This window comes from Cyclopterus lumpus, chromosome 23, assembly GCF_009769545.1.
Source record: "Cyclopterus lumpus isolate fCycLum1 chromosome 23, fCycLum1.pri, whole genome shotgun sequence".
In the NCBI taxonomy this organism is placed as follows: Eukaryota; Metazoa; Chordata; class Actinopteri; order Perciformes; family Cyclopteridae; genus Cyclopterus; species Cyclopterus lumpus.
Window position 1 is genome coordinate 1833379 of NC_046988.1, and position 118217 is coordinate 1951595.

General features: G+C 45.1%; 2 protein-coding genes across 3 annotated transcripts; one reads left to right on the forward strand and one right to left on the reverse strand.

Annotated features, from left to right (window-relative positions):
* Positions 1–14612: 14612 nt before the first annotated feature.
* Positions 14613–104243, reverse strand: scube1 (signal peptide, CUB domain, EGF-like 1). 2 transcript variants are annotated; one of them, XM_034526219.1, is made up of 23 exons: positions 104156–104243; positions 100144–100266; positions 84540–84665; positions 74985–75119; positions 56669–56797; positions 53063–53179; positions 48533–48622; positions 39490–39606; positions 25773–25895; positions 22004–22120; positions 21077–21199; positions 20799–20918; positions 19448–19546; positions 19097–19213; positions 18859–19017; positions 18555–18758; positions 18289–18450; positions 17677–17844; positions 16360–16521; positions 15991–16188; positions 15116–15268; positions 14906–14985; positions 14613–14816 (listed from the first exon to the last, which is right to left on the reverse strand). In XM_034526219.1, the coding sequence occupies exons 1-23, from the start codon at positions 104241–104243 to the stop codon at positions 14664–14666; spliced, it is 3063 nt and encodes a 1020-aa protein (XP_034382110.1). In that variant the 3' UTR covers positions 14613–14663. The 2 variants fall into 2 exon arrangements, with proteins under 2 accessions (XP_034382110.1, XP_034382111.1); XM_034526220.1 differs by lacking the exon at positions 48533–48622.
* Positions 104244–107783: 3540 nt separating this feature from the next.
* On the forward strand, positions 107784–115835 carry samm50l (sorting and assembly machinery component 50 homolog, like). Its single transcript, XM_034526712.1, has 15 exons — positions 107784–107942; positions 108807–108920; positions 109685–109786; positions 109899–109986; positions 110144–110250; positions 110943–111073; positions 111183–111270; positions 111344–111472; positions 111664–111735; positions 112134–112220; positions 112407–112477; positions 112800–112867; positions 114616–114762; positions 114902–115043; positions 115751–115835. The coding sequence occupies exons 1-15, from the start codon at positions 107922–107924 to the stop codon at positions 115794–115796; spliced, it is 1413 nt and encodes a 470-aa protein (XP_034382603.1). The 5' UTR covers positions 107784–107921; the 3' UTR covers positions 115797–115835.
* Positions 115836–118217: the final 2382 nt, after the last annotated feature.

The window sequence follows — 118217 nt, forward strand, 5'->3', positions numbered from 1 at the left end:
ATGTTCATCATCACACTGACCAGAATATGTTTTCTGCTCGTCATCTTCCAGTATGATCATTTCAATGGTAAACGGACCTGCACTTTTCTAGTCTTCCGACCACACACACATTCACATTCACACACATAGTTTCATACTTTGGATATTGTTGGTTTATTTATTTGATGACATTGCATTATATTTGATACATGTTTCTCAATCTCCAAAGTAATGTATGTGGAATAAATGGTTCGAAATTGTAAATACTAAAGTACAAGTACCTCAAAATTGTGCTGGAGTACAGGATTCGTTTGTTTCATGGAACACACCGAAAGGATATGGACATATTGTTTCTTTGAACCGATTATAAAGTCGGCAAAGTCTGCTGGGATCATGTTGATGTCGTCAGTCATATCAGTGGATCGTGCATCTCTAACACAAGTCAGTGGCTTTTTATTAATTTTTCATGTGTCATGAGGATTCGAGCAGGAATCTGATTATTCTCGCTCTCATTTCTCAAAATCCCTCAAAAGGAAAAACACATAAAGGGCCCCCGGCTGCTCCCTGTACACAAAGAACCCTGATGTCTCATCTTTGTCCATGAATGATTATGATCTATTGTATGTTCATGAAGACGCTGACACACCGCTCTACCAGCGTGGAAGAAGTATTCAGATCCTTTATACTTCATTAAAAGAGAAAAAAATAAAACTCACAACTCCTGCTAACAAAAAAAGCACTTAAAGTTCTCAGTTTGCTGAGACTAATATCCTGATATATTTGATATGATCACATTGTTATTACTGATGCATCAATATGTTAGCAGCATGTTACTGTTGGAGGTGGAGCCAGTTCATCCGTGTGTTACAGACATATCTGAGTGGATCATGTTGAATCATCATGGGCACACATGCACCTCAACTGGATTTACAAAAAATCAAATTTAAAATCATCCACTTTGTGTGTGTTTGAACCGCCCGACGCTCTGTATACGTCACCTGACTTCCTTCGTCACCGTCGTCATGGCGACGGCCACTGGAGGTCAGAACCTCCCTGCGATGATCCGGCTCGCCAATAAATGAGAAAGGCCCACTGAGTCAATTAGGAGGTAGAGTAACAAAGAGCCCTTAAAGAGCCCTTAAAGAGCCCTTAACAACTGATAACAGACATTTATTGAACTGATTACATTCTCTTTTTTTTAAGGAATATTGGCTCATTTAAAACAGTTATTGAAATGATGTGTTAAAAGAGGAATGTCCCACTGGTGGAACTGGTAACACATCATTGACATCTGAAACGACACACAAACACATACAACATTTGACAAAATACAAATAAAAAGTACAGTATTTCCCTCTGAATTGTGGTGGAATAGAAGTACTTTAAAATGTAAGGTTTAGTACTTTACCTGGGGCTCAGTTACCTTCCATCCACCCACCGATGACACACATTGTTCAGTGATATCCATCGTTGAATTAAAACATTAATTGTATTCTATCAGAAAATCCTCTTAACGTTTTGCATTTGTGCTGAAATGACAAAGGGAACCACTCCACACCCGATTGGCCTCTTAAGGGTTAATCCGTCACATTACAGCATCACTCCGTCTCACCACCTCTGCTCCTGTCTATCCACAGGTCATTGGACTGGGATTCAGGCTGGTAATGATAGTAATGGTGGTAATGGTGGTAATGGTGGTAATGGTGGTAACCACGATCTGGAGCTCAAACACATCACCACCCCAGTTTAGGTGGAAGCCTCCAGTCTCAGGTTGGAGTGAGTCCGCCATCTGCTGGCCATGTGTGGTGGATTTGTCAAAGACTTAGAATCCACTGAGCTCTGTCTCCCTCTGGGCTTTATGCTGGGATGGAGGTGTGCAGACGCTTATTTCAGCACATTCTTTCAGGTCCATGAACCATGTTCTGGACGTTGGAATGTAGAGAATAATATCCAGAACAATTGCCAAGTGTCCCTACCCTGAATGATATCAGCTCGAGTCCTTACCAAACATAATTCTGACTTAAGGAAACCAAAAGGTTTCCAAATCAACTGCAAGAGCTCAGTTATCGTAATAACTTTCCAATGAGGGTACGATGCACAGACATTTTTCAAGGCTGTGGTAGTGCACTCTATTTACTAGTGAGGAAGACCACACACACACACACACACACACACACACACACCATTCGTCATGTACATTTGATCGTTACATAGTAACTTGTAATCGTTACCCTGTCCTTTAATTAATTTGTTGTCCTTTGTCTGATTCATTACACTGGTTGTCCGTCAAATGTTCACATTTTGTACTTTAAGACACATATCTGTGGTCTATAATTAATAAACATGTGGTGATGGGGTATCCGCTCTAGCAACTCAACCCTTAGGTCCATTATCCAATAGATTGAACTGTTCCGTCGACCATCCAATGATAGTACGCCGAGTCTTGGTTGACCTCTTATGTATTTGCATTATGTCATTGTCATTGTTTGCATTCATAAGGGCTGCAGATCGTCCTTTCTCTCCGATGCAAATACATTTTGTAAACTAAACACTTTGCATTTTCAAAGTTTGTAGCATAATCCGCGGCCCTACGTGCAGCAGATTCATCTAATTAGACCAAACTGATATTCTGCCTCGTTCTTGTCACTCAACCGCGTGCCGCCTTTATCGCTTTTCATATCCAGTGAACTTTGAGCGGAGCGACTGATGGAAGAAAGTCAACAAGATAGCGAAGGGAGCGTAATCTGAGCATCTGGCACGGTGCCGGCTGCTGAAGGGACGTTCTGGAAAGAACACGTAGGAAATATCAAATCTGCCTGTCGAATATGATCAATGACCAACAGCAAAGCAGATGAGGACTCAACCTGATAAGACTGTGAAGTCCATCATTACAGGACTGGCCCTGTCTGTCGAGTTATAGCCCATTTACATCTGTAAACACCTTGATTATTATGGAATCCATGCTCAGGTTATTCTTGTGTGTCTTAAGGAAGCTCAGGGATGGTAGAGAACTAGACGCAGCACTACGGAGTGTAAGGTTTCCTGGAGGAAACGTTATCTTCTTCTGGTGCCAGATGATTGACAGGGAGCAGAGCGTGGTGTATACGGTGGTGATGTGAAAACACTCAGTTCAGCTCAATGGAAACAAATGACGCCGTCTCTCACTCTGATGGATCATCTCGCTCTTGGGAAGCTTTTTTAATACTTTTGAGGAATAAACAATATGGCTGCTCATGACGGAGTAAAGATAGCCCCACTATAACCAGTCCACTCAGTCTCTCTGCCCCACTATAACCAGTCCACTCAGTCTCTCTGCCCCACTATAACCAGTCCTCCCAGTCTCTCTGTCCCACTATAACCAGTCCACTCAGTCTCTCTGTCCCACTATAACCAGTCCTCCCAGTCTCTCTGTCCCACTATAACCAGTCCACTCAGTCTCTCTATCCCACTATAACCAGTCCACTCAGTCTCTCTGTCCCACTATAACCAGTCCACTCAGTCTCTCTGCCCCACTATAACCAGTCCACTCAGTCTCTCTGCCCCACTATAACCGTTTATGGACGCGTTTGTTACGCGTTTGTTACTTCCAGACTAGATTACTGCAATTCCTTATTATCAGGCTGCTCTAATAAGTCTCTTAAATCCCTCCAGTTGATCCAGAATGCTGCAGCTCGTGTACTTACAAAAACTAAGAAAAGAGATCACATGACTCCTGTATTAGCTGCTCTGCACTGGCTCCCTGTAAAATCAAGAATCACATTTAAAATTCTTCTCCTCACCTACAAAGCCTTGATTGGTGATGCACCATCATATCTTAAGGAGCTTGTAGTACCATGTTGCCCCACTAGAGAGCTGCGCTCACTAAATGCGGGGCTACTTGTGGTTCCTAGAGTCCTAAAAAGTAGGATGGGAGCCAGAGCCTTCAGTTATCAAGCTCCTCTTTTATGGAACCAGCTTCCACTTTCAGTCCGGGAGGCAGACACAGTCACCTCATTCAAGAATAGACTTAAGACTTTCCTGTTTGATAGTGCTTATAGTTAGGGCTGAATCAGGTTTGCCCTGGTCCAGCCCCTTGATATGCTGCTATAGGCTTATAGGCTGCTGGGGGATGTTTTAGGATACACTGAGCACCTCTCTCCTCTTCTCTCTCTCCTTATGGATGAATTTACATCTCTCCATTGCACCTTATTAACTCTGCTTCCTCCCCGGAGTCGTTGTGACTTCACGTCTCATAGGGTCCATTGGACCTGGAGGTGTCTGATGCCTGGTGAACCGGCCTCCCACCTTGGCCCTGCTGATGCCCCGCCCCCTCCTCTCTACCTCCTTCTGTTTCATGGATTGGAGTTCCATTCATACATTGTCATATTCATGTATGTGTTTATGTAACTTTGTAAATGCTGTTCATTCTGTACACATGACATCTATTCATCTGTCCATCCGGGGAGAGGGATCCTCCTCTGTTGCTCTCCTGAAGGTTTCTTCCCTTTTTTCCCTGTCAAAGGTTATTTTTGGGGAGTTTTTCCTGATTCGATGTGAGGTCAAAGGTCAGGGATGTCGTATGTGTACAGATTGTAAAGCCCTCTGAGGCAAATTTGTAATTTGTGATATTGGGCTATACAAAATAAACTGAATTGAATTGAATTAACCAGTCGTCTCAGTCTCTCTGCCCCACTATAACCAGTCCACTCAGTCTCTCTGTCCCACTATAACCAGTCCACTCAGTCTCTCTGCCCCACTATAACCAGTCCACTCAGTCTCTCTGTCCCACTATAACCAGTCCTCTCAGTCTCTCTGCCCCACTATAACCAGTCCTCCCAGTCTCTCTGTCCCACTATAACCAGTCCACTCAGTCTCTCTGTCCCACTATAACCAGTCCTCCCAGTCTCTCTGTCCCACTATAACCAGTCCACTCAGTCTCTCTGTCCCACTATAACCAGTCCACTCAGTCTCTGTGCCCCACTATAACCAGTCCACTCAGTCTCTCTGTCCCACTATAACCAGTCCTCCCAGTCTCTCTGTCCCACTATAACCAGTCCACTCAGTCTCTCTGTCCCACTATAACCAGTCCACTCAGTCTCTCTGTCCCACTATAACCAGTCCTCCCAGTCTCTCTGTCCCACTATAACCAGTCCACTCAGTCTCTCTGTCCCACTATAACCAGTCCACTCAGTCTCTCTATCCCACTATAACCAGTCCACTCAGTCTCTCTGTCCCACTATAACCAGTCCACTCAGTCTCTCTGCCCCACTATAACCAGTCCACTCAGTCTCTCTGCCCCACTATAACCGTTTATGGACGCGTTTGTTACGCGTTTGTTACTTCCAGACTAGATTACTGCAATTCCTTATTATCAGGCTGCTCTAATAAGTCTCTTAAATCCCTCCAGTTGATCCAGAATGCTGCAGCTCGTGTACTTACAAAAACTAAGAAAAGAGATCACATGACTCCTGTATTAGCTGCTCTGCACTGGCTCCCTGTAAAATCAAGAATCACATTTAAAATTCTTCTCCTCACCTACAAAGCCTTGATTGGTGATGCACCATCATATCTTAAGGAGCTTGTAGTACCATATTGCCCCACTAGAGAGCTGCGCTCACTAAATGCGGGGCTACTTGTGGTTCCTAGAGTCCTAAAAAGTAGGATGGGAGCCAGAGCCTTCAGTTATCAAGCTCCTCTTTTATGGAACCAGCTTCCACTTTCAGTCTGGGAGGCAGACACAGTCACCTCATTCAAGAGTAGACTTAAGACTTTCCTGTTTGATAGTGCTTATAGTTAGGGCTGAATCAGGTTTGCCCTGGTCCAGCCCCTTGATATGCTGCTATAGGCTTATAGGCTGCTGGGGGATGTTTTAGGATACACTGAGCACCTCTCTCCTCTTCTCTCTCTCCTTATGGATGAATTTACATCTCTCCATTGCACCTTATTAACTCTGCTTCCTCCCCGGAGTCGTTGTGACTTCACGTCTCATAGGGTCCATTGGACCTGGAGGTGTCTGATGCCTGGTGAACCGGCCTCCCACCTTGGCCCTGCTGATGCCCCGCCCCCTCCTCTCTACCTCCTTCTGTTTCATGGATTGGAGTTCCATTCATACATTGTCATATTCATGTATGTGTTTATGTAACTTTGTAAATGCTGTTCATTCTGTACACATGACATCTATTGCATCTGTCCATCCGGGGAGAGGGATCCTCCTCTGTTGCTCTCCTGAAGGTTTCTTCCCTTTTTTCCCTGTCAAAGGTTATTTTTGGGGAGTTTTTCCTGATTCGATGTGAGGTCAAAGGTCAGGGATGTCGTATGTGTACAGATTGTAAAGCCCTCTGAGGCAAATTTGTAATTTGTGATATTGGGCTATACAAAATAAACTGAATTGAATTGAATTAACCAGTCGTCTCAGTCTCTCTGCCCCACTATAACCAGTCCACTCAGTCTCTCTGCCCCACTATAACCAGTCCTCCCAGTCTCTCTGCCCCACTATAACCAGTCCACTCAGTCTCTCTGTCCCACTATAACCAGTCCACTCAGTCTCTCTGCCCCACTATAACCAGTCCACTCAGTCTCTCTGTCCCACTATAACCAGTCCTCTCAGTCTCTCTGCCCCACTATAACCAGTCCTCCCAGTCTCTCTGTCCCACTATAACCAGTCCACTCAGTCTCTCTGTCCCACTATAACCAGTCCTCCCAGTCTATCTGTCCCACTATAACCAGTCCACTCAGTCTCTCTGTCCCACTATAACCAGTCCACTCAGTCTCTCTGCCCCACTATAACCAGTCGTCTCAGTCTCTCTGCCCCACTATAACCAGTCCACTCAGTCTCTCTGTCCCACTATAACCAGTCCACTCAGTCTCTCTGCCCCACTATAACCAGTCCACTCAGTCTCTCTGCCCCACTATAACCAGTCCACTCAGTCTCTCTGTCCCACTATAACCAGTCCACTCAGTCTCTCTGCCCCACTATAACCAGTCCTCCCAGTCTCTCTGTCCCACTATAACCAGTCCACTCAGTCTCTCTATCCCACTATAACCAGTCCACTCAGTCTCTCTGTCCCACTATAACCAGTCGTCTCAGTCTCTCTGCCCCACTATAACCAGTCGTCTCAGTCTCTCTGTCCCACTATAACCAGTCCACTCAGTCTCTCTGTCCCACTATAACCAGTCGTCTCAGTCTCTCTGCCCCACTATAACCAGTCCTCCTAGTCTCTCTGTCCCACTATAACCAGTCCACTCAGTCTCTCTGTCCCACTATAACCAGTCGTCTCAGTCTCTCTGTCCCACTATAACCAGTCCACTCAGTCTCTCTGTCCCACTATAACCAGTCCTCCCAGTCTCTCTGTCCCACTATAACCAGTCCTCCCAGTCTCTCTGTCCCACTATAACCAGTCCACTCAGTCTCTCTGCCCCACTATAACCAGTCCTCCCAGTCTCTCTGTCCCACTATAACCAGTCCACTCAGTCTCTCTGTCCCACTATAACCAGTCCTCCCAGTCTCTCTGTCCCACTATAACCAGTCCACTCAGTCTCTCTGTCCCACTATAACCAGTCCACTCAGTCTCTGTGCCCCACTATAACCAGTCCACTCAGTCTCTCTGTCCCACTATAACCAGTCCTCCCAGTCTCTCTGTCCCACTATAACCAGTCCACTCAGTCTCTCTGTCCCACTATAACCAGTCCACTCAGTCTCTCTGCCCCACTATAACCAGTCGTCTCAGTCTCTCTGCCCCACTATAACCAGTCCACTCAGTCTCTCTGTCCCACTATAACCAGTCCACTCAGTCTCTCTGCCCCACTATAACCAGTCCACTCAGTCTCTCTGTCCCACTATAACCAGTCCTCCCAGTCTCTCTGTCCCACTATAACCAGTCCACTCAGTCTCTCTGCCCCACTATAACCAGTCATCTCAGTCTCTCTGCCCCACTATAACCAGTCCACTCAGTCTCTCTGTCCCACTATAACCAGTCCACTCAGTCTCTCTGCCCCACTATAACCAGTCCACTCAGTCTCTCTGTCCCACTATAACCAGTCCTCTCAGTCTCTCTGCCCCACTATAACCAGTCCACTCAGTCTCTCTGTCCCACTATAACCAGTCCACTCAGTCTCTCTGTCCCACTATAACCAGTCCTCTCGGTCTCTCTGCCCCACTATAACCAGTCCTCCCAGTCTCTCTGTCCCACTATAACCAGTCCACTCAGTCTCTCTGCCCCACTATAACCAGTCCTCCCAGTCTCTCTGTCCCACTATAACCAGTCCACTCAGTCTCTCTGTCCCACTATAACCAGTCCACTCAGTCTCTCTGTCCCACTATAACCAGTCGTCTCAGTCTCTCTGCCCCACTATAACCAGTCGTCTCAGTCTCTCTGTCCCACTATAACCAGTCCACTCAGTCTCTCTGTCCCACTATAACCAGTCGTCTCAGTCTCTCTGCCCCACTATAACCAGTCCTCCTAGTCTCTCTGTCCCACTATAACCAGTCCACTCAGTCTCTCTGTCCCACTATAACCAGTCGTCTCAGTCTCTCTGTCCCACTATAACCAGTCCACTCAGTCTCTCTGTCCCACTATAACCAGTCCTCCCAGTCTCTCTGTCCCACTATAACCAGTCCTCCCAGTCTCTCTGTCCCACTATAACCAGTCCACTCAGTCTCTCTGCCCCACTATAACCAGTCGTCTCAGTCTCTCTGTCCCACTATAACCAGTCCACTCAGTCTCTCTGCCCCACTAGAGAGCTGCGCTCACTAAATGCGGGGCTACTTGTGGTTCCTAGAGTCCTAAAAAGTAGGATGGGAGCCAGAGCCTTCAGTTATCAAGCTCCTCTTTTATGGAACCAGCTTCCACTTTCAGTCTGGGAGGCAGACACAGTCACCTCATTTAAGAATAGACTTAAGACTTTCCTCTTTAATAGTCCTTATAGTTAGGGCTGAATCAGGTTTGCCCTGGTCGAGCCCCTTGATATGCTGCTATAGGCTTATAGGCTGCTGGGGGATGTTTTAGGATACACTGAGCACCTCTCTCCTCTTCTCTCTCTCCTTATGGATACATTTACATCTCTCCATTGCACCTTATTAACTCTGCTTCCTCCCCGGAGTCTTTGTGACTTCACGTCTCATAGGGTCCATTGGACCTGGAGGTGTCTGATCCCTGGTGAGCCGGCCTCCCGCGTTGGCCCTGCTGATGCCCCGCCCCCTCCTTTCTACCTCCTTCTGTTTCATGGATTGGAGTTCCATTCATACATCGTCATATTCATGTAATTTGTTTATGTAACTTTGTAAATGCTGTTCATTCTGTACTCATGACATCTATTGCATCTGTCCATCCGGGGAGAGGGATCCTCCTCTGTTGCTCTCCTGAAGGTTTCTTCCCTTTTTTCCCTGTGAAAGGTTATTTTTGGGGAGTTTTTCCTGATTTGATGTGAGGTCCTGGGACAGGGATGTCGTATGTGTACAGATTGTAAAGCCCTCTGAGGCAAATTTGTAATTTGTGATATTGGGCTATACAAAATAAACTGAATTGAATTGAATTAACCAGTCCACTCAGTCTCTCTGTCCCACTATAACCAGTCCACTCAGTCTCTCTGTCCCACTATAACCAGTCCTCTCAGTCTCTCTGCCCCACTATAACCAGTCCACTCAGTCTCTCTGTCCCACTATAACCAGTCCTCCCAGTCTCTCTGTCCCACTATAACCAGTCCACTCAGTCTCTCTGTCCCACTATAACCAGTCCACTCAGTCTCTCTGCCCCACTATAACCAGTCCACTCAGTCTCTGTCCCACTATAACCAGTCCTCCCAGTCTCTCTGTCCCACTATAACCAGTCCACTCAGTCTCTCTGCCCCACTATAACCAGTCCTCCCAGTCTCTCTGCCCCACTATAACCAGTCCACTCAGTCTCTCTGTCCCACTATAACCAGTCCTCCCAGTATCTCTGTCCCACTATAACCAGTCCACTCAGTCTCTCTGCCCCACTATAACCAGTCCTCCCAGTCTCTCTGTCCCACTATAACCAGTCGTCCCAGTCTCTCTGTCCCACTATAACCAGTCCACTCAGTCTCTCTGTCCCACTATAACCAGTCGTCTCAGTCTCTCTGTCCCACTATAACCAGTCCACTCAGTCTCTCTGTCCCACTATAACCAGTCGTCTCAGTCTCTCTGCCCCACTATAACCAGTCCTCCCAGTCTCTCTGTCCCACTATAACCAGTCGTCTTAGTCTCTCTGCCCCACTATAACCAGTCCTCCTAGTCTCTCTGTCCCACTATAACCAGTCCACTCAGTCTCTCTGTCCCACTATAACCAGTCGTCTCAGTCTCTCTGCCCCACTATAACCAGTCCTCCTAGTCTCTCTGTCCCACTATAACCAGTCCACTCAGTCTCTCTGTCCCACTATAACCAGTCCACTCAGTCTCTCTGCCCCACTATAACCAGTCCTCCCAGTCTCTCTGTCCCACTATAACCAGTCCTCCCAGTCTCTCTGTCCCACTATAACCAGTCTTCCAAGTCTATAACCAGTAACATCTTTCCAGTGGTACAGAGTCTGTTATAATAATAAACAAATCCAATTAATATGGGTTGTGATAACTAGAGATTAATGTTTTGTATTGACTTCATTCTACTGTGGAAAAGCACTTATTGAAATAGTTATTGTCATAAAGAATGTCACAGAAGAGATAACATGTCATTAGAAAGGTCATATCGTAGTATTACATACAAATGTAAAAAAATAAATGTCCCATTATAATGTGATAAAGATAAAGTGTGTCACATATGTGATGACATTTGGAAATTAAAAAAAGTCAAAGTGTAGCAAAAAAAAGTATACATTGTATTACGTCATGAAAATTGTATTAAAATGTCATATGTGTGTCATTACAAAGCTAATCAAAAATCCATACTATAGTATGACACCAGGGCCATAGCAGAAGGCCGGCCCACCAGGCAGGAGGCATCGTGAAAGAGGCCGGACCAATGAGGTCTTTGAGGCAGGGGGCACAGAGGAGGAGGCAGGGCCATTGGGAAGGAGGCCAGGTCCAGGCTAGAGGCTGGATGCAGGAAGCAGGGGCAAGGAGTCAGGACCCAGGAGCAGCTTCAGAGACAGCCAGGTCCAGTGGACCCTATGAGACGAGAAGTCACAAAGACTCCAGGGAGGAAGTAGAGTTAATAAGGTGCAATGGAGAGATGTAAATTCATCCATAAGGAGAGAGAGAAGAGGAGAGAGGTGCTCAGTGTATCCTAAAACACCCCCAGCAGCCTATAAGCCTATAGCAGCATATCAAGGGGCTGGACCAGGGCAAACCTGATTCAGCCCTAACTATAAGCACTATTAAAGAGGAAAGTCTTAAGTCTATTCTTAAATGAGGTGACTGTGTCTGCCTCCCGGACTGAAAGTGGAAGCTGGTTCCATAAAAGAGGAGCTTGATAACTGAAGGCTCTGGCTCCCATCCTACTTTTTAGGACTCTAGGAACCACAAGTAGCCCCACATTTAGTGAACTTGTTACTTTAATGTAGGCGAGCGAGCCAGGAGGAGAGTCCATGTTCCAGACCTCCTCCCCGTGTGGATGATGAGGAGTGTTCCCGACGCAGCTCCAGATCCGCCTCGCTGATTGTGTCGCTTGAAGATAAGCGCAACATGAGCAGCGTCAGCTCAACCGTCTGGAGGCGTTCTTCAGGGGCCAGTTGTGTGTGTGACGGCACACGGAGGAAAGATAAGAGATCTAATGAGCAGATAGGAGCCGCTCGGAGGGCTCTGAGGGCCCGTCCACGCTCTACGGGAAGAAACACAGAACACACAACCCGGTTTTCTGCTACTGTATTATTTTAATTTGTTCAGTACTGGAGCTTTATGGACCAAACAATGGCACAACACTGCGTTACAGTTTCTCTCTTTGGGTACAACCGACTAACACAAACGTTAAAATTATTGGACTAAAGTACAGACACACACACACACACACACACACACACACACCCACACACACACTCACAATAGAATACATTCTCAGGAAGAAGAAAAAACAAACAGTCAATTATAAATTTGAGAGCATTTCATATCATCTTTTTCATAACACTCATATTGAACAGTGCCCACCTCAAACAGGAAGTAGGCCGTACCGTGACTTGGCCTGACTTTTATCGGGGAACCTGTGTGATGATCCAGCGACCTCACCAACATTTGGGGTTACAGCTAGAGCTCATCGACTTTAAGGGGGTGATTATCAGCCAATTCATGGAAAAATATGTCTTCAAAATGATTTCACATTTTGTGATTGGTTCTCCACATTTAATCTTATTTTGGAAACTAACCCCTAACTGTGACCGGTTCAGTGCCATGCAGGACCACACGTGTGGTTTTGCCTCCTTCAGCCCATTCATTACATATATTTAACAAAACATTTCCCCTTCCTGTCTTATTGGTTTCATTTCGGTGCACTATGAAATTAAACGTTAAGGCTGGCCAACACGAAAATATTATTCAAATCCAAACAGATGAAACAGAACATGTGATAGACTCCACACATAACGCATCGTACATTTCTGCAAACCACAAACACGTTGAAAGCCATAACTATTTTAAAACCTTTATGAGTATGTTTTTGCATTTGTGCAGAGTGAGTGATGTGGCAACCGTTATTGAAATAATAACTCGTCCTATAGTGAGTAGGTTGACTTGGAGATGGAGGGAGTGTTGGATGGGTCAAACAAACACCGGACTTTCACCCAGGAGACCGCTGTTATCGTCCCGTGTGAAATCCAAAATAAATTGTGTGTTTCGGCTTATCATGTAACATTACGTTATGTTGTTATCTTTTTAATAACCTGCACTCAGTAGCTGCTTCAACCCAACTTATCGTGTGACACCGTTAACCACGTGGCGTTGTGCATTCCTTATGGAGCCTGGCTCATGAGCACATGAGTGATACACTTTTGTGTGTGGATTTGGATGATGTGAATGTATTTCCCTAAATATCAAACAAATATTGCCCGTTGATTATCACAGTGTACTGAAATGAACTGAAACCAATAGCAGACTGGAACGTTTAAGATGGTAAGCTTTAAAAAGAAAAAAGACACAGTAAATGGGTTCAAACACACACAACCTGCAGGCTGGTCTCTGTGGGCTTTGAGCTCCTCTTAAAGAACACACACATGAAGCTGTTCTCTCACACTGCCACTACATTCACCTCCGCTCACAACATACGGCATTGTGCAGGTAGAGAGCCCGTCTTCAACACATGGTATAACATTTCATAGACATATTAGTACCGGGAATGACACCGAAACATTTAGTTGGGTTATAAAAGTAAAGCATAGCATACACACTATACTTCTTGTTTAATGGACAGAGACTGCATCTGGGTGGATGCGGATATTGTAAGTATTTTTTTTCTTTTTTTAGAAACAGGTATATAGTGTATGTATGTAAGTTGTGCCATCATACAAGAAGCTCTTATGATGAGGCTTCTTCTCTCTGGCAGCTATAGGACACGCTGGAGGGGTGAAGCAGGACAGTGAACACAGACGGACTGTAGTGGTGCTTTGAGTGATCCAATGCCAACACTGTTGTTGTGTTTACCAGAAAACATTCCTCACTGTGTGTGTGAATGGGATTGAAGCTCTGCTGGGGTCCAGCTACAGAGTGTCTTTCTCTCTCCACATTTCAAAACAACACACAAAGTAACAAATACGTAACTTAGACCTTTTTTTTTTTTTTTTCCCCTACAGTTTAAAATATAAAATTCAAGTGCAATTAAAGTTCCAAATATTAGTTACATCACATACATTTCTCTCTAAAGTAACAAGCTGTCACTTGCAGGTAGTTTATCTCATCTTGTTATATATCTTTTTTTTTTTTATTATTTAAAAAAAATTACAATATAGACTTTCTGATTCACCCCATTTGATCTTCCGCCCTCCTTTCACATTTCTTTCAAATCGTTGGCGTGTTAAAAATAGTTTTTAAGTGCACCGATAGTTCTCTCTCGTCTCTGTCTCACATCGGGGCCGATGACGCAATCCACATTCAGAATCCATCCACTGTGTGGGCTTCTGTAACTTCTGACATGTTCAGTATAAATATTACAAAAACAAAAACAACAACACAGGAAACCAAGCAGAGCGGGAACACATGAGAAGTTGTTGATGAACGTGCATAACTCTTGTGTTTGGGAGGAGTTTATGATAATTATGATAGGGTTCGACCGACACTGGGTTGCTGGAACTGGCCATTTTCTAAATAGCACTTTACAATAATATGTATTGTAAATGACTTCAGGAATGCATTATAATAATAATTAATAGTGTTTATGCTTTACATATATATTTTTTATTTTAAATGCTCCGTTTTGTGTTCAATATTCAATCAGAACCTCCACCAGCAATTTAAACCTTCACTGAAATGTTACCGTACAAAACACTCCACGTCAAATTAAAAGAAACAATGGATATATCAGGTATCTTATGCTACGTTATAATATAAAATATTAATACTGGCCTGCAAAAACCCATATCGGTCAAACCTTATACTTTTAAAAGTGATCCTGATATCAGACAGATTCCACAGATCGAGGGGACAAAACAGGAAATGAAGATGTTTAGTCACAGAACGGGTACATTAATGTATCGACCCGGGCAGGGGAGCAGTGGGGGGGGGTTACTTCTAGGTAGCTGGGTTGGAATGACGCAGGATGACGGGGAGGGGTCTATTTGTACGGCCTGAGGAACCTGGTGACTTTGGAGCGCAGCAGCTTGATGAAGGAGCGGGGGAACATCTCTTTGGACTCCTGTGCCGTGTACCTGAAGTAGTTCTGGGGGTGGGCCAGCACGTCAAACAGGGCCTTTATCAGCTTCTTGTCCTGTAGGGAGGACACACGGACAGAGAGCGTCATCCCAATGGACCCGTCACATGAGGTGGCCTAGAGACCGGTCCTGTATCTGTCAGTACCTTGAGTATCTCCTGGTGGTTCTCAGAGGCGTAGAGCCTGCCATCTCGCACGATGTCCTCTATCAGCTGCTGGTAGTCCTCTGGAACAGAACAGGGTTTCATGAGAGTGTATAGAGGGAAAGGTGATGGCAGTATCCAAATGTGTAACAACGATCGTGATTCACAAGGGAATTCGATCCAACTGTCTGAGCTGCGTTGGAGGAGACTCACCATCGTAGGTGACGTATGGGACTTGGAAGCCTTTGCCACTGTTGCCCTCGTTGGTCTTAAACTGAATCCAGAGCTTGCGGGAGCGAGAGGTGAAGGCGATGGGCCGCTCATAGGTCTGACACGTCTCATAGGTGGTGATGGAGGTGGGCAGGGCTGGAGGAATGGTACAAACAGGTTAGAATAGTACTTCTAGACGTAACGGCTGTTTCTAAACCTTTAGTAGATGTATTTAGTTTCTTTTCACAGGAAAATAGGGCCCAATCAATGGCATCAAAAGGGGAACCAGACTGAACAACACAGGTTTGTGTGTGTCCTCAGAAGAACATAGGTTGCTGTCCCAGAGGGAGCTTAGCACCGGTAGACAGCTTCAGCTGGTGGTTTGTCCCAAAAGCAGAGGCAGGTTGTCAAGGTTGTGCGTGTGTGTGTGCATGTGTGTGTCGTGACCACCATCACGGTTGACCATGTGAGGACATAGACATAGAACCGATGGAATCTGACCAGCAGTAGAACGGACATGGACCTGCTTGCCGTGGTCGTCTGACAGTGCGTCTCTCCACTACACGTCAGAACTTCCAGAGTAACAGATGTACTTTCATACAAACCATGATGTTTTGATGTTTTCCTCAACCAAACCTGAAAGCTCTGGTGCCTGAACCGTTTCCAGGTGTTCTTCAGTCTACAGACCCACTCAACAGACCATCCTGCTACATTGCTTTGAATGGGGATGTCTTTTTTACTCCTATTCTGTTTCTATGGATTTTAACAATCATATTCTGAGTTTTGAATGAACTAATGAATCAGTAACATGCCGCCCATAAATCCGTCTGATGGATTGATGTTTGCCTAAAGATAATCAAAATCACTTATTTCTTTACCGCTCTTCCTCATGACGAGCACGTCTCCACACTCGTCCTCGATGGGGAGGAAGATCTCTGGTACCACGATGAGAATGCGCCTCTTGTGAGGCGGGTTGATGGTCCAGACACAGTCCACGTTGGACGGGTAATCTCCAGGGTAGTTGGGAGACTCGATGTAGCCCGTGTATTCTCCCAGCTCGCCTCCACACACCTGGTCTAAGGGCAAAACCACAGAAACTCTGAGCACTACACCTCCTTTCAATACAACAGCACCATTATCTGAAATCTACCGCTTTACCCAAAGCCTACTCTCATTTGGCACTCATTACCAATCCTGCCATTAAATACTTTGGAGCAGGGATGAATGTACTTGTTGAGCAGCGTTACTTTTGCAGTGGGAGACGTTGGTGGCTCCGTCAAAGTCAGTGGTGGTGTTCCCCGGGCAGGTGATGCAGTAGTTCTGCCCAAAGTCCGACTGGTAGGTTCCTCCAGTGCAGCGGATGCAGCGGTGGGTAGTGGAGTTGTAGTAATGTCCAGGAGCGCAGTGCACTGAGGAGGAACAGGAGGCCGTCAGTGTACATGCCCCAGCTGGGGTGTGACTATACCTGGAATAGGGAAGGTAGCGCTGTAGTAGCACTTTGGTAGCACTTAAATGTCTCTTACTGATAGCACTTTGTAGTTTAACTTTATTGAAGAAATTGTACTTGCTTGATTCGTGTTGTTCTGAGTTTGGACTCATGGTTTAATTCACTTATTGTAAGTTGCTTTGGATAAAAGTGTCAGCTAAATGACATGTGATGTAATGTAATGATTACAAAGCACTGCAGCCTGAAGAGAAGACTGCACCATCGATGTGAAGCTGAACACTTTATGATGGAACTGATGACAAATGGTTTGTGAAAATCTCCAATCACACAGGATCACACAGGAGCAAAAATCAAGTTCTTAATCTATAGAATATTGATTGAGGAATATGAATATTGATTGCGTTGATTTTGGCGGACCCTGTGGACAATAGCAGTAGAAAAAGGACCTGTACTTGTAGAGCTCTTCCACCCGCTCAAAGCTCTTTAACACTACTTGTCATCATCATCCACCCATTCACACACTGATGGGAGGGGCTAAGATGCCACCTGCCCATCAGGAGTAACTAAGATTCATACATACATTCATAGTAATTTGGGGTTAAGTGATTTCCCAAGGACACATCGACATGAGCCGGGGATTGAACCGCCGATCGTCTGTTTGAAAGACGGCCCTGCTCTCCACCGAGCCACCATGCATGTCTGCAGGACCGCGTGGGTCACATGGCTCCTGGTCTGGACCCTCTACACTGGCTTCATGACTTCTTACTGCTGCTGTAATGTTCATATCTGATGTTCTGCTGCACCGTGAACCCTCCAGACCTCTGAAGGCCACAACACTCAACATGGAGAAGTCTCTGTTGGCCTCTGCACCGCCACTTGAATTATTATTCTACTTGTTGTAATGATCTGTTCGCTTGTCTCTTAAGTGGATGTTCTAATTGTATTTGAATGTCCTTTTTGTGGTGCGTTACTTTTGTCTAAATGCTTCTGATATTTTGTATAAAGCACTCTGAATAACCTTGGTGCGGAAATATGCAATTTGAATAACCTTGTCAAAGTGCTGATCACTGCGTCGCATGAAAGAAACACTTTACAAACAGGTTACATGCAGCCTCACCTTTGGCCTCACAGTCCCTGAAGGACACCGATCCCTCGTACTTGGTCATGAGACCTCCTCCGCAGAGGAAGCAGAGGACACGGCCCGGTTCCGGCTGGTAGGAGCCTAGCTGACAGAGCTGGCATGGACGGAACCCGTCGGAGGAGAAGTGACCCGCTGAACACTGACCTGAGGGAAGGACACGAGGAAGTCTTTGTTCGCTCTGGTATTCTCTTCATGCGCCTGTGAGCTTGAGGTCTGTCTAAGACCCCGTTTCAATTGTACAACGCAGAGAGCTTCTCAGCTAGTTCATATCTTTACAATCTCAGCTTCCAGCAGACACCAACACTGGTCTGTGGCACTCTCTTGTGGCTTCAGGTGCTGCCAACACATGTGTACATCCACATCGATGTATCCATGTAGAGAAGACTTCTTTTATTGTACACCTGCAGCAAACCTGCACTTTTGGATGAATTAAAATGACAAAAGCCAAGAGATGCCTCTGAGGACCTTCGATGGGCTGTCGACTCAGAAGGGACCAGCTCCCTGTCTCCATATGATTAGTAAAGCAATTGTTTCATTGCTGTTGGAGGACGAATTGAAGATGTGACTGCAATGATGTGAGTGAGTTACCTCCACACTGAGACATGTTCCTGGCTCCGGCGATGCCCTGTCCTTCAGTGCTGGGACACGGCTCACAGGACAGCTGGCCCACCGTGTCCTGGTAGGTCCCGGGGGGACACTGGACACACTGCTCCTGCACCCCGCTGTAGAAGGTCCCCAAGCCGCAGCTCGCTGAGGAGGAGGAGGAGGACACAGGCGCAGGTTTGAAGGAATACTTCCTGTGATCTTCTTTAGAGGGCGTCACGACCCACAACCAGCACAAACTCCAGACTCACCACACTTGCCGTCTCGGAGGACTTGTCCTGTGCTGCAGGCCTCGGCTCCCTCGAGCACCCGGGACGGTTTCTGGGCCACCTCGTACTCCGTCCCAGAGAACTGGATGTAGAACTGCTGTTTGTTGATGGACTTCCTGAGCGTCCGCATGGCGCTCTGCAGCTTCTGCTTCACCCTTTCCCGCACGCAGTCCACGTTGCACGTGTCTGAGGCAAACATCAGAACAAACAAACTGGCACATTGATTCTTCCTCCGTATGAATGTGTTCACTCAAAGTAGAGTGAGACAACACAGGTAACACCCCACCTGAGGCTTCCTCCTCCTTCATCTCCATCTCAAACTCTGCTGTGATGTGGGAAACTTCTTTGGAGGGGGATTTGCGTCCTCGTCGGCGCTTCTTAGACGAGTCGCACTTAAGGTTGACAAAAGTCACCTGGCAGTTGTCGGTGCAGGGGAACTGGCCTCCTGCCAGGTGAACAACACATGGTTAGAACATAGATGATGAACGATAGTGTGTGTAAATGTGTAAAAACAAGCTCTGTACCTTGCAGGCTCTGCCTGGATGAATCTCTGTGTTTCTCCTTGTTGCGGGGCCGCAGGTGACACTTGGCGTCTTTGATCTTAAACCTGGCCTTCTGTTTGATGGGCGGGGCCAGCGTGTCTGGATTCAAACACAGCAGAGCAACCACAAGACTGTTAATCATCGCGCAGTAGGACGACAGGTGTTGACCGAATGCAGACAAACAGGTCCAGAAGAGGCGAACTGGGATCACACTGGTCCTACACCTTATTATCTCACTTCATCTCCTCGTTGTTTACCATTTGTATAACCTCTTAATAAATTACTAATCACATATATGCTTAATATTTGGAGTGTTTCTCAGGCCTTCTGTACCGGCACAGGTGGGCAAGGCCACGGTGACGTTCCTCTTCTGAGGAGCTTTCCCAGGCTGGACGGGCACTCCACAGCTCAGTGTGTAGCTGTTCTCCGAGTCTGTTGTAAACACACACACACACACACACACACACACATTAGAATGCAGAAAAATCAGACATGGCGATGAGAGTCTTTATGTGGTCTGGTGGACTGTGTGACATGGTCCTCCTGTGTGTTGCACTTGTTCTGAGGATTAAGAGGAACGTCATAAATGTCGCATTCAGAAACGACAGCCCAGAGGAGACTCTGCTGCCGTGTGACCATTGATGGATTAGAGCACAAATTAAAGATCTATGAATCCCGTGTGTATCTCGAACACAGAAAGGCGCTATTCGAGTGAGGGATGAAGTCATAAAAGCGACATGATTAAATAAGAGCTGCGGCTGCATCAAGCCACAGGAATTTACATGTCTCTCTCCCCCTGAACGTAAGACGCTCTCCAAAAAGACAGAAAAAATAAAGTTTCCCTGCGTGCCTGAGAGCTATCCATCACTCTCACACCGCGGCGGCCGAGTGAAACGGAGCGAAGGCCTCGCCGTGGAAAAAAGAAGGCGCGATCAGAGAATGTCATCGATTGACAGATGTGTGTTCAGTACTGTGGCAGGAGCAGAGGCCGGGGGGCCAGGCAAAGTGCCGGGACGGGAGAAGCCAAGAGTGAAAAACACATTAGCGCCATCGGTGGCATCGAGAGGAAAGGGTGGTAAAGCTGCGACTGCAAGCCGTCACCACCAGGGGGAAGCAGCACGAGACAGAACCAACAAGGCCCTTCTCGAAGGATGTGCAGGAGCAGAATAGATTTCATCTTCAACACCCACTCTGTGACCGTTCTCATTCAGTTTATTACTATTGAAATATAGTTACACAGATAAAGAGTAATCACAAATATGCATACTCATTTTTATTAAGTAATCTCCTTTAAACCCAGACCGCTTCCAGACTGAGTGAAGTGAATAAGTTGTTCATCCACCACCATGAATGTCCAGTTGTAAATGTTGTACTCACACACACATCAACACATCTAAAGCTTTAACTGGTCAACGGTTGGTCTTTTTTCCTTAAATCCTTTACATAAATAATCAACCTTACAATTCCATGGTTTGTTGAGTCAGCACTAATACATTATGGTTCATACTGTAGATCTATAGATAGTCAGCTAAGGAAAATATGAAAGCTGTGTTGGCACAATGCATTTTAACTTATTGAGCAATCAAATTAACTGTTTGGGCATAAACGATGTGTGTGTGCGCGTGTGTGCGCGTGTGTGTGTGCGTGTGGTCGTGTGTGTGTGTGTGTGTGTGTGTCTGTGTACCTGCGACGAAGAGGGCGTTGGAGGGGCAAGAAAGCGAGCAGACCTCCGCCCCTCCGCTCTTGGTGCATGTCAGCTGGGCTCGGGGTGCTGGCTTCCCATTGGGCAGACACTTCACCGCCTCTGAGGAACACACAGAGTCACATCACCGTGACAACCACCTGGACACACACACGTGCACTTGTGCTCAGGCCTGCTGCAAGGAATCCACCACGCCTCAAAAAAAGAGGGGACACACAGACACAGACACACACACACACACACACACACTTGGTGCTTACCGATGCAGTCTTTCTTGTTCCAGTGGAGCTTGTGTCCAGGCGGACACACACACTCGTAGCCGCCCTGGGTGTTTATGCAGCCGTACTCACAGCTCCCGTTGCTGATGCTGCACTCATCAATGTCTGAGGCACAACCACAGGGAGCATGATGGTCAGTGTGTGTGAATTATGAGAGATTGTAATCACAATCATAAGAAACAAAAGATCTGGATTAGATGCGAGACGGAGAACTGTTACAACCAAACACCCACATACCTTCACATCATTGGTCAAGTGAGAACATAGCACAACATTACATTATAGAAATGTGAAATATTGAATTTGTAAAATATAATCCATCCGTGTGTTATGACATTTTAAGAAACAATAAATGTTGGATTGTGTTGCTAATTTTAGACTAAAATCATTTATGTTTTCTTTCAGGTGAGTTTTAATGTACATAACTTGCTCACACAGCAAATAGGTACGTTGTGTTTGGAGTGCACAGAGAAATGAAAACGGACCTGGAGGTAAACATGAAGGCTTTCACTTGCACTTCAGCCTCTTGTGGTCAACATTTGTATTACAGCACAAATCATTTCTTTCTCCTGTTATCAAGTCATACAAAAAGAAGAGAAAATAAAAGTCAGAATCTGAATTAGAAAGAGACACTTGGCTCTGAGGGCTTCCTTTTCAGCACAACTATCAGAAGCTCAGCGAGGATTGACGGCAGGTTTGATGTGTTGGCACCTGAGTGTGTCTGTTGGTACAGATACATCCTGCTGCTCGCTCCACCTTTCCATTAGTAGTAACAACAGGACACACACAACTGTACTGAGCTACAGGTGTGTGACCTGCAGACAAACCAACACACACACACACACACACACACACAGTCAAACAGGCTCGTTCCAGGCCGGTTTGCTGTCGCGGTGACAGAGCTCTCACCTCCACAGTGTGTGAGGCCGTACAGGATGTAGCCCTTCTGGCACACGCACTCAAAGCTGCCGGGGTAGTTGATGCAGGTGTGGTCACAGGTCCTCTCAAAGGAGCATTCATCGATGTCTGAGGGAGACCGGACAGATAGACGACTGGTGAGTAACACTGGAGACATCATCATCAGGGACTCATCGAATTAGGCTTAATTTACTAATAGAGGGTTTCCTGTTCATATCCATACAGCTGGCCGTGCTCACCCACTGTGCGTATGTAAACCTTCAAAATATGTCATGGTGAGTCAGGACATGGGGGGCATCCGCTAAGGAAGTCAGGTGACGTAACATGAGTATAATGAGAAACAAAGGCCGTGTTCGAAACTGTACACAAACACGTTTGTATGAGAACAAATTGATTATGTTGTGCGTTCACACAGCAACATAAGTGGGTTTTGTGTACGCAAGAAATGCCCGGATGTATACTACATTAGCAAGGGTTGACTCAAGTGCCTTGAGATAAGCCGTCAGTCTTGTGAGATTTTGCGCCAGGCTAAAAGTTATTATCTCATCTGTAAACAAGTTATTGTTTACAGATGAGAAAGTGACTGTTCAGATTCCCAATATGTCGTCAGTTTATCCAAATAATGCCACTGCAACGTTTTCTGAGACATGCTGGAGCCGCAGGAGGAGGGGTGCCTTGAGACCGGCAGGCTGTTGCTTCAGCATGTGTGCAGTCTGCTGATATGCTTTATACGTTAGCATGCAATACGTTAGCATGCAACACTTTAGCATGCAATACGTTAGCAAGCAATACCGTAGCATGCAACACGTTAGCATGCAATACGTTAGCAAGCAATATGTTAGCATGCAATATGTTAGCAAGTACTGCGTTAGCATGCAATACGTTAGCAAGCAATACGTTAGCATGCAATACGTTAGCATGCAATATGTTAGCAAGTAATACGTTAGCATGCTATACGTTAGTAAGTAATACGTTAGCATGCAATACGATAGTAAGTAATACGTTAGCATGCAATACGTTAGCATGCAATACGTTAGCATGCAATACGTTAGCATGCATGTGTCTGGATAAGAGCGAGGTTGGGACAGGATGGATGGGTGAAACAAACGAAGGACTTTCATCTTGGAGACCGCTGTTCATGTCCTCTGTGAAATGAAAAGTCATCAGTGACTTACTTACTTTTGTTCCGTAATTACGTCCTTAATTAACACCATCTACATACGTTATGTAAACAATCTTGTTTAACCCAAAGTAGTTATTTACTGTGCTCGTGCCCCCAGATTTTTCACATTAATGTCAGTTTACACTGTCAGTCTCTTCATCGTTTTCTTGTCCCCCCCCCATCCCATAATTCAGCCCAGTGAGGGCTCTCGGGTTTTGTCCCGCTGCAGCGGGACGAGTGGTTTACAGATATGGAATCTCAATGACTCATTTATGGAGAAACACAGGCCGCTCACCGCAGACTAAAGAGCCCTTCCTATTAATCACAGTGGACAGTAGTCAACAAATATATGAGTTCCACACTAAATTAGGACAAGACCTCATTGTAATAAACCAGTCTGGAAAAACTTCACTGGACCGAGGTTGTGTGTCCGCGTGTGTGTGTGTGTGTGTTTATGTATACTGGTCCAGCACTGAATATTACTAACCTATCAGGAACGGAGGTCGGCATTTTTTCAGCTCACCTGGTTTATTTCAGGCTTTTCCGCGAGGCTTTACAGGGGCTAAAAATACGACATGTCATAATGGAGTTTGTCATGCGGAGAAAGTTGTTAAGGCTCTGGATGTTGGCTCGGTAAATATTCCAGGCATCTGGTCGTGTGGGGACTCAGGAATAGGTCGCCTGTTTCAAGCTAGCCCACGAGCAGAGTTCATACATAAAGGCAACTCTGCAGCTGTTGAAGGTAAAAGGAACAAGTTGGTTTGGCTGATCCTCTGAGAGGTCACGATGAGGTGATTTGACAGTGATTGCTGATATTTATATAACTGACACTTCCAGAAGAGCAGGAATAACTTGTGGAAACAATTCATCTATCTGATTTGGTTTCTGCGCTGGTTCTGGCAAAAGACACTGGCATGAATAACCACGAGCTGTTTTCTCTAGAAAAGCTGACCTGGCACAGAAAGAGCTGCCAGATGAAACATAACATTTCATTCTAAGGTCATGTTGAAGCTGAGCGGTCCAGATGTTCGGTGGATGGGACCAAACATGGCTACTGGCTTGTGCGGTGCGGTGCTGTGCTGTGCTGTGCTGTGCGGTGCTGTGCTGTGCGGTGCTGTGCTGTGCTGTGCGGTGCTGTGCGGTGCGGTGCTGTGCTGTGCTGTGCGGTGCTGTGCTGTGCGGTGCTGTGCTGTGCTGTGCTGTGCGGTGCTGTGCTGTGCTGTGCTGTGCGGTGCTGTGCTGTGCTGTGCTGTGCGGTGCTGTGCGGTGCTGTGCGGTGTTGTGCGGTGTTGTGCTGTGCGGTGCGGTGCTGTGCGGTGCGGTGCGGTGCTGTGCTGTGCTGTGCTGTGCGGTGCTGTGCGGTGCTGTGCTGTGCGGTGCGGTGCTGTGCGGTGCTGTGCGGTGCTGTGCGGTGCTGTGCTGTGCTGTGCGGTGCTGTGCTGTGCGGTGCGGTGCTGTGCGGTGCTGTGCGGTGTTGTGCTGTGCTGTGCGGTGCTGTGCGGTGTTGTGCGGTGCTGTGCTGTGCGGTGCGGTGCTGTGCGGTGCTGTGCGGTGCTGTGCTGTGCTGTGCTGTGCTGTGCGGTGCTGTGCGGTGCTGTGCGGTGCTGTGCTGTGCTGTGCGGTGCTGTGCGGTGCTGTGCTGTGCGGTGCTGTGCGGTGCGGTGCTGTGCTGTGCGGTGTGGTGCTGTGCGGTGCTGTGCGGTGCGGTGCGGTGCGGTGCTGTGCGGTGCTGTGCGGTGCTGTGCTGTGCACACATACGCACTGCGGGCGGTTTTGGGCCAGGGACCGAGATGCCTCTGGGTTTTGTTTTTCACAAACATCATTTTGTGTTTCTCTGCTCTCACTTGTAACCAGGAATCCGCCTTTGGATGGACAAATGCCCTATTGCCTATTTGCATTGCTGTAACTATCAGCAGGAGGCTTTTAAGCATTAAGTGGAAGATGACAACCAAGTCAAGACAATATTATATACGTTCATGAAGAAACGGGAATAAATGTAATTTCAGCATTTATGTTGAGTTTAGTTTGAATCTAAATATGTTGTAGTTTTGAAGCAGATCTGTCTGCTTAATGAGAACAGAGACAGCTTCACATGGGACTCAGACTGCAGTCTCCTTGGTGAAAGTCCAGTGTTTGTCCATCCATCAAGTGCCCCGTACCTTCAAGGACTTTTTCACCCGTGACCCTCTGAGCGTCTCATGTTACAGCGGGGTTTTTAAATTGGAGTTTCTTATAAGCCCGGTGCGTCTCTCACAGAGGCTAAAGGGTATCGGTATCAGACGCCGAGGGTCGTGCCAAAACGTGGGTATTTGACAGCGTGTAAATGAGACTGGGCTGTTGGATAGAATGGGTTTGCTTTTCTGATTCAATTTGTGTCACTGTCATCTATAGCTGGAGTCAAAGTTAAGTCCTGTTAGCCGGACAACATTGCTCGAGGATCAGAAGTCGTCAACACCGAGCTCAGTAACCAGCAGCCACCACTAATATGCATCTTTGAGTTTTGTCAACAATTCTAATGATTGCCTCTGAGTGTGTTCAGACGTGACTGCTGGGTGACACTCTGAGAATCTGTGTGATCGACAGCTGTCGATCACTGACCTTGGCATGTCCGTTCATCGGTGAGCAGTTTATGGCCTTTCTGGCAGCTGCACTCGAAGGAGCCCACCGTGTTCCTGCAGAAGTGATCGCAGCCTCCGTTGTTCTCCTGGCACTCGTCGATGTCTGGGTGGAGAAACAGAAAGGGCCGTTAGCCAAGGCACAAGATTTCAGACAAGACCCGTGTGCCCGACTGGGTAGTGTAGACACAATGAGTACCGCCACGCTTTCAGAATGTTTTTGTCCTCCTGGGGTCATGCAGACTTTGCTGACTCTATTTGTCATGTTCACTGTGATTCAATGTTTTAATTTCAATCTTTTTACTGACTTTTCCAAACTAGGCCTAGTGTTACATTATGGTGTGTGTACCGAAATGGAACATGTTGTGTTTTTATGGTTTAACAGGGCTCCAGCGGGCTGCATGGATGAGTCTTTGGAGGTTGATCTTGCTCAGAGGGATCCCTGTCTTTAGCCATGATACGCTAGTTACCTGGAACTAATGGAGTCAGGCTGCTAGGAGAGAGAAAAAGGAGAGACCTAGTGGAGGGGGACTGTGACCTCTTTATACATTCATCAACAAAGTTGGTACTAGACATACCTGCAAAATATTTACTGAGAACACGTCATTTAGATTCTTCTGAAAATATCTGCTTATATCAACTAAAGCATCGTTTAACTCTTTGTGGTTATGGTTAGGCAACTCACAACACGTTGTTAATGTTGGATCTTGATCAATAAAAAAGAAAATGTTGCTGGTGAACAAAAATAGCAATTCTGTTTCTGCAAAACATATTTGGCAAACACAAATCAATAATATACAACTGTAATTTTGTAGAAACAGGTTTGCTTTTTTCCTAATGTCCGTCATATACTACAGTTGTGTCTTTCTGGTTGATCTAGGCAATGGTTCCTCTTTGGTAAGTTTAGTAAGTTTAGAGAGCAGAAAGACCTGATCGACTTTATGTTTCAAGAAAAAAAGAAGAAAAGAAAGTAATGAAATTATTGGGAAGCAAAAGGTTTCGGTAAAGCACTTGTTCTGCATGTGGGCCTCTAAAGAGGTGATACCAGTTAGTTGTCCTCCTTTCAGACTGATCCATACCTAACTTGTAGTTATCAGAAAATGTCTTGCACCCTAAACTGGCAAGTGGTTCAACAAACTCAGTGAAAACCACTCTAGAACTGCCAGCAGTTTGGTTTGAAGAATTAGATTTAAATAATGATCAAATGCTGTTTGAGATGATAATACGGACAATGGCGTTCAGTGCCAAATGCAAACCTGCTGCCAGATCTGGCGAACCCGGTTCACGGTGCCCTCAGATCAACCCAAAGTGCTTTGTCCCATAAATAAATGTTGCTGTCTTCTTATCTGTCTTTTATAGAAAGTGTTCCCTGTGCAGATAAGATTATTATTTTGTTTGATAATTATTACTTTGTTTCTCGAGGAGAGATGAAGCTGGAAAGATTTCCAATGTGTAGAGGGTGAGGTTGAGGAGGATGAGGGAAGGAACATGAGCAAAGGAGGAGCGAGAGGGGACAATAGTCTGTCAGATTACACAGGCTAAACCCTTTTTGATTGGTGCTCTAAGTGATGAAAACTGAGGGATTAACACCTAAACCCTTGAGCTAGGGAATAAAGCCAGCTAGACACCACAGACAGAGGAGGAATAGAGAGGGGGGGAGTTGGAGTAGGGAGGTAGAGGAGACAAGATAGAGAAGAAGAGGGAGGGAGAGAAACACAAGGAACTAGAATTGCCTCCGCTGTCCAGTCAAATTGTTCTGGTGTACGAGAAAGAGAGTCACATTAAATAAAGCTGATTCTGATACAACACAAAGTTGTAGCAATGACAGTAAACACTGCTTTGAATATGGATGTTGTCACACAGAAGTTACAAACTCTAAGACTTGGATCCTTTACACACATCTTCACAGAAGGTCGAGACAGTCACCAAAGATGAGTGAGTCAATTGTGAAATATGGTCACAATCTCCCAATCGGTTCCAGAGTTATGGCAGTCAATAGTGGTCTGACAAATCCTGCAGAGTTTTATGATGTCACAGTGAAGTTGACCTTTGACCTTTTGGAAATAAAGTGTCCAAGTGGATGTTTGTGCCAGTTGTAATGAAATTCCTGAGATATCATGTTCATGAGAATGGGATGATCACCTATGTCGACCAAAGTCAAATCAGTTATTTCTTGAGTCCAAGTGAACATTTTTGACAAGATTGAAGAAATCATTTTCAGGGATTTAAAAGATATAGAGCTTTAATTCTCTGCCCAAAATCGATTAGGTGTGATCCGACCACCGGGTTTAGGCCGGGCTGTATATTGCCCCAAGTTTCCCCATATTCCAATTGCAACTTCCATTTAATTAACAAGGATACATATCCACTGTAGTTGTGGTTGCTTTGTGATTAATCATATTGTAATCTAATTTGATTATCCGTTCACTGGCCCCTTTTCTGTTTGATGAGCAGGACTGCTTTGGGCTATTATCAACAAGGTGATGAGAGGACAGAGAGGTCCAGTCAACACACACCCTCAGACTCTGGCCTCCTGGCCTGATCCTCTCACTCTCTATCACCAGGGAGCTTCTGCTGAATGAACTCTTCATCTAAATATGGAGCCGAGACCGGAATCCACAACAAGCTGGCTGCTCGCCGCGGTAAACATGTAGTAAACTGTGTGTCCCACAGTGCCATGTCAGCGGCCTTTTAGAGGGATAGTCGCTCCATCTGGCTCGGCTGAAACAGATATTCCCATGGCTGGTGGGAAGGAAATGAGGCTCTGGGTTTTTTTTTAAGGAGAGTGGGACAGGTAAGTGTGTTCAAGTACACTTAAGTGTCCGTCTAACGTCCCGAAATGTGATGTCATATCTCGACTGCCAGTCTATAACCTCCTCTTGACTTAGTGCTTTTCTTCCGATCAGACTCTCTGCCCATGCTCTGGTGTCTCACGTCTAACCTGCAGCACCGTCTGCCAAAGGATTCCAATCAGTCATGGTCATCTTCTTGATCTTTTCTTTGACACGCTGACAGTACCTGGTAGGTCTGATCTCTATCTGTGAGACAGCAGGAGGGATGGCTTTTGTTCTCCCTTCAGGTTACACACTCTGCACAATGATTAACTCTAAGACTTCTTTTTAAGACAAGGACATTTTAACTTGATCTTTTCCTCCATTTTGTGATTTTTGAAAGAATCAGATGAGAAGAAATCCCACAGAAACCACAAGAACAGCTTCAGGAGTTGAAGAAATCTGGATTCTCGAATCAGACATGTTGGCAAGTAAGCACGTCCACAACATTCCCCCTTTGCCCACTACATCGCCGCTCTAATGCCAATGTAGAAACAGTGGATACCAACCCCGGTCTACCAATGCAGACAGAAACAGCTTCGTAATTATTCTGGAGGCCACAAACACTGGCAAAGCGGCCACAGCTATCCACACTTAATGGCCACTCTGGGGATGGCTGAGTCTCATAACGGGGTCTATAATTACCTTTAATGGAGCTTAAATAAGCTTTGAGCTTAAATAAATACATTAAGCCTCCGCACATCTTGAAATGATAATGTTCAGTGAGTGGAGAGAGAGCACGGGTGAAGGGAGAATGAAGGGTGGCCCTCATGTGTGTGGCAGTACTGAAGATGTCAGTTGTCCCTCTCAACAGCTTTCATCAATGTTTACCACTGAAACCATCGAAGTTTGTCACATTAACATGCTAGTATTGGCTTATCAGCACAATATTCATCAGATGTTTTTGTCCAAAGCGAAGTACGAATAAGGTACAATCCAAGTTAGATCAAGGAGATGCCTTTAAGAATAATGCCTCAACAGTCAGTCAAGACCAATCCATACCTTCCGCGCCCGCTTTAGGGTCCAGTTGGTGGCTTTAGGGTCCAGTTGGTGGCTTTAGGGTCCAGTTGGTGGCTTTAGCACCTCTAGTTGGTTTGCCAAGAGGAGGCGGAAGAAGAAGAAGATCACATAGTGGATACTTGTTTTGAAGAGAAGTTGTGCGAGGAGATCCACAGGAAAGCATACTTAAATAATTTGATCTTAAAGAAATACAATGGCGTTGAACTTCTGGCACACAATGTCTTGGTGCAATACTGCAAATAAGTGCAATGGAGCGTGGATCGGGGAAATGAGCTGGAAGGCCAGCTGTTGAGACTTTGAGCGGAAGTAAAATCTTTGAGTGGTTGTTGGTGGCAGATGAAAAGTCAGAGGAAGTCAGAGGAAGTCAGAGGGATTCAACCTCTCAAATGAATGACATGGGAATCCATCTCAAAGTCGTTGAGAGATTTGAGTCCGTATCAAAGTGGATTAAACTGCAGACAGACTGAAAGACGTCCATCGAGCCAAGTCACGACCATGGCTACAAATGTAGAAATGCTACAACGCCTTTCTCTGTATAAGAGCATGAATATAATCTGTGTATATGTACATATGAATGGGCAGCTTGATGTCATCATGCACAAACATCTGGGGTGCCAGAAGCCATCTGGCCTGAGGCGTTTGGTAATGAGGACGCTCCTAATGAACTAATTAGTGCTGCACATGGACTGAGGGGTGAAAAGGAAGCTTGAATTGTCTCTGCTTTCCAACAGTCACACAAAAGAGTACAAAGCATGCACACACGTACACGTGGTGGTGATGTTATGTCTCTGACTTGTCATTCGTCACTTTCACAAGACAAGGATGCACACACACACACACACACACACACACACACACACACACACACACAGGAAGTCTCCTGGGGATCCATTTCTGACATTTACTCCTGATGATCAATATGCCTTGGATCAATACTTTCCCCCTTTGCCATGGGCCGTTTGCCTCCCTGGACATCACACATGCATGTGCAGGTTTCAGACGGACAATTGTGGTGCTTTTTACAGCCTTTTTAAAGCTGGATTTAAGAGAAATGTAACGACCAAAATAAGAAATAGAAACACTGGGAAAGCGCTCTATTTCCAATTGAACATAGCTAATGAAAAGTTGTAAGATTATAAATGGAAAGTAAAAAAAAAAAAAACCTTACTCTGAAATGATTTAAGAACATGTTTTGAAACCTGTTAAAGGCCATTCCATGAAAACATAACTGCATATTGTATTAACCCTGTTCTATATGTAGACCTGTATTGCTGTTATTTTATTTAATATGAAATACAATAAAAATGTGAAATGAAAACTAGAGACCATCTTACGATGGGATCGCACCAGCCAGGAGAGTTGTCCATTCAAGTTTTTGGCAAATTTTAACAGAATTTACAGAAAATCTGCACAAAAAAACAAATAAACTGATGCAGATTTCCATCCACTACTGTGCAATTGTGAGTTGTACGCATCGACATAAACAGTTGTTGGTGCTAATAATCCAAGTTGGGTGCCATTACACAATTGCAGAAGAAGAGGGCACAATAAAATTACGTAATAAAAAGGCAAACGTGAAACAAGCAAAAAAACATGCAAAATGTGTGGGAAATATAACATTTCTGTGACATTAAAGTTACGCGCTTCACTGCACTTTGTCCCATTTTCTTTTTATGAATACACAAACGTTCCTACCTCGGCCAAGGGTAAAAGCTTTTTGCAATATTCCAGCACATGTAAAAAAGGTGGACGTAAATGCACTTATGAGTCTTGGCTGTGAAGTTCAACGGTCATACTATGAAATAAAGTTCAATGTTTTGTAATGCTTTGTCCTCGTAGTTAACTGATGACAAGCTGAAGCAATGCTTTCCGTCGGGAGCACAGTTGAGATGAAGATCTTCGTGGTAGACCGCTCTATGTACGCCAGTGCACACCACAGACTGAAAACAATATGGACGTCATCTCCATGACGTCACCCATAGGTTTCTGAAGTCTGCAGTGGCCCTTTAAGGAACTGCAGTTCCCACCTGGCATGATAATACGTGTCAGTGACCACTTGGGATGGGATCTTACTTCCTCGCAAATAAACATGTCCATCATTTCCATTTGTCTTGTCGTTTTTAACCTGCAGGAGGCAGCAATGCGCTTCCTGTGCCCAGGCCGCCGGAAATTAAAAGAAGAAGAAATCTCAACAGTACACACTGTGTGTATTCCTGGGCGTGTTCCAGGGAACATAAATTGCCAAAGATGTTTGACGCACTCGTGATGTATCTCTGTGGCCTATTTTCAGACCTTGTGGACCAATAGCTTACGCCATCTGATTAAAGTGAATGAGTGCCTTCTTCTGAATAGAGGTCATCTGAGTAGGCGGTCCTCCATGTGGACCAGGACTCATCCATGTACACACTGCTAAAAGAATGTGGCCATGTGCGCGGCCCAGACCACCACCTGTGATCGGATCACCCGAGACTCATGTTGATGCCAGGTGTGAACAAGGCCAAAGTCATTGGGCTAAAAAGTTTGCGGTATTGATTGGAAATAAATTGAGCCTGTGTTGGTTATAAAACATATTCACTTTTTAAAGCAATATCTCAGTAATCCAAACGACAGGCCTCCTACACTACGAGAACTTGAAGAGAATCTCTGGTAGTGGAACGGTGACTTTGAGGTGATTCATTTTTCTTCAAGGGTAGATGTTTGGGATGTGAACTCTTCACACACACCGCTCTGGCTGAGGAGGAGGCTGAGGGCCAAATGAGAAGGCTCGCTAACATCCCCCTGGGCCAAATTAAACAAGTCCTCCACCCCCCAGCCTGCTCCTCTCTAAGCCTCGGGGGGTGTGAGAAGTCCAGTGTTTGGAATGAGAAACCCGACTCCAGAAGGGACCATGATGCCGCTGCCGGGATCAGCTGCCTGATAAAGACCCCCCGGCCCCGGCTGTCCTGATTGATCAGCGCTGAAGCCTAAACCGGCCGCCACCAATAAGGGTGGAGTGACTAACCCTAACTCCTCACCTCTGACCCCTGCACTCTACAGGTCAAGCCCAGGGTCAGGCTGTTATGTAAGAGTCTGGTTACCTTGTTCCTAAGAGAAAGGCTGAGACGGAACAAACCGACCAGGGATACAACTCTTGCATTGTCATGTGCTACTCATAACTCCAGGGTACAAGCTGCACACACTGGAGAGTTTTGCCAAATATAGTTTCACCAAATATTTGCATTAAAAAAGCAATTAAACGGAATACATTTGCAGAAACCCGAACCTCTACAAATAAATAAGGACCGAGGACAGGGGATCTAGGTTTCCTAAGGAGCGCTGGTCTTCTTTGCTGGGTCATGCCGGAAGAGAGGACGGACATCAGGCCGGGGGGTAGCGTGTATTTATTCAGGTATTAAACGACCTCAGCTCTTGATTCAGTTTAATAACAAACACTCTGCGGGGGCATGTGGTCCAAGGGAAACTCAGTTTTACACAACAATAAAACAGCCAGCGATCTGGGCCCAGGCTGCAGTCATGTAAGGTGATGGAGGCCGCAGCTTTATGACTTGATTAGTGCCCAGTGTGGGCGCTAATCTGTGACTCCTCACTGGGGCAACAGAAACCCCCAGGAACCTCAAGGAGAACATGTACCAACACACATAAGCCTCATCACAACATACGTGTTGATTGTAAGAGCATACATATACATAATAAAACCAGGCGGCAACCTTCGGGTCTGAAAAGTGAAGCCAATGTGAAACTTGCATTCTCTCCTGACCACCAGGGGGTGATCCTCTGGTTGTATAGAAGTCTATGCTTCATGTGTTAAACCTGCATTCTCTCTACTGACCATCAGGGGGCGACTCCTCTGGTTGTATAGAAGTCTATGCTTCATGTGTTAAAGCTGCATTCTCTCTCCTGACCACCAGGGGGTGACTCCTCTGGTTGTATAGAAGTCTATGTTTCATGTATTAAAGCTGCATTCTCTCTCCTGACCACCAGGGGGCGACTCCTCTGGTTGTATAGAAGTCTATATAAATGACTCTACTTCTCTTGATTTATTCCCTCAGTAAACATTGTAAACATGAGTTTATGGTCTCAATCTCTAGTTTCAAGTCTTCTTAAATACAGCGTGATGGTCATTTAGTAAATTATGGTCATTTAGAGTCAAACAGACCATAAAGCAGGGGATGCTTTAGGGCGGGGCCACAAGGTGATTGACAGGATCGACACTCCTCAACAGTCCAACACATCCACTGTTTGCAAAAAGCCAAGATGGCGACAAACGTTTCACGACAACTACGTCCAACTACATCCAGTCTATGATTAAAACCAATGTAATGTACAACAGCTAATATCTCTAAAATGGTCCAGGCCATGTCCCCTATGTATACACCACCAAATGTCATATTTCCATCATGTTTTCTACATTGTTTTCCAGTAATAAGAAGGGATTGGAGCGCTGTGTCCTCTTGATGTGCCCTCTTCTTTTGCTATGGTTCAATACTGCAATTTTGGAGAATTGATAGCAACTTGTTCTTATCTGGGAGGGAAAACTGACCACTGCAACAAATGGCATGTTTAGACCCATAAAGTGTTAATGATGTCCCTTTGTTAGAAGGCTATTAGCTTCCAGGCGGATGTGATCGAGTCCCTGTCTTAGTCTGATGTGTGTGTGCGCGTGCGTCTTTCCAGGTAGAGGAGGAATGCAGGCCAGTGGGGACGTGTCTCAGGTGGCAATACACACTGCACATACATATGCATACATCACAGTGGGCCGACCACACGCACACACATCCAGCCTGCAATGAGCTCGTAAGTGCACAAAAACATAGACTGACACGCGACCTCAATGTGTGTTAATTAACCCACAGAAACAGCCCCCCCCCCCTCCACACACACACACACACACACACACACACACACACACACTAACTCATCCTTCCTCCAGCGTGCACCTTCTAATCAAACATCTGGAAAAGGTTCAAAAAAAGAAAAGAATCTTCCTCCGCTCTCGCTCTCTTGTCCCAGTTGTCGGCACGAGAGCCCCGTGATGACCCGCCTCCTCGGGTTGGCCTGTCTGTCATCGCGAGAGGCTGAACCGACTCGTCTGTCAGCGCAGATAAAAGGCCATTTATCGGACTGGTGGGTTTTAAACATGCCCTACATAGTTTATATTGAAATGATCATGATAGACAGGCACGACGGGGCACTTCCCCTGGCTTTAGAGCGAGAGAGAGAGAGAGCTGTCTATCTCTACCAAGCAATTCAGTGGCACATTAAAACGAGACCACCTCACAGTGTGGCACTTATCTTGCCGCTAACTACTATGTTTGGTAAACTACTAAATGCCAGCAATTATACTCCTTTCTGCGCACTACGATACACTGCTCACCCGACTGTGCCACCGGAGTGGACACGCACACGTGCACGCGCACACATGCACACACACACACACACACACACACACACAGCAGGAGATATTGATTTGCCACTGCAACCTCTCTGAGCTGTTACCAAGGTTACAGGAAGCCCCCTGTCACACTGAAACATTTAGGAAATGCTCTTCAGGCCTCGTGAATGAATAAAGCACAGTCACCGTACAGCAAGAGTTTGAATGCACTGGCAGCTTCCTTTCAGGTCCAAAGACATCTAGTTTAAGAATGGGTGACCTGCCTTATGTCAAGTGCATGCTTGGGATAGGCTGCTGTGTCCTGGCAAGGAGCATCTTCAGAAGTGTATAGATGGGGGTTGAGGAAGCTGACCATGTTACTGCAACATCCCATTTCAAGTTAAAGTCCAAACGGGCCTTTTTCCGCTCGTCTTCCACCATCGTTCACTCATTTTCTGTCCGCCAGATTAAAAAAAGAAAATACTTAAATCTGGATAGATGGCCCGAACTACAAAAAAGACTCACTTTCCTCTAGTGGTACCTAGCCATGCAGATAGTATTGCAGATGTCTGCCTCCATTCCAACACAATGAGAGTGAACTGCTAAATAATCTGTGTTCCTATGTAGTGCTGGATAATCCACAGCACAGGCTGTCAAAGGGTGACTTTTGGGTTCACGCTTGACATGAACGTCTCCTTGGTGAAAGTCCTGTGTTCCTTTGACCCATCCATCCAGCTCAACCTTTGATTAGCAACGATTCAGCAAAACGACAAAAGCAAACAAGAACCGTCAAAACGTAATTGACGATTCAGGCTCGTTGTTTGGGAACACCATTTCTGGGCCATCAGGCCGCTCTGAGGGACTATTTGTTCAGTCGAAAAAGTGTTCCAAGAAAAACTGTTCATAGGCTATTGATTACTCAGAGTAATGGCGACATTGGTTTTGGAAAGACAAATTGCGGTTAAAAGGATTTTCAGTTGTTTTTTTGCTATGAGGCCAAAAAACATCATTCCATTCACCTACAGGGACAGATATCTCAAAACCTGGAATAATAACACCAAACATTTACCGTTACAGGGAGGACAGACAATGTATCAATGGTCATTTGGGCAAACCTTTAAAGTGAATGCCAAACAAAAGCAAACGTTCAGGCCGTCCAGCCTTGAAGTGTACATTCTCCCTCAGCTCCAGAATGTGTGTTTTACTCTAGTAATCTCAAAAGATTCACTGTTTCAAAGCTCCCCTCAGAGACCTGCTGTCTCTGGACATTCATGTCCTCCCACATCCTACGAGTCCTGCACATCGTGGTCTGGGTCTAGCTGAGGTACAAACAGCAGCATCGTGCACACCCAGCGTGTGTGTAAGGAGAAGTGTGTGTCTTCCTGCCTGGCCGGTGCCCGGGTGATAGATACTGATCGATGTGCGCCGCCTGCTCTGTGTCTCTCAGCTCCCCTCAGCACTGATCCCCGCTCTGGGATTTATGAAGCCCGGGGGGCTGATCCACAGCCAAATTATGTGGGCGGGGCACAGCTGGACTGCACTCCTATCCATCTTCTCCTCTCAACTCCCGAACACAAGAGGGGGAAACTTTTCATTTTTCCACCACTGTAAATGCCGGGTCCTGGCAGGACCACAAATCAACGCGGGGAGACAGAGTGGAAGTGTTCGTACTAGCTGCTGGGCTTGAACTTGACATCAGAGCAGTGGACGAGATGTTCTCCCAGCATGCAACTGCAGTGTTACATGTCAGTCAGCAGATGATACTGCTGGAGGGGCTTCTCGAGCCTCATGAACGGGGCTCTTCGTGTACAATGTGTTCTGTCCCCTCATGAAAAGCACCATCAAGTGCCCCAAAACAAGTCAGGTGACGGTACGTCAATGAGTCAACAAAGCATCACTCTGTAAAGGTATAATGTGTAAAAAGTCTTAATACTGGACCTGTGCTATATATGTTGTTGAGTTGTTGTTTTGAGATCCAGAGAAATCTACATTTCAATCAAGGTAATGGTGCATTTCATTTGGTCTCCTGTCAGTACCGTCATATCCTTTTTCTGCAGTGTCAGCATTGTGGTTGTCTGCCAGGAGCTGCCATAAATGTACCCTTTATCCAGTTTCTAGACCCTTTTTTTACATTCAACTTTATAGGTCTTGCTGTTTTTTTAACTGTGTATTTGAACAGGATGATGGATTTTAGTCATCGGAAGTTATCGCGGCTCGTAGCCAATCTGGGACGTCCTGCGTCTTCCGAATAGCGTCGGAGAAAACACTGATGTCGAACGTCAAACTGCTGTATTCAGTGTTTTTACTGATTTAGAGGAGACCTCTGTGGTAAAAAACCTTCAGAGCCATGAATACAGAGAATTCTAACGGGGAGAAAGTGACTGCAGTGACAACAATAACTCCCATGATCCCATGTTGTACACCAAACTCTATCTTTTGTTATTGTTTTAATTGAGAGACCCCTAGCAGCAGATAATGACATCAGGGGAGACCGTCAATCATATCCTGTTTCCAACTGACAGTCAACGTCGGTTGCTTTTAACCCCAAACAGCAACGGTTATTAGTTTTATTGTAACCATGAGGATGAAGCTCCTCTGAGCTAAACCATGACCATAACCTAAACTTAACGGACCTATACTTTTCCAAACCTTACCCAACCGAATAATTACATTGTAATGATGTTGTTTTCTGAAGTACAAAGAATAGTATGTTCATCTAATGGCAGCTTTTTAAAAGGGTAGTTATGATAATTATGTTGCATTCTTGTGTTCAGTGTGTCAAGTTAGGAACTGACTGATGTGTCCTGCATGTCCTGTAGTTGGGTACATGTGCAGTCTGCAGCTGGATGGTGCTGTCTGTGTGAGTATGTCTTGGGTGGAGGGGGGAGGGGAGGGGAGGGGGAGAGAGAGAGAGAGAGAGAGACAGAGACAGACAGTGGGCAGCGTGGGCCTCACTGTTCAAACATCTCAAAGTTTGCCGACGTGTCTCCTGCCTGCCAGGGCTGAGGCGGCTCCGGCTCCAGGATTTCACACACCTACATGTCACATTCTCGAGAGCCAGAGGCTCAGTCCGCAAACACACACACACACACACACACACACACACACACACACACACACACTACTATACAATTTAAAAGAGCCAGCTCACATCGCACGATGCTCGCGGAATTCCGAAGCGCGAAAGATTCATGCCGGTGTCACATGACCATATCACATGACCATATTGGTACCCTTCTCACAACAGGTAGTTTTAGTTTTGGTTACCGTAATGAAGCAAACGTGTCTTTTTCCTGGTTCTAGCTGTTCTATTATTTATCATTACACACTTAGTCATTATATCCATATTACCGTTGATGTCATTGTGTAAATATTTTGTGAAAGCACCAAAAGTTAACCCTACAAAATCGGCGCTATATCGATATCGAGGTATTCAGTGAAAAATATTGTTTGATTTTCTCCATATCGGCCAGACTTCTTACTTCTTATATATATATATATATATATATATATATATGTATGTGTGTGAACCCACAGGTCAGCCTCATTCAGTGGGGCTGTTGGTTTACACTAGACACTAGAATCATATGTTGGGGATGCTTAGGCCCACGCTGGAGCAGCCTTCTCCTCGGACCACTGTCATTGACATCAGTGGCAGGCTGGCGGAGCAGGGGAAATGCTTGGAGGAAATGTCAACAACAACAAGCGGCGACAGTAGCAGCGACCGGAGCTCAGTGCGGTTGGACGTGAAGCGGATGGCTCTGGATCACTCAGATACCAGTCATAGCAGGTGGATCTGCATACACAGAGTGCTTAGTGACGCGTACCTACGAACTCCACTGCATAGCTGGTTGAGGTTAGACATTGACATTGAATGGTTAGGATCAGGATAGCTCATTGGTCAGGGTATAGGACCTGAACTAATCAGGGTACTGGTACTGCAAGAGCATGAACGCCAGGCCAATGCTAGTGCTTGAATGCAATGCAGGTCGTGCCAAAAGCCAGCCCAGTACAAGGTCATTAAATAATCACGAAATCTATTGGTTTTCTCTACAAGACACAAATTATCCTTTTTTTTTCCTGTGTCGGTGAGCACAAAAAACACGGCAATGGAAAGTCAGCTAGGATTGTTTTCAATGGTGGACACAGTGACGTAGAGTATCGACAAAGACCACTTAGTGTGGGCGTGGTGGGAGGTGGATGGGTCCAATCAAGACAGGACTTTCAACCGCGAGTGTCCTCAAGTGTTCGTGACGGTTTTGTTGCCCAAACCTAAACGTAGCTTTGAGCTCTGCTCTTTGTCTTGCCGAGCGACACCGAGAGCTTGCGTGCTCGTACGCGTTCGTGCATGTTCCCCCGCGTTCGTGCATGTTCCCCCGCGTTCGTGCATGTTCCCCCGCGTTCGTGCATGTTCCCCCGCGTTCGTGCATGTTCCCCCGCATTTGTGCATGTTCCCCCGCGTTCGTGCGTCTACTGACCTTTGCAGGTTTTGCCATCGGGCTGCAGAGTGAATCCCACGGGGCAGCTGCAGCGCACCCCTGTGGCCGTGTCTTTACACGTCCTGTCGCAGCCGCCGTTGTTCACGGCGCAGGTCTCTGCAGGGGGGCGGGACAGAGATGGAGAGAGGAGAAGGGGGTGTTAACATTAGACCCCCGCTTGTCGGAAGCAGCATGAAAAAGAAACGGGAGGGTGGTGTGGGTTGAGACAAAGCTTCATGCGGTTGAAAAATACACAACAATAGGATGTCATTTTATTCTCATGATTTCTCATGTAGCTTTGTCAACACAGGAAATTACATCACAAAACTTTTTTTACATAGAGACTAATACAGTGTTCATAAACACAGAAAGTCAGAATCAAGATGTGTTTATCATTACAAGAACACAAAAACACATGACACTCTGCTGAAAAGGGTGGTGAAGAAGTCTTTGGCTCAAAGGTTGGTCCTGTGTCCAAATAAAAAGGAAGGGTTAATGTAAGTAGACAGAAAAAATCAAAAATGGAGTTATTTCATTCAACAACACCAGGCAAGGTTGAGGAGCTCTTTAGACTTTGTGTTTTAATTTTTTAGATATCACAATAGTCCGACAACCTCATACATCTTGTCTGTGTGGGTTTCCAAATAACAAGGAAGGGTTAATGTAAGTAGACAGAAAAAAATCAAAGTTAGTGCAAGGGCATTTGCTGTAAGTCTAGAACACACTCGGCACAATGCACACAGTTAATAAATATGTTACTACAGAAAATGTTTTCTTGTGCGTGGCGCAGATAGAAGGTTTGCTGGGACTTGTGAATATGGCCCGAGCTGATCCCAAAACAAACACCAGCTCATGGTAACTCTAGCTCACCTGCCCAGCCGCAAAGCTCAGCACACACTTTCTCGATGGGGCCCGAGAAGTGCTGAGCGGGCTGAAATATGACGTTGACTCGTGTTTGTTGAAAGGGATTCAATAAGACTACACCTAATAAGGATGTTTCACTGGGTAGCTGTTCGTCTTTTGGTGGGTCGGACAAGAGGAAGTCCTCAATTTGAATACCAACATCAAAATTAAGTTCTACATTTTCTACAAGGTTGACACTTGGAATTCAGAGGCTTTTCCTGGACCACAGCAACAAGTACATCGTGGATGTCCCCCTCCTTTTTGGCAGCTCTTCCCCATTTAATTAAAACGCCAGGAGATTGTGTGCCAAAGAGAAGTGAAGAGGGAAATAGGAAAAGCCCTTTCAGGCTGGCAAACACATCCACGTCCAGAGGTCAAGGCATTAGCATAATGGCCTTTCAGAGCGCACAAACTGCATCGGAGCCAAGATGGCGGTGGCATTCTATGGAGAAACAGGAAGGTGTTTGTGGATTTGTTGATGTTTCTTCGCTCCAAACAACATCAATCTCACGGTTTCTTCCCTTAATCTCTGCTCTCTGGACGGCATTTGTTCCTTATCCGTCAAAGCTCTGTGTTCAACATTTGCAATCCTTTTCATGTCTGGTTCTCTCCGGCGGAGGAGGAGAAGCTTCGGAAGCTATTTCCAAAACTCTGTCTAGAACGGAGAAGTGTTTTAGAATGAGGCAGGAGACCCCTGTGTGAGAATGCGTAGTGTTACGTTAATGCGAGGTTAAGGTATGCCTGCCTGCACAGGTGTATACAGTCCAGTGATACATTGTGTGTGTGTGTAAAGCTCCATGTGCATGTGAGAGGACTTAATGTGTGCAGAGGTGGTGTATATGGGTCGGAGTGATTTATACTGAGTAGAGTTGGCCCTATCATTAGTTGAGGCCGGGTAAGCCCCCCCCTTCTCTCTACAGGCCACGCCCCCGCCCGGCCCTGGGGCCAGACCGAGCAAGGGAACACAGACACACCACCGGGTCTGATTGATGTGCTGGACGAGCCCCTCGTAACCCCCTCAGCCCCCTCTCCAAGCCTCTACACCTTCCATCTAACCCTGCATATTTCTATCCTAGCCTGGTTTGTGTGTGTGCGTGTGTGTGCGTGTGTGTGCGTGCGTGTGCGTGCGTGTGCGTGCGTGTGTAGCCGCACATTTTTCTGGAGGGAACTATCATTAAGAATCACCAATGATGGATTCTGATCACATAGTTTTGGCTGGTTAGTATATCGATAATCATTCTTTGGTGTTTATTTGTTTTAAAGGAGAGGATCAAATCAGTCGAGATGTGTGGAGTCAATTGTGGCAAAGATTAAAGGAATAGTTCAACATTGTGAACGATAACAGCATCTCTAAAGTTCACAAATGGACACCATTTCAGAGACTTCGTTGGTTAACTAGCAACCGTAAAACTTTATTTTAATGTGACATATGTACATGAAATTTGATTAGTTGTGGAGCAACGAGGGATAAACTTATTGGTTAGTGTTTCGCTGATGGACACTTTGACATGCGGAGAGGATCAAACCGTCAACCTAGGGAATAAAGGACGACTCGCTCTACCCACAATGCACTGCCACACTAAGGGACCTCGCTCCCTACCAGGAAGCAGTATAGTCACTGCACATGGCCAATACATCTTCTGTAAAGCTACAATTTGTCATTTCTACACTTTTGTACGAATAAAATAAGCAAAATATAATGAAAGATCACAAATAAACTTCAACACACAAAACAACCTAAATTTGAATGGCATAGTTAGCAAACTGACGAATCAAACGGATCTGATCTGAAACAACCAAACCTTTTATTGTAGTTTTTCACCAATGAAAATCTTCCACACTTTACATGTTATAGTTTTTAGACAATTAAAAAGCAAATCTAATGCTAGTAGGCTGGTTTTGTTACCTATTAAGAGACTCAGACTAGCTGGTTCCAGTCTTTATGCTAAGCTGGCTGTAACTTCATATTTACAGACGTGACTGGTATCGATAATCTCATCTAGAGTGAAATGGAAGTTAAAGCGTCATTATCTTCTTTACTGTGTGTATCCCCCAATTAAATGGACATTTTTAGTGGCTATCAAATCCATTGCATTTGATAGGACTGCTAAAAAGTGGGCGGGCTTAGAATGAAGTGCGATACGGAGCTGCAGAGGACTGTGGCTCCACACACACCTCCCTTGTTGCTAAAAGGCTGAAATTGGTTTGATATTAGCTAAAGTAGTGTAGAACATTAAGGTGGAATAATTGGCAGCAATGAAATACAATATTAATGTTTCAATCCGTGTATAATCACCTACAACTAGGAATAGTACTGTTTTTGTCAGCCATCTTGTACCGAGAGGCTGTTGTGTTTCATGTTACCTGAAGGTAGCAGCCCGCTGTTAGATCAGGAAAGAACGGGATATTATACTAGTGCTTTTTAATGTTTTAATGTCATTTATTATCACACTGCAGTGAGCACACACACACAAACAAACACACACGCACACAAATAAACACACACACACATACACAAACAAACAAACAAACACACACAAACAAACACATAAAAACACAAATAGACACAAACACAAACAAACACCCACATAAACACACAAATAGACACAAACAAACACACACACACACACAGACAAACACACACACACAAACACTCATAGACACAAACAAACACCCACACATAAACAAACACACACACTCATAGACACAAACAAACCCACAAACACATAAACAAACAGAGTAGAGAAGAGTGGAGAATTAAAAAATATATGAGCACAAACACACACACACACACATAGACATAAACAAACACACGCACACACATAGACACACACACACACACAAACAAACACACACACACACATAGACACACACACACACACAAACAAACACACGCACACACATAGACACACACACACACACAAACAAACACATGCACGCACACACACACAAACAAACACACGCACGCACACACAGACACAAACAAACACCCACACACACACAGACACAAACAAACACCCACACACACAGACACAAACAAACAATGATGAAGATGATTTGATTTTGTGAAAAGAAAATTGCTTATATTTCTAAGTAAAAGGACCAGGGATGTCTAAAACTAATACTTTGAAACAGATCATGACGTAACGACTATTTCCAGACTGTATCACGTCAGCAGGATCACACAGTCGGCAACTCTGTGGTTAACTTGTGAATTGTGATCAGTGAAGAACCCAAACAAAACATTTCATTTAACATGCGTTGATGAGAAAGACCACTCATCGGGGGCTTTGACTCTCGATGAAATCAATATGAAAAAAGGAAGGGGCGACATTTCCGGGTAGGGGAGGTATGAAACATGAAAGGAACTGAACACAACTCTCCTCCTGCAGACTGAACAAGGGTGGCGACTCCATCTGTGGGGATTACAATGTGTCAGCGATGGGCAGAGGAATGAGAGGAAGACAGCAAGTATACACATGTCCGTCACACGGGGAAACGCTGACCACTCTTTCCGTGAGAGGAGGACACATGTTCTATTGATTAAAGCTGCCGAGCTTGAGAGAAAGCGATGTGCGCTACGTTTACTAAAGCGTCGTGCCAAGTAACAGCAACTGCTGCAGTGAGAGGGCCACGATCACCTGTCGGTCCTCAACGAGATCCCCCCCTTTGTCCCGTGATGGGCAACTAAATCAGCTGTCAGTCAGCATAGCTCTGGCCTGTAAACACGCTGTATGGACACACCCATCCAGAGGTTTTAGAATCCAGGGCCACAAAAACTGTACCACCACTGAGTCTCTTTTTTGACACTTTGCTCACATGCATCTGCACCTGGCAAGGGAACACAGACACACCACCGGGTCTGATTGATGTGCTGGACGAGCCCCTCGTAACCCCCTCAGCCCCCTCTCCAAGCCTCTACACCTTCCATCTAACCCTGCATATTTCTATCCTAGCCTGGTTTGTGTGTGTGCGTGTGTGTGCGTGTGTGTGCGTGCGTGTGCGTGTTGTTACCTGAAGGTAGCAGCCCGCTGTTAGATCAGGAAAGAACGGGATATTATACTAGTGCTTTTTAATGTTTTAATGTCATTTATTATCACACTGCAGTGAGCACACACACACAAACAAACACACACGCACACAAATAAACACACACACACATACACAAACAAACAAACAAACACACACAAACAAACACATAAAAACACAAATAGACACAAACACAAACAAACACCCACATAAACACACAAATAGACACAAACAAACACACACACACACAGACAAACACACACACACAAACACTCATAGACACAAACAAACACCCACACATAAACAAACACACACACTCATAGACACAAACAAACCCACAAACACATAAACAAACAGAGTAGAGAAGAGTGGAGAATTAAAAAATATATGAGCACAAACACACACACACACACATAGACATAAACAAACACACGCACACACATAGACACACACACACACACAAACAAACACACACACACACATAGACACACACACACACACAAACAAACACACGCACACACATAGACACACACACACACACAAACAAACACATGCACGCACACACACACAAACAAACACACGCACGCACACACAGACACAAACAAACACCCACACACACACAGACACAAACAAACACCCACACACACAGACACAAACAAACAATGATGAAGATGATTTGATTTTGTGAAAAGAAAATTGCTTATATTTCTAAGTAAAAGGACCAGGGATGTCTAAAACTAATACTTTGAAACAGATCATGACGTAACGACTATTTCCAGACTGTATCACGTCAGCAGGATCACACAGTCGGCAACTCTGTGGTTAACTTGTGAATTGTGATCAGTGAAGAACCCAAACAAAACATTTCATTTAACATGCGTTGATGAGAAAGACCACTCATCGGGGGCTTTGACTCTCGATGAAATCAATATGAAAAAAGGAAGGGGCGACATTTCCGGGTAGGGGAGGTATGAAACATGAAAGGAACTGAACACAACTCTCCTCCTGCAGACTGAACAAGGGTGGCGACTCCATCTGTGGGGATTACAATGTGTCAGCGATGGGCAGAGGAATGAGAGGAAGACAGCAAGTATACACATGTCCGTCACACGGGGAAACGCTGACCACTCTTTCCGTGAGAGGAGGACACATGTTCTATTGATTAAAGCTGCCGAGCTTGAGAGAAAGCGATGTGCGCTACGTTTACTAAAGCGTCGTGCCAAGTAACAGCAACTGCTGCAGTGAGAGGGCCACGATCACCTGTCGGTCCTCAACGAGATCCCCCCCTTTGTCCCGTGATGGGCAACTAAATCAGCTGTCAGTCAGCATAGCTCTGGCCTGTAAACACGCTGTATGGACACACCCATCCAGAGGTTTTAGAATCCAGGGCCACAAAAACTGTACCACCACTGAGTCTCTTTTTTGACACTTTGCTCACATGCATCTGCACCTGGCTCCTGATTGTCCTGTCTCCATCATGAATTGCCTCTGGGTTGCTTTTCATCAAGTCGCCCACACTCCCTCCTCTCCCCTCCTCCCCCAAAGTGTCACCCCCCCACTCTCTGGATCTTGTCCTTGTGTGAGCAGCACCTTTTACGCGAGAGCTTCGATGGCCGTGTGTCAGAGGAGGCAGACAAACTGATGGCCGTGTCAAATCGAAAACGCTCCTGCAGGTCAGGCTGTGCCTCCACGCTCTCAGCATCAACACGTAGGCGTTTGTTCATGCATACGGGCATTATGGAGGCACATCAGGACTCAAACGTTTCATTAAAATCCAGACAGTAACTATCCAAATACGACATCATTACGGGTATCATCTTGTCCGGGAGTTCCAAATTCAACCTGACATTGTGTTCGTGAGGACATGGTGGCTCTAAAAGTCCACTACTAATTACTATTGTTTGGACTGTATGGACTTTTATATTTACTCATCCCCTCAGCACGCTACCATGCAAGCAATCAAGGGTTCAGGTTCTGGCCAGAGGACACTTTAAGGTGAGCCTGGAGGATGGACATCTCTGGATGGCATAGTATCCTCAGACCCTTTGTAAAATCTTAGACCATGTCGACGTTTGAAAAAAGTGGTGCTGCCGTGGCTCGTTGCGGAGGGATTGATTTGAAAGGAAAAACCTCCAAACAGGAACTAAAAAAATCTCTGCTGTGCGTTTGTTGTAATGTAATCCAATGAGGTGTCCATGACCTACAGTAGGGCAGCCCTGGCACACTACAGGATACAGGCGACATGCTGGTAGAACAGGAGTGAGGAGAAATCAAATACTCAGTTAAAAGGTCATAGAGGGAGAAGAGAGAAGGACAGGTAGATACGTTAGAATCAAATTCGTCACTCTTCCTCCACACTGGCCAGAACCTGCTGAAGTGAAATGTGTATATAAGAACGGAACGTGGTTTAATAGACTACAGACTGCAGCACATCGGTTTGGAGTACCGGGGCATCGGGAGGGCTTTCCAATGTACCACTGTCTGAGGAAATAAAAGAAAGGTTCAATTTAAAACATCAGAGGACAAAAGTTTGATCAAAAGACCCATTCGGTTTTGTCTGATTGATCAGGTCGTAGGATAAACATGAATTAATATATGGAAAGATGGGTTGAAGATCTGAAAGCAAGAAATGGCCGGGTGCACGCCCCCAGAACCAATCAGGCCTGATCAATCTTTTTGAACTAGAACTAAAACAAACTTCTTAGCCACAGGGTTCCCGACAGAAAGATTGCTCAGCCCGATGATAAGTGTGTTTTGACACACTGATGGCGGCATAAGGCAGTTTGATAGCTTCTGTGATCACATGATCGCTGAGTTTAGAATTAAAAAAAGCTATGACACTGATTCCATGGGGCGTATCGGTTCCTGTCAGTTACGCTAGCTAGCCAAGGTTGCAAAAACAGGGTTTTCCTACCGTGCATTCATATTTTACAAACAGATGTCACTGGAGAGCTTTCCCACCATTATATCACAACCCGGTCCTACTCCCAACTCGTCAAATACCGATGGTAAGTGTCCTTTGGCTTCTGATACCGATGTACCGCACTTTTAACTCACGCAAATGTAAACCTACCGGCAACTTTGTAGTATAAAGATCAAGATAGTCAACACAGGTAGGGTAGGAGGGGAGAAGGAGGGGAGTAGGATGAGTCAGAAACACAGAACCTTTGGCCCAAAGCCCAGCATTCGTGTCCTAAGTCTTTAGTCACGTGAGTCTTTCAGCACTCAATCGTTACGGAGACGTGAATTACGTGACTGAAAACTGACTAAACTGATGCTAGTGGTAGCTAGAGCGTCATAGTTTAAAGTGTAGGGCCACTGATTAAGCGTCGGTATTTGACGAGATGGGAGTGAGAAAGCTTATTATATGGATGTTTCCAACAGAGCCAGCCCACTGTAACTGTAGTTGTGAAAACCATCTTTACGATATCAATATATTAAACAAATCTTAAAGAAACCTTGAGCCACCCATTAGTATTCATAGCGGGAAGAGAACACCCAAAGACCAACAGATTGGATCAGGTTTGACTAGTGTTTCCTAAAGTGTGGTCCAAGGATGCCCAGGGCTTTTGACGATTTGACTACACCTTCAATCATCCCACCAAAAGACCAGACATTGATGTCATTTTAAAAGATCTGTCTCATACGATCAAAGTTTTGGGATCCTATCAAAAGAATAACTAGTAGAGAGGACAGGCCTTTCATGGGGCAAGTTGGGGCCGCAACGTTTTCAGGGGTTTTGCTTTGGTGCAAATGTCTCCGATTTTTGCAACATGGGTAATCAATAGTGAGGGAAAGTAAAGTGCAACTGGAAAAGTAAATGTTAGTCATTGAGAAACCTTAGAGCCATCCAGAGATTTGGAAGGTAGAATTAGGGAGGATCGGTTTAAAGGAAAACAGTGACCTCCTTTATTCCGTTTTCATCACTTTAGATACAGTTGCAACAAAACTGACTGTGGGAAACACAGTGGGCATCAAAGGTTTAAAAAAAAAAAAAAAAGAACAAAATAAAGACAGAGAGAAAAGGACGAGGAAGGACGGAGAGGAGTGGAGTCGGGGATACAAGCACAAGCGCCATGGCAACACATAGAAAGAGGAAGAAAAGAGTTACCCATAAGTAGCCGCCGTTTCACCCGCTTGTCCACATCAGCTACTGACGTGGAATTGAACTCAGAGCTCTCAATTGCAGCCTCATCTTTCTCTAAAACACAAGTGACAAGGGGACAAACAGTGAGCAGCAGGTTAATGAGAAGCCCAAATGACCAGACCTTCAGCCCCTCTTGGCGTTTGAGCAAAACAAAAAAAACAAAGCCAAGAAGCAAAGAAGCGATGAAGAAGCGCCAAAATCCCTGTTAGCGTGTTAATACCCAAACAAATGATAAATCCCCCAGAGCAAACAGAAGAACAAAACAAAACAAAATAAATGAAATGATCAGTATCAGTGTGTAGCTTACAAAATGAAGCGGTAGGTAGGCAGGTAGGTAGGTAGGGAGGGACGGAGGGGAGGAGGTTCAGGGCTGACACATGAAGAAAGGTGTGGGGTTTGGGGTGAATGTTAAGGGGGATTTGAACTCTGATGTTGACGGTGCTGTTGTCGCCGATGGAGTGTCTGTCTTCCATATCAAACAGACACACTTTTCAGCAATGATTCCCTTGCGTTAGGATGGAGGAAGAAGACGAGAAAGAGAGGGAGGGGAGGATACGTGTCCAACATTTCTTAGACAAGCTGCCTTGAATGTGGGAACAGAGACAGAAGCAAAGGAAAAGGGGGGGCGGGGGGGTGACGACAGAAAAGAGGAGAAAGGGTGGTGCCGGGGAGGAGGACGAAGGGCAGAGCGATGACGAGATGATGGAGAGGGAATGATGAACGGAGGAGGGAGTAAGTGAGAGAAAGATAGAGAGAGCAAGGGAAAGAAGGATGAGGAAAGGCAGGATCAGTCCCATCATGGCCCGCAATGGGGGAGGTATTTGAGGAAAAGAGGGGTGCACACACTGAGGAATGGGGTTTGACGGGGTAGTGTAGGGAGAGCATGCAGAGATCAAAAACAACAAAACAGCAGGAGGAGGTAGTCTGGGCAGCGCTGGTTGCCTGTTTGTCTATGGAACACATCACAACTGGCTTTGACAGTCAACGCTGGAAAAACCATGTTCCCAAAGCTGGTCAGCGGAGGTGCTGCTGGTGGGGTGGAGGGTGAGGGGAGGGGGTAAGGGTGGCCTTGGCGAAGAAGGAAGGACCGCTGTTGAGATGGCATGCATGTAGTGCGGCGTAGGGATGGTGGATTTTAGCGATGGCGGGGAGGGACATAGCCTTTCACTGGGACCTGAGTCATTAGGGCTTGAATGAGCATCTCTCTGTGAATGGACACCACTTGCCGCTATAGGACTGGGCTTTGATGTATACACACGGTCCTGTGGGTGTTGGGGGAGGGGGGTCGTTACAGGGGTAATTAATGTCCCAATCCCCAGGCCTGGCCCACTACGGTTTTCGCTCTCTCCTCTTAGGCGCTTGATGGACAAAGTGGAGGACTCTCTGAAGTACCCTCCAGCAATGAATGGAGGCTTTCTGGTGCTCAGCTAACGGGTGAAATGTGGCTGTGTGAATGCGTGTGTGTGTGTGTGTGTGTGTGTGTGTGTGTGTGTGTGTGTGTGTGTGTGTGTGTGTGTGTGTGTGTGTGTGTGTGTGTGGTGTGTGTGTGTTGAATCGAGAGCTTGTGCATTCCAGTCTGCATGCTTTTGAGCGTTTTCTTGAGTGTGTGAAAAAATTGAGATAAAACGTGTATTTGTGTGTGTGTGGGGGGGGGGGTCAGTGTTTCAGAGAGCCGGACCTACACGGGACGACGAGGAAGGGGGGGAAGAGTTAAATCACTCTACTACTACAGCTGAGAGGAGAATGGGGGAAAAAACAATGCAGGAGGACCAGGGTCACGAAAGACAACAACAACAATAAAAAATGTAGTGCAATTCAAAGGGGAAAATGAAAAAGGGAAACCATACAAATGCACCGCAGGCTCTCCCATGCAGCTGGACAAGCAGACAGACAGACAGACAGACAGATGCTGATTAGTGGAAGAGGCAGTGGCAGACAGTTGGACGATGTGGCACACGTCAGTGGACACATGCAGGGTACAAGTCCTGCCTCTCTGTTAAGGTGTACGGTGCAAGAAAGCGGGCTGATGGGATGGGGATGAGGCATGGAGGTCGATTTGTAGTTTGGGGGTTTTCAACGAGTCGCTCGCTCTTTCTTTTTGAAGGGATTTGTGAGGAGGTGGAGGATGAGGAGGTAGAGAGAGGTGGAGGAGGAAGTTAGGTTTTGTTTTCTTTGGGAGCTTTGACTAAGATCAGGCTGCAATTGAGATGTCCGTTTTTTACCACATGTGGGTGCCCCCCCCCCCCCAATCCCACCCAGAGACACTCTGTCCTCTTGTGCACTGAGGATAAATCCTTTAAATCCACCCATTTGGTTTTAACACGGATGCTCAGACAAGACAGGCAATCAGGTACTATCACCAGAAAGCAGCAGGAGGAGAAGGAGGGAGGAGAAAGGAGGAGCAGACGGACAGCGCTACACAGAAAGGGTAGAAGGGAGGGTGGTGGGAAAGGGGGGGTTCAAGGTAGGTCCATAGAGCAGTTGGGACACCCAGACCAGAGATACTGAGGTCCTTTCTCTTGTCAAAGTATGGAGACAGAGAGAGAGAGAGAGGGAGAGAGAGAGAGAGAGAGAGAGAGACAAGACATTGGGAAAAGAGAGAGGGCACTCTTGTTCTGCTTCCTCTTTGCAGCTTTTACTTGACGGTGTTTCATTTCTTCAAAGCAGCTGGAAACAAAACAGGGTTATTGGCACTCAAAACCGCAATTTGCTCCAGTGGTGAGGGCAAGAGACAGACAAACAGAGAGAGAGAGAGAGAGAGAGAGAGAGAGAGAGAGAGAGAGAGAGAGAGAGAGAGAGAGAGAGAGAGAGAGAGAGAGAGAGAGAGGGAGAGGTGTTTCCAGTGTTCGGACACAGCAGGAAGGACAGCACATCAACATGACATCAGAAGATAATTGTGTGTCCGTGTGTGTGTTACCAACAGCTGTGTCCTTGTACTGAGACGTTTCTCAGTTGACAGTCAGGAAGGAGACAAACTGTACGTGTCTTCTGGGTGTGCAGGAGGTTATGACCTCGCCATGTTAAATGTCCCAAAGTGTTACATCGTTCTCTTTGGTTTAAACCACATGGAAAAGTTTGACTTTTAAATTTGGTACATGAAGGTTTTAGCTTCCCAATTACAAATGAGCCACAACTCGTAAACTAAAATCACATGGACTCCCAAACTGAAGAGCAGCTACCTCGAAATTCAAAGGATATACGTCTACTTAGAGAGTTAAAGTGTAGGCCCACTTCTTTAATATCTTAAAGGTTATATTGTTGCGCTAGCGTTTTAAACAAACCATGTGTTATGTGTTAAAACATGCTTACTACTGCTCTTACCTGAGTCCAGAACGGATTAATGTATACCTTCAAATGGATCATTCCAACACAAAGGGAACAAACAGAAACACAACATTGTGTTTAACCAACAACGTCTGACTTCCACGTATCGACACTTGGTCAATGGCCCACTTTTAAATGTGCTCGGTACCTCTTTGGCATACTTGTTTAGCATACCGGGCAGAGTTAAGTATGCAACATGAATTAAGTATGCTACTTTGGCTACTTGACTTGTAGCCAAGTGTGTTTGTTACGTAATTTAAGATAAGTAAGTTAATAGCGTCATGTAGCCTATGTGATGCAACTAGATGACGCAACTACATTACATAAGTATGTTACACAACTAAAATAAGTAATTGTTGAGTTTTGGTTCCACTCGGGATACAAACATTAGTCTTCTTGGGGCCATTCCTGTGTTTATTTGGCCAATCCATCCATCCAGACCTCCTGCCTACCCAGACCTTGTCTCTCTTTATAGTAACCCAAGGGTAGAATGGAGCGTTGAGGTGAAGAGGAAGAGGAAACTGAACCGTAAGGTGAAGAGAAAGCTGAGCCATTCGGCAAAGCTCTCAATTGACCAGTTACCGCCATCTATGTTCCGACCCTCACCGATGGTCATGAGCTGTGGGTAGTGACCGAAAGAATGAGATAAAAGTGGTTTGTGTCTCTGATCGAGATGCCTCCTGGACGTACGTCTCCCTTTTGAGGTTTTCCAGGCACGTCCAACAGATAAGAGGCCCCGGGGTAGACCAAGAACACGCTGGAGAGATTACATATCTCGTCTGGGCTGGGAGCGCCTCAGGGTTCCCAAGAGGAGCTGGAAAGCGTTGCTCCTTAGCCTGCTGCCCCCTGCAACCAGGCCCCAAATGAGCGGAAGCTAATGGATGGATGGATGGATTGATGTATAATTTCCTTTTGTCGGAAATACTCAGGCCACTAGAAGCATGTCCAAAACTGGCCCTAGAGGACTAAGTGTAGCTTTCCTGTTTGAAACGTAGGGCCAATGACCAAAAAGCCGTTGGGTGACAAGTCGGGAGTCAGAACCTGCTGGTTTAACAGCCAGAATGTTCAATGTGTCAAAATGTGTGTGTGTGTGTGTGTGTGTGTGTGTGTGTGTGTGTGTGTGTGTGTGTGTGTGTGTGTGTGTGTGTGTGTGTCTTGGCTGTCACTCACCGACGCAGGTCTTGCTGTCTGAGTGCAGGGCGTACTTCTGGTGGCAGCCACACACCGGACCTGTGTCTGTGTCGTCACATGTGTGCTGGCAGCCGCCATTTCCATAGTTACACGTCACTGGAGATGACACACACACACATTTATGGGGATCTTCTGGGTAAAAAGAAAATCAGCCAACACACTAACAAGTTCTCTAATCCGACAAAATACATTGTTGGTCCGTGTCCTCCAGAACAACATAAACAATAAAAACCCTTTCTTTCTTTCTTTAATTTCAATCATTTAATTTAAATGTTATACAAGTTACATATTACCTCAAACTACACAACATAAAACAAACAAAAAATAATACAAATAATTTAAAAGAAATTAGATAACAGCATAACGACCAACTATACGAATAATCAGACAAAGACAGAAAACATACGAGAAAACAGAGTGAAATCATGTTCTTAAAAAGGTTCCTGAATTCCTGGACTTATTTGAGGTCAAAAGAGGTAAAGTGAAATCACTTCTTAAGAAAGAAAAACAATTAGAAAGAATGTGAGAAACACGATGGGTCAGAATCGATGTGGAAGAGTGAGAAAGAGCCTCTGAGCCCTTATCCCCTACAGAAAGCAGGTTTTAACATGGCACTAAGTATTTAATGGGCCACAAACTCCTGAGAAGGAGTACCCGTAATGAACAGAATACCAACAATGTGAGACGTTTGTGATTCGTCCCACAGTTTGTAGCCTCCTACTTTGCCTAATCTCCACAATTCTTGGGGTAAAAAAGGGAACGAAAGTGCTAATACACTCGGTGAACTCTTCAGGAGCTTTTTCTAAACTTGAGAAAGGAAAGAGCGTTCGTGATGATTTGAGAAAGGATAAGGAGGAGAGTGAAGGAGAGAGAGGAGTCAGAAAATAGAGTGGACAAAAAGAGAGGAGAAGGGAGAAAATGTGTGTGTGTGTGTGTGTGTGTGTGTGTGTGTGTGTGCGTGTGTGTGCGTGTGCGTGTGTAGACATAATTAGATTTTCTTTCATCACTAGTTTACCACCGCTCTGTGCGCCATGCTCAACAGGCCGGCACACCACTGGGTCCCTCGCCACTAATGAAATGTTACCGCAGCGGGTGATGTATTAGAGACTTTCAGATGCTTTCACAATCTTGACACTCGCAGCGTCTTGGAGGAGAACAAGATGTGTTGCCAAACAATGTGTAACTAAAAGCGAATTCCCCCCCCACACACCAAAAAAACAGCAGCCCTAAATTCCATGGCTGCAGGCACTCGGCGTGAAGAGTGAGAAACAGGGATGGAGCCGCGAGGGGGGAGTTAGAGATGTGAATTCTCTCCACTGAATCCTTCAGCACCTTCAGCTTGGCCTGAAACGCTTTGCTGATTTGGGTATTAAATGTCCACCGTCATATTTTACCGCTGAAGGCTTCCTGGAATTTGTCCATCATTACTATTACAGATGTTGATTACAGGAACAGTTAAGATCCCTCATCGCATCAGGATGTAACCTCAATAAATTCAAGTCTATGAAGCAAAGTGTTAATACCTCGCTGCCATGTGAATTGTTAAATAAGCGTTACAAGTCAATTGATGAAAGATTAACAGATGACGAAGAGTGCATTTACATGTGGGATTTAAAGACATCCAACGTCTGTGAGCTGCTCATTGAATAGCCAGTTCACGCTACATGACTTTAAGCATGATTTTCCACTTACTGAAAATTATTGAGATTCTTAACAAAAGCCCTGGATCAGAGGCAGATCGACGCTGAGTCAAAGATGTGAACCAAGCGGCTCACAGGCGCACGGCAGACGCATCATAGACTCATCGCAGACGCATCATAGACTCATCGCAGACGCATCATAGACATCATAGACTCATCGCAGACGTATCATAGACCCATCGCAGACGCATCATAGACATCATAGACTCATCGCAGACGTATCATAGACCCATCGCAGACGCATCATAGACTCATCGCAGACGTATCATAGACTCATCGCAGACAGATTGCAGACGCACCATAGACTCATTGCAGACGTATCATAGACTCATCGCAGACGCACCATAGACTCATCGCAGACGCATCATAGACTCATCGCAGACGCACCATAGACTCATCGCAGACGCACCATAGACTCATCGCAGACAGATTGCAGACGCACCATAGACTCATTGCAGACGTATCATAGACTCATCGCAGACGTATCATAGACTCATCGCAGACGCACCATAGACTCATCGCAGACGCATCATAGACTCATCGCAGACGCACCATAGACTCATCGCAGACGCACCATAGACTCATCGCAGACAGATTGCAGACGCACCATAGACTCGCAGACGTATCATAGACTCATCGCAGACGTATCATAGACTCATCGCAGACGCATCATAGACTCATCGCAGACGTATCATAGACTCATCGCAGACGTATCATAGACTCATCGCAGACGCACCATAGACTCATCGCAGACGTATCATAGACTCATCATAGACTCATCGCAGACTCATCGCAGACAGATTGCAGACCCACCATATACTCATCGCAGACGTATCATAGACTCATCGCAGACGTATCATAGACTCATCGCAGACGCACCATAGACTCATCGCAGACGTATCATAGACGCACCATATACTCATCGCAGACGTATCATAGACTCATCGCAGACGCATCATAGACTCATCGCAGACGCACCATAGACTCATCGCAGACGTATCATAGACTCATCGCAGACGTATCATAGACTCATCGCAGACAGATTGCAGACGCACCATAGACTCGCAGACGTACCATAGACTCATCGCAGACGTATCATAGACTCATCGCAGACGCATCATAGACTCATCGCAGACGTATCATAGACTCATCGCAGACGTATCATAGACTCATCGCAGACGCACCATAGACTCATCGCAGACGTATCATAGACTCATCATAGACTCATCGCAGACTCATCGCAGACAGATTGCAGACCCACCATAGACTCATCGCAGACGTATCATAGACTCATCGCAGACGCACCATAGACTCATCGCAGACGCACCATAGACTCATCGCAGACGTATCATAGACTCATCGCAGACGCATCATAGACTCATCGCAGACGTATCATAGACTCATCGCAGACACACCATAGACTCATCGCAGACGTATCATAGACTCATCGCAGACACACCATAGACTCATCGCAGACGTATCATAGACTCATCGCAGACAGATTGCAGACGCATCATAGACTCATCGCAGACAGATTGCAGACGCATCATAGACTCATCGCAGACAGATTGCAGACGCATCATAGACCTAAAAGCTCAGTCACTTCCTGGTGTGTGTGTGTGTGTAAATGGACTAATACTTGTATAGATCTTGACTAGTCTTTTGACCACTCAAAGCGCTTCAACACTGCATGGCATCATTCATTATTCATAAACCGTAGAACAGCTACAGGAGCAATTTTGGGGTTACGTGTCTTGCACATGGACAAGCAGAGCAGGGGATCGAACCGCCGATCCTCTGATTGAAGGACTGACCCACACTTACAGGGTGTGTCTGTGTGTGTGTGTCAATGTAGGGCAGCAATGTGTTCAGGTGTGATACGTACGTATGCAGGCTTTCTGGTTCTTGGCCAGCTCAAAGCCAGGACGGCACTCGCACGACACCCCGCCTTTGCCTGGTGCCTCCCTGCAGATGTGGGCACAGCCGTGGTCCTTGTTCATGCAGTTCATCCCGTCTGTTGAGGGGACAGGGACACAGGAGCAGAGAGCTGAGGAACTGTTGTCTGATTGTAAAGAGGAGATCTCAGCTGACATGTCATCATCTCCACTGTCACACTTAGGTTATACAAAGTAGAAAAGAGCTTCACATATTAATATTCATTAATGTATAAGTAACAGTTGGAAGTAATATTAACCAACAACCCACCAACTACAATATCATTGTTGACTCCTGATTGGTGCAGGGGAATATAAAAAAAAAAAGTTTAAAAAAACACTTGATCAATAAGAAGAACCAACGACAGTGGTCCTACGGTGTCACTTGGGTTCTGCCACTGCCCCGCCCCTTTAGTAGATTAGCGACAGTTGCCGGGTCTATTCACTGCATTGCGAGACGTGAACAAAGACACAGATCAGGACCAATTATTGTGCTCCATAGTCAACAAAGTAAATATTGGACCCTGATGCTTTCTTTAATGTACTACATCATTGTTCGGTTGTACCCATAATCACAGCAAAGAACAACCTGAGATAATGATGAGACTTAGCACTGAGGTCCTGAGGTTTGTGACTACGAGTACTAACTGAACAGCCAAGGGTCATCAAACCACTGTTTTCTTTTCCTTTCTGAAATCCCACTTTCTCACACTAAAATCCAGAAAAATGTCCTTTTCTTCATCAGCACCAATTAAGCTTCACACCCTAATTTCTAACTTTGCTCAGCCAAGAGTTTTCCGCTGTCACCAATCCAATGCTTCTCATCAGCACTGACACGGCCGCCAGTCCCCCTCCTACTTGTCTGATCCCTCCATCCCTTCATTCCTTCACCCGAGCTCGTCTGATTTGTGGAGCACAATGTGGCAATAATGTCTGCAATAAGCCAGCATTTAAATCTTCATCAGCTGGGGGAGGAAACTAGGAGGCGGAGGACGGAGGGCCCAGTGCTCTCCAGAGAGGCGAGTGGGGAAGGAGAAGCCGGCCAAAGATATCACTGAGCTCTGGGAAGAAGTGGGAAAGTTTGTTTGCGGGCGTGCGGATGTCTACCAGTCACGGTGCAATCGTATAGCTTCACTTGCAAAAGATGGTTTCTTTCACAAAGCGTGTGCATTGTTTGTGATTACAACTGATCTGTATTCCACCCCAAGCTGTTCAAAGTCTTGGATCAAACTCCTCTCTTGTGGACGCTTGTTCAGCGTCTGATACCAAGGCACACCTGTATGCATGTAATGTACAGAAACTGTTGCTTTATTTTGAAAAGACTATGCATGTACTGCCACTCCGTCTCTAGATACCCGTGAGGGTCATAGTTCGAAGAGTAGGGCCACCGACCGAGGCCTATTTGATGAGTTGGGAGTGAGAATGTGTTGTTAAGATGTTTTTTTATTATTTTGTTATTTCCTTTGTTCAATTAGAGTAGCTGCTCCATGATGTGAACCTTGTGGGAACACTTTGCTCCTCATGCCATTCAATCATATCATGTGACCGGGCAGCATCCACGCACCTCTCTGCTACTTTTCAGACGAGTCTTTGGCAAGACACAATGTCAGAAGGAATCCCTCTCCTCAGGGACAAACCAAGTAGACCTCCACCACAACAACAGCTAGTTTGTTGGTAGCTGGGGGATGGATTAGTGTGTGATGTGGTGCTATATTCCAGCCTGATACTGTGACCAAACGAACATGACATCTTAAAAAAGTTATTTCAAAATGCTTAACAGGTATAATTGGCTGGGATTTTTCTAAAAACAATGTAGAGACAAAAAAGAATCCCTCTCAATCACCACGTATGACCCACAACAAGTGTGTGCTACCCACTACCCAAGCAGATATGAGGTTGTGGCATCACGGTGTGTGTTTATGTGCTCCAGAGTTCCCTCTGCTCCTCTCTGTGTGCACAATCTGTCACGGCAGCATCTTTCCGAGCGGTCTGCAGAGGTGCGGCTCTCTTTGTTCCGCTTCAGAACGTAAACGCTGTGAAACAATGGGAAAATAACCCATCCTTGACACATCCTCACAAAGCGCTGGTCGCTCTCTTCATTCACATCCATGCACCGTGCAGAAGATTAAAGCCGCAGTAAGTAGAAAGTATTTCAAATTCAGAGAGTGAAATGTGAGTACCCAAATGTTTAATGGGCTTTTAAAAAAGGAACCCATGTCAGATCCGAACGACGCCGTATTTGGGGTCATTGTGGGTGAGGGTGGTATTATATATGTCATGAGATCGAAGCTGTAATCTTTTTCTTTTTGCGAGAAGAAACTCCAATAAAATATTTATGAGAAAAATAAAATATTTATGAGAAAACCAACGATTTTGTTGTTTGTTTTGCCAAAGAATCACATTGCTTAATTGTTCAAGGTTGGGTCAGCCTTATCATACCGTGTATTATGCCAGCAGTGACCTGGTCAAATTGGACTTTGCAATGGGGTTTAGCCACAAGAAAGTACTCAGAATCACCATATTATCATATGCACCTGGGCTTTTAAGTCTTTTAAGACAGGTAAATCCGTCTTTAATCCCTGAACGTTTTTTCTCTGAATATTATGGCTCTGTAATGTCTTTTTTCTCTTACCTACAATGGCCCAAATTGGCCGTTGTAGGCAAGAGATTAATGTGATTCTCATTATTTTTGCATCTTTAATCCTCAGGATTTCCATGAGTGTGTTAGCACTCACCAAACCTCATCTCGATTTGGTCCAAAGAAACAACCCTTCCCTGGTCACCATGGTGAATAATGTCCCTTCATGGGGCCCGAGAGCGCTTCAAGTACCTCATTAGGGCGCCATTCCTTCAAGAGAGTCCCCTTCACAAACAAAAAGTCCTTTCTTAAACGCTGCCATTCGAACTGTCCACTCCCAACGGGACCATTCCATCAAAGTCCCAAATCAATGTAGCCAAAGGAAAATGTGCATTTACATGATTAACAAAAGATCAAACCCAATCGGCCCCTTTGTTCAACATTATATATTTCAGATACCATTAGAAGGCAGGCAGAACTTGATGCACTGTCAAAGTTGGACCCTGTACAACCCAGAAGACAAAAAAAAAACCTTCAACAGTTTGCAAAAGCGTGCGTTGACCTTGTTTGAAAACTAAACTCATAAGAAAGCCGAGTATCTACAATCAATTTAAACCTGGGAGAAGTCAAATAAAGCGAGGCGGCGGGAGAAGGTTGACGCGGGCCTGGGACTCGGCACAATCCAGCCTAAAGCAACAAACACCAACTGTGGCCTCTCGCCGGGCCCGACGTGACGAGCTCCCTGGATACATATTCAGGCGGATCTGATGTCGAGCCGTGTTTAGCCTAACGTCGGCACTGACCTGCACAGACCACGGAGACACTGTACAAAAGAAGCAAATATAGAAGTGACTGACAAGTGATGCACAAACAACTTCCTGTGAGACTTTATTCTGTGAAATACTTGATTTGTTCCCGCAGGACTCGATCACTACTTACGTGCGACGGACTTTAACGTCAAGAAAATGCTGGTCCTGTTCAGACAATCGCAAAAATTGATGGATAAATAAAATAGTTTTAGGGTTAGGGCCAAATGATTTGATGTTTTTACTTCCAAACACCAATATAGCCGAGCACTACAGGATCACCAGTGTAAAAAAAACATTCTGTCCACTTGTTACATGAATATTAAATGAATTAAGATCTGGAGACCGAACAACAACCATGCAGGTGTTACACAATCAAACCCCGGGTTTTACCAGAGCTTTTAGAAAAGGGGTGTTTCCCTCTCTCCATTGTCCCTCCTGGCTCCCTTACGGTCAAGATGAGGCCAATTTTATTTATTCATATAGAGATATATTACCACATGGATATTCAGGTAAAAACTGTGACACATGAGCAAGAGACACTATGAACAGTGTGTTTTGTCAGTTTCACATAGAAGACACTTTTGTCAAGTTTCAAACTAAAAACAGTCGAGTCACGTGTGACATCTGTACATTTTGACTGATCAATAATCACTTTGCAAAGACTCCCATTTATTTGCAGGGAACGCTGGGTCGGTTTTAAATGATATTGTTATTGGTTCAACACCTTATATTATATATGTTGTCGCATGATGCGAAAAACATAGAGGCTGATAAAATGTCTGTGTAAATTGATTTTCTGAAAGGAACTGAAATGTTTTTTAAAACTGGTCGTATTTGTGATTTGAGACGTTTTAGCTCTGGAGTGCAAACAGGTGCACGCTCCTCTGCAATAGAGTGGTGTGTACGTCACTTTTCACGGCAATTCTTCAGTAGGCAAGGACAAGGTGGAAAGAAGGTTGCTGCTCCTTCCTTCCAGCTTGGTGAGGAGCTCTGTTTGGATTGGGGAGGCCAGCCGGTTCACAGCTACTGAGGCTCCTCACCGGGAGCCCAGCAGGTCCAGATAAAACACAGGTCCACGTCTTCACGGCCCAGCGAGAGCCTCGAGGACACAGTCCGTCTCACACAGTCTCTCCTCTGTCTCTTTTATTATCCTCCTGTCTGTCTCTCTCTCTCTCTCTTTTTCACGTTCCCTGCCTTCCTTCATCCACCTCTCCACACATCTCTCTCTTTCAGGAACTCTGACTCCAGATGAGGTCCAAGCATATCACAGCCGTGTTATGACAACCTGACTCTTGCAGTGTTACACCCCAAAGCCCCAAAAGTCTTGCTGGCAGAGTATAATTCTGAGATAGGAAAAAAAGAAGAGGAATGAAGTGAAAGACAGAGACGGATAGAGAGAGAGAGAGAGAAAGTGAAGAAAGAGAAGAGGAATGTGCAAGAGGAAGGTAGACGGAGAGAGAGATGGAGACAGAATAGGATAATTTAGAGCCTCCTCCCATTTCCCTCTGAGGCTGATGAGGAATGAGGTGATGCTGAACGCCAGTCTCACAGCCTGATCTCCTCACCGGGGAGACAGAGAGACATTTCACACTTTCAATCAACTGTGAAGAAAGTGTGATGTTAACTTTTGAACATGTCGCAACATTGGAAATGTGAATTGAGAATACCAAATACACACAAATGAATATAACAGGCATTATGCTCTCTCGTTTACTAGCTCTCAACTCCTGAATGTGCAGTACTTTGATGCCATGCTGACACGTTCAATGCACACACCTGCTGTGATAAAACACAACGCTTCATGTGCCCATGCACAGATCGCACGTGATCATGCCAATTTAACACATCGTGCCAAAATTGCAGCCACAACCAATTTAGACTTATTTAGAAGTTTTTGAATCCGAATCGAGCTCAGGAATTTACACAAGTCCGTCTCTCTAACCTCAAACGTGCGCACAGATCTGAAGATAATAGTCTTCGGATCCACGTCACACACGGGAGGACAGAGTGACGAGGCAGCGCTGCCACGCCTCTCCTGCCGTGGGGAAGCAGGCTGTAAACGGTAACGTGGAGGTGAGTATGCGGCCGGAGAGGAACACAGGTTCTGTCTGGTCTTCAGCGACAACCGGAGGGGAGGTTTCAACTCAGTCAGCAGCCAACAGACATCGCTTGTTGTTTCTCAACCAGTGAGCTAACGTTTCTTCAGGCGGTGCAGCTAGTGACAGTGTGGGCTCCCTGTAGCAACGGGGGGCGTGGCTTAGATAAAGGTCAATCGAGTGGACGCCGCCGTGTTCCTGCAGCTACTGCCTCGTGTGTATGTGACCAGAACAGAAGAAAAGAAGGACACTGAACTCACAATAAAAAGAGCATCTGTGTGTGTGTGTGTGTGTGTGTGCGTGCGTGTGTTATCTATGTGCACACCAGCTAATGACGCACACATGTATGAATTGCAAGCCACACATAAAGAACGCCACTTAAAAGGCCCTCTTTTAAAAGAAGCTTTTAATTTAGCCTCAGGCGGTCCACCAAACAGGAACTATTTATACTGCCGTTACTGCTTCCTCTGGAAAGAACAACACTGGTACGTCACGGCTTTGTGATGTTTCCATCAACCTGTTGCTGTCAGCGAAGATATCCGTGTCTGCCCTTCTGAACGGTTCTCTTCTGTGTCATTTCTGAAAGGCTGATATTTAAATCGGACGCCGAGGAAATTACGCTATTCTGAATAGCTTAACTATACTGAATGAAGTGTGACAACATATTCTTTACAAGTATTAAGTAAATGACAAGCCCATCAGACAAGAAAAGAAGATGGAAAACGTCTCCCTCCCTCCTCTTTTCCATCTCTGCTCTTGTAAGTGCCGTTTTGATTTAAATCTGTCGATCTCTCACACACACACACACACACACACACACACACACACACACACACACACACACACACACACACACACACACACACACACACACACACACACACACACACACACACACACACACACACACACACACACACACACACACACACACACACACACACACACACACACACACACACACACACACACACACACACACACACACACACACACACACACACACACACACACACACACACACACACACACACACACACACACACACACACACACACACACACACACACACACACACACACACACACACACACACACACACACACACACACACACACACACACACACACACACACACACACACACACACACACACACACACACACACACACACACACACACACACACACACACACACACACACACACACACACACACACACACACACACACACACACACACACACACACACACACACACACACACACACACACACACACACACACACACACACACACACACACACACACACACACACACACACACACACACACACACACACACACACACACACACACCTCTCCCTCATTCTTTTACTTTCTCTTCCTGCATGTCACTCCAAACTCCAACTCCACACGCATCACTGTGGTCTTTAGCATCAATGTATGACTTTCATTTTAACTTATGAGTATTGTGACACCGGGCTGGGGTACTGTCGGCTTCCCTGTTTAGCGTAGTGCGATTGGGAGGGGAACCAGTCCAATGAGGGTCCTGTTGTTCCAGAGCAAACACAACTCACGGTTGTGAAAGAGCAAAAATACCGTGTTTACTTTCCGCTTCAGCGAATCCCAAAAAAACCAAAGCAATAACAGAGAGAGGGGGCAAGTAGTAAAATCCCCTTTCGGGACCGGAAGCAACAGGGTGTATGGGAAATGTGGTCCTAATTTAAAGGAACACTAACAACTGCTACCAAACTGGCTTGTCAGTTTCATCCTTTTATTTACAGTAATTTTAAAGAGCTCAAGAAATTACCACTTAAACTACCTGGAACTTATCGCCCAGGAATTCTTGCCATAAATCATATTGGTTTAAAAGACGAAGCTGAAATATTTGACCTCACCTTTCATATTCTTTACATTAATAGAGTGATAGCTCCACCTATCCTGGTTTAAGGGGGGGGGGGCTTGTTGGCGTTTCTTTAAATATGATTAATTCGAAATTCAAAGCATTTCAATTGCCTTCACATGGCTGTTATTACTGAGGGACAAGGGCAGGGAGGCAGAAAGCCACCATGGCGGAATATTGGTGGTTTGGGGAACCGCAGCATTGTTCGAGGACATTTAGCTGTAACATTAAGGGGAAGAGTATTTTACATCCTGAACTGGTTGTCCCCATCAGTCACCTAGAAACAAAAACAGAAAAATAGGTTCCAGGTTGAAAAACACTGAAGTTACCCTTTAAGGCCATCTTTTGCACTCAATACGGATGGAGGTCAGTCCGACTGAGCCACCGGTTGAATTGTCTGCATAGTTTACTTTAGCTGATTTCTGCTTCGTGGCTCTGTGGGGCTGAAGCAGTGATTTGAGTGAAATATTAACATCAGCAATTTTAGTACGCCAATTTATACTGTAAGTGCTGTAAAGTACACATTCCATGTATTACTACCCAAGCTCCCAGGAAGAGACCCAGGCTTTGAAGCACATTTTAGTGTGGATTTACAGTTCCCGGGTGGATCTCGTGATGCCATTTGACGTGCTTGCCCGATGGGCACATGGCTGGAGAACTTAACTTTGCCTTAGATCTGAGAAATCTTATTGGAATGATACAATTGGAAGTCAAACTCACCGTGATGGATTAGCGATCTCAATCAAGTTTCAAGTCCCTGGAAGTTGGTTTTCTCAATGTACTGACATGAATGGGCACCAATGGCTCACTGGACGGGAGGAAATGTGTTGAAAACTGAGTCCATTCTACGTGTGGCTGTTAGGCTCCTTTTTTATCCTACTATGACGAAAGCATGACACACCCTACTCTGCCTTTGATTGGCTTGCTATTCTTACACTAACCCTAACCAATCTCACTCTTCATGTCGACACCTAACCAGCCCGACCAACAAGGAGCCCAAAAGTGCTGCTTGCAAAGTCGTCTGGAAGCGCTCATTATTTGTCGACTCCAACGTCAGTCGATCCAGCCTCCAGCAGTAAAGCCCCGCTGCACAATATGGCTTGTTTATTCATATTGAACGTGTCACGTGCCCACATTGCACCATGTTGGCACGTAAAGTAGGTTTCATTGGTAGCCAATGAGCTCCAACCCCAGGTCAGGGTCTTTAAATGCTCCAGCGGTGTCAGTACTCGTGTCCTCGGCCACAACGTCAAAGCGGCGGCGTTTACATGAAGGCGAGAGCAGGCGAACCAGAGTTCAGTGTGTTATGTTAACAGAGTGCAGCTGCTAACGTTAAAGAGAGGAAAGAACTTTGGGGGGAAATGTTTGATTCGCACAGCCCTTGTTAACTGAAACAGTCGGTCTACAAAGCGTGTGTGTATCAGACTTGTTCCGGCTGGAGGCAGATGTTAGTTTCCTGTAAAAGGCTGGGAAATGATGAGACAGGAGGACTTTTACTTGTGTGTGTGCGCGCGTGTGTGTGTGTGTGTGTGTGTGTGTGTGTGTGTGTGTGTGTGTGTGTGTGTGTGTGTGTGTGTGTGTGTGTGTGTGTGTGTGTGTGTGTGTGTGTGTGTGTGTGTGTGTGTGTGTGTGTGTGTGTGTGTGTGTGTGTGTGTGTGTGTGTGTGTGTCCACTGCCCGTGTTTGCTACTGAGCAGCAGCTCCACACCAGGTCAGCTACCACGCCCACGTATGAAACATTTCCACTGACCACAGATCAACTCTAGCCTAAAAATATAGCATGGTGGTGGTGGTGGTGGGGGTGGGGTGGGGGGGGATTCCACCTTCCGCTCCCAGGTAACTTGTCTTTACCTCAAAGAGAGAGAGAGAGATTGCTCAATTTTAAGAGCTTGTTTTTAAAGTTAAAATCACATGCCAGAATAATATTTAAATAAAGTATTTATAAAATGTGTCACTTTCAGCACCTCGAGCATGCCATGATGACCTAGTGTGTGTGTGTGTGTGTGTGTTTCGAGGACAGTTCATGCCTGGATTGACACTCACACACATCTACAACAAAAAATGTAAAAGACCCCACAGTCACACAGTCACACAGTCACAGCATCCAAAGACACACAAAGACACACACACACAGAGAGAGAGAGAGACACACACACACTCACACACACACACACAGACACACACACACACACACACACCAGGATTTCACCTCCAAACACCAGGACCTTTGGAGTAGGGGGGGGGGGGGTTAATACAAAACACAAACAGAGGCCACTCCACTTCAAGGGTTCACTCCGTGCTGAGACACTCACTGGGACCAGGGCACACATTGTGGGATCATACTGGCTCCATTCACTGCATGCTGTATATTTCCCAGAAGTCTGACAGAAAATACAGTTTATTGATCACCTTTAGGTCAAACTGAACATGTTTTTTCATCCACTTCCCAAGCTGGTTCTGGGCGTTTTTTTCTCTACTGTCAATATAAAAACAGCACAATTATGGCTAGAAGTAAAGATAACTCAAACATGTCTGTTTGTGAGAATGTCATAAATTATAAAATAAGACAAGTTTCTTTGATCATTTATTTTACAAATATTGGAAAACACTGGAATCATATTATATCATATTCTACATATTCTAAGTGTTTACAATGTTGTAAAGAAAATGGAGGCTCCACGTGCTATCAATATTGAACTATTTATATGTTTACAACCTCTTCTCACAGCTCAGCAGCCTGAATCATTCACAATTTAGTGGATTGGCATTTCAGTTGGTTTAAATCCTATTTATCAGATCGATCTCAATTTGTATTTGTAAACGATGAAGCCTCAATGACCACCAACGTTAATCACGGAGTTCCACAAGGTTCTGTGCTTGGACCAATTTACCTTATGTATGCTTACTTTGGGTAATATTATCAGGAAACACTCCATAAACTTTCATTGCTATGCAGATGATACTCAATTATATCTATCGATCAAACCAGAGGAGACCAACCAGCTCGCTAAAATTCAAGAATGTCTTAAAGACATAAAAACATGGATGACCTGCAACTTCCTGATGTTAAACTCAGACAAAACTGAAGTTATTTTACTGGGCCCTGAACACCTCAGAGATCAATTATCTGGTGATGTGGTTTCTGTAGATGGCATTTCCCTGGCATCCAACACCACTGTAAAGAATCTCAGCGTTATCTTTGATCAGGACTTGTCCTTTAACTCCCACGTTAAGCAAATCTCAAGGACTGCATTTTTTCATCTACGTAACATTTCAAAAATCAGGCACATCTTGTCTCAAAAAGATGCAGAAAAGCTGGTTCAAGCATTTGTTACTTCCAGACTAGATTACTGCAACTCCTTATTATCAGGCTGCCCTAATAATTCTCTTAAATCCCTCCAGTTGATCCAGAATGCTGCAGCTTGTGTACTCACAAAAACTAAGAAAAGAGATCACATTACTCCTGTATTAGCTGCTCTGCACTGGCTCCCTGTAAAATCAAGAATCACATTTAAAATTCTTCTCCTCACCTACAAAGCCTTGATTGGTGATGCACCATCATATCTTAAGGAGCTTGTAGTACCATATTGCCCCACTAGAGAGCTGCGCTCACTAAATGCGGGGCTACTTGTGGTTCCTAGAGTCCTAAAAAGTAGGATAGGAGCAAGAGCCTTCAGTTATCAAGCTCCTCTTTTATGGAACCAGCTTCCACTTTCAGTCTGGGAGGCAGACACAGTCACCTCATTTAAGAGTAGACTTAAGACTTTCCTGTTTGATAGTGCTTATAGTTAGGGCTGAATCAGGTTTGCCCTGGTCCAGCCCCTTGATATGCTGCTATAGGCTTATAGGCTGCTGGGGGATGTTTTAGGATACACTGAGCACCTATCTCCTCTTCTCTCTCTCCTTATGGATGAATTTACATCTCTCCATTGCACCTTATTAACTCTGCTTCCTCCCCGGAGTCGTGGTGACTTCACGTCTCATAGGGTCCATTGGACCTGGCTGTGTCTGAAGCCTGGTCCTGGGTCTTTCGCGATGCCTCTGTGGGCCATGGCCCTGCCATGGCAGGAGGGGTAGTTTTTACTCATATTCTTTGGTAAAAACTACCCCTGTATGGCCTTTGCATTGGGGCTACGACACGCTACAGAATAACACCGAGCGCTCCATCTAATGACGCGCTGCGGCACACATTAGGCTTCCTTTAATAACGACTGCTGAGCGTTTACAGTATATCTAACAGAGCTGTATGGTCTTAGGGTGTGTGACAGGTGAAGTGTTTCTGGCTTTTGATGGTGTTTGTAATTGATGATGATAACAGCCAGGTAGACAGAGCTCCCTGTACTTAAGAGTTCCCACATGCCCCCGGGCCGTCATTTGAAAAGCTCCACCGTACCTCCAATTTCCTGCTTTGGTTTGTTTAAAGTGAGAATTCCTCGGTGTGCGAGTTTTTGTGCACGAATACATGTCTGTGTGTGTGTGTGTGTGTCTGTGTGTGTGTGTGGAAGCAGTCTTAGTCTGCTTCCTCTCCTCACACAACTCCAAATAAACGCGTGCGGCTTCCATTGGTTTGTCCCTCTGTGTTTATTTTGTTCTTTCTCTCCACTCAACGTTCACAACCCCCCCCCCCCCCCCCCCCCCCCATCCTCATCCCGTGCTCCCACAATCCATTGCTCTCTTTGCCTTCCCTCTCTCTCAACACATAGCACACTGTATACAGATATCATGTGTGAGCTATGTGATCATTTCAAACAATGGCAACACTTTACTTTATGTCCTGCCATTTAGCATTGATTTACAATATATGAAGAGATATATATTAGAGATTTATTATGAAATATTGTCTTCATAAAAACATGAAACCTGACAAGCTTTAAAGTCTCTGTATATTTTGCTGCATTATAGTATGTTGTAAACCATTTATTAAACGTTTATAAACTGCTTATCAATCTATATAAGTGAAGGGTTACTGAATGAGGACACCAATGGGAGTGTTTTGCGTGCTGCCATCTCATTAGTGATTACAATACAAATGTGATCTTGAGGCATGACTTATGATGAAATATCATTAATCAAATACAAAGAAAAAACATATTCCTATTATTTTCCAGATGATCTACAAAAAGACAAACATTCTTTGGTTCCAGTGAGATATCAGATTTTCACTACAGGATTATCGTGGACCAAAGATTTCACAATAACGATATTATGTATTTGAAAACAATGTATAACGCCATCAGTCAAATTCATCTTTGACTTTGTTTATTGTGAGTTTTGTCTGTAACCATAACTCTATGTGCTCAATGAGTTAAGAGGCCAGATTGCCACTGGCAACCATTTTGACCTTATACAAATAGGAATAGCAAAAGGCAAAACATGGACCCAAAAATAAATATACTGTATATTTGATATTTAATGCATTAGTGAAATTGAAATATTGCCGTTACAGTCAGAAGCGGAAGGCTGCATGTTACTCATCTATTTGAAATATAAAAGCAAATGAAGTGGTTTCACTGCGGGGTGAAAGGTTTCTCTGGTTTCACTGGGTGCAGTCTTGGGAGGCGGGGCCTCCTGGTAGCTTTGAGCTGGATGTTCAACATGTGACATCAAGTGTCACATTTGCATCAATAAGCTGCATAGTATAGTAATTACTCTAAATATAAGGTGACTACATATGGCAACCACTTTTAAAAGTTAGTATTTAAGTACTGTCATTATATTGTGACACCGCTACATACAGCTTCTCTAAGGTGAATATTTGCTGCTTTTCTTTTTCTTACATGCCTATAAACTGAATACCCTCGGGTTTCCTGGATAAAACCAGGAATCTGAAGACTACACCGTAGACTTTTGGTATTTCTTTTTACAATTGAATAAATTGAGCAATCAAGAAAGAAATCTCCAGATTAAACACATCATGAAAATAGTTCATGTTATTTTCAGCCTCAAAGGTACGAGAGTTAGCAGCTGTAAACTCCGTCCATTACCTCCTGTTAACGGTCATCCCTCCCATTACATCCTGCATCAAGCCTTCCAGGAGCTGCCAGCCGTTTCTCCACCTGGAGCCGTGCTCATATTCAGACGTTTCAAACTGTGTCTTCCACAGCGTTAAGATTCTTTATAAATAGTTTGTTGGTTCAAATTGGCTTCTACTTCTTGCCCACAGTCGTCCTGCTCCACAGTTCACAGAGACTCCTGCGACCAAACATTCTCTTGGAGCGCCAGGCATGGCGTCCGCATGAGATGGTGTTTAAAATTCCCCGCTTACTGCCAACTCCAACTTTTGCCAGGAAATTGGTGCTGAGCTCAGAGAAGAATTTACAAGCGTATTGTTTTCGCTCTGTTTTGGCGGGGGCCACGTTGGTTTAAAAAGCACAATTAATAAATCAGACGGACCCGGTCGACTTACAGGAAATCATTTGATATGTAATACAGCAACTAATCAAACCTCTGCACTGTTGCTGCAAATCACATGCAAGAGTTTCTTTAAATGAGACGTTTGCTGTTTTACATTTTATAATATTGATGGCACAAACTCAGCACACATTTATATCCCTTCTCAGGTAACCCAAGACGTTCACTGACAAGCCAGATTCTCCCTTTTAGAGATCCTCAAATTTCCCAAACTGGGACCGAGCTTCTCCATTCTACATGTCACCGTTGGCCTGTGAGCCATACCTGACCCATGTGGTCATGGCCCTCCCACATCACCACTGCTGCAAGAGCTGTTTCCCCATTCTCGAGATGGGGAGCTTTCGGGCCAGAGTCTTCCAGGTTCTCGCCTGGATGTGCTTCAGACAGAGCCGTGCGGCACAACAGAGTGGAAACACACCATAATGGAACAAACAATTGTTGCTAGGCTTTATTACCCTCCAAGCCAGTGTCAGGGAGAAAGAAATGAGCCGTGAGAGGACACTTACCATACGCAAAGCAACCTTCTCACAGACAAAACAGTTGCGTGAGAGATCATTTGTATCTATCAGACTATAATTTGAGAAGCTTGTTGTTTCCCAAAACTCCTGTTGCAGTTATGGTAAATATGGCCCGTCATGAGGAGATTAAAAGCAGACGATCTCTGGGGATCAATAAAGGCTTATCTTCTTTTACACTTCCTGCCAAACAGCAACGCTCAATTGTGTTCTAAAGCTCAACACAGGGTGGAGATGAACGTGATGAGGTCACATCGCCGAGTTTTACCCTAAAAGGACTTGGACCTCAATGACATGAGTCTTGACTTTGAGACTTAAAGACTTGCGATTTGACTTGGACTTTGCCCCTCAAAGATATGAGAGTTAACTTGAACTTTAACTAAAAGACTCAAGACTTGACTCTAGCTCCAAGACTTTAAACTTGACTTAGACTCGAGCGCAAAGACTTGAGACTTGACCCGAGCTCAAAGACTTGACGAATTGATTTAGACTCTAGCTCAACGATTTGAGACTTAACTCGAACTCAAAGACTTGAGACTTGACTTAGACTCAAGCTTAAAGACTTGAGACTTGACTCAAGCTCAACAACTTTATTTAGACTGCTCAAAGACTTGAGACTTAACTCGAGCTCAAAGACTTGAGACTTGATTTAGACTCCAGCTCAAATACTTGAGACTTGACTTAGACTAGCTCAAAGACTTGAGACTTAACTCAAGCCCAATGACTTGAGATTTGACTCTAGCTCAAAAACTTGAGACTTGATTTAGACTCCAGCTCAAAGACTTGAGACTTGACTTAGACTCAAGTTTAAAAACGTGAGACTTGACTCAAGCTCAAAGACTTGATTTAGACTCCAACTCAAAAACTTGAGACTTGATTTAGACTCAAGCTTAAAGACTTGAGACTGATAGCATCTCTTTGTTTTTGCTAAATATGCATGTGTTCGGGAAGTTGTGAGCACACGAGTGGATAAATGAGACTTGGATTAATAACGTTTTTATGTTGTTAAATAGCGGCAAACATTTACTTCAATTCATAAGACTTTTCTCTGTGAGGTATGCAAGGAAAATAGTGTTTTATCCAAGAATTCAAGGTAGCACAGTAATAGATGTATAAATGATCATTTTGGGGTGATTCCTTCGTTTGAGTAAAAGTACCAAATGCAAAATGTCCTGCCTTAAAAAAAACCCTACTTAAGGAAAAGTAAATCAGTTGTATCATCATATGGTATAGTCTGTCTGTATGACTGTCCATATATGTTGTCAGATTGATCCACTTTCTTTAAACAAAGTGTTTAAGGTCCTGATCTGGCTCCAGGCGGAACCCTCGGAGGACGACATAAAGAGGTTGAATAAAAGGAGACAAAATGAAGAAACGGGCCACGGCCGGGAAGATGGAAAAAAACATGCGCATGGAGATTCCTGTGGGACACCGGGATGCTGCTGCTATTCCTGTGCAGGAGACAAGTGTCCGATTGAGGATCTCTGGACGGGGTGGGGGCTGCGTGGTGGCGGTTAAAGGCTCAGAACAGCTTGCCAGAGCAGGGCAATGGGAATATACCGCAAGCTGCTTGTTTATCGTGAACATCCCTTTTACAGGAGCTGGAATTTTGTCTCAGTAATTACTTTGATTTAGCTAAAATATAGATTTTTATTACATACATATATGGTTAAATAATTTTAGCATTAAAAAAAGGAATTTAAAATATTTGTTGCCATTAACAAAGGGACATTTGTCAATGAAATTTGATAAATCATTTTTAATCTGTGGTCTCATGGCCTCAATCCAAAAAGATAGAAATCTCAATGGCTGTCCCCTGATTTCTGTCCCAAAACTTTGAGAAATAGAGCGAGATATATCCACATGCTGGTTCACAGGGTTTCCAGTGAGCAAACACGCTTCTATTTCTGCATCTCTTTTACCTCTTTCTCCAAAGTCTCCACAGAGAATCCTCTAACTCCTAGCGCGCCCTCACCACACCGACGCTGTGAGGAGCGCCCAGAGAGGAGAGGGGGAGGATAAAGGAGGGGTCACTCCGCTGCAGCCTCTCCCTGGATTAGATCTCCCCGTCAGTCTCAGCCTTCTTGCCTTCTTCTTTTATATCATCGCAAAAAGATGACAAATGACTGTCCTGTCATCCCGTCTTTCAACTTCAACGCCACACTGTCCCCATTCACCGCCGCTTGCATGTGAGCATTGTGCCTAGAGAATGCATGTGTGTGTGAGTGGAGGGGGAATAAGTAGGCCTCCTCACCTCGGGATCACTGCTCCCTCAGACTGAGGCCATAAATTAAATGCGACAGGCGTAATGGGTCGGGGATGCTCGGGTAGTGGGGTCAAACGATTTAAAGAAATCCAAGGCCACTGTGGGTGTGGAGGGCGACCGGCCGAGCCAGAGGCATGATGTAAGTGCCCTCGGATCCCACGTCTCCTTGTGATCCAGAGAGCCTGTCACAGGGTCACGCACAAGGGGGATCACTTTTTAGGAGGCGCTGAGTCGACAGCAAAGAGTAGCTTCATGTTCAAAAGGATCAAACCCTTTTACAGTCTTGGAAGTAGTGTGTGTGTGTGTGTGTGTGGGGGGGGTGGGGATGGGGGGGTCACATTGGGTCCATTGATGGTTAAAAAAAAAGGAGCGGAGGGGCCTTAAAGTTATAAATTTACAAGAACATAAACTTGGATATTCTCTGAGTTTAGGCTGAAGAAAAAAACTACACATTTACGAGAAGACAACTCATAAATTTGCCTAAATTAAAGTCATAAAATATGTGAGACAAATACTCCCAGAGTTTTTTTCATGTACATTTGTGACATTTAATCTCAGAGAATCTTTAAGTATTATGCGTATACATTTTTGAGATTCTTCCTGTAAAATGACCACTTTGAGAATATCCAATTTCTTTCTCAGAATATTATCACCTTCCTCCATCTCCGTATTTATTTATTTGTACATACAATGGCCCTCATACGGAGTCGCATGAACCACAGGGTACGGTATACATTTCTTTAGGTCATATCCAAATGTCGGCACCGGGGACAAACAGTCCTGATGTGAGGCTGGACTTCACATGCTCACAATTACAATGCTAACATGCTGATGTTTAGCATGTTCACCATCTTTGTGACCTAAAAACATGATAGGAGTAGTTTTCATAAATGACTAATGTAAACGTTGACCTTATAGCAGCTATAGCAACATATTCAGTCATGGGCTCACCAAAGTTCTCAAAATTCATTCTAAGAGGGACATCGAATCCCAAAACCAAAAAAGTCAACTTCATGGTGGTACCAAAGCCATTATGAGTCACCCATGCATGGACATCTGTACCTGATATGATTGTAATCCATCCAACAGTTGCTGAGATATTTCAGTCTGGAAGAGCCGATATTACCAACCCTCGAGCGTGGCTGAAAGCGCTTCAAAATGATAGCTTTTCATTGGTAAATGACCTGTACTTGTATAGAGCTTCTCTAGTCTTCCGACCACTCGAAGCTCTTTAACATCACATGACATCATTCACCCATTCACACACTGATGACAGCTACAGGAGCAATGTTGGGGTTGAGTGTGTTGCACAAGGACACATGGACATGGAGCCGGGGATCGAACCCCCGAACAGTTTCTACATTGTACATGTCTGTTCATGAGGCCCCATCAACTCATGATCCATCCTCTCCTAAAGAATCATATTTACAGGAATAAAGTGTCTTTTTAATACATTGAGCTGTCTTTGACTCTCCCTTCAGCGTTACACCAACCAGAGCAGAGCAGCACTGATCTATCCATTTCTTTACAACTTTGCATGGACTCACTCCGCCAATACTAATAAATACTAATACTAAACAAATACTTCTCAAGTCATTCAAGCAAACGGATCCAGTTACCCCAAAACCTTTGAGACAATGTAATGGCTGTGTTTAGCTCAAGATGGAGCGAGGAGCATCGAGTCTTACCATCAGAGCGGTGGATGCAGGTGTGCTGGTTGTCGCTGAGGAAGAAGCCCTCCGTGCACTGACACTCGTAGCTCCCCATGGTGTTGACGCATACTTGCTGGCACCCGCCGTTGTTGTCCGCGCACTCGTCCACATCTGTTGGGGTTGCAGACGCACAGAGAGAGAGAGAGAGAGAGAGATACAGTCAACATCGGCAGCACGGTGGAATAGCAGCCGAGTAGCCTTCACAAACAAACGCGTGTCCGGGAAAGGTTATGTGCCGGAAAATGCCAGATGAGAGGGATGACGTCAGAGTCGGGAATGTGAGGGTTCACACACACACACACACACACACACACACACACACACACACACACACACAGGGCGTCCTAACAGGCGTCTGATCCTGGTACCCCAAGGGCTGGATCAAACTCCTGGCACCAGGCTGTAACGGGGTCTGACAAGGTGAGCGTCACAGTATGTGTGTGTGTGTATGTGTGTGTTTGATGTGTGCACGAGTGTGTTTATAGGGCCCCGGCTGTGCCGCTGAAAGGCCAGTAAATTTCCAATGGGGCATTTTGATGGGGGGCTGAAGTGAAGTCCAAACGTGTAACACCCTCAACTGACTTTAACAGGGATCGAACACAGCTGCCTGTGTGTGTGTGTGTGTGTGTGTGTGTGTGTGTGTGTGTGACCGGGATGACTTTCCATTGTGTTTGGTCTGAGGTGCTGACTGCAGGCATGTTACACAAACACAGACATACTGCAAAGAATGACAGAAGGACAAGACAAAGACAAAAAGTCATAGCCACTCTAAAATATATATATATATCTATATATATATATAGATATATATATATCCATATATGCATTAAGGGAACAAAGTACAGAGCACTGTTTCAAAGCAACATGTGCGACATGTTCCGATTGGCCGTACCTCGTCCGTGGTTACTCTTGTCTATCCAACGCATCAACTATCAAGTCAGTCCACTCGGAACACAAAAGATACACTTATCTTGTCTAGATGTACTTCCTCCACTCATCTTTCTCCTTTCTTCTTGTAACAGTACCGAGCTACCACAATAAGACAACTCTTACACTTGCTTTGTGCTGCTTCCACACTGAAATCAAGGGTTCTACTTGACTTTAATCCAGAGTGTTCTGATTTAAGGACCCATATCCAATCTTACCAAAACCTGGTTAATTACGCAATAAGTCGATACACTTTGCCATTTTGCACATGTTTGGGATCAAATCTTGGAAGCAGCACAGCTGCCCACAAATCCATCCAAAGTGCCCCCCCCGTTACCTCAGCTGTATGTCCATTATGAACGAGAGTTCTGTCCCATACTCATACGCCCATAAACCTCCAGTTCCTGTGCTGTATTACTGCCCTCGCTGAACTCCGGCTTTGTTTTTATTCACTTCCTAACGCTGTTTTAAGCTAATCTCATGGTTTAACAGATGTCATATATGAGACTGATTTCATTTTCAGGCTGGATAAAGGGTGGAGAGAGAGAGAGAGAGAGAGAGAGAAGAAATGCAGCCATCTCCAAGTCCAACTGATCTCTGCCAACATTTCTGCATAAACAGAGGCCACTGGGGCCATTTTGCAAGTTTCAACCGGAGTCCCTCTGTTTTGTTTGATTCTGCTCGTGTAAACTTGCGTACAATTTTGTTTAGACACAACGAGGATGTGCTTGACACATGGGGGGCGGAGGGGGGGAGCGATGAGCAAGGGGGGGAAGACAAAAGACAAAACAAGTGAAGAAAGTCATTTCAAAATGTCTTCTGGACAATTGATTTCTCCAAAGAAAACCACACACGTGTGATCTTTACTCTATTTTCTATAAGCAGGTTTTTGTTTTTGAAACACAGGACAACCCTCTAAAAGGAGGACTCCTGCCCCATCGCTCGTGGCTTTGAGGAAATGTTTTGTACATTATTCAATTCTGATATTTGTTCAAATCTCTGTTGATTGTATTATCTCCGCCAGGACAACCATTTGATGAGGAGTCCATGAGTGAGGGCCATTGACTGCTCGTCAAAGACCTTGCAGGGCTGCGGTGAGCCACACTTTCTCCAACTCACCTTTTATTGCCTGTTTCTGACAGTCAGTGACTTTCATTTTGCTTTTGGCCAGATTGTTTGAAGTGTATTATACGACGACTTCGAGCCATGAGTGACGGAAGTAGGGGGGCCAAAGGTCGATGCCCCCCCACACAGGCCATGTCGGGTTTTCTCCTTGTTTATGGATATTTTTATTTTATTACCGACCGTCACTTACACTGGGTCAGTATGAGCAGGAGGACTAATTACAAGCCCGTTTCAGAGTTCATAAAGGCAGCCTTGCAAATCTGTGAAACCCTCCTTTAACTCTCCTCATCCTTTACGTGTCTTGTCATCATTGTGGGGTAGCGCTTCAAACGTTGCCTCAGTTAATCTGGCCGTTCCCTCCCACCTCCTGTCCGTTACATGCCGGACCTCTCCGTGACACGCCGCGGCCGCTGGCTCCCCGCTGCGCCGACACTTCTCAGATCTCGCCGCGGAATGAACAGGGCGCGTCGGAAGGAAAATAAACTTGCGCGAGGCGCACCGGACGTGCACAGAGGGCACCGAAAGATCGACACATTGGGCCCAGCTGTGTCCACGGCGAAACCAAATAAATAACGTCAGAATCAAAAAGAAGAAAGGAGCCAAAACAGGGCCGCTCTTTAATCAGGGCACAATTACGCAATCTTAAATCAATTAGAGCCCTAACTTGTTGACAGTGCATCTGGGATATGATGTAGTGACTTCCTGCCCACGCAAACTGAGCCCCCGTCACAACTCTCTGCAATTACCTAAAAGCGCCGTTTGTCATCCGAGTCTCGTTCAGAACACCACAAGGTTCTGAGGTTTCTCAATATCAGGATCCGGGTCTGGTAGAAGCAGCTTTTTTGCTTTTCACAAGGGGGCCCAGAGCGTGCGAGAAAAGTACAAAATAAATTGAGTGTGAACTTTGACGGAGAAAGAAACAAACAAGTCGGATAAAAAATGTTGTTTTCAGACGGCGCTGCTGCACTTTGATGCTGCAGTACGATTTCGGAGCGCCAATCTTAATGGTTACACCACACGAGGCGACTGTGGGTCAGTGGTTAGCATGCCCGTCTTTCAATCAGGGGGTTTGCGGTTCAGTCCCCGCCCTAGTCGATGTGTCCTTGAGCAAGACACTTAACCCTGCATTCCTCCCTGTAGCTGTGTCTACGGTGTATGAATGTAACATGATTGTAAGTCGCTTTGGATAAAAGCGTCAGCTAAATGACATGTAATGAGTTAGCTTCAGGGTCCGACTTGAACCCAGAAGCTCACGGTCTTCTGAGGAAGGACCTGACGCCATGTCCCCCCCAGCCATGATTACTGAGTCTGAAAGCAGAAGGGTTATTAGCAGGCTCCCACATTCCTCCCAGCTATGGAAGACACATGATTTGCATTTGACTGCATCTTTGAACTCGTCGCGGCTGCTTTCCAGCCACGGGGCTGCCGTGCCGTGTTATGACAGCTCGTCGTACGGCAGGCGAGACACTTTCTGTCTCCGGGTGTACACATACTGCCAGTATTAATTGTGTGTACGGACGGGGCGAGAGAGGGAGCGTGTGCCCTCATTCATACGGTAAATCTCTTGCTGAATGAGACACTTGGGAGCGAGACATTATGACAAACACCGATGTCCTTGTTGACGGCCGGCGAGGCGGTTTGACAATAGGCCGACATGTCAGTCTCTCAGAGGCCTGTTTATATGGTTACCATCACGGGGCGCTCTGCAGTCAGTGATGACAGTCAACACAAAGCACCGGAGAGGCTGCTGACGATGTGTCCGTGAGTCAACAAGCAGGAACGCACTACCCAATCGGCAGTGTCCTCTCAAAGTGGGCTAAATATAGATCCTACTAAACCCATACCTGAAACACAACCTGATCCCCTGGATAGTGCCGTCCTCCACCAGCAGTCCTATTATGTATTCATTTTATGGGGTTTGACATATGAAATTCAAGTATTTGTATTAAAAATGTTATATCCCACATGTGCAAAAGAAATAAGCAACACAAAACATATGATACTGTTAGCATCAGAGTAAGCCACATAATACAGGCTCCAATTAAAAACCATGAGTCATGTCACCATCTTTGCTTACAAAGTGTTGTCTGTTCTTTGAAATATTGACGTGCGCTGCGTTTCAGAGAGCACCTTTGTTTAATCTGAAATGAACAGACCATGCAGCCTGGTGCAAAGAACAAATGACTTAATTGATTTGCAATGACCAGTCTTTAAAACCTCTATGAACACATTCTCACTCCCAACGAGGGGGCTCTGACCACACATTGGTGCAAAAGACCCTCGATCACATAGGGTTCAATGTCAATGATATTTTACAGGCTAATTGGTCAGAAATCTACTTGCCCAAAGTACATTTTTACCTTCCCCTCTAGAAACTGGTTTATTTATTAGCGGTTATCAAATAACAACAACACACATCAGGACTAACTAACATTCACACACTGATGGGAGGAGCTAAGGTTCCACCTGCACATCAGGACTAACTCACATTCACACACTGATGGGAGGAGCTAAGGTTCCACCTGCACATCAGGACTAACTAACATTCACACACTGATGGGAGGAGCTAAGGTTCCACCTGCACATCAGGACTAACTAACATTCACACACTGATGGGAGGAGCTAAGGTTCCACCTGCACATCAGGACTAACTAACATTCACACACTGATGGGAGGAGCTAAGGTTCCACCTGCACATCAGGACTAACTAACATTCATACACAGTAGAACAGCTACGGGAGACATTTGGGGTTAAGTGTCTTGCTCAAGGACACATCGATTGAAGGACGACCCCGCTCACCACTGAGCCACAGTCACAATGTGTCATATTGTAGCATAGGTGAAGGTATAGCACAAGGACACAGATACACAAAGACTCCCCCTTTGCTCCTTTTAAGCATTACTTGATGTCTATAAGAAATGGTCTAAAGGCTTCGTGCAATATTTAATAACATTTTATAGTGATTGCTTCACTGATTATATATATATATATATATATATATATATATATATATATATATATACACACACATACAAAAGTACTAGTTCATGCATCCGTAATAATAGCTCCGTTAATGACACCACTAGCTGTACTTCAGTAAACATTTGAATATGGAGAATTTGCTATTGTATTGTTGCCACATTGACTTAAGTTCTTTGTTACAGCTGGTTTCAGGCATTAGTCAAAAGGTACAACATTGGAAAGGTCAGAAGGTCACCCAATGATTAGGGTAGGATCAATACAGTTGGATCATGAATGTCCACAGGAAATATCAAGATTAGGGCAAATGTTAACTAGTCGTGCTTGTCGAGCCACTTTTCAATTGTCGCAAAAGAGAAATGCTCATTTGTCGTGTTTGGAGTGAATAAACTTAGCCAGAGCGTAGTTTGATCAGAGATTGGTGCTCAAAAAGATAGATATGGAGGGAGGTCTTCAGGAATGTGTGTTTAATTGTTCTTTCATGTTAATTATAGTATTAGCCATGTTTCATGACCCGAGACGTGCACTTTATGGGAATATTTAAGATTGGCAGCAGAAACAGCTGAGCAGTCATGCTGGTTAAATGTTACCTATTAGGTCAAAATTATTCAGTTATGGCGTTTCCATAATTCATCCAGCACATATTTTTTTACAAAAGGTATAAAAAAGGTATAAAAGATACCGTGATGGAGCATAAAAAAAAAAAAGTCCTTCGTAATTGAGGAAGTTTAATCAAATGTTGCCGTTTCCATAAAGACTTCCTCATGCGATACTTCAAAATGCATATAAATATGTGAATAGAACACGGCTACTGTCAACAAGCCCATCTCATTAAATGCATGAATAGTAATGTCTGCATACCGTTGCCATAAACACGCTGAGCGGTGCCTCGAGCTCTGGTACCTGATGAGGGTTCAAGTCTAGTGAAATCATTCAGTGAGCCGTCTGACAAACAGATTGAACATGTGAAGAGGAAAGAACAGCAGACAGCGATCAAGGTGATGAGATGAAAGACAAGGTCAGCAGACAGGACGAGTAGAACAGAGCAGACGGAGAAAAGAAAGACAGAAAAAGAGACAGACAGACAAGTCGATGAACTAATAAATGGAGCATGACAGGAGAGAAAGAAAAGCAGACCGTAAGGGAGACAATAGGAGGAAAGGGGGAGAGAGACCGAAAAGGATAAAGAAGGAGAGGGGAATAGAAAGAGGGAGGTCAAGTAGAGCAGAACCTCATCACAAGAACAGAAGGAAAGAGGAGAAGAAAACATGGGGAGATGAGACAAAAAGAGAAGCCAGGAGAGGAGGGAGGTGAAGGAAAGGAATCAACAGAGGAGAGGAGAGGAAGAAACACAGGAAAGTAGAGAGGAAAGGAGTCAAGAGAGGAGAGAAGAAAGGAGAGACAGTGAATGAAAGAAGCAAGAATAGAAGAAAGCAAAAAAAGAAAGGAAATGAGAACAAAGGAAAGAAGAACCTAAAGGAGGGAGGAATAAAAGGAAAGGACAAATGAAGGAAGAAAGAAAGAAAAAGGAAAGAAAAAAGTAATTGTTGAAAGAAGAAAAAAGAGAAAAAGAAGGAAAAGAGGAATGGAAAAGTGAAGAAATGGAGGAAAGAAAAGTGAAGGAGAAAATGAGAAAACAAAGAGGGGAGACAAAAAGAGATGATAAGGAATGATAGGAAATAGAGAGCGGCGAAAGAAGGAAGGAACAAAGAGTACAAAAAGATGCCACATGAAGAGAAAGGAGGGTAGAAATGAGACAGAAGGAAAGAAGAAAGGAAACATGGCCTCTTATATTGCGATCACACGGACCTCGTGTCTGATTTCATGCTTTACCGCCTCGTTTGAACACGGTAACCCGGCTTTAATCAGCCGCGGTTCATTAAGGCCGCATCCAGCGAGCATCCAATAAAAAAGGTCTCAGGGTTGAAGTCAGACGTGGGCTGGCTTCCTCTCGCCGGGCCGTAAAGAGCAGACTGGAATCGTTTGAATTAGCGGCACGAACACGTGTGGTGCAATCCCGCCAGCCTCACCGCAACACAACAAGCTAACGGCGGCTAACCAGCGAGCTAACGGCTGTAGACAGTGTGGCCCGTTAACAGAGAGGAAATAAGCAACACAAAACATATGATGACACAACTACAGACACAACCCGCCGCTGTATGTCTACACTGTAACAGTCTCTCTCCTCTAACACCACCTCACTGAACTCATGTTTAGGATAACTGAAATGCTTTCTGGCGCTTCAGATCATAAACTTTGTCTACCCGACGTCATTATCTCACGAGTGCCCGATCGCTACTGAGCATGTGCAGCTCTCAACGGACATGAGAAGGAAACGAGTTGGCTCACTCCTTAGCTTCTTCCAACACCAGCTGACTTGCTAGATGTTTAGATATGAACATGTTCAGATATAACGTACTGTGGCATCACAAGGGGACAGGTAGTGATCAGCAGCCACACAACAAAATGGCCGCCGTGGCCGGCACTACATCACCCAGACTGCCTCATCACTCACGCAGCTGCAGGTGCTTAAGGCATCTAGTCGAGGCAGGGCTGGGAAGCTTCATAAAAGGAAGAGGGGAGCACACATGGAGAGGAGGAGCTGGACAAGCAGTATGAGAACGGACATCGATGTGGAGGAAAAGAATGAAGAGGACTATGAAGCGGACTACCTCGTAACCTGAACTTTTCTGTGTTACATTTTTTTGTGTAAGGGACCACTTTCTCCTCCGGGACGCTTTATGTTTATTGATGGACTTTTTGAGTTTTGATTTAAAGGAATCACCTGAGTTGCCGTGGCATGGAACAATAAACCTTCCCCTTCATTTAAACCTTCTGATTGTGCTTGTTTTTCAGCTCTCTTGCACTGCCCCACCCTAGCCGGTGACACTACAGTACATTCTATATTTTAGGGATTTTAAGTACTGTTTTCAGTTTTGACCAATTTGTTGGCGCATTAAAAAAGGTTTAAACTTCAACTGTAAGTTGCTGGTGCATGACTTATTATTTTAGATAAATAGCAATGCCGTTTCTATCAGTGACTCCCTTCTATCGCACGAGTCAGCCAGTTCTCAGGGATACATCGTTGTGTAGAGCCACGTCACGTACCGACACGTTGACACGCTCACAGACTGGTGTCTCTATTCCTTTCACAAAAGGAACGGGAAATGAGTGTGCAATGTGTTTTCATCACAGTTTACCTTCTGCAGACATAGTGCAGCCAACGTTTACAGCCTCTCAATATTCCAGTAGAAAGCACCGAGGCGAGCTGGAGCCTCAGCACGGGGATGGAGTATTAAAATAGTGTTTGTGCGAGGAGGAACTCCTGAATTCTGACGGCAGGGCGTCTTTAACTCTGCTTTGTATCAGCTGTCTGAAATTCATCCCCCGGGAGTAGAATCCACAACTCGGCAGCTTCACGCCGCGCTGCCGGCTGCTGCTTTAGCGCTCTGTCTCTCACTCGATCTCTCCAAAAGGCTCAAAGAAGGAGGCTGCAACACTTACAAATGCCAAAACACAAGTCACATGGGGCGTCCAAAACCACACGCTCCTTTTTATGTCTTTTGCTCTCGTCAGTCGGCAGCGTGGGAGACTGACAGGAGATGTGTCCGAGCACATCTTGTGCAGGACTGCGTGTTGCACGGGGCAGGAAGAAAAGCATTACTCTGACTGACGCCAAGTCAATAACGCAGCAGCGGGGCTAAATAGGGCTGGACCTGTCAGTGGTGAAGCACAGCCAGATATCTGGAGGAGAACTCTTCAACCCCAACCGCCCTCCCAACAGCACAGAGAAAATAGCAGCAAAACAGCAGAGATCATGGAAAGCCTCCAAAGGATGACGGAGGGACTCTCTGGAGAAAAGGCGAGCTGAGACACACACACAGGAACATCTACGCACCCTTAAGCATACTCTTTTAAGCTCAGACAGACAGACATATTCAATCATGTGCTGATTCAGATGGATGCACACACCCCAAAACACTCAGGGATACACTCCAAGGGTAGATAAACATTAAGACACACAGCAGACTTCTCCAACAACGGATGAACACTTGGGAGCTGGTAATATGTTGAGAATAAAAATCTTAGATGGATATAGAATGGGATATTCTCTGAGGTAAATTTACGAAATAGAAAATGTTGTTTTTTTTGTTTTGCTTCACTTAAATCTAAATCTAAAAAACATTGTGTGGTGGAAGACTCAGTGAGAGGTAATGTTTCTGCAAGTCATTATTCAATTATAATTTGAATGGCAGCATTAGGATTGAAGCTCCAAACTTTTTTGGTCCGATCCTACTTCGTCATATCTTCTTTGGATTACCGTCGACTGAGCCTCGTCCGCCTCGTGATACATTTGTGATTTAATAATCTCAGAGAATAGCCATGTTTTTTCACCGAATGTTAGCCCCATGACTATTTTGTACATAGTCCCTTTAGTCATTCAGTCCATCAGCCACGTGACCAGAGACACACACACAAAGTGGACGGATGTTTCTTACCCTGACAGTTGTGTCCGTCGTGGGCCAGCATGAATCCATCGTAGCAGGTGCACCTGTAGTTGCCAGGTATGTTGATGCATTCATGCACACAGCCCCCATTGTAGTCGTTCTCACACTCGTCCATGTCTGAAAGAGAGAGGTGGTGGTGTTACTGACACTTGAATGACTCCAGGTGGTTTGGGAGTTACTGAGTGGAGTCCCACAGTCCTTCCTGCCAATCACCGGACACATGAAATATGTTTTGTATTTAAAGGGCAGGGTTGGTCACCTTGAGCAAGTGTCCGCTAGCTTTTCAAACGCATCCAACAGAAAACCACCAACATGGCTGCTGTTAGCACTCACACATGTTAAGAGAGCAGCTTGTGGAAGACTCTGCTGAGGAATAAGGAGTGCGGACGGACGGGCGGGCAGGTAGCTCGTCCAATCATCACAATCAGGCCAAATGAAATGATTGGATGAGCTCATTACAGCTGCGACAGCCACAGATACCTTTTGTTTTTGTTTTTGTTGTTTTTGTGTTTTAGAGCATTTGGTTCATTGATTGCTGTCGGGATATAAAGAGAATTTCAGAAGATTACCAACCCTGCCTTTAATGCATTGTTGGTGGAATTTTGAGTTCAATTTATGGAAACAAATAACAATAATAATCCCTCAATAAACTACATATCAACACTTAATCACAGGTTTTTAAACAGGAAGTAACTGATTTCACAAAGACATTTAGCATTGCAGTTATTTCAGGGGAAAGAAAAGGGAAGGGTTATTTGTATTTCAACTCATCGGCTCCCAAATAGCTTTTTATTTTGAGGCGCCCTCGTCAGCAGTCTGCGTCCAGGTGAGCGCCCCTTGACCCTTTCAAGACCGCAGACGTTCCTGATGGCTGGACATCAAAGCGTAGCAGCAGGTTACTGCAGCCTAACATGGTGATGACGACGATGACGATGATATTAGGTTTGTTCTCATGCTTTACTTTTAACTTTGGATGCCAGTGAAGTTATCAATTACCGCCTGCTTTGCCTTGCAGACATGGGGGATGCTCGGGAAGGAGGGGGGGGGGGGGGAGTCTGGTGGGGGAGGAAGAGAGGAGAGTGTCAGTCGATGTTTATTTGTCTGGGGATGCACCTTCCCCACCTCCGTGCTGAACCAGCGGAGGGCTTTCACAAGAGCGCTCACAAGTGGTTGCCATGCCGAGCCACTTGAGCAAACAGCCCCCCTCCCCCCCCCCCCCCCCCCCCCCCCTCCGTGTGAACGGCAGGAGATCCGGTAGGGGGCGAGGAAGACCCCCACTCCTCCTCCCTCCCACCCTCTGTACTGAGGACGACACAGTGCAGGTATCTGCGTCTCGGTTCCCGGTACCCAGAGCTGTCCGCGGACCGTCTCGTTCTCTCACCGTCTCTCACTCGATGTCAGGTTGCTGAACACAAAGCAACGAGTGGCATTTCACCCGACCGTCCCTCCCCCTGTTCTTAATCCCGTCCTTCACTCTTTCCCATCTCTCATTTTAAACCATGGCTGCTGTCTGTCAACGTTCCTTGTCTGTCTGTCTGTCTGACAGCTGAAATCAATAAAGATCTGGTCAAAAAAGTCACTGGTAGCGGCCCCTAGCCCTTCCTTTTCATGTATGATAACAGACACACTTGTGGTACAGCTTATAATTGTGTTTTTGCAGCCTAAACCTGACCACATGCAAAGTCCTGCACTTTATATTCCTGCCAATAGCCAAACTTCTGCTCATGTTTTACTTCAGGAAGCAGCTCCGGTTTCTTTTACATATGTTTGGAAAAAAACAAAGAGTGTGTGTGACGGTACGTGTGACACTGGTGTGACTTTGTGTGTTTGGAGCACAGAGCTTTTCAGGTAGCGGTGGAAAAACGGCAGTGACTGCAGTGGCCAGGTTGGACTGATGGGAGGAGGCTGATGGCTCTGAACGGGTATAGGACGCTTGCACACAGCGGCGATGGACGACACACACATACACACCAACACACACACACCAACACAGAGACGGCTCTCAGCCTCCTCATCCTGCATGTGGACGTAACCCAGACCTGGACGCTGAGCATATACAAACACTTGTGTTCCGACACAGGAACACGTGCAAAGTGTAACCACGCACACAGAAAACAACAGAGATCTTCTATCCACAAGACACTTCCGTTCAGATGGTTAATGTCGCCATTTGGGCTCGAGAGTGCGAGCGCTTTGAAAAGTCCAAAAGCGGGTAGACATAAACATGAAAAGATCTTCATCTGAGGGGCTTTATTTGGTTAGAAACCATCATGACGAAAGCCAAATCAATGCCACATTCTGCTACATGGAGCGCCACAGACGTGTTTACCATAAGCCAATTACACAGGCCAACACACATCAGAGCAATTGAACTCTGTTGGTCTGAACCCCGCCTCTGTACTCGAAGGTCCACTCCGACGTGATTGAGGTGGAAGGGAACACTCTCATCCACACGTACCAACAAGTGTCAGAGGAGATGGTTATTAAGAGCTCTTTGCATCCCATTCTGGGATATGAAATAGTGAACCAAGTCTCCATCGAAAGGTTTTTTTTAAAAGGGACTTTAAAACCGCTTTATTTAAGTTGCATATGTGTCTGAACAGCCAGAATTCCTCTTAAAGGTATGGGAAACATAAATAAAAAAAAACAATCATGGGGGGAATTAAGAGCCCGAGCCTTGTGTATACAAACCGCTCACGGCCATCACTGGCTCATCCCAAAAGGCATTTGCAACCAATTAGGGCGAGCTGGAATGGGGAAAGAGGTTGTTTGGACACTTTGCTGTGCTGCCAGCTCGATGTGGCACTTCCTCTGTGTTCTGCTTTTCATCTGGCAGAGATGAAGGGAGAAGACTACGGACTATGAGGGGTGGGTGGGGGGGGGGGTTACCACAGAGGGTGAATGAAAAGCAGCAGGTGATTAATTGGGCCTGCATTGCTTCAAAAGGGCAGACTGAGACTACATTCACACTTTGCTGGCAACATTTGAAAACACATCTTCGCTCTGTTTTGGCATCCTTTCCAACTTAGCTGGTATTGTTCTAGCTTTTTTAACTATAGCATTTAAACTTCAGTCTGGAGTGGATGGAAGTAACTGAGGAGAATAGGAGGGACGAGACTTTACAAAAACACACCTGAAAACATTGGAGTGGACGTCGTCCGGGACAGAGCGGAGCAGAAGTCTGGGGATGGGCAAGCCAAGATTTGACTTCATATGACGTGTGGTTTTTAGCATTGCTCTTTTATAAGAATGGAGACTCGAGTTAACAATGTTGTCAATATCAACGCAGCAGACCTATATTAGTCCCTAGTGAGTCAGGCTCCAAAAAAAAAATGACATCCTACATTTTCCATAATGCAACCAAGAGAATCTATCCATTAGAGCCCACTGCTTTTCACTTATAGTGACACATCTTTTGCAGAATCACAGAATACGTAAAAAAAAAACCTGCTCAGTCTGAGGTTTACTTTTAGTGACCAATAATCACTGTGATAATGTGGAAAGAAGGTCGTAAGCACCTGTAGGTGCGTGTGTGACGGAGGGATTAGAGGGAGAGGCCGGCGCAGGGAGGACGAGGAGGAGGGTGCCTCGTAGGGTCGACTAGGCCCCAAACGGTGCCACTTCCTGCTCCTGAGCTGTTGTTGACATCCGACAGCGGTGCCCCGACAGCTTCAGACCGGCTGCTGCTTCCGCTCACAATCGCGCACGTTTTCTAATTGCTGAGGAAATGTTTATGCTCCATGTCTCATCAAGTGAATTAGGAGCCTTAACTGACGGCCCCCCCCACCCCCACCACCCCCAGCCCCCTTGACTGAGGGGCAGAGGGAGTAAAGGGAGAGACGGGGATGCTGCTTACAGTCCATACCAGGTTTCTGTGAGCAGAATTCTAGACTTTCAATGCCATGGAGAATACCAAATATACCAAATGTATATATATTAATGAATAGAAATCAGGTGTTATGTGGTGTGGCAATGTAACAAAGTGAGATCTACAATATCTGGAAGAATACAGTTATGTGTACTAACATTCAAGCCAAACTTAATGCCACACAGTTTTTTTTTCTGCAGCTATTATGTGTTAGTTTGCACATTTTTCTTGTGTACTTTAAAATTACACCAAATTAGTTTCCAGTAAATTACTTAGTTACTGCACTTTGATGAGGGAAGCATCATGCAAATGAGCCTGGATCCAACAGAGAGCAGTGAGGTTATGGGGAAGAGGAGGGGGGGGGGGGGGGGGCAGTATGCAATTTGTAACGAGTAGTACGAAACATGCAGTCAGCGTGTTGGTCCTTGAAAGCGCCACTAAATTAAGTTTTCATATAAATCCCACGACTACATGTGATGTGTCAGAGGGTAGCCCACAGTGAAAAAGCCACACACATTATCGCCCGGCTCTCCAGCTTTGCAGAGCTCTTTGGCTCTTTGTTCTCTCATAGTTGGGGTTTTTCAGCACATTTACAGTATGGTTCCGTCTCACCATTCATTTACGTACAGCTGTGTGCTTCCCGCCCAGCCCTGAACAACACACAATTGTAGCAACTATCGTTAGCTAGCAAGTGAAACATTTAGCAGCTAAATAAGCTAGACATTTTTCTCAGGAGTTGGTGGACCAAAACAGAGCTCAAATGAGAGTAAATGCTGGACTTCTATTCATCGTCTGGAAACACGGCACCAAGTTGCTAATGTTGTTCCGTTCTGCTGATGTGCAATTGTATGTGAACACGGTAATACAAATATTTCAGGTCTGTGTCTGCCAGCTGCCTCCAAGTTGCCAAAAAAAGATTAAAGAAGCTTTACAGAGTACAAGTAATACTTTCTAGCACGTTAACTTCCTATTTTGTAATATGAAATCCCTCAACTCTAAAGGCAAATACTTAGCAACTCGCAAAGTTAGCAAAGAACAAGACATGTAGCAAGCGTAGCTCACATAAACTTGGGAGAAACCAAACCAGAGTTAAAAGGATTCTAAACGTTTTACTTTTATTTAAGTGAAGACAGTTAACTTACATCAACTTGGTGGAGTCCACAGCAGAGTTAAAAGAGCAGGAAACATTCAATGTTGCTTTGTGTCTGCTAAGAATTGTAATTTAAAATGTGAGACCCGTTAGCTATTTTATGAGGTGATAATGTGTCTTTATTTCACAGCAGACACATTGACATAGTGCAAGAATAGCACAGGTGTAATTAATGACATTAACGACAGCAGCATTCCATTAAGATGTTGATTCTACAATACCGGAGTATTGTACCTGCCGATTTACTAGCACAGCTTGCTGGGAAAATTAGTGGAGAGGGACCTTCATTGGTATTAGCTTTACTTTACTTGTCAAAATGTATATACAAAACATCTACATTTGGTGTTTGACCATGTATCTGTGAGTTTATTTTGAGGTTCTAGAGTTCCCAAGTTGGCAAAAATGTAAAGGTTTTCCAGGATTTCAGGATGTTTTAGGAAACACATGACAAACAATATAACAATATCAATATAATAAACACACCATACACTACCTGCCCAGCATCAGAAGGACACAGTTGGCATATAGCTAGCTAAGTAGCAAAGTGACTATGAAGCGAAGACAGCAGGAGGCAACCTTCAGGCCTAATGCAGAAGTGACCTGCCTTTTTTCAACGGGCCAACTTGATCAACTCTTCTGGTTACACAAAGAGGTCCAATTCTATAGTCTATGACAAATGACCCAACTTCTCACTTGATTTATACGTCAGTAGACATTTTAAACATTCATTTTTACGTCAGTAGACATTTTAAACATTTATTTAAGTCTTTTTCAATACGGCATGATGTTCATTTAATAAACTATGGTCACGTTTAGAGTCAAATAGGACGTGGCTACCTTGTGATTGATAGGTCGCCACCACGGGGATTTGTCCGTTCTTTGGTCCGTGTTTTCATGGTGCAACTTTATCCCTTTCACAATGGGTTTTCAGATCATGAAAGTTAATGCGAAACCTTTTTGGTTGCCTAAAAATGTCTTATATTCAACATTCAGTTCTACTGAGCTTCTGCAAAAATCAAAGATGGCCACGGCCATATTTGAGACATCAAAACAGTAGTCGTAAAACCAATGGGTGACTTTACAATAGATATATATTTATATACAGTATATACTTGATAGATACCAAACCAGAGCTAAAAGGAGAGTGACTTTTATTGTCATAGCAACATTAGCAGCTAGCTGGTGAAAACCGTTAAAAATCTACATACTCTTGGTGGAGTAAAAAGCAGAGCAAAAAGCATACAACTTACATTTAGTAATGTAAGTTGGATTCACATTATTAGGTGATAATGGGTCTTTTTAACAGCAGACATGTTGTTGCAGGAATAGCACAAGTGTAATTAATGGCATTAACCATGGCTGTTGTTATTCCAAGGCTTTGGTATTGTGCCCACTGGTTCACTGGAGTGATGCCCTCATTTATAGTTGCACAGTGTTTTTGCTATGTAACATATGTTTGCAATGCAAAATACCTAACTTTACCTATGGTAAACAAATGTCGCCCTGGGGATGAATAAGGTATTTGTCTATCTCTCTATGGTGTTTTGCTGTGTGTCTGTGAGCCTATTTTGAGGGTCTACAGTCCTCAAAGTTGGCCAAATTGAAAAGCTGTCCAGGAAACAGCATGTCAAACAGCTCTAATAAACACAACATGCTACTTGCCAGCCATCCCAGCACAGAAAGACAAAGTTAGCATGTAGCAGGCTAACTAATCAAGAAGAAAGCCAAACAGCAAGAGCGGACATTCCGACTCTTCAGTTAACAAGTAAAAGAAGCTCTCATAAACCGACTGTATGCTACCTGCCCAGCACAAAATGACAGAAAACTAATGATAGCAGCTAGCTTAATAACCCCCTTTTCAGGGTTTGATGGGAGACAAGACAGATCTACAAAGCGAATGAATGTTGGACTAACATTAGTCATGTGGCCATAAACACAGTTCTACATGACTGTGAATTCTGCTCTGTGTTTGCTCGTTGCGTAATGCAATATGCAATATCTAGGCTATTGTTAACCATAACAACATAATAATAATAATAACGCGTTTTATTTGTATAGCACTTTTCATGTTAGCAGGTCACTGTGTCGCACCGGAGTTATACCCAGTATAAATGAAATACAATTTCACTCCAACTCTGCTGGAAATGATTTGTCATTATTTTAGTAGCCGGGCTACAATAAAACAAGATGTCAGTCTGTTCTGAGATTCATGAAAAGGACATACAGTATATGGCTGTGTGTACGTCAAGTTCAGCTTCCCACCAATGAATGCAGCTTTCAAAGGTAAGCAGTACCTTTTCTCTCTCTCTCTTGGCAATGGGCCCAAAGTGCAGCCACTGCTCGTGACTTCCCAAATATCTGCATCACTAGCCACTATAATATATGGAGGATGAACGTGACGTTTGACTGCGACGTAGCGACGTAGCGATGTAGATAAAATGAAAAGACTTTAGAAATCATTTCCTCTCGCTAGTGTCCCAACAGAGTGTGCATGTATCATAATATATTAAGATATATAAAGATCTGTCTGCACATCCAATAAATAATGAAATCTCGGCCCTGTGAAAGTCAGAACCAAGCTGGAGGGAATTTCTTTTCTCCCTGTGAGTTTTTCCCTGAGTGACACGTCCACCCCGCGGTGCCAGACATCATCTGTCAAAGACTGACAAGAAAGCGGCTTGGAGATACTGGCGTGAGGTCACTGTATCTATATATAAAGCCTGAGCCTCAATGAATCCGACCTGCTCCACTGAGTCTGAGCATGGGAGAAGCAAACGGGGGAGAGGGAGGGAGGTGCACAGGCGGAGGAGTCTGTGTCGGGTGGGTTGCATTTGTGTGTGTGTGTGTGTCTGTCGGATAGCCAGTGAGGAGAGCGGCCGACTGATGACGGAGGTGCAGACGCCAGGCAGACAATGGCCTAGTAATTGTCTTCCCTCTCGCCCTTCCGCCCGTCTCCCTCACCATCCATCCCTCCCCATGAGGTGCCCTCTCTCTCTCTCCGTCTCAGTAAAGCAGGTCAAGTGGAGGAGCTGCAACTAGAATCCAGTCTCGAGCTGGCAGGGTACATTTCACCATATGTTATGAGCTTACAATTAAACAGAATGCACAAACGGCGCATCATAGACTGTGTATAAGAAGTGCACGTAGACATTGTGACGTCGCCCATTGGTTTGTGGACTGATGTTATGAAGCCTGTAGCCATCTTGGAATACGGCCGTTGCCATGTTTGTTTTCACAACCGATGAACATACGTTACCATATTTGGAATGTGGAGGAGTGATGTAGAGACGGCGTATGCATCTCTGGTTGTGGCAGATACCTGTCAAACCCAGTAACCCTGCCCTAAAGCACACCCGGCTTTATGGTCTCTCTGACTCTAAATGGGACTGAATGCTCACTCAGGAGCGCACAAGGACTTTGTGACTTTTCATCCAGAGAAGTCTGGAAAGATGCACTGAGGCCTAGTAGTCGTCATTGTTGTCCTCGTAGTTTCCTTTAAAGCAAGGGGTATTCAATTGAAATTAAAAGATGTCCAGTTATAAAAAAGAATTGTAATATCTAAATTGCTAAATTGGTCTATCAAAGACAATAAAAAATGCAAATGTCCATATTGTTTCAATAATACCTAAATAAGAATGCTTTGAAGATGCCTTTACCTTAAATCAAATCAGTCCTAGAGAAACAAACTTAACGTCTACATGTCAAGTGAAACAATAAGAGACAGAATCTTCTGAATAAAATCAATAAAAGTGAATTTATTTTGGAAAAAGTGCCAAAAGTAGTTTGAATATTTGCTTGAATCGTGTTTGAGGCATTCTACTGCACATGTGTAGAGAGCAGCTTTTTGTGTTAATAATGTTCATAGTGGAGAAAGATGACTCACAGCTGTGAGTACAAACACGGTCGAGGTGTGTGCTACTTTGGAAGACGGTCTGTAGCCAGAAAGAAGCCGGTCAGTTGCTTCATCTCTCTCCCGTCTCTCTGTCGTTCCCCCTAGACACAGTAAACAATGGCGACGTCCGTAATCCAAGATGGCGACGGCTTCAAAACGGCAGTCCACAAACTAATGGGTGATGTCAGGATGACTATGTCCACTACTTATATACAATCAGTCTATTGCAATTGTGACATCATTTCGCTTGGTATCCATATGATTAGAAGAAACACAACAGATAATTGGCTTAGAAAGTCAAACTGCATAGACAAACCTTGAGTTCATAACAGTGCGACAGTGTTCAAAGTGACATTTTCTTCTACCTGCTTCATACTTAATCAGCTGCTTGGGCACCGAGATAAAAGCCTTCAATATGGAACCAAATACACACACAAGTGTGTGTGTGTGTGTGTGTGTGTGTGTGTGTGTGTGTGTGTGTGTGTGTGTGTGTGAGAATGGCGCTGGCAGAGGCTTGAGTGTTAAAACACATAATGAGCGGGAGAAGAAGAGGCTTCTATTCAGGCCAGCGCTGATGAAAACCAATCAATTAGCCTGTAAGTGACAAATGCCGAGGAAACACGGGGCTGCCTATGACAGCTCTGTGGCAACCAGCCAGATCACTCGGCCCTCCGGATCCTTTTCTTCAACGGGACAATCAATCACACTTTTATTCAAAAATGTAATGCAACTTTTAAAACTATCAGGTTTCTTAAAGCATATCCTCATCTGACATGCGTTCAGTACCTCTGAAATCAGCCCTTGCTCACATCCATGTTGAGATGAGGCAAAATCAAGACAATATAAAGTGAATATTGGTTGGATGTTTATGAGATTTAAATGAGTTTTTGCAGCAGTAATGCCGTCACTTATCCCCCAAAGCCCATGGAGCTTTTCTGCCCTGAACTCAGGGAACACAGTAAAGTCTCTTCAGTGATTCATCTTATCATAATCCTTTGAGTTTTTAACTCTTAGCCTGGTAAACAAGTGTTCACAACAGCCGGTCACAGTTTTGCTTGATCTGTATATAAACAGGGAGACAACTCTAGCCCTGTTCTGCGCACACACACACACACACACACACACACACACACACACACACACACACACACACACACAGACACACACACACACACACACGCAGTAAAGCATGCCTGACTGATACGCAGATCCTCCCAAATACTCTTCGTTTGACAGCACAGGGATAAAAGTTCACATTTTTCCATAACGAGCCGGCAGTATCAGCTTGCAGAACAGTCTTCAGAGAGGGCAGCATTCATAAACGCCAGATCCGATTTCAGTGGCGAGCGGAAAACGACTCGACTGAGGACACGGTCCTCATGGGAGCCACAGGTCAGTGGAGGAACACACGTGGTCACCGGTGGCTGGGATGTGATCCCCGCTGAAGTCCTGCTGAACCAACCTCAGCTCCCGGCAGGACAATGCCGCTTCCGAGCTGCTAATTTGTAGTGGCGAAGTGTCGCAGAGGCCGAGAGCACAGGTCGTTTCCCTTGGTCACCGGGGCTCAAATCCCAGCCGTTACCAAAGCACAAGAGCGAGCCCGAGTTTTGAGAATGCAGTGCAACACAAGTCACATCCCTCTGGAACCTCAAACGTGCACGTTCATGTGATCGGCAATACAAACCAAGTAAGAAATGTCTGATTCCAAAATGTACCAAGAAATCTTGTCAAAAGGTACATCCACTTTTGGTTTTTGCTTTGTAAAAAGTTGGACATCGTTGCTTTTTTTGTTTTGGCAGCTTCTTCAGTGCTCAGCTCTCATTGCTGTGTTTTTTCTGCAGTTTACTTCCCAGAGATGAAACAAACTGCAAACAAATCTGCATCACTTACTCTGAGCCAAAAGCATTTTCCAGGGAAATATCTGTGAAAACCAACCAAGGGTTTTAATACGTCAGATCCTCGTCCTAATCTGCAAATACTTAGTATTTGCCAATGCAGATACATCAGCTGCACAGTTAGACTAACGTAGGCTTGTATTAAGGCCTTGTTCAGACAGAGATTAGCGCTTCCTTCCTGACGTTATCAATTCCAGCTCGTAACCCTTGCATGGTTGTTGGGGGGGGGCATCCATTCATTGTACAACCAGAGATAGAGCTTTGTCTAGGCACAAAGTCAAACACGCTTCAATGGGAGTTGGACTCAGTTATCCCTTGTTACTGATTCTGTTTTTGATCTTCACAGACAGGATCTCGAGGGGCAGCCGTGGGGAGTAAAGTGTCCAGTTTTGGGACGTCATAATTGTGTCTCTACTCTTTGCAGATGATGTGGTTCTGTTAGCTTCATCGGACTGAGACCTCCACTACTCACTGGGGCAGTTTGCAGTGAAGAAGTTGGGATGAGAGTCAGCCCCCTCAAGTCTGGGGAAAACGGTGGATTGCTACACCTCAAGTAAAAGAGGTTAACGTGAGATCAACAGGCGAACTGGTGTGGCGTCAGCAGTGATTTGAGAGCTATGTTCTAACCCTCCCCGATGTTCATGAGCTTTGAATAGGAACAGATTAGATCACAGATACAAGAGGCCAAAATAAGTGTCCTCAATAGGTTGGCTGGACTCACCCTTAGAGATCGAGTAAGGAACTCAGACATCCGGAGGGAGCTTCACGGCAACCTTCCCCCCACATTCGTGGCAGAGGGTGGAAGGATGCACAGATATTAATATTGTGCCTCCCCCGTTATCTAAGGAGCCTCTGGCTAGATGTACTGACTGACAGTCTCTATGATATTATACTGATATAACTCACTTTTGAGTAGATGCCCAAAGGTATATTTGTTTACAATGTGTTGTCCATGATTTTAGGAATATAAATACATCTATACGGTACATCTCCAACACACCACTCAGTTGTTTGTGCTAGTTGTTACGTTATATGCACACTGAAATTCATTTGATGAAAGGGATTTCTTGAAGTGCGGTTTTATGAAGTACTTAGTCATTAAATTACCTATACTAGATTTTTTAAAGGATTAGTTAGGATTCACCAAAGTCATACAATATCACAAACTAACCATTCGAGGCAGCGAGACCAGCAACTACTGTGTGCTGCTTGGTAAAAATGTTCTCTTTGTCAAAGGATTCGGGTGGCTTTGAAGAGCGTAGATAACAGCTATAGGAAAGGACAGTCTGACGGTAAAGTAAAGTGGTCAAAATATTCTGAATATAGTGTAGACTTAAACTAACTAATGCTGCGGCCCCCGTTCACAGCAGTGCATTGCTTTGCTCGTGCCGGTACTCCTTTCTGTTGCTCCAAACTGGGGATGTGTTGCCCACCATACACTGGAGGTACACTGACTATTAATAAGTACCTCATACAACCCCACTGAAAAAGAATCCAAACTATCCTTTTAAGAAAGCCACTTCTTGGCTATATACTCATTTCTAGTTGAGGTATAGGAGAAACGTGACTCGCCGGTCTGGAGGATGATGGATCTCAGTGGTGAACGATGATTAAATTTGTGTTATTGATCTTATTGAACCTACACAGCTCATTATTTACAATCAGCTCCACCTTTCAGTTTTGTCACAATTGACTTTGCACACATTGCTGTTGGTTTTTCTGCCAGTACATAGGGCCAACCCAAACAGAGAGACATCAACATTCTAGCCTCACGATACAAAATAGAGCACATCGCATCCAAGGCTGTGGAGGATGAAGGGTGCATCTGGAGGTCTCCGAAAGAAAAAGCAGGTGCTCTGGACAGAAACGTCTGATAAGATGACAGATTAGAGATAACCGCGTGGACAGATCATACATTAACGCACTTGTGAGGATTGTGGAGCAAAAAGTCGACGACGTAGCCTAACTTTGATCCACTTTCTGTTTTTCGCGCCTAATCCAAGGCAAGTTTCACGAGACTGCTGATCGAGTCTTTGCCGATACAGAAGGACGCTGCTGAAACGCAGCGGAGACCTGGGGGAAGGAGCGAGTGAGCACAGGCGCTCCGCCACTCCCAGGTGCTTCCAGGAACAGCAGGGCCGCTAATGGCGCGCTGGCCGGCAAAGTGGCCAGTAATGCCTGTTAATGGAAAACACAGCCGGCCAATTACAGCAGCCATATCTAATCACTGGGGTCAGGGGATCAACTCCCATCCCACCATCTGTCTTCATTTGACGTCTCTGTTGTGAGCTGTTGCTACATCGCTGGGAGGAGGTTGATAGAGCTCAGCGTACATTCTGGAGGTGTTGTAAAGCGTGTTCGACACACACGCGCATACATCCGCCCAGAAGCATTCAAATGCTGGTTGTTGAACGGCGATGTAATAAAACAAAGTTGACATTCAACTGGCCTGGGTGAAGTGATGTAATAAACAGAGGCTGGCAGGACAAGGTTGGCTCAGACAGCAGCAGCTATATGGAGGAAGATCATATCCCTGAAAAGCACGTTCAGACCATGTCTGTCTGTCCAGTGCCATAAATCACATGCTATACGGACACGGAAAAGACAACAGAGCTGCTTAATGAACCAATCAATAATAGTTGATGTAAACGGTCAGTTCAACCAACATGGACACACATGTTGGAAAACAAACACATTGGGAGATCAACATGTGAAGTACTTTTTTAGGCTATACACCCTCTGTGATGGCAGGCCAATGTTCTCTAGAGAGTCACATGTGGGCTAGCCTCTGTTCCACGAGCATCACTCGTTTCCATATTCCAACTTACTATTATAAGTGCATTTTACTAAAGTCCAACTATTATTATTTGTTAGCATAAAAAAGCTCTTTCCTCAGAGATTAAGAAATATATTATTATTATTCAGCAGGGACAGTGCACATTAATCAACATTTGTTTATATATTTGTTTACATATTTTATTATTACTTATTTACTTTTTGGCCTGGTTATGATCAGCACAATTCAACAGCAAACACCATAGGACCACACTGTACAGCACAATACAACACAATAGGACACTAGACAATAAAATACAAAGATTTGTAAAAACAATTAAAAAAAGTATATGTAACGGCAGTGCCAGAGATGAGGTGGTATGATTACTCGTGATATAAGCGCTCTCTTTAGTTGTAATGAGTGCTTTCTCTGAACTCAATAGGAAGACTGTTGAAGTCGCGGGTGGCTCTGACAGCACAGTCCTCTCTCGGGTTTGCCCTTGTTACCTAATCTTCCGCATTATGAACTGATTCAGTGCGTCCGGTTTAATGTCTGGGGGGACTCAATAGGCTTCGGAGTTGTCATGCTTGCTTGTGACCAGCTTGTAAAACAGTATGTATGGGAAAAAGATCAGAGCATGCATAAAGAGTTTGGCTGCCTCTGTATTTAGATATGGTCTCATATGCCTAAAGTTAGCCAGGTTGAATGTGATGGTACCGGCCACATGCTTTCATCTGACAGCCAACTGCACTCTGTGGAGCAGCAGCATGGCAGGTTGTAAACAACTAAGCTAAACACACACCAACTTGGTAGGGGAGTGAATAACGTATAGCCAATTGGGGACGTAACATATGAGAATAATGGCTTTGGATGAAACCCCCATCACTTCCCATGCTTCCCATGCTGCCAAGTGATGGTCTGTGATACCTTTGTGTTGTCTGGGTTTGCATTATTACCGTTAGTAGCTGCCATTTCTCCCACATTCATTTGGGGAGGAGAGTGCTATCAGGGATGATGGCCAAAACTACAGGAATGAGACCCCGAGTTGTAGTACATTATACTTCGCCATGGTTCCGAAAAATGGGTCTTGTTATGAGCAGTGTAGCGCATGGTACAAAAGATTAGAAGATTACAGTGTGTGTGTGTGTGTGTGCGTGTGTGTGTGTGTGTGTGAGCATATCTGTGCAGTGCAACGGGGCAGAAGTGAGTGGAGGTGAGTGGAGGTGTGAACGCACAGCCAGGTGCTGCCCCCGTCTCACCCGGACACCCTCGCTCAGTCCACTTCCTCCCCGTTAATTAGGAGAACCTGTGGTGGTGGTGGTGGTGGGGGGGGGGGGGGGGGGGGGGGGGGTTGAAACAGCTGTCCAACCAGCAGTTACATCAGAGGCCTTGTTCTTGTCCCCAGATCCCGTTTCACTGAAGTTCACTTCTGACTCACATTTGATTTCATCTGAAGGAGGGAACTTTGACTGTTGCTACAAGTGATGTCCCAATAATCCCAATGCAAGATCATATTGTCCAATTCGATAGCTATATTTACCTAAATGTGAATTTAAATATTTATCTGACACAATGAAACAGCAGCTGTACCGAGCTGCATTGTTCTTTTATCTTCTTATCTTATATCTTCCCAATTACTGAAGGTATAGAAAAAGGTATAGAACAATAAAATGACAAATAAACGACAGCGACACCACGCTGCTGGAGACCCAGGCCGTATTGCTGGGCCCGCTGGAGGGAAGGGAGCTTTTCCAAAGGGACTCTGGCGCTTGGAAACACTACCCCTTTTGTCCACAGGGACCGCCAACATCCGCACAAAATGAAAGTTCCTCGTAGCAGTTTCAGGTTTAAGTCCACCGTGGATACAGTTCAAATATTTACTACACTGCCTTGCTAAAAACACTATTTGCTGCAATGGTGGTAAATGTTGGACGCAAAATGGTGCACTTCAGAATCAGGTTGCTGCTAAATCATGTTGCATCTTAAGAACATGAAGCGGAGAGAGGCCACTGACCTTCACACTGCTTGCCATCTCCCTTGTAGCCCGGCTTGCAGATGCAGTTGTAGGACTTGGGCGTGTTCTGGCAGAGGGCGTCGATGTGGCAGTCGTCGGAACCTTCTGCACACTCGTCTGCATCTGCACAAAAATTAAGAAAAGAAAGGTGTCAATAGACGTGAGTCCCAATGGTTTCAACGAGCCCTGATGTTGGGTATGACCAGGGAAGCATCGCTCTGACCTCATGCCGCTACATTTTAGTCCCACAGAAATCTTCGGCTTCAACGTGTCAGAATCGGTTCAGAGTTGGATTGGTACATCCCGAGGATGGAGTGAGTCAGCATCTGTTCGTTAAACGCTACACTCAGTTACACTTGTCCCATCTGGTCCCTTTAGAGTCCTCTAGTCTACAGATATGTGTGCTGCTTAACTGATGTCACATGAGAAGAAGTGTGTCTGTGTAGCATTTCTAATCCCAGAGCACTGAGTGCCAGCCAAGTAGCACTGGGTGATAACAGGGCTGGACTGTCCATATGTACTTTTCATTTAGCTTGTTGACACCAACAAGGACGGAATTATGAAATGTTTTGCCTTCCAATGAGACACTGATGAAGGGCTCATGAGCATTCATAAGTGGTTCTGGAGGTATGGACCCCCAAAGTGGTCGCAACAAGATTACTAGGATAGGAAAACAGATAAACAAACAAAATGAAAATGTTGGATGTAAAACATCCCTCTAATCTCAGCATGATGGTTTGTGGAATACTTTTATGAAGCCTCGATTTCGGCGAAACCATCTTGGCTTTTTAAAACCAATAAACGTGAGTGACCATATTTGGAAAGCAGAGGATGAAGAGACGTCGTTTACGTCTATGGTAGCGGTAGCGACCTGTCAATCACAGTAAGCCTGCCTTAAAGCATACCTGCTTTATGGTCTTTTTATTTTAAATGGACTATAATTTACTAAATGAACATCATGCTGTATTGAAGAAGACTTGAAACTAGAGATTGAGACCATAAAGAGTCATTTTATATAGGCTTCTATACAACCAAAGGAGTCGCGCCCTGGTGGTCAGTAGAGAGAATGCAGCTGTAACACATGAAGCATAGACTTCTATACAACCAGAGGAGTCGCCCCCTGGTGTTCAGTCGAGAGAATGCATCTTTAACACATGAAGCATAGACTTCTATACAACCAGAGGAGTCGCCCCCTGTGTGACATTGTCTAGATTACCGTATGAATTATTGTATTATTGCCACAATCGTGTTTTGTGAGGTCACAAATGGCCAACAAATTCTAATCAGATCATCCTTGAGTCCGAGAAGACGTTTATACCGGATGGAATGAAATTCCCTCTAGGCGTTCCTGAGATATTGCGTTCACGACAATTGGAGGACATAAGGACATAAGATCACAGTGATGATCTATGACCTCCAAAGTCAAATCAGTTGAGGTGGACGTGTGTTCCAAATGTTTTAATTGGCCCTCCAGGCATTCCTGAGATACCGTGTTCAAGAGAATGGGATGGACGACCCTCAAAACATAATTAATAATAATACTTTTTTTGTATAGCACCTTAAAGGTACTCAAGGCACTTAATAAAGCCTCTGGCAACGGCCGCCGCGGAGGCATGAAAGACCTGGATACTTTGTTTCCCACAATTCAACTCCACACTTTCATTAGAATCCCCTGCATGGTAATGCTTCAACAATAATAGAAGGCTTCCCCCCGCTTCCAAATGCGAGCTATTCAGCCACACTTTTGGCGTCAGACTAGCCAGTTGAACTCAACCGAGTATGGGACCGGTTCCACATGTCAATGGGTTGTAATCAGGCGGCAACCTCCGGTTCTGCCGAGAAAAACGGATGCGAAAGTGTCATTGCACATTCTCTCTACTGACCACCAGGGGGCGACTCCTCTGGTTGTAAAGAAGTCTATGAGAAAATGACTCTACTTTTCTCTTGATTTGTTCCCTCAGTAAACATGAGTTTATGGTCTCAATTTATAGTTCAAGTCTTCTTCAATACAGCATGATGTTCATTTAGTAAATGATGGTCCATTTAGAGTCAAACAGACCATGAAGAGACTGCTTTAGGGCGGGGCTACTGTGTTTGACAGGTCTCTCTTCCACACTCCAAATACGATAACCTCCGTCGGTTGCGGAAAAAAACAAAATGGTGACGGCCGTAATCCAAGATTTGTGTGTAGCTGCAGCCTGAGTTCATCACGATTCAGTCACAGCGAACACAGACTAGAGATAGAAACATATTCTTTGTGGCTTTAAGAGAACAGAACGGCCCACAGAGGCCTGATCTCAAAGCTGAAGTGATTATGACCAGAGAGCCCTCAAAATGTTGTGGTTGAGGCACTAAAGAGGTCCCTTCCCCTGTGTTTCATACCACGATTTTATAATTATATTTCATCTGTCTGTCGCTCGCCCCCAGCTCTAAGTGAGTGTGATGCAAAACCATAACCTCTTTAAGCTTACGAGTCACAAGCCAAAAAACATATTTTAGAAGAATTTTAGAAATAAGTATAATGAAATCCTATTGAGGACAAATTTGTCCGGCAAATTATTAACTGCTTTTGTGTGACAGCGAGAGAGAGAGAGACAGCATGCAAAGAACAGAGGGTTTAACGGCTTCCTACTTGATCAGGTTATTGATAGAGGAGCAAGTCACATCTGGGCCTGACCCATTACACACACACACACACACACACACACACACAGAGGGAGGGGTTCCGGAGACAGACACAGAGGAGCTTTTGGTTTCGCTCAGCAGACCTTTGCATCACCACAGAGCCCCTCTGCTCGTCCTCTGCTATATTAATCGTGTGTGTGCGTGTGTGCGTGTGTGTGTGTGTGTGTGCGTGTGTGTGAGTGTGTGTGTGTGAGTTAGGCTGGGAGCTGCCTGTGGTTCGGCCCCTGCTGTCTGGCCCTCCGCCCGGCTCAGCTGTATAAAGGCAATAAATAAACGATAAAACGGAATTTACAATAAATATTTTTTTTTGCTGTTTGATAAATAAAAGAAGGGGAAAAAAAGCCAGTGAGTGTTTTATTGGATGGGGAGTGAAGAGAAAGGAGAGAAGCAGCAGCAACAAGTTCCAGTGTGTTGGGGTCTTGGTGGTAACCCGCTGCAGCAGCAGGAACAGGGTGCTGCTTAGTCCCTGGACAGAGCCGGGGTGTCCTGGTCGGGACAAAGCCTTTCCTGCATGGTGGCTCACTGTCTCAATATTGACTCCTGGGCGTTCACAGCGGTGGGAGGCTGAACAATGTGCTGCTGCTGCGCGGTCGATATTGGGCCCCTGCTGCCTGCTCCTCCTGGGACCCCCCACCCCCCTCAACCCACATTTACACACACACACACGCACACACACACACACACAGTCTCCGCCTCCCTCCTCCTCCAGCTCCGGACAAGCCCACGAAACCCCGGAGACGAGATGCTCTGTCGCGGCTCAGCCCTCCGCTTCTCCAAGCCGCCCTCGGTGTGAATCATAAGCACCGTTTGCACGCGTTGGAACATTTCAATAAATAATAACTCACAGCGGACGAGTGCTTCACCCCGGGGAGCGAGCTGCAGGTTCCGATTCAAAGTGACCTTTGCGCGCAGGAACAAAGTTCCAGAGAGGTGTTACACCGACTGTACCCCTCCGCGTCTGGAGACCACTTTCTACCACTACTTTAATACATCAAGCATGACTTACTAAAACCACAGAACTCAACATGACATGTTTGTGTCGTGGTCTCAATTCAACACCCCGACTCCCCCACAAAAGGAATGCGCGCAAATGTGAGTTTTCAGATGCCTTTAGTGTCGGATCATATTCTAATGTCATAAATTCAGATGCTCTTCGGAAACAGAAACTTTAAAGAAGCCCACTTGTGCTTTTTATTTGAAATACCTTGTGATATGATGGTGGCTTCTCCACTCCTTTCCATCATTTCTCCTTTTAAGCCGGCTGAAAAAGCAAAGTGCGCCCCGTGGCTGACAGTGAAGAGGACAGAGAGGAAAGGGGAGCTCTTACCTGACAGTCCGACATTCCCCATCACCATGCAAGTATTTATGAGGAGGATAAACAAACAAACGTCCCGGGGAAAACAAGCGCTCCCCATGCTGACAGGCGGTGTGAGGATTCAGCAGGGCTTTTTCTGGGGGTTTGGACCGTGCGTGTGTGCGCGTGGGGACGTGTGCGTGTGTGTGTGTCTCTGATACGAGAGGAGGAGGACCGCTCTTTGGTGGACCAGCAGCGGCGGTGAGAGAGAGAGAGAGAGAGAGAGAGAGAGAGAGAGAGCGGAGGCCATTCGAGCCCTCTGATTGGCTTGTTTGTGCCGGTAGACGAGAGAGAGAGAGAGAGAGAGAGAGAGAGAGAGAGAGAGAGAGAGAGAGAGAGAGAGAGAGAGAGAGAGAGAGAGAGAGAGAGAGAGAGAGTTTAACGAGCAGCGGAGCGACATGATGGAGATAGTTCCTCAAGCACCTCAATGTTCCCTACAAAACATAGATAAATATGAATCAATGTGTTGTTGTTATTCGATATCCAATATGTCTTAAACCTAAACCATCTTAAACTGCACACAACTCATGTCCATCAACAGTCTGAGAGTCACACGCCCAAAACAAGTTGTTGTTGTTGTTGTTGTTGTTGTTGTTCACTGCTGATTTGAAGGACTTCTCTTTGGTTTTATGAAGACTTTCGAAATACCACAAACACATTCAGCTGAAAACAACAATACACACACACACACATATATATATATATATATATACACATATATATATATATATATATATATATATATATATATATATATATATATATATATTCAGGTCAACATTTTGACATTGAAGTGCAAAGTATTTGAGTTCTACATATTGTGTTATTAATAGGCATAATGTCTGCCCTCTACTGGTCGAAACCCTGCTACTACAATACAATGCTCCTATTGGCTGCTCTGTAAGCAGATGAAGTTCATGGAGCAGCATCCATCAACAGGTTCAGCTGAGTGATGCCAATGTTTAAGAAGTGTCTCAAAGCTGCATTCTCTCTCCTGTCCACCAGGGGGCGACTCCTCTGGTTGTATAGAAGTCTATGCTTCATGTGTTAAAGCTGCATTCTCTCTCCTGACCACCAGGGGGCGACTCCTCTGGTTGTATAGAAGTCTATATAAATGACTCTACTTCTCTCTTGGTGTATTCCCTCAGTAAACATTGTAAACATGAGTTTATGGTCTCAATCTCTAGTTTCAAGTCTTTTCAGTGTGATGTTCATTTAGTAAATTATGGTAATTTAGAGTCAAACAGACCATAAAGCAGGGGATGCTTTAGGGCGGGGCTTATTGTTATTGACAGGTTGCCGCTACTCAGAGACATATACAGAGTCTCTACACAGTACATATTGCAGTGTTAAAGTAACACTTAAAGAGTTAAATATAACACTATTGCTATTTTTTTAAAATTGTATTTGGTCCCAATCGTAAACTCTTGCCCAAGTGTTGACATTTTACAGTAAAATTAACTCTAAATCAAGTAAAAATTAAATGTAACACCACAGGTTAAATAATTTTGGACACTGTAAATATCATTCTCATTAGTGTTGATAATTTAACTTGTCTGTGATAACAAATACACTCTAATTGCGTTAAATTCCAACTTTCATTAATACTGTATCGAATTGTAAAAAGTTAACACTAGAAGGTCAAATAACTCTGGTTAGTGTTGATGTTACACACTACTGTGTTGATAATTTACTCTATTACTGTAAAAACACAGTACTGTACAATTATAACATCCATTGTCACTGGAACTTAACACCATTTATCATTTTAAAGTTAATTTACTCATTTGTAGTGTACATCTGTTTGTTTTAAATATTGCTTTTTCAAACATACCATTAATTTACAAGAAAAATCACCAGTTACCACAAAATAATGAATCTCTTGTGCAGGCCAACAATACAAAACATTGACCTTAGATCTGCATAAAATGTCAATAAGGGACAATGTCCAAGGAGGAATCTGCTATTCCATACTGCATTTGAACATCAAATGGTTTAAAGTCAAACAGCTCATTTATGTGCAATATCTTTACAACCCTGCCCAGCCTCAAAGGCATCACTCCTCCACACTACACATTAACTACTATGCATTGTTTCACTGACACTCCAAGCCCAGCAGTTCATGTAGTGCTTTAGCAACAACTCTGGGGTTTAGTTACTTTTAAATATAATGTGTAAATCCAAATTAACTGTGCCCACTAAGGAACCCTCAAAGGTCTCGAGGCCATAGTTTAGGAACCACTTAGGCCTGATTGGATGAAGGTAATTTTAGAAGCACATACGTGGCAGTCTATAAAGGCTTTAGTTCACTCAATTGTTCAACTTCAATACTTATTGGCATCATTTTCTGACTTGTGAAATGTAAGGAGGTTTCAAGGAGTTGGAAGTACTGCCTCCTAGTGGCCTGACACCAAGGCCAAAGAGTGGATCCCCAATGTGATCGTCCTTTAACAGACAGGAGAGATGTCCAGGTACCCTATGAATGAGGCTGGGGGAGTATGTGTTGGGGCACACTCCATGTCACCAGCAGGTTTATACAGGTATGTCAACGGTCCCCAACTATTCCTTCATTTCAAGGGTTGAAAATAAGTCAAAATACACGTGGTGATTGTCTTTGTTTTAAGTAGTTTGTTCGTAATGAGCTGTCAACAACAATAGTAGACCTTGTTGTTGCCCTCCTGAGCTACGTTCAAGAACCACAGTTTAGGTAGCTTTAATTGTGTAGGCTATTAGTGAATATAGTGTTTATTAGACCCCTTTGAAGTAGTCACCTGTACCCAACTTTATTTTTATAGATAAGAAGACTTGGTTAGTGAAGGAGGTCGCTGTGTGTTTCATTGTTGTTTCCCATATATGATGACATGTATCATTAGCCTATAGCTACGTCTAGTTACATTTTCCTTCATACCGTTTTAATACAGCAGCAAGCACACACACAGAGACAGGGCCGACGCTGGCTGGGAACTGACAACACTTCTCCAAAATCCAATGTACGGTCGTTTTTCATCCTACTGCTGCCAGTTTCCGCTCAGCTCGAAAGGAAGTCGGCGTAAAGAAGACAAACGTCGCCATCTGCCGGATGAGCTCCTTCAACGTGACTCCTCTCGCTCCGCCCACTTCAATGCGTTTCTCATTTCTATCCAATCACGGACTGAAGACAAGGTGATGCGTTTAGGAGCAATCCGCTTTACCCGCACTAAGAGTCTTTTCTTTCTTTCTTTTAAGTCACCCGGGGCGACTTATTTTCTACATTGTAACATCTAACTCACTACGACGTTCTTACACTGCAAACACGTAACTGCGTGTAACTGTGGTCGCTGTGTTAGTGTCTTGATTCTGAGGACAGTGTTTATAGTAGCAAAGCCACATCACTGAAGCATGTATTTTGTTTGCATCACTCTACTACTACGACAGAAGTGAACTCATATTAGTACGCCTCGTATCCGCATCTGCGTAGTTGCCTGTCCGCCTGCTGCATTTTGTTGTATTTTCTCTGTCGTGTTTTGCTAATAAATATGCTGATAAAACAAACCAGAGTAGCCCATAAAAATACTTTCGCGAGGTTACCGTACAATACAACTAGTACTTGAATGCAGCACGAGATCTCGCCAACTGTCATGGCGTCTCCCTTGAAGGGGGTTTGGTGCTGGAGAAAGTAGCCGCTGTCATTTATCAATTTTCTCGCTCGTGCAGTGCAGCTAACCCCGACCGAAGAGGCTTTCAGGAGCGGGTATTTACCATGGGGACCGTCCATGCTAAGGTAACGTGCATTTCTCCCTGACCGCTGGCCTCGCTGTGGGCTTTTGACCATGACCTCCCTGCCCAGCCAGCGCTGAAAAGGCTGCACGTTGGTCCTCGATGTTCTGTCACACACCGTCTGAACAGGGCGGACCGTGCAGAAGGCTGGCGGGTGGACTTGAGTGTTTACCGGCGAACTGTGCGTGGTGAAGCGGTGTAACTTAGCCTCGAGCCAATTTAAACTGCCGTCATGCTGCCAGTACGGGATGGGCGGGGATTTCAAAATAAGATATCACACTTTTGGAGAAGAAAAAGCCTCGTTGTACTTAGTGTGTGGTATTCTAGTGGGCTTGTAATGCTTTTAGAAGGTATTCACAGAAAAAAAAGCAAAAAAAAGGCCTTTTATTAATCCAAACGAGTGTTAACAAAGTCAGAAAATCGTTTCATTTTTCTGTAATAGTCTTATTTACAGTTGAGCACTTCTATTTACCTCTATCGCCACCTTAGAATAACACCCCCCCCCAGTATTAACATTCCTCCACATCTTCTAATTAATACACCAATGTTATGAATAAGTCGACCCTCAATGCGCAGGAGTCACCAGACACTCCCCTGCTGACTCCTCATGGAGCCCCACCTATTGACTTTACTGCCATTTAAAGGCGTCATACATGATGTTTTTATTTGTTTTGTTGTTGTTTGTGGACATGTGTTAAGATGAACTGTAAAATCCCATCTCAACTGACTTCATAATAATATTGGATCCCAAAACAAAATCCAAGCCCAGAAAAGAACTGAGGGGTTGACTCGTCTCCCCTGTGGACAGAGGGGGGGGCTCTGAGCGTCAGACTGTTCATTTAACGCCGTGTGCTCGTCACTGTCCCAGAGCCTGGATCCTCTCCCGATGCATGGCCGGGACTTGGGGGTCCACCCCGACGACCTAGTGGAGCCTCCGGAACCGGAGCAGGAGTCCAAGCAGGAGATCCTCGAAAACAAAGATGTAAGTAGTAGCAGTGTTCACACAGTATTCAATTCAATTCAGTTTATTTTGTATAGCCCATTACGTTAAATTACGTGTCATTTAGCTGACACTTTTATCCAATGCGACTTACAATAAGTAATAAGCCCAAAATCACAAATTACAAATTTGCCTCAGAGGGCTTTACAATCTGTACACATACGACATCCCTGACCTTTGACCTCCCGTCAGATCAGGAAAAACTCCCAAAAAGGAGGATCCCTCTCCCCGGATGGACAGACGCAATAGATGTCATGTGTACAGATGAACAGCATTACAGAGTTACAACACATTCATGAATATGACAGAATTTATGAATAATGAGTAGTAGGCATGGACCATGATCCAGACCTCTACAATCCATGAAACAGAAGGAGGAAGAGAGGAGAGGGGTGGGGGGCATCAGCAGGGCCACAGAGGCAGGAGGCATCTGGAAGGAGGCCAGACCAATAAGGCCAGGCCTTGGTCACTTTGTACAGACAGTAGCTGTCAGATTTCTAACTGTTATTTAGTTGGTTATAACAGGCAATGCTTACAAGTTACAGCCCACGTTTGTTTGACGTGAGGTTCCAGTCACAACTTGTTAATTGATGTATGATTTGCTTTAATGGAAATATTTCTCTCTTCCTGGGACAGTCAGTCGGCTTGTGCAGAGGAGCGAGGCCCAAAAGGGTCACTTCTGTGTTTGCAGCCGTGACGTGATGTCGCACGTGAACGTAACCCACGTGAAATATGTCTGATTGCAGGTGGTCGTCCAGCACGTCAACGTCCAGGGTCTTGGGAGAACTAAAGAGGACCTGCTCGGCTACGAGATCTCTGAGGTTTTCCACGCCAAAAACCTCATCGACGTATGTACTGAGGACTGTGGCGTGGTTCGAGCACCCTGACTCCTGAGTTTTCTAGAGATAGAAGGAGATATGGTATTTTTTTATCTGAGCTCTGCTTCTGTCTCGCTCACAGGTGATGAAAAAATCTCACATCGCCAGACAGAGGCTGCTCCGTCTGGGCATCTTCAAAGAGGTGGAGGTTCTGATCGATACGTCGGAAGGTAACTCATTCGCACCTTCCTTCCCCCAAAGTCTTGTCTCATGCTTTTACTGGTGAAAGTCTTGCTTTGGAAGGGACTGCATGCCGTTTTTCTATTGGATGACGGCTGTGTGACGTGAACAAACCTCCCTCGCCCTGATTGGTTCTCTCCTCCTCAGGTTCGGACGCTTTGCCCAACGGCCTGGATGTAACCTTTGAGGTGACGGAGGTCAAGAGGCTGACGGGCAGCTACAACACCATGGTTGGCAACAATGAAGGAAGCATGGTGAGAGAAACACTCGACTGTGTGCGAGGCAGAAAGGACTAGCGTAGGATAGTGAGGTATTAGACTGTTGTAACTATGGCAACAATACCACAACTCTCTATGGCTTTCTTCACCTTCTGCGTTTCTCTGCGTGAAGCGTCGTCCATGTGAACCGCATGTTTATCATGTTATGTTTTTACATTCAACGCCTCCATTGGGGGTTTTCAATCAATCTTTCTTTTCAATAACTTTTAAACCGTAGAATTTATGACGCCCTGGAGTCAGAAACAATCCTCTGCAGCCACCGTTCAAATCTAATTCTATAAGTATTATAATATGTATGTATCTTTATCTGCCACTGTGTAGAGCTTTAAACACAATGAATAGACATGCAATAAAACAACCAAACAGCTGGGCAGCATTTGAATGTTAATCAGTTGAGTTTCCAAATATTGTGCTCAGCCTTCTAACATAGTAGGCCTTTAGTGGGCCAGCATGCATAAGACCGCTCCATCTAAATGGAACGCAGCCATTATGTCTGCATTCCATTTAGATGCTGGCCCACTTTTTCTGGGACTCTTGAAAAGAACGGAGCCCCCAAAAACATGTTGATGGTTGCGCCTGTGCTGTTTGTGCTATCACCAGTCAAATGTCACAGTGTGTTGTTAGTGACTGGTGCAAGTGGACTAACGGGGACCGGTCCGCTCTTCCAGGTGCTGGGTGTGAAGTTGCCCAACACGTTCGGTCGAGCAGAGAAACTCACCTTCCAGTTCTCCTACGGGACCAAGGAGACGTCCTACGGCCTGTCCTTCTTCAAGCCCCAGCCGGGCCACTTTGATCGCAAGTATGTCGGTAATATGTCAAATGTTCCGCACATCGGTTCTCACATGTGGGCAAACACTGCGGCGGCACGGCTCTGGGGAGGTTTTCAGATTCTGTGTGCTCTGTTTCAGCCTCACCCTCAACATGTACAAAGTCACCGGTCAGTTCCCATGGAGCTCCTTAAAAGAGACCGACAGAGGCGGATCTGCAGAATTTAATGTAAGTGTCCTCGAAGGACATCAGATCAAGTTTTAAAGGGATGCATTGTTCTCTAAGACTTCTTCTCCTGCAGTTTCCTCTGGGGATGACCAACCACACGCTGAAGTGGGAGGGCGTGTGGCGGGAGCTGGGCTGCCTGGCACGCAGTGCGTCCTTCGCCGTGCGCGAGGAGAGCGGACACTCGCTGAAGTCTGCCCTCTCGGTGAGGCGTTCTTCGCTCCCATCACACCCAACATTTTATATCATTCAGTCTGGTCTGAAAACACCACTTTTCTTTTCCAGTCTGGAACCTTTCTCTTGATCCGACTACATACAGAGTTTCAGTTTTTTGGTCTTTTCCATATTTCCCCTTGTCAAGTATATCATTTTTTTAAAAAACCTTTCTATTTGCAGCACACTGTGTCAATCGATTCAAGGAACTCCGCCATCTTCCCCAGCCGGGGTGCCTTACTCCGGATCAACCAGGTCAGTGTTTGCATGCTCCTGCCTCTCCCAACAAAGAACATTTCACACCTTGAACCCACTGTAAAAGGCTGTTTATTTAGTTACTGATCAAATAAATGAACCTTTTCTCAGTTTGTTTTAAGAACAGTTGCAGTTTTTGGTCCTTAGTTTAGTAGAGGCTATATCATTTTACTGAAATGGCCTGAAAAAGAAGCCACAAAGCAACACGTGGAGCTGCTTTTAGGGGCTGAAATAGTTTCAGTTGTTCAGTCAATTCCTGCCAGATTTAACAGATGAGTGGAAACTCGTCTCTAGTTTCGAAACAATTGGAGTTAAGCTTGTGGGATATTTTAGTATTTTTATTTCCGGCACCAGCAGAAGTTGTATTTCTGAAGATGTTTGATCCGTCCGCCCTGCAGGAACTGGCGGGGTACACAGGAGGAGACGCCAGCTTCCTGAAGGAGGATTTTGAGCTGCAGCTCAACAGACGGCTCTTCTGGGACTCGGTAAGACGGAGACGAGTCACTCCAGACCTGTTGAACGAAGCTTTTTAGTTGGTTGTTTTGTTTGTAGTTGCATTAAAGAACCACCAGTGGGCGATGAAGCAGCACTAAAGTAGTTCAGTTGAATAGCTTTAATGTGTTTAGGTTGTGTGCATATGTGTATAAAGGCAACTCTTTGTGCCCTCTCAGGTCTTGTCTGCGTCTCTGTGGGGGGGGATGCTTTGTCCCATCGGAAGACAGCCGTCCTGCATCGCTGACAGGTACAGGGGGTCATTGGCTTCGGCACATCAGCCCTCACAACACATTATTTGGGGTTCTTTCGATGTAGAGATCCAAACATAATTGATTATGAGCGTCCTAATAATGATAACGGTTCATTTTAAGATGTGTGTGAATTGACCCATTCCTTTTAATATGTTGTCATTTGTCGTCGTCGTCTTCCCCCCCCCCCCCCCCAAATATTCCCATTTAGTTTGTTTTAGTAGTGTTTCTACTTACGTTGTACCTTTTTTAATGGCAGCTGTTTTTTGACTGCACGCTGCACTGAGTGGATGGTTCATGACAGCTGTGTGTGTTGTCCAGGTTCTACCTCGGGGGTCCCACCAGTGTGCGAGGATTTGGGATGTACAGCATCGGGCCGCAGAGTGAAGGTAAAAAAAAAACTTTGCAAATATGGATTTTGGAGAAAATGACCAACCTTTTTTTTTATATATACAGGACTGTCTCAGAAAATTAGAATATTGTGATAAAGTTCTTTAATTTCTGTAATGCAATTAAAAAAACAAAAATGTCATGCATTCTGGATTCATTACAAATCAACTGAAATATTGCAAGCCTTTTATTCTTTTAATATTGCTGATTATGGCTTACAGCTTAAGAAAACTCAAATATCCTATCTCTAAATATTAGAATATTTCCTCAGACCAAGTAAAAAAAAAAAGATTTATAACAGCAAAACAAAATCAAACATTTGAAAATGTCCATTAATGCACTCAGTACTTGGTTGGGAATCCTTTTGCACGGATTACTGCATCAATGCGGCGGCATGGAGGCAATCAGCCTGTGGCATTGCTGAGGTGTTATGGATGCCCAGGATGCTTCAATAGCGGCCTTTAGCTCATTTGCATTGTTGGGTCTGGTGTCTTTCAGCTTCCTCTTCACAATACTCCACAAATTCTCTATGGGGTTCAGGTCAGGGGAATTGGCAGGCCAATCAAGGACAGTAATGCCATGGTCAGTACACCAGTTACTGGTGGTTCTGGCACTGTGGGCAGGTGCCAGATCATGCTGGAAAATGAAATCCTCATCTCATAGAGCTTTTCAGCAGACGGAAGCATGTAGTGCTCTAAAATCTCTTGGTACACAGCTGCATTTACTCTGGACTTGATGAAACACAGTGGACCAACACCAGCAGCTGACATGGCTCCCCAAACCATCACTGACTGTGGGAACTTCACACTGGATTTCAAGCAACTTGGATGTTGCTCCTCTCCAGCCTTTCTCCAGACTCTGGCGCCTTGACTTCCAAATGAAATACAACACTTGCTTTCGTCTGAAAAGAGGACTTTGGACCACTCTGCAACTGTCCGGTGCTTCTTTTCCATAGCCCAAGTCAGACGCTTCTTCCGTTGTCTTGAGTTCAGAAGTGGCTTGACCGTGGGAATACGGCTATTGTAGCCCATTTCCCGGACACGTCTGTGAACAGTGGCTTTTGATACCTGGACTCCAGCTTCAGTCCACTGTCTTTGAAGCTCCCCCAAATTCTGGAAGCGACTCTTCTTCACAATGCTGTTAAGGCTGCGGTCATCTCTCTTGGTTGTGCAGCGTTTCCTGCCACATTTCCCCCTTCCAACAGACTTTTTGTGGATGTGCTTTGACACTGCACTCTGTGAACAGCTTGCTCTTTGAGAAATGTCTTTTTGTGTCTTACCCTCCTGATGGAGGGTGTCAATGATGGTCCTCTGGACAGCAGTCAGATCAGCAGTCTTCCCCATACTTGTGATTGTGTTTGCTGAACCAAGCTGAGTGTTTTTCAAGGCTCAGGAAACCCTTGCAGGTGTTTCGAGTAAATTAGACGATTCAAGTGATTAGTTGAATACCCTACTAGTATACTTTTTCATGATATTCTAATATTTAGAGATAGGATATTTGAGTTTTCTTAAGCTGTAAGCCATAATCAGCAATATTAAAAGAATAAAAGGCTTGCAATATTTCAGTTGATTTGTAATGAATCCAGACTGCATGACATTTTTGTTTTTTTAATTGCATTACAGAAAATAAAGAACTTTATCACAATATTCAAATTTTCTGAGACAGTCCTGTATATATAACTTTTGGACTTTACGAATGTACTCTGAATGAAGTGTCGTAGTACAGCAGTTCACTCCGTGTGCTCCAGGTGACTATCTGGGTGGAGAGGCGTACTGGGCAGGCGGCCTGCACCTCTACACTCCGCTGCCCTTCAGACCGGGCAAGGGAGGCTTCGGAGACCTTTTCAGAACGCACTTCTTCCTCAACGCCGGCAACCTCTGCAACCTCAACTACGGTGGGTGGACTGAAAACGAAGCTAGATGCATTCAATTCCCCCTTTTTTATAATTCTGAGCCATCGAATGGAAACAATGAATGGTTTCAGTTGTGCCGCATGTCCCGGCCGGGCTTTGACATGTGGGGTGTTATGTGCAGGCGACGGCCCCCGAGCACACCTCCAGAAGCTGGCTGAATGTCTCCGCTGGTCGTACGGAGCAGGCATCGTTCTGCGGCTCGGCAACATCGCCAGACTGGAGCTCAACTACTGCGTTCCCATGGGAGTCCAGAGTGGAGACAGGTAGACAACCGCTCACTGGGGGAACCGAGGGTCACCCATGTTGCTTTTATGAGAGGAACGGAGGTTAGGGTGAACCAGTTTTCACTCATCAAACTTACCACCGGCATGTGTGAGAAACAAAAAGCTCTACTGGGCAGCAGCAAGAGGGTTCATGGGGAACATGTTCTTAAAGGGGAACTGCACCAATTTCACACATCAAAGGTGCATAAAGCTATTTGAAGTCTATCTGATAAATGTCCTTAAGTGATGTCACGGAAAGGTACAGTGTGTAACATTTAGAGGACGTTATTGACAGAGATAGAATATATTCATAACTATATTTTCTTTGGTGTGTAATCACCTGGAACAAAAATAAGAAGGTTTTGTTAGCTTCAAATAAGCTCTGTATCGACATAGGGATCTTCACAGAGTCCGCCGTGTTTCTACAGAAGCCCAGAATGGACAAACCAAACGCCGGCTCTAGAGAGAGTTGGTCACGTTTTATCATCCCTAAAGGCCACCGTAGTTCTAGGGAGGGGAATTCAGTTGGATGCAATCTGCAACCTCACCACTAGATGTCCCTACATTCTACACACTGCTCCGTTGAAATCGGAGTGGGTTTAAAATCACAAGAGTGAAAAAGATAATAATAAAATAAATAATACTGGTAATACTTGTCTTATGGTGACAGCAAGTCCTCACTTCTTTTCTCTCCTCTCCTCTCGTAGGATATGTGACGGTGTCCAGTTCGGAGCAGGGATTCGCTTCCTGTGACCTCATCACTCCACTGCCCTCGGCGCTCCAGCAGAGGCTGCGACATGAAAAAAGGCTCTTGTTGTTTGTCACCTGTAACCTGTTGTAGAGTGTGTAACACTATCATGGCCCTTGTCCTGGAGAGACGTGCCTGTCCCCCCCCCTCCCACCCTCTCCCCCTGCCCCCCCCCCCTCCACACACACACACCTTTTGGCATGCACCGGTCGAGGCTTTAGAACAACAAGGTGCCAGTGCTGGGCCATAAAACTAGGGAAACGTTGGCGCAGTACCAACGGTTTGGTTTGAATTTTTGCAGCGCTGGCACCTTGTCTGTGGGAAGAAGAAAAAAGTCCTCTATCGGTGACTGTCTCCTGGGGCAACACAGAGTAAATTATTTTCCAGAATGTTAAAGAGTTTTCGGGCTTGTTCCCCGTTGCCTTCCAGGAAAGCTTCTTATCTAGGAGAGCGACTTGTTAGTGATTTAGTTTTGACACGTATCCGTACACCACGCAGTCTCTCGTCGTGTGGGAGGGATCAAACCGATTTAAAAGGCACTTTTTAATCACAGCAGCGGTGTTGGAAGGGAATGGAGACCTTCATGCCAAAGCAGTTGTCGCCTGATGTGAAGAACGGCGGGTTGACCTCTCGAGGTTGGGACCCCGCCCCCCCCCCCCCCCTCCTGAGCAACATCCACCACCAGTGCTCTTACCGTTGGTCCTCTTTTTCTTGATGTTGTTGAAGCTATTCACAAATAAATCACAGTTGCTCCCCTGGTTATTTGTCTTTGTGCTTTCTTAAATACTCATTCACTCATCAGATGGGGCAGGTACCACTTCTGGATCCTGTGCTTCAATTGATACGTGTTAGTGATCTTTTTTCGCTGGCCTTTTTAAAGTCAAGTATTGTTCTTTATCAGGGCTGTTTTAGGACTGACCTAGATTAGTTATATGACAGTTTAGACAACATCCCTTGTATCTGTTGTAAAAGTTAAGGTCTTTTTTTTGTAGCAGGCAGCGACATCAGCAAAGCAGTTTTGCATCACACACAGTAGCCTTCTAATCAGATGTATGGTTAGTTGTATTACTTTTATGAGATAATTGGATGGTGATTGCCAGGCAGTTATCAGCTCTACAGGGAACAGTCTAACCTGAAGGAAACGTTTGCTCTCCAGCTGACATGTCGGTGTGTGGGTGGTCACTGCCTCGACTGTTTGAACCTTTGCTCCGCAGGAACCTGTGCAGGGCAGTTGAGTGTGGATGTCGCCAGATGTTTGTTTGATGTGAGCTTGTTCTGTGTGGGACTCTTGGCAGGTGTGCAGCGGGGGAATGCTGGTAAAGGCATGTTGCTGAAACTGGAATTAAATGACCCTCAAGTCAACCATTGATCTTTAGAAATGCAAAAGGTTGTTTTAGACATGAACTCGCTGCACTCCTCTTGGCATATCATCAGAGCTGCGGAGAGGTTACAGGTTCAAATACACCATAGAACGCAACGGTTGCCAACCAATGGCTAGTTTGATGCTCGTGGAAAACTTTTATTTCATTGACATTTAAAGGGACATTGCATTCCAAGTTAATCGATGGATGTTCAGAGAAAACGCAGCAACGGTGCCATCTTTGATGCCCTATGGTAGATAGAACATCTTCAAGTGGCCTCTGGCCCAGTGGAGAACATGTAATGAAGTGCTTCACAGGGAGCTGGTCCAGTGGAGAACATGTAATGAAGTGCTTCACAGGGAGCTGGTCCAGTGGAGAACATGTAATGAAGTGCTTCACAGGGAGCTGGTCCAGTGGAGAACATGTAATGAAGTGCTTCATAGGGAGCTGGTCCAGTGGAGAACATGTAATGAAGTGCTTCACAGGGAGCTGGTCCAGTGGAGAACATGTAATGAAGTGCTTCACAGGGAGCTGGTCCAGTGGAGAACATGTAATGAAGTGCTTCACAGGGAGCTGGTCCAGTGGAGAACATGTAATGAAGTGCTTCACAGGGAGCTGGCCCAGTGGAGAACATGTAATGAAGTGCTTCACAGGGAGCTGGCCCAGTGGAGAACATGTAATGAAGTGCTTCACAGGGAGCTGGTCCAGTGGAGAACATGTAATGAAGTGCTTTACATGGAGCTGGTCCAGTGGAGAACATGTAATGAAGTGCTTTACATGGAGCTGGTCCAGTGGAGAACATGTAATGAAGTGCTTTACATGGAGCTGGTCCAGTGGAGAACATGTAATGAAGTGCTTTACATGGAGCTGGTCCAGTGGAGAACATGTAATGAAGTGCTTCACAGGGAGCTGGTCCAGTGGAGAACATGTAATGAAGTGCTTTACATGGAGCTGGTCCAGTGGAGAAAACATGATGCTGCCTCCAGGCTATTCAACCTTTTAGTGCACTGTAACACCAATGCAGACAGCTGGTGCCCCTTTTATTTTTCGCCCCCTAACTTAGTG

What these genes read in the sequence shown, in the direction of transcription:
- samm50l (XM_034526712.1), top strand. Translation starts at nt 107,922, where the DNA reads ATGGGGACCGTCCATGCTAAG. An exon ending in CCTTACTCCGGATCAACCAG is followed by an intron (nt 111,736 to 112,133) that starts GTCAGTGTTTGC and finishes TCCGCCCTGCAG; the next exon opens with GAACTGGCGGGGTACACAGG. An exon ending in GGAGTCCAGAGTGGAGACAG is followed by an intron (nt 115,044 to 115,750) that starts GTAGACAACCGC and finishes CTCCTCTCGTAG; the next exon opens with GATATGTGACGGTGTCCAGT.
- scube1 (XM_034526219.1), bottom strand. Translation starts at nt 104,243, where the DNA reads ATGGGGAGCGCTTGTTTTCCCCGGGACGTTTGTTTGTTTATCCTCCTC. An exon ending in GGCCTTGCCCACCTGTGCCG is followed by an intron (nt 19,214 to 19,447) that starts GTACAGAAGGCC and finishes GTTTGAATCCAG; the next exon opens with ACACGCTGGCCCCGCCCATC. An exon ending in CAACGTCTCCCACTGCAAAA is followed by an intron (nt 16,189 to 16,359) that starts GTAACGCTGCTC and finishes TTTTGCCCTTAG; the next exon opens with ACCAGGTGTGTGGAGGCGAG.